Genomic DNA, 135,650 nt, shown 5'->3' with positions numbered 1-135,650 from the left:
TGGAGGGAGAAGCCCAGCCCAAGACCAGAAGAGGCCCTCTGCGGCATGCCAAGAGACGCGTGCGCATGAGTGTACACCAGAAACGCTGGCCACACCAGACAGAAAGCACAACCAAGGTCCGCCCAACAAAACCGTGCTCCCACTGCGCCCAGCTCTGTCCTCTCGTCTCCAGCCTCCGTCTGCCCTCCTCCGTCCTCGTGTGTCTGCTCCATGCAAAGGGGCACGTCTAGCCTCGGCCACCGTTAGCCCCTGACAGTTCATTCTGTACCTCCTTCTCTCTGTACGTGCCTCTGTCTGTCTGTCTGTCTGTCTCTCCCTTTCTCCCTGTTTCCATATGTGTGTTTCTGCCTCTGTCTCTCCTTCCCATAAAACTTGTATGATTTTTGAGCTCGATTGATCAGAAACAGGTTCCAGGATGAATTCCTTAGGATGCATAAATATATAAAGGAGGGGCTGGTGTGACATACAGCTACAGCAGGTGGGGTGTTTGCCTTGCAAGCGTCTGACCCGGGTTCGATCCCTGGCATCCCATATGGTCCTCCAAGCACCGCTAGGAGTAATTCCTGAGTGCATAAGAGCGTGGATTCAAATCTACCTCGCCTCCGTGACAGTGTAAACAAACCTCTTACCACCCTTCTACACGGCCCCTAAGGGGGCAAAAGTGGGGTGCGAGGCCCCTGGGCCAGGTCACATCCTGGTCAGCACATGGCAGTCCACCCCGCACGGGCTTTGGAGAGGCCCATCAGCGCCCCCCTCTGCCAACTGAGCAGAGGGCAGAGGCAGTGAGGGTCAGGTACACCCTGGGGTAACACTGCCGCGCTCCAAGACTCAGTTTCCCCAACTTGGGAGTGTTGTGAGGACTGACAGGATGGCCTCGGTGCCTGGCTTCCTGCCCTCACACACCTGCACACGGCGAGACGTGGTTAGCATCTCTGCAGGGCAGAACAGAGACCCAGACTCCACCGCAGGGAGAGTCCAGCGCAGACCCCAATCTTCAAGCAGGGTGTGAGGAGGGCACAGATCCCCCAGGAAGTGAGGGGTGTTCAGGCCGGAGGCCACCTCACCTCTCCCTGTGTCCAGGCCGTTCTTCCATCCCTGGGTCCCACCGTCACCACAGATGGGGCCTGGACCAAACCCAAAGGGAAGCGTTGTTCTCAGCACTGCCCTCTGAATGTCACCTCGGCCAGACTCAGTGACCGTCACACTGGCTTCCCCCAAGCCCAGACGCGTGAGGAGTGACCGTACCCACACCCCATGCCCCGGGAGAGAGCTGATACGGACATTCCTCGGTGTCTAAAGCAACGGGGCCGAGTCCCATGGACAGGCCCAGGACAAGGCCAGATCCCTCCTCCAATGGGTCCTTCTGGGTCCTTCTAGATAGTTCCCACACTTGCAGTGGTCACCGGGGTGGGGGGGGTCACTTCACCTCTGTACAGAAGGCGGGTGGTGTGCCTGCATGTTGGTCTGTGTATAAACGGGCTCCGGTACTAAACGGCCCCTCCCTCCCGCTGCCAGCACCCCCATCTCACTTAACCTGCACACCAGCCTGTGTAGCTGGGACCCCGAGTGCTCAGCAGACTCTTCTGCGCCCGTCTCTGCCACCAGCCTCGCCATGGCCACAGCCCCTGCAGGCCTCGCCTCCAGCTTACAGACCCTTATCTCACGCGGAGCCTGACGTCCCCACCACAGAAGGCCAACCCGTCACCCCGTCATGAGAGCAAAGGAAATGACGGCGAGGAACAAGGCGAGGCGCCCAGATTCCCAGCCAGGAACAAGTGCCTGCGGGCCTGGGCGTCGTCAGAACTCAGATGACACTCTCATGGGGATGTGGGGGCACCGTGGGGGCTACAGCAGCGGAGCTGGGCGCAGGACGCAGGCAGGAGGAAGGGGAATGAACGACACTCTGGCCACGGGACCCGAGATCGCCCGCTGGGAGGCCGCGGGCGCAGCCAGCAAACAAAGCTGGTGTCTGGTTTGCGTTTCAGCAAGCAACGAGTCCTTCTGGTGTTGTTTCTTTGGTTTTTACTAGTGTAATTCTGCCCAGGGCAGTATCTGGCTCCCCCTTATACTGGCGGATTCGCTGTTTCTGCCCCGGTTTCTGACAGGCTGCTGAGGAGGGGACGGAAGGAGCAGTGAGAAGGTGGAGAAGGCGGAGCCTGAGCATGGGGACAGGAAGGGACAGGGAAGGAAGCGTCTGGGCCAGTTCTCTGCCTCCAAGTGTCCAGCCGCCCCCTGGCATTTCCCATGGTTCGAACAATCCAGAAACCAGTGGGCCAGCAACGCTGTTGATGCCTTCCAATGGTTTCCATGGAGATGAGCCTGCCAAGCTCAGAGGAGGAGGGGACAGGAGCAGTGAGGGCCCCAGAGGGCAAACGGAAGCCACCCCACACCCCTGCAGAGTTCTGGCCCGAACGCTCCTCCCGACCCCCTAAAAGCACAGGGAGTCAGAGAGATAGTTTGGCAGGTAGAGGCTGGCCCAGCTCTGGCCTGACCCAGGTCCCATGCCCGGCACCCCAGGTGGTCTTCCAAGCCCCGCCAGCAGTGATCCCTGAGGGCTGAGCGAGGATGCAGTCCTGAGCACCCCCAGGTGTGGCCCCAAATGCCAGAAGCACAACAGAAGCAAAGATCATTCGCGACACGGAAGCTCTGGAGAGGCCAGTGCAAACAGCTGCGAGTGGATCAGAGCATCGCCCGTGTGTGGAAGGGGAAGGCCACCCGCTAAAGGGCCAGAGGGAGGAGACAGCCAAGGTCAAGGCCACAGCAGCAGCCGTAAGCCCAGGTCTCACTCTGCCATTGCTGCTGGCCTGGGGGCTGTCTGCCCACCTCTATGCTGTCCAGGTTCAGGGGCCTAGGTGGGAAGGCCACTTTCACACCGAAACGTTGGAAAGAGGGATTTTAGCTAAGTGTGAGCTCAAATGCATTTCCAGTTCACAATGACTCAATGTCCTTGTAAGACGGGGACCCCTGCTAAGTCTTATGAGATTCCAATAACAGATACACTGTACTGATCTTCTAAAAAGAAGAATTAAGATAAGTGGGAGTGATCATGGCTAAATATAATAAATATAAAAATATAATAAATATGATAAAAACAATATATAATAAAATTGCAGATCACTGCAAATTTTTTTATATATATAATGACAGCAAAGGCCAGCCCATCTGAGAGAGGTAGCAAGTGTTCATTCTCCTCAACTTGGTCAGAACCTCTGGAGATAAATGGGCAAAGGGAAAAAACTTTCTCACCCAGGGACAGGTGGGCTTGGGATGCTGGTGCCGTGCCCCAGCACCTGAAAAGATCCCCTGGAGTTTCCCGGCTGGGGAGACCCTGATCAGGGCCAGGAGAGCGAGACTCAGCCCTCGGGTGCAAATGTAAGGGGACCCGAAGTGGGTGTGGCTCAGCCTGGGAACACGTGCCTTACACGTCGGAGGCCCTGGGTTTGATCCTTGGCACTGAATGTGCATGTGCATGTACACACACACACACACACACACACAATTTAGGGACACACACACACACACACACGATTTACGGACACACACACAATTCAGGGAAATGACAAAAACAAAAGTCAATGCCATCTAGGCGTGGAGCGGTAGGACAGCAGGTAAGGTGATTGCTTTCTTTGTGACCAGCTGAGGCTCTGTCCCAGCACGCCATATGGTCCCCTGAGCCCACCAGGAGTAACTTCCGAGCACTGCCATGTGTAAGCCCCCAAATAAAACAAACCAAAAAAGTGAACGACATTCTAAGGCATGATTCACAGTAATCCAAATGAATAGCACTATAGCACTGTCATCCCATTGTTCATTGATTTGCTCGAGTGGGCACCAGTAACGTGTCCGTTGTGAGGCTTGTTGTGACTGTTTTTGGCATATCAAATACACCACGGGGAGCTTGCCAGGCTCTGCCATGATGGATGGCTTTGAGGAGAATCCAAGTGAATTAAAAAAAAATTCAAAGTGACTGAGATGTCGTTAGAGAAATGAAGAAAGAGAAAAGTAACTTTTTTTCCTCTGTGGGGGACATGTTCTCAAACCCCAAGTGGTTGCCTCAAATCGTGGCAAGTACTGAACCCTACATACACAAATTTCCCCCTCTCTATACATTACTGTCTAAATCTTTCAAATGCATGGCCATTGTATTCAGCACAGCAATGCACTTGAGTGGTCATCTGTCATTCCAAGTGGATGCTTTGGGGTGTTGAGGGAGAGATGCCAAGAAGTGGAATCACTGGGTCAGACGGAATTTCTCTTCTCACTTTTAGGAAGAATTTCTGTTCTATTTTCCCATAGAGGCTGAACCGGATAAAACCCCCGAGACGCTGGGGTCCTTTCACACCTCCTCCCCACTGGCAGTGGCTGTGCTGTTGGTCCAGGAGAATCCTGAGTCTGAAGTCCGTGTTCTCGTGCACACAAGGATGAAATGTCCAGGGACACAGGAGAAGACTTGCAGCTGAGGGTTTAGGGTTGAAGACAGAGAGCAGACAGAGCAGGAGAGCAGGCGAGGGCTTGAACAAAATGGCTCAAGAACTACGCTTCGCCTAAACCATGAGGTTTTGCTGCCGTTGTGGCTGCTCTGGGGATTCTAACATCACAGGAGTGACACCTAGATAAGATGGAACATTTCTTTTGTACACGGTCAGGCCTTTCCATTCTCTGGTAGTTCCCATAGCTCCGAGGCAGGAGACAAGCCCCTGCTCACAGCCTGCAATGAACTTGTTATCTCGCTGGCTCCTTACTGGATGCAATTACGCGCCAGTCCTCCGTGCAGCTTTGAAGCTTTGATTGACAAGACAGACTTTTGCTTATCTTATCCGGCCCAGGCCGCTGAGCAGGTGGGCTGACGCACAGACTTGGGCCATCTGGCAGTGCAGTTTCCGTGCGTCCTGGGAAAGGGGCCACTGACCCTATGTTAGTTACTTCCAAGTCTCCATATGGGCCATTCTCAGCGGTGTGAGGTGCGATCTCTTTGTCGTTTTGATTTGCATTTCCCTGATAATAAGGGACAGTGAACACTTGATTTCCTGTCAATTTTTTCGTTGAGGAGGTATCTGTTCATCCCTTCTTTCCATTTTGTGATGGGGTCCTTGGATTTCTTGCACCTGAGCTTTGTGACTGTTTCGTGGATCTGGATTAGGCCTTTTCACTTCCTAAGAAGCTCCGTCGCTCACACCCCTGGAGGAGGGTCCAGCTCCTCTCCCAGCCATGAACACTGCTGGGCGCAGGTGGCTGAGGGTCAAAATGATCCTTTCTGCAAACCTCGCCAGAGAAGCCAAGAGAGAGGAAGACAAGTCCATTTTCAGAGAGAAGCTAAAACAAAGCCTCACCCTGCCCAGCGACTGAGAAAATAATGCCTTGAATTCCAAACACCAGCCGGATTCACCTTTAAGTTCATTGCTAAGGATTTTCTTGTAAACTACAGACAGTAGTAAAAGAGCCAAGAGGCCCTGGAGCTTCACAAATGCCTCTCTCGCCTGCTCTCCTACTCTGTCCGCTCTGTCTTCAACCCTAAACCCTCAGCTGCAAGTCTTCTCCTGTGTGCCTGGACATTTCATCCTTGTGTGCACGAGAACAAGGACCTCAGACTCAGGATTCTCCTGGACCAACAGCACAGCCACTGTCAGTGTTCTGTACAGACGCTGAAGGCCATACGCCCAGAGGCCACAGACGCGTTACGTTCTATTTCAAAATTGGAATCACTGTGCCAGGTTCAGAAGCTGGGGGAGAGGCAGCCGGGGCTCTGACACAGAGCACAGTGGACACAGCGGGCTGGACACAGACACAGGGATGCGCCAGAAAGATAGTACAGCGGGGAAGGTGCTTGCCGTGCTTGTGGTTGACCAGGCCCCAACCCCTGACACCCCACCTGAGTCCTTGAACGCCACAAGGACTGAGCCCTGAGTACTGCCAGGTGTGGTCCCCAAAAGAGAAAGAAATAGGGACAACCTTTAGGAACTGAAGATTCTCAGGGGTGAAAGAAGAGGGGAGGGGAGGGAAGGGGAGAGGAGGGGGAGAGAGGGGAGGGGAGAGGAGGGGGAGAGAGGGGAGGGGAGGAGAGGTGAATAGGGGAAGAGAGGGTAGGAGGGGAGAGGAGGGGAAGAGAGGGGAGGGAAAGGAAGTGGAGAGCAGGGAAGAGGAGGGAGAGTAACCACCCAGTGGTAACCCAATATCACTAGGCCTCTTCTACACTGGGTCCATGAGCCCCGGCCTGTGACCAACCGTCCAGTTGAGAATTCGAACCCCAGGCAGAGACGTGGGCGGCACAGGTCTAATCTGGTGAGTCTGCTTCACAGTCAGAAGGTGGGAAACTTCCTCCTCAGGAAACTCTCCCGCCCTTCCCCCAACCACCCTCAGCACCCTTAACCCTGCCGGCCCCCACCTTGAGTGCAGGGGCCCCACTCCTCACTCTCTCTTCAAGTTCCCTTTGGGGACAGGGACTGGGAATGAGGACGCAGTCTCTGGAGCTGGGCAGTGAAGTCCCCGCTGAGATCTGTGCTGTGCAATATCCCCACAGAAACAGCTTCTTACGCTCATCCTGGGCCTTTGTTTGCAGCGCTAGGAACGGAACCCAGAACCTTGCAGATCCGAGACACGCACTTTATGGATGAGCCACATCCCTGGCCCCAAGGACCTTTATCCTTCACCACCTTGGGCCCTAGAACAAAACTGCCCATGGCCCCAGACCCGGGATATCTCCTGTCCTGAGACAAAGAGGATTCAGCTGTCCCACCTCGAGAATGACTATTTGTTGGCTGGAACCCACTAGATTCCGCCTGCCCACTTCTTTGCCCTGAAAAGGGGGACTTGGCCTCAAAAAGCTTCGCACAGGAGAGGTGCTGGGGACCAAGTACAGGGACAAAAGCAGCTGCAGTGCCCTCTGCGGGAGCCCCTCTCCCGCCACCCCACCCTTGCATGTGCTTGCCGTGTGCACGAGTGTTTCTTGTCAACAGGAGTAAAGTGCACGTAAGAATAATGTCTACCTTACAGGTTTGTGTTAGTGAGTGATATAAGGGATTTAAAAGTATCAGGAACCGGGGCCGGAGCGATGGCAAAGCGGGTAGGGCCTTTGCCTTGCACGCGGCCGACCTGGGTTCGATCCCCGGCATCCCATATGGTCCCCCAGGCACTGCCAGGAGTAATTCCTGAGTGCAAAGCCAGGAGTAACCCCTGAGCATTGCTGGGTGTGACCCAAAAAGCAAACAAAAACAAACAAACAAAATTAAAGTATCAGGAACCACGAACCACTCACTTGTTAAAACTCACTTCTTCCTCTCCCAATTGGTAGAACCAATGGATACTGAGAGAATTTTTCAATATCTTAAAGCAAGGCCAACGAGAAAGATGTGTGTGTGCATGTGTGTGTGTGTGTGTGTGTGTGTCTGTGTATGTGAGTGTCTGTGTGTGTGTCTGTGTTTGTGTATGTGTCTGTGCATGGGTGTGTGTGCATGGGTGTGTCTGTGTATGTGAGTGTCTGTGTATGTGTCTGTGTTTGTGTATGTGTCTGTGCATGGGTGTGTCTGTGTATGTGTCTGTGTTTGTGTATGTGTGTGTGCATGTGTGTGTGTGTCTGTGTGTGTGAGTGTCTGTGTTTGTGTATGTGTCTGTGCATGGGTGTGTGTGCATGGGTGTGTCTGTGTATGTGAGTGTCTGTGTATGTGTCTGTGCATGGGTGTGTCTGTGTATGTGTCTGTGTTTGTGTATGTGTGTGTGCATGTGTGTGTGTGTCTGTGTGTGTGAGTGTCTGTGTTTGTGTATGTGTCTGTGCATGGGTGTGTCTGTGTATGTGAGTGTCTGTGTATGTGTCTGTGTTTGTGTATGTGTCTGTGCATGGGTGTGTCTGTGTATGTGTCTGTGTTTGTGTATGTGTGTGTGCATGTGTGTGTGTGTGTCTGTGTGTGTGAGTGTCTGTGTGTGTGTCTGTGTTTGTGTATGTGTCTGTGCATGGGTGTGTGTGCATGGGTGTGTCTGTGTATGTGAGTGTCTGTGTATGTGTCTGTGTTTGTGTATGTGTCTGTGCATGGGTGTGTCTGTGTATGTGTCTGTGTTTGTGTATGTGTGTGCATGTGTGCGCGCATGTGTGTGTGCATGTGTGTGTGCGTGTGTATGTGTGAGTGTGTGTGTAAGCACAAGACATGCCTGTTGTGTAGAGAAGCAGAACGCACAGATCCATGTGACGACTGAGACTTTCAGGCCACTGAGTATAGCACCAAACAGGGGCCGTTCAGTGGGAAGCCTTAAGCTTGCCAGTCCTTGAACCCCAACCACATAGCAGCTTCCTGCCCTCACTTAAAATGTACGTCCGATGACAGTACTTTCAGAGTTCTGGGGTCTTCTGCTTCATGCTTATAAACAACGAGTCCTGGGGCTGGGGAGAGAGCACGGGAGTCAGGAAACAAGCGCCAGTCTCCACCAGGCCCTGGCCCCCCACGGCCCATGAGGCCTGCCAGGAAGACTCTGGAGGGCCCCCACGCAGCACCCCTGAGAGGGTCCCATCGGTCCCCAGCATCACAGCAGCGCCTCTGGCTCCGGCATCCACCGAAGGTCCATGTCGGCTGAAAAAAAACCCAGGGCTCACCCTCCACTATTGTTCGGAAGACAACCCCCTCCCCTCCACACACACACACACACAAAGACAACAAATGAATCTTTTATCCTGACGCCTATCACACATGTTTAGGTTTCTAAGCTCAGAATATCATAATTAATGCTGCCAAGAAAGTGCTTGGAGCTGAAATATTTGCATACATCTTTAATAATTTCCTAAACACCTTTCTAAAAAGGGAATCGCTGAGTTGACAGTTTACATCTCCTCAAGGCTTTTGTCTCAAATGCACACATTTCTCCCTCCTGTATACGCACCGCCCGACCCTTCCAAACACACTCCACAGGGGTCTGTCGTAGGAAGCTGCAACCTCTTGGGACTGTCGCGTCTGGGGCCACAGAATCAGACTCTCTCACACACGGTTCAAACTTACTGGCAAGGGAGAGGAAGCTGGCGACTACCTTTCTGGTTATTTGGGATTCTTTAAGCTGTGCCTTGCTCACCAACTGTGATTACTCTTTTATTTATTTATTTTTGGGTTTTTTTTGGCTTTTTGGGTCACACCTGGATGCACAGGGGTTACTCCTGGCTCTGCACTCAGGAATTACCCCTGGCCATGTTCAGGGGACCATATGGGATGCTGGGATTTGAACCCGGGTCGGCCGCGTGCAAGGCAAACGCCCTACCCGCTGTGCTATCTCTCCAGCCCCAATACTCTTTAAGGACTCACTGCCCTGTCCGGTTGTCTGCCTTGGGCCTTTCCCATGAATAAGGAGGACATCACATTTGAGCCCTGCCTGTCTGAAATTGACTTTCCTTCAGAGCGCATGCCTTTCCATGAAATCCCAAACTAATGCCCGATGCTCAGATGGGCAGTTAAAAGAAATCCTTGACCAAGGATCACTAAGTCCGTGATGGTTGGAGGGATTGCTCAGGATGGAAGATGTGTGTGAAAGTAGATAAAGAATCGAACGTGACAGCCTCTCAGTATCTGCATTGCAAACCATCATGTCCAAAAGTAGAGAGAGAGTATGGGGGAAATTGTCTTCCATGGAGGCAGGGCGAGGGGTGAGATGTGAGGGGGGCAGTGGGGGGAATACGGGGGACATTGGTGGTGGAGAATGTGCACTGGTGGAGGGATGGGTGTTCGATCATTGTATGACTGAAACTCAAACATGAAAGCTTGGTAACTGTATCTCACGGTGATTAAAAGAAAAAAGAAATCCTTGACCAGATTATGCAGTCCATCTGTTTCCAATACTATTCTTATGGTATAATTTTATTTTTGCCGAATTGAGAAACATTGGTGAAGCAAATTTACAAGGGCCCTAGAAGTTATTTTCCTTTTATTATTTAATCACAAAATCTTCCTTTTTCTCCCCCAAAGAAGTTCTAGGAACTGGTAACAATAAGCTCGACTGTCCAAGGGTCTTAGCAGTGGGCTTCCCAGGGCCTTGATGATTAGGGGTGGGTAGGTGTAGAACATTCAATACATGGAATATTCTTTGGTTTTTCTACTCAAGAAGTTTTTTTGTTTGTTTGTTCCTGTGTTTTTTTGTTTTGTTTTTTTTTTTTTTGCTTTTTGGGTCACACCCAGCAATGCTCAGGGGTTAGTTCTGGCTCAGGAATTACTCCTGGCAGTGCTCGGGGGTCCCTATGGGATGATGGGAATAGAACCCAGGTTGGCCGCGTGCAAGGCAAACACCCTACCCGCCATGCTATCGCTCCAGCCCCTCAAGAAGCCTTCCTTCCAACCACAGCTGAGGTTCCCTGGGCTCAGAATCCCTTTGCTAGGCCCCTTTCCTCCCACCCTGGGTCTTTTCTGCTCTTTTGCTAGCAGCTGCATTTCTCTGCTGACTCCTGCCCGGTCAGTCCTCCTGAAATCCCACGCAGGAACTGCAACCCTGAGGTCACCCATCGCTTCCCTCCCTCCCTCCCTCCCTCCCTCCCTCCTTCCCATCTTCTGCCCTCTTGGGAGTGAGAACTTCTGGTTTGCCCAGAAAACAAGTAAAAGGGCAGTTAGCACTTCTAGAATAAGACACTGTGAGAAGCACTGGAGATTACATGACATCAGCTTCTGGTCGGACCCTTCCCATCTCCTGCTTTGGAACTTGAAACTGATTTTTCCTTTCTTTCTTTTTTTTTTTAACCATCCTGCCACTTTCATCTGCCTTGGGATATCACCCAGGCATTGAGCCGCCCGCCATGTTTTCCCTTTGCCTCAGTCAGTGTGATGGGTGGATGAGGACAGAGGAGGGAAAGATGCACATGGGCAGGAGTCGCCTGAACCTTCCCCTTCCGATGCCTGGGGAACTCGTCCCCACCCCCCGACTCAACTCCTTGACCCCCAACATCTGACTCCAAACATCTGCCGCCGAACACCCAGCCCCAGACCCTGAAGACAGAGCCTTCGTCAGCCTTGCTCTTGGTCCTGGCCCAGGCGCAGGGGTGGAGCTGCATTCACCTGCTTCCTCCCCACCTGGGTGGTGCGCAAGGGTGCAGAGGAGGGACCCGGACCATTCGCAGGGGGCGCCCCTGAATCAGGGACAGCGAGTTCTCAAGGTGCCCAGGGCCTGCCATGGAGGTGGCAGAGCAGAAGCAGATGGCTCCCATGCGTACCGGAAATGGGGGGGTCAAGCCTCAGAAGATCAAGGCCTTGACGGGGATGTGGGTACCCGCCACCTCCAGGAGCCACCCAACCAATCCCTGTCCTTTCAGTGTTAACTTGATCTCCTTGCAGTGGGAGCCTGGCTGATGTGAAGGGCCACTCAGAGGGGCTGGAGATGCAGCGCAGGTTCCAGGTGCTTGTTTTCCGTCAGGGAGACCCGTTGGAGGCCCTGAACTGCATGCCGACACCAAGCATCACCGGATAGGCGCCCCGTCCCCCCATCCCCCCCCCCCCCGAAGACCACACAGAACGATGCGTCTGTGTCAGGGCAAGACCCAAGAGCTCGCTGTGGTGGGCTACCATCTTGCTGTGACACAGAATGGGGTGGGGGGTTCTGGGGACGGGAATGTCGGGGGAAACCGCCTGCCCCTCCGCTCACGGTTTATTTGCATGCAATCATCGAGATTACAATTTCCTTTGACCAAACACCACCTCCACTCCCCATCACCTTGAGTTATTGTGGCAATTAAGGCTTGTATTGCTTTTCACTGCTCAAAAATGGAATAGGTCAGCACGTTTCTGCTTTTTGGAGGAGTTTATAATAGCTCTAAGCATAAGGATATTACAGTCGGCAGGCACTCACGTAAGTAGTTTGATGATAATAATAGTTGAAATCAATACGCTCTACCAGGTACAAGGATCGCCCCACTCATCTCCCCTCGATGCTCGCCTCTGGACCCCCAGAGCTGCCAGCGTGAGACCACCAGCTGCTCTCTGCCCGAGGGCTTCTGTTACGGGGACCTGGTTGGCCTGAAATCAGGGCAAAGGAAGAAGTTCAAAATAACTGATGCTGCCTTGGAGACTCTCGAAAGCCGCCCTCCACCGGCCGTAGGAAGTTCTCAGTGCTCATTTGAAATCATCCCCGCCGTCTCCGACTTCCTGGTGAAACTGAACCCCAGGTGATCACACATGTCCCCCTACTCTCATTTCCCACCTGACTTTCCCACACCGTGCCACGGCTGAGATCTTGCCCCAAGGAACCACGTGCATCGCAATCCTAGTCTTGGGGGTGGTTTTGGGGGGACCTTGACTAGGGCACCTGCCCTCTTTCGGCTTGATCCTTCCCCCTGGAAGCAGCTCTCAGGGGCTGAGCATAAATGTGCTGCAGGGCGACTGGGATGGCCCACACGGGCGCTTGCTGTGTCCACACCGTTCGACAGAGAGCTCAGCCCGCGGTGCTCAGCACGCACAAGCCTTCAGAAGCACAGTTGCTACCCAGAGAAGAGTCAGATGGAGCAAGTCTGACACAGCTCTCCCAGCAGGGGCTCAGTGCTGGGCCACTGTGGATGTAGCCTGGAGCTTGGCCTGGCCACAGCTCTTAGATACTCACACTTGTATCCGCATGGGCCTGGCCCATCTGGGGCTGCTCTTCATTCAAATGCTGCTCAGTCTGGCTCTCCCGAGCAAAACTCAGCACCAGTGGTCACAGCATCCCAGGCAGGGGTGAGGGGTAGGGGGCACAGTGTCCAGGGGTCCTTAAAACTTCCCCGCCTCTCCCCAACAGAGCAGGAAGCCCTTTGTTCCTGGTGTTTGAGCCTGGTTAGAGAAGCCCCCCAAGGAGGTCAGGGAAGGAACGATGAGGGTTGGCAGAGCGTGGTGAACTTTTGCTTCCTGGAGAGAGGGTAAGGGGCAGCTGACAAGAGCAGGGGGCTGGGGGACGCTGCTGTAGGTACCAGACGCTTGAGACTTCTTCCCCCTCATTTACTCTCTGCCAGACCCGTCTCCATCACTGATTCCCCCCCCTCCCCTGGGCCCCCTTTCTGGCAGGGACCTGCCCCCACAGCCTGTCCCGCACAGCTGCCTCAGTTCTACTGTGCACCTGATTGAATGAAACCCCCAAGATTTTACACACACACACACACACACACACACACACACACACACGTGCACACACAATACCCAGTTGGATAAACGGCCTGGAGTGGTGCCTAAACTCAAAAATCAATATCCGAGAGACCATCTCTATTTGGAGAGGCTGCACGTCTAAAAGTGAAACGTCTCCTTTGATCCCCCGCCCCCGCAACAAACAGATGAAGGATCGCTAAAACAAAAACTCCCAGGGTGATGTAGTGGCCTTTTACAATCAGTTTCAAATGCATCCCAGAGTCTGGAGGGAAAGCCGCCTGGAACGGGCTCCCGGAGTCATCAAAAGGACAAACCATCGTGGGCTGGAAACACGCCCCCCCCCCTCGCCCCGTGCCTGTTGTCACTTTGGGAAGCCATCATGCATCTGTCTCTCTCGTTTCTGCCGAGAGAGCCTGTGTGCTTCACCAGTGCCCACATCCGTGATGGATGCGACCTCAGCCCTGGGGTTGGAGATTCCTTGGGCATTCGTTACTCTCTGGATCTTTTTTTTTTTTTTTTTGCTGATGGGAATGAGAATATTTCCACGGTCACACAGGCAGAGTCGCACTGACTCGAGCCGGGTCCTCCTTGCCTGCAGGAGATGGGGTGGGGTGAGGGTGGTCCGTGGCTTAGAGCAGGGCCTCAGTGGGACATGTGTGACGTGGAGGCTGGACCCACCCATCCTTGTGGGACTCTTCTGCGCATTGCAAGATCTTTGGCTTCACTCCTTCCTTCTCCCACTTCTACGCCTGTCGAACCAGTTGATCCAAAGCTGAAATGCCTCAAGACCACCTTGCCGGCACCATCAACACGACCGACCCAGTGGAGCAAAGGTCCCCAGAGCTGAGAGCCAACAGCTCAGAGCAAAACCAGCTCATGGGTCCTGCCTGGGCTAAATCCAGTCCAGCCTCACTATTGTTGGTTAAGATTATTTTTTTTTGTATTGGAGATAAAATTTTTACATGAAATTTTTTCATCTTACATGAAAATTCAGATTTCTGGCTTCCCTTGGCCATCTGCGCCCTGGCAACATTTTTACATGGCCTGGATGGATGTGGGGTCCACAGGACCCCCTGTAGAATGGCTACCCAGGGACAGTCTCCCCCACGCCCTCTGATGCCCCCCGCCTAGCTAGTTTCATAGGCTTCCTAGGTCTCTGGGTGGTGTCACAGCCTTCCCGATGCTGTGCTTCTAAATTCTCTTTTAAAGGAACATCTCAGCGTGGACAGGGCAGTTCAGACCAGCCTCTGCCTCGCTAAGGCCCTGGGCAGACAAACCCAGAAATGATGACTATCCGTCTGCCAGATCGGCCTTTCGGAAAAGAGAAGCTGTAGAATCTGGAACCCGCAGACCTCACGAGAGAAGGGCTGGCGTGAAACGGGTTTGGATGGAGTGAGAATTTGTGGCTCTAGGCAGAGACCCAAAGTCACGCTGGCGTCATACCTGGAAAAGACCCAGCATTAAGGGAATCCGCTCGGGTGCACCGGAACTGGGGGGCTCTAGTCTCAGAGACCCCAGGACTCTCTTTCATTAGCCACTCTCCAAAGACACGACCGTGTTGCTGAATGGACTTCAGACCCGGCTGGGCTGGAACACTCACCGCTTTTTGAATTGAACCCAGTGGCCGACACTGTAAGTGCCAGGACCGACGCAGTCAGAGTCCCAGCCAGTCGAGAGTGATTTTCCGAGCATCAATTTGGATGACCTCCTTAGCTCCCTCCCACACTTCCATAAAGCTGTGGGCAATAGCCACAGCCAGTAGATTAGAAAACACAGGTCCAGAAGGGTCAAGGGGCTTGCCCAGGAAAGAGGACAAAGTCGTATCGGGGTCCCTCATCAGACCCCGTGACCCGACACCTACCCTGGGCGCTGGGCCGTTCTCAGGAAAGAAGCTGAAGGGAATTTTTGTCCTTCCATCAAGGACTATGGGAGAGTTTCACGTGAGTTTTTTTTTTTTTTTTTTTTTTTTTTTTTTTTTTTTTTTTTTTATCATTCCAGACTCAGAGCTCCCCGGCAAACCTCAAGCTCTTTGGAGCCTTGAAGTCTTTGTGAGTTAGAAGTGGAGAACTGGGGGGCCGGAGCGATAGCATAGCGGGTAGGGCGTTTGCCTTGCATGCGGCCGACCCGGGTTCGATCCCCAGCATCCCATAGGGTCTCCCAAGCAACGCCAGGAGTAATTCCTGAGTGCAAGGCCAGGAATAACCCCTGAGCATCGCCAGGTGTGACCCAAAAAGAAAAAAAAAAGAAGTGGAGAACTGGACTCTGATGAAGTTCAGGAGAGAAGGTGTGCGCTCCTTCCACCTTGGTGGCAGAGAGAGAATGCAGGGAAGGGGACGGAAGGGTGGGTGAGCAGAAGTGTCAAGAAGGGGTGGACAAATGGAATACTATGCAGCTGTTACGAAAGATGAAGTTATGAAATTTGCTTATAAATGGATGGTCATGGAGAGTGTCATACTAAGTGAAATGAGTCAGAAAGAGAGGAACAGACATGGAAGAACTACACTCATTTGTGGAATATAAAATAACACAATATGAGAGTGACGCCTCAGGACAGTAGAGAAAGGGCCAGGAATATTGCTTCATGGTTGGAAGCCTGCCTCATGAGCTGGGGGAGAAGGCAGCTGGACTAGAGAAGGGATCACTAAGTTAATAATGGTTGGAGGGATCGTTTGGGGATGGGAGATGTGTGCAGAAAGGAGATAAAGGACCTAATGTGATGGCTTCTCAGTACCTATATTGCAAACCATAGTGCCCAAAAGTAGAGAGAGAGAATATGGAGGACATTGTCTGCCATGGAGGCAGGGGGAGGGTTAGGATCGGGGGGATACTGGGGACATTGGTGGTGGAAAATGTGCACTGATGGAGGGATGGGTGTTCGATCATTGTAGGACTGGAACTGTATCTCACAGTGATTCAATTTTTTAAAAAAGAAGGGGTGGACAGACAGATGAATGAACATTATTTTTGCCCACTGACATTGTGTGGGGCCATTGTGCTGAGGCTGATGGAAAGGAGAGCACAGCAAAAGGAAAAGAGAGGGAGGCTGCTCCTTGGAAATTTTCCCCACTTCTTCCTCATCTCGGACACAAGCGAAGCCTGTGATCTTCTCGTGGAGCCTCCTTAGCCTGCATGGACTCAATCATTTTGCAAAGCCCCAACCAACAGGCGGTGGGCCGATATAATAAACAAAACTCCCAGGGAAATCAGCTCCTAGGGCGAGCCAGAGACGTCGGGGAAATAAGAGACTAAATTAGCTGGAAGGTTATTTCATCTTGATTTATAGTAGGATGCTCTGAGATCGTAGGAAGGAAGGGAAGGAAGGATAATGGTGATTGTGGGGAAGAGGGAGTCAGGGAATTCTGCCCCCCTGGGCTCCATCTGAGAAGTAAATGCTCCGTTTCCATCTGAACCTGAATTTTGCATTCCCAGCCCATTACCATTATTCAGAATGATGTATGGCAAAGTGCTCTGGGGAAAGCACAGTGCTCCACCACGTTTCAGAGAAACAGACAGCAACGCGGGAGCGATGATTCATTCAAGAAACCACACCGCCTCTTACTGGGGGGAAGCCCCAGACAATATTATGTAAGGGGGTAAAAGAAAACACTCAGAAATGATGTTCTAGCCTGAACGAGGCTTCAAAAACACGCTCAACTTGATTTAAATTCCTCCCTCTGAGCTCCCGGCATATTCTTCTCACTGAGTGGCCCGTGTTTACCAAATGATGCTAAACAATTGATAAGCTCATCTCTCCACAGATAACAGCTACTTATGGATAAAGGAGTAAGAGCAGATGAAATGTTTTTTAATTCTATTCCTACATGATCAGGTTCATAAAGAGCTAAAGTGGCTTTCATGGTCTTACGCCTGGTATCTTTTGGTTACAGGAAGATAATTGGATTTTCCCATTAACTTCCATTATCATGTTGCAGAGAAATTCTTGCAAAATGTGACGAGGTTAAAATCCCTCCGAGAGGAGCTGTAGAGAGGCATTACTGGGTCCTGGGGAGGGAGGTCCCTGGCCAGCGTTGAGTGTTCTAGGCAGCATGAGAAGCAATTTCCATTCTCTGCCTGTTTGATTCTTCATTTACTAACAGCCCTTTGGCTGTATCTGCGCTATAGCACTGCTATACCTCTTACTATTCTCTCTGCTGGTCCCCAACAAGCTTAGAACCCTGGCTTTTACCCGGGACCCTGTCACTCATCTAAGAAAAAAAAAACACCCTACATTTCCCAGACTCCTTTGCTACAGGATTTGTTCTCATCCCCTGACTCTGCCCGTCATGAGTAGGTAGTATACTATAGTGAAGTCATAGAGTCTCCTTCAAAAGATCACCGTATCACCTGTCATCCCTCGTTGCTCATCGATTTGCTTATGCGGGTGCTAGTAATGTCTCCATTTGTCCCTGTCGCATGCTAGTGTAGCCCAATGGTGTCTGCTCGCTCCAGGAACACGAAGAGCATTATCAGCCTCTCCGTACTCAACCTTCCCAACACTGCTGTATTAGGGGCTCTTTCAGGGTCAGGGGAATGAGGCCCATTGTTGGTACTGTTTTTGGCATATCGAATATGCCACAGGGAGCTTGCCAGGCCCTGCTGTGCGAGTGGGATACCCTCCATAGCTTGCCGGGCTCTCCGAGAGGGATGGAGGCTTTTGGGGCGGCCCCTAATTGCCCTTCTAGGTACTCCCGGTGAAGACAGCCTGGCTCTGGGGCAGGAGATTCTGCGTCGCTCTCTCCTGGGAGCTTTGTTTATATAAAAAAATAAAAATAAAAAATAAAAATATGTGGTCCTAATGCGGTGGCTGCAGATATCTGCCATAGCTGCGTGAGGCCCAGAGTTTGATCCCTGGAACCGCCCACGTGTGCCAAGCAAGGTCCCAGAAGCTCAGTGGTTTGAAGCTTCTGGTGCCACTGAAGAGTACACAGTCTCTGGCACAGAGCCTGGGGGGTGTGGGCACTGCAACTGAAGTGTGTGCCCTGGCGAGGGCCACTGCCACAAGGTCGGGAATGCCACAGCCGAGTGGGCATGATCCAAGGCACCCCTCGCTAGCAACAAAGCCAGAGTAGGAAGGGCGCGGGGAAAATTATAAATTCACTTATGTATTTATTTATTTGTTTATTTATTTGGGGGGCTACACCCACTCGTGCTCAGGGCTTACTCCTGGCTCTGCGTTTGGGGATTATTCTTGGAGGGCCTGGGGGAACCACAGGGGGCTCCTGGAATGGAACCCAGGTGGGTTGCAAGCAAGGCTACCCCTTGGGGCCTCAACCCTGAACTTTAATGTATTTGTTTATATTCGTTGATTTATTCTTCTGAACTTCAGAATCTGTACTATCTAGGAAGAGCTACGGAAGTAGCGCCTAAAACTAAAGTGAAATAAGAGTTCAGAGGATGTAAGGCTTTATCTTACAAGACTTGGCCAATCTTAATGAGGAATTTAGCCAGTTTACAAACAACAGAGGTACAGAAGCCATCAAAATAAAGTTTTCTTATGTTTCCATAAACATTGACAGTCTAAGTGTTTTTTCTATGCTATTATCAAAGTTTGGTTAAAAAAGTAAAAAAGGGCTCTTTCTGTGTCTGAAAGCATGTTTGTATTGTGGAATTGTTAAAGTTAGAAAGCTAATGATTTTAAATAACTAAGATACAAGAACTATTGAATTTAAGCCAAAGAAAGTTTACTCATATTTCATAAAAATTGATGGTTTGAAAAAATTGATGGTCTTATGCTGTTGTGTCAATGTACATATGCATCTGCATTGGATTATTAGAATGTGAGCTGAAATAATTGTGGAAAAACAGGTTCAAAGAGTAATGGTTTAGTTAAAACGTGAGTTTCTAGAGTTATGAATTTGGTTGCAAAACTTATCCTACTGGTATTTTATTTGATCTCTGAGACTTTTGGTAACTAAAATTTCTAGAGATACTTAGCAAAGAATCATAATAGATTAATCTAAAGTGTCAGCCTGATAGTCTGAAGCCATAGCAGTGTGCCTTGGTTAAAGTTTGAAATAAGAATGAAGAATTTCATGGAAAATGTGGGAAATTTTACTGACTATTGTTAGAGAGTCTCTTGCCCGCATGCCTGGCTATCTTCCCCGGGGCCCCTTGGAGGGGATGGGCTCCAGCTTCCCTCCCCACCCTGAGCAGAGCTCCCGGCAGCTGAAGACCACTAGAACCTAGCTACAGCCATACTCAAGGCCCCTCTCCACACGTTTGGACAGGCCTCATACATGAAGGTACCGGCACAGGAACCCAGGTGTATGTAATCCCATCAATGGCCAACACCCAGAGACTTAAAAGCGAGCTCCCAGAAGATATCTTGTAGCTTACTTCTCCCTCTGGGAGAAACTAGCAAGCTTCTGAGAGTTTCCTGCCCACACAGGACAGCCTTGCAAGCTTCCCATGGTGTATTCATATGCTAAAGCCAGTAACAAGCTGGATCCCATTCCCCTGACCCTGAAAGAGTCTCCAGTGCGACATCGACATCCTTGGGAAGGCCAAGTCCAGAGAGACTTCTAAGATCTCAGGGAAAGGACAAATGGAGAGGTTACTGAGCCCGCCCGAGAAATCGATGATTAACGGGGATTTCGTGATTCGTGATTTATTTGGGGTTTGGGGCTACACTCAGTGGTGCTTAGAAGTTATTCCTGGCTCTACACTCAGGGATCACTCCTGGCGGGGGGCCTTTGGGGAGCCGGGGGTTGAACCTGGGTCAGCTGCCTGCAAGAGCCCCTCACACTGTCCTGGGTCTCCAGCTCCTCTCCAAGAGCTTTTCCCAAAGAGGGATGGAGGCTTCTCTTCCCCTCCTCTCCAGCCTCTTGCTCCTGGAGCTGGGCTGTGTCTGAAGGACGAGAATGGGGGGGGGGGGGGAATCCTGATGTGCTGGGGGCCAGAGCAGGAAGGAGCACTGGTGAGAGGACTTCGTGGGGTCTCTGTGCCATTGCCATGTCTGCTGTCAATGACCCTTTGCTCCTCATTTTGGTTGCTTGTTCTTTGTAGCTGGGCCTGCCACATCAGAGGCACTTTCATCATGGTCCCTTCCCTGCACACACCACAGCACCTGATCCCTGGGTAAATGATTCCTTCGGTGCTCTCCTTGGCTCGCTGCCTCCGGTAGGAATGGCCGTGCTCCACTCCTGCCCCGTTGGAACTCACCATTGCCCCGTTAGTGGTGCAGCCGCTCCCAAGCCAACACCTGCAGCTTTCCAGGATTGCTGCCATGTCCAGGACGGGCCTGCACGGCAGGCCAGAGAAGACAGCTGGTGCGCCCCCGGCAGAAAATACCCCCAACCCAGGACAGCTGTGGATAATCCGTTCACTCTGCCCCTGCTGGGGACCCCCTTGAGGCGTGTTCTACACTCTTGTCTAGAATTCTCCAGCAGGGACTGGAGAGGTAGCGTAGCGTAAAGACACTTGCTTTGCATGTCTTTAGGCAGGCTGCAGCTCTGTCTTAAGCTCAGAGCCAGGAGTAGCCCCTGGTCACCACTGAGTGTGGCCCCCAAGCCCTCAAAATAAAGAGAAATTGAATTTTCCAGGGAGGTTTGATCTCCCACGATGACTTGCTAGCTAATATACCACTCAACTCTGTTTTCCCATTCCCTGTTTCATTAATTTTTTTAACGTTAATTCAAACTTCAGAAAGTTTAATTGAATCACCCTGAGAGACACAGTCCTCTCAAATCAGCCACTTGCACAAATGAATCAAAAATGGCTTGCTCCATCGAGGCTGGCACAAGCTGGCTTCTTCCCGGCCCCTCTCTCCCAGCACCCAGCAATAGCACACGGCAGCACTCATGCCTGCTAGGTAAATGCCAGTCCACTGTTTGCCATCCCACACACATCTCGAGTTATCCGCCTCTGACTGGCCCCTACCGTACATAAATAGGAAGTTTATTCTGCCACTGGGATGATGGTTGTGTCCTGATGCAGTTCCTGGCTGAGAAGGACTCTGTGACCCCAGTGAGCACATTCCACTCTCCCTCACTGCATCAACACCAAACATAAGCAACCGTGACACACAGCTTTTACTGGGAGCTCCTGGTTTTTACGAGGAGCTAAATGTCTTTCACCGCCCATGTCTGCTACGTCTTCCCGTGACTGACCGTCTCCACGTATCTCCTTCCTCTTGACCTTTCCTGTGTATGTCTTAAAAAAAACAACAGCGGATGAAACAGTAGATCTGGCAGCACAGCAGGTGAAGACCCGACATTGGAGGAGTCAAAGGACCCCCACTTTAGAGCCCAACTCTCTTCCCACCTCAGTGGGTGACCTTGGAAACTTACACAATTTCTACTGTCTCCTGTGCTCAATGGGGTGGTAGTAGCTATGGCAAAGGGCTCTTCTGTGGATTCGTTAATATAATGTACGTATAATAAATGACCCTGTATGCACCAAGGAGAATGCAATAGAATACTATTAGAGGATGTAGCTGAAGGCATCGACTATCTGCCCCAGGTAATACATGTACCTAGAAAGTCACTGAACCATTCCACGTTACTGAGAAAAGCAATTCTAATACAGCACTAAGGTTATTTCCCATATATACTTTATATTCGCCACGACTTAATGCTTCCCTCTTCCCTTCCCTTCTCCATAGTTGCTACAATGACCCAGAGTCCTGCACACTTGGTTGTGGAACTCAGGAGCCTGCAAGCTGGGTTCTGGTGCTGGCAATGGGACTTCCCACGGCTGCCTGTGACGTGGCCTGGAAGGAAGGGGCAGGGGTGTGTTTTTAGTGGAGACTCTCACACATACTTGGCTATGGCCCACTGTGCTGTACCCATCGTGTTGTGACACTGGGGATCCCAAGAGCAGTGCCCTGGAATGTGGGATGGGGCTGGGGACCAAGCCCACGCCTCGTGCTTGCAGGGCCTCATTTGCAAGGGGTCGCCGAGCTACCCGCTGACCCTTTCGACGTCAGACTAAAAGGCCTTACCCTGTTGGATGGTATTCCACGCAGCTGGCCGGCACCTCCAGGAGTTCTTGATGTTGATGCTCTCGCTTCCTCTCAACTGCCACACACCTGTTCTTGGCCCACATCCACGTCTGTAGAGCTGAGTTGTGATACACAGTGTTGCCGGCAGTGGTCACTGCTGGACACTGACCTAGTTTAACTTTATTGCATTTTTCCTAGTTTAACTGCCATCCCATTGCTCATCGATTTGTTCGAGCGGGCACCAGTAATGTCTCTCATTGAGAGACTTACTGTTACTGTTTTTGGCATATCCAATACGCCACGGGTAGCTTGCCAGGCTCTGGCGTGCGGGCAAGATACTCTCGGGAGCTTGCCGGGCTCTCTGAGAGGAGCGGAGGAATCGAACACAGGTTGGCCCCGTGAAAGACGAGCGCCCAACCGCTGTGCTATCGCTCCAGCCTGGACATTGACCTACAATATAAAATACTCTATTGCTGCAACTCCGAGTGAGTGTCCCACCCCAGTCAGTGTTACACATTGAAAGTATAGGTCTTGTGTTTATTTTTAGAGATACCTGGCGGAGCGTTCCCGCCAGGAGAGAGCAGCGGGTTTGGGGCTACTTCACCGTCCAAATAGCGGAAGGTGGGACTCAGGAGGGTTTTCCTCCCAAGCAGTACAGTCTGGGGAGTTTCCTTTCAGTTGTCGGGACAGTCAGCTGCATGCCAATTACACGCAGTCACCAGATTCCCTCGGTGGGAGTAATTATGTCCCTTAATAGTTTCTCTTAAACATGCCGTGGGCTGATTACGAAGCAGATTTGCTTTAGTGATGCTAAGAGAATACCTGGCAACCAAGCCAGGGATCTGAGTGGGACAAAGGGATCAGGGGACCAGGAGAAGGGAAGACAGTCAGAGTGGCACGGGGAGGCGGGCGTGGGGGGTGAGCAGTCAGGATGGCAAAATGGATGGTGAGAAGTGGAATGCATCGAACAGCGTTGGTCTCATCTATCACCACAATCGTTACGTTCCTCTGAGGCTGATCGTTACCCGTGCTAAGGTTCCCGTTCTTCTTTTGTAAGAGTGAGAATAGTAATCCTCACTAAGTAAGGTTATCTGAGAATCCAATTCGAAAATGTAGCTCATGTTTCTACATCCACAGTCATTCCTCAAAACAAGGACATACACAACTGGTCTATCACTAGGCCCAAGCCTGGAACTTGATCCAATTCCCCTGGAATTCACCGTTTCCTGCACAAGACGAGGGGCATCCCAAGCTCTACGGCTGGGGGTCCTCTGGGTGCATGGACAGGAGGAGGCAGGTCACACTTCCAGAAACAGCACCCTGGCTAATGGGGTGACAGCGGTCATTCCCATTCCCTGGGCAGGTCCACCCTGACGCCTGCTCCCTGCTGCTTTTGTGGGTTTTCTGGGGTGGCGATGGAGGCCCGTTTCCCTCCTGCAGTCATCTTTGCACTCATCCACCCGAAGGGCCTTTCTCTCTCCCACTCCCTACGTCACTTGCTTCCTGGGATTACCCGCCCAGCAGACCACCTGCACGCTGGAGCTCACTCCCCAGGAGACGCCAGCCTGGTCACCACTTCTCACGACATCAGCAGCATCGACAGGGCTGTTCCTCAGCCAACCCTTGCCTCCTCAGCTTCCTCTCAAGGCCCCTGCCACCCCCTCGCCAAGACCTCTGTGAAGCCGGCCCTGCCAGCGCTGTGAGCGCTCACCATTCTCCGAGCTCCCAGTAAACTCTCAGCTCATCCCGAGGTCCCGGATTGATTTGCTTGCCGCCTCTGCAGAAAAGAAAAAAAACCATTCAGTGTCCCCCTGGAAATCTACCTTTATATTGTGAGCCAAGAATATTGTCACCATCGTCCCCCAGGACTTTCAGTCGGGGGGGCGGGGGGGGGTGGGAGGGACGGAAGGCCCACCTTGGGGAAACGCTGAACAAACCTGATACCAAACTTCCTACTAAGTTATAACCCCCGAAATGTGACTTGAGGCTCCCACAACAGGCACTGTTGTTGCCAGGACAGCAGTCACACCCGCAACAACACCTGGAGGTGGAGCTTGCTGAAGGCACACTGAGGGCTGCCGAGCAGACACTTGGCTACTCACTGGCCCACCCCCCATGCCCCCCCTCACTGAGGTGCTACGACAACCTGGCTGCAGGGCAGCGGGAAGCCATCTGCAGCCCCCAGGGACCACGGACGACAGAACTCCCGGGGGGACCCTGCTCCATATAGGTGCGCAGGGCATTGACACAGAGCCTCCTGCTTGCGGGGGTGGGTGCTCTGAGCCCCCCAGCTAGCCCTGGGCCCTGCTGTCTTTTTTCCTTTTCTTAAGGTGGAACCATGATCATGGTCTGAATGGTTGAATTTTAAATTTTGTAATGTGCAAAGCCCTGAAAGGCAGGTTTCATCCAATATTTTTGGGCCACACCCCGGGGTGCTCGGAGTTTATTCCTGGCTCTGTGCTCAGGGATCACTCCTGCTCACACTGGTTGGCACAGGCCGTGCCAGCAACTGAACCAGGGCTGGCCACGTGCGAGGCAGACAACTTAAGCCCCGACACTGTCTCTCTCTCCAACCCGCATCCAACTTTGAGCCTGGTCTGTCTCTGGTGGTTGCTGAAGGCGCCTGTGCTCAGGTCACAGAGAATAAGTCAGCATCTTCTCAAAGTCCCTCTGCCTGTCACCTTCCCGTGAGTCTGCATGTGGCCGTCTCTGTGTGAAGAGTCTGCCTCGTCCTTCAAGCTGCCCCTGGGGTCTCGGGTGAGCCAACATGCCCTCTCTGGGCTCAGGCAGAAGCGTCTGCAGTCTCGGATTCATTCACCCCTCCATCGAGCCGGGTTCTGCCTGCGTCCTGCCTGCCTTGTCCCAATCACGTGCTCAGCCCTGGGGGAAACCGGGCAGGCGGAAGCAGAAATAGCCCCTGGCACATGAAGACCAGGATTGGAGAAAGGAAACAGCCGCTTATCAGGTAATCACATAAAAGTGGGGAGCCCACTGTCAGGAGCCGTTACCATCACGGAGGCCAGCCCAGCGGGGGCTGCAGCAGCTTCCCTGAGCAAGGGGCACGGAGGTGGCACGGGGGCATGAGGTGGACCTGCCCCCCAGTCCTGGGCACGACGGGTGGTAGAGGGGATGGGATTCTCTTTGAGGAAAGGGAGGGCCGGGCGTTCAGGCAGAGACGCAGGGAGGGAGGAGAAGAGACCTCCAGACGCCTGCTGCATCTTCATTATTGGCGCTGTCCTCCCTGCAGCCCGTGCCTCAAAGGGCAGGGCCACCTGTCACCGACAGGCACACCGACCCCAGGCACAGCACAAGGCAAGGAACACCACGGACACGCCCATTCGACAGATGAGGGAGTGGAGGCTCCGAAGGGGAGCGAGGACAGGTGCTCAGGGCTGACAGCAACCAGGAGATAACTAGAACTCACACTTCTGGCCCAGCCCCACCCCACTTCCTTCTCCTTTAAATTTCCACCAGGCTACCCTCCACCGACAGTTTTTTTTTCCCCCAAAGGAAAAAAAAATCCAAGTTCTTCTGAATTCTTTTCAAAGCTCTTGATAACATCTACAAACAAAAGACAAGGAGGGTGAGAGGGAGAGAAGAGAGAGAGGGAGAAGGGGGTGGAGAGGTAGAGCAAGGGACGAGGGTGGAGGGAGGGAGAGAGAGGGGGAGAGGGGGAGAGAGGGAGAGAGGGAGAGAGGAAGGGAGGGAGAGAGGAAGAGAGAAAGAGAGGGAGAGAGGGAGGGAGGGAGGGAAGGAGAGAAAGAAAGACAGACAGAGACAGAGAGAGAAAGAGAGGGAGGGAGGGAGGGAGAGAAAGAGAGACAGAGACAGAGAAAGAGAGAGAGGGAGGGGGGGAGAGAAAGAGAGACAGAGAGAGACAGAGACAGAGAGAGAAAGAGAAAGAGAGGGTGGGAGGGAGGGAGGGAGAGACAGAGAGAGAAAGAGAAAGAGAGGGAGGGAGGGAGAGAGAGAGAGAGACAGACAGACAGAGACAGACAGACAGAAGGAGAGAGAGAGAATTGGAAATGTGTCTTGTGGAGGTCCAGCGGTGAGCCGGACCCATTCCTAGCCGGGCCCTCCCGGGGCTTCTCCCACGCGATGCCGGGTCGGGCCGAGCCCGCTCTGCTCACTCTGGTTCGGACCCCGCGACCCCACGAGCAGGGGAAGCCCCCGGTTTTGCGCTCCCCGCACGTCATCCTCGCAATGTGGAGCCGAGAGTCTGGGACCCGGGCCGGTTTCCCGTCTGTGCCGCCCTCCCCCGCAGACGGGTGGGCGTCGAGGCCACCTTGTCGCGGGGAGGCGTCCTCCAGGCCCAGACGTTCGTCTCTGTCCATTTCCAGGCGCCCAGCCCGCGCCGTATATAACCGAGTACTGCGCCCGGCGGCGAGGGCGAGGCGGGGCCTCGCCTCGAGTCTCCTCCGCGCGCCCGGGGCCAGCCGGGGCCAGAGCGGGGGGCTGCGGCCCGGCGCGGGCTCGCGGGCTCGGAGGCGGGTGCGGGAGCGGGAACGGGGCGGCGCCGGGGCGCGGCGGGCGGCGCGCGCGCGCGGCTCTTGCGGGGATTACGGCGCAGGCGGTGGACCGCGGCGCGGCTCCCCGGGCTGCAGCCATTGCGCGGCGGAGCATCCCGCATTCAACAGGAGGGACCCGCCGACCGCGCCGAGCCCCCCGCCCGCCGCAGCCGCAGCCCGAGCGCCATGGCCAAGGAAGGCGCCGAGAAGGCGGAGGAGACGGAGCAGATGATCGAGAAGGAGGCGGCCCGGGAGCCGGCCGAGGGCGGCGGCGGCGGCTCGCAGCGCCTGGGGGACGCCCGCGAGATGCGCGCCGTGGTGCTGGCCGGCTTCGGGGGGCTCAACAAGCTGCGGGTCACGCGCAAGGCCATGCCCGAGCCGCAGGACGGCGAGCTCAAGATCCGCATCAAAGCCTGGTCCAGTATCCGCGCCTTCCTCCTCCTCCTCTTCCTCCTCCTCCTCCTCTTTTCTCTCTTTTGAGCGCTCTGCGCTCGCGGGGAGGGGGCGCGAGAACCCCCACCCCGGGGCGCCCGGGGTCTCCGCGCCGCCAGCGGTCGGGGAGGGCGCCGAGGGAGGGGGCCGTGCCTCTCCCCAGGTCCGATTTCGGGAGGGTCACCGGAGGTGACGGTGAGCTCTCGGGAGGGGTGGGCGCACGCCCGGCGCCGCGCGGGCTTTGCCTCGGCTCGGGCCGCTCGGCAAGCCTGGACTGGGGGTGGCCCCGGGGGGTCGCGGGCTGAGGATAATAACCGAGTTTCCGGAATCCTCGGAGCCCCCGGCCACCCTTCTGAGAGTTGCACGGGTGCGATCTCCGTTTCATACTTCCCGGGACCGTCCCCACCTGCGTTCCAGCCGAGGGAAGGAAGCCGGATCAGGGAGCGCCCCTTTGGCTACTGGATCTTACAGCTAGGTTGCGACCCCCAGGAGGCCCCGCCGGCTGCGGGGATGGGGCAGTGATCCCCCGGTCCACGCTCCCCTCCTTTGCTCCCTGGGGACTCAGACCTGGGTGCCAGAGGGTCCAGGGGCCGGCGTGCCAGGCTCAGAAGCCCAGCATGCTCAGGATGCAGCCAGCCCTCCCCTTGCCCCCCCCAACCCCCTCAGCCTCTTCTGCCTTAATCTAGAGAAGAAGACAGAGCTGATCAATGGTCTCGGACTCCAGCTCCTTGGAATCCAGCCATCTGAGTGACCTGGGAGTCCAGGCTCCTTCTGGAGGACCCCCGCCTCCCCGCCCGCCCCCCCACCACACACACGCACACCATAGGGTCATTTTCCTGAGATTCTGTGGTCAGACTGGCACTCAGTACTCCTATCAGTCACTTGGAAAGCCCCGAGGGAATTTGCTCCTAGCGCAGAGGGTGGCTTGATTCCTTCCCGTGTTCCCTAGCCCCCTTTCTTTTCCCCAGAGAAGCTTCCAGCATAAAGCTGCTCCCCTAAGTAGTAGCCAGTACATCCGTTCTCAGGTTAGACCCCCAAACTCAGAAACTGGGACCGAGTCTCAAGGCAAGAAACATGCAAATGCAATCTTCTCTCCTCCGCTGCTGATTTATCCGCTGCTGTGAGGAGCTGGGGAGAACCACGCCGATGCCAATTAGCTCGCGGGCTCCCGGGCCTTCTCTGGCTGAGCTGGGCGTGTTAGACGCTGCTCTTGGTCCTCTCCCTGGGGATGGCAGGGTCTGAGGCAAAGGCTTTAGCAACTGGGGGAGCTCTGTTTGATTAACTCTTGCTCAGCCACGCCGATAGGTCTCGTGAAAGAGCTTTTCACAGATAAAGCCCCAACGCCCCGCAAGGGGCTGGGTGCACGGTATGCACGAAGTTAAGTTATTGTAAATGAACGATCCCAGGGAAGATGCTCGAGGGGGGGTTGTTGACTCATCATTTTCCTTCCTTTGCTAGTAGAATGTCAGCCTAGAACAATTAAAGCCATGTAGTGGGAATTCTCCTTTCTTAACCACCAACCAAAAAGAGTGTGCTGTGTGTGTGTGTGTGAGAGAGAGAGAGAGAGAGAGAGACAGACAGACAGACAGACAGACAGACAGACAGAGACAGAGAGACAGAGATTCAGGACTAGCCAACCACATCGAGGCTCACGTGTTCTGGTACTCTTTGTTCGAGTATACATTCAGAGAGTGAAACCGTTTAAGCCACTTTTTAATGAGAGGATGTGCCCCCTGCAGTGGCAGTCGGCCTGCGTTCTCTCGCCTTGTGCTCACTGCTGATGGGAACGAAAGCACTTTGTAGCCACACATGTGGAGATGAAGGCCAGGAGACTGAGGTTCAAAGCTGGACACACAAACCTGAATTCCACTGGAGTTGAGTGCGTGCTCTCTCTCTCTCTCTCTCTCTCTCTCTCTCTCTCTCTCTCTCTCTCTCTCTCTCTTTCTCTCTCTCTCTCTCTCTCTCTCTCTCTCTCTCTCTCTCTCTCTCTCTCTCTCTCTCTCTCTCACACACACACACACACACACACACACACATACACACACCATGGACTCACTGCAGACCCCCAGCCCCACTTATTCAGAAAGCCAGCTAGGTCCAGAGCAGCGTGTGGAACACAGGACTGCCAGGGGCTGTGTCCGGCCTCCTTGCCAGCCAGCTGGAGGCAGCGTTTGTCAGTTTTGTTAGCAAATGTGGGCCCAGGTTTGCTGCCCAGGGGCCCCTCCCTCCTTCACTGGGCTGGCACGGGCTGGCCAGAGAGGTCCATTGATTGTTAAGTTTAGCTTTGAAAGCCAGGATGAGTCACTCTGTATTATTATGAATCAGCTGGTGGCCTCCTGCATAAAGGTCCCCCCTCTTATCTGCCCCCCCTATTTTTAGTGGGAACCTTTTATCATCAAACAGGAGAGCTTCTTGGCTGGGGAAGAAAGCGCAGTCCATCTGGGCTCGTATTTTTCAGGCCGGAAATGAGGGTCAGGGGTGGTTACGTTATACCTTTTATGGGAACGGAAGAGAAGGTAGGGGAAACGCACATTTCATTTCCCTTTCCTCCTCTCGTGCGTGGCCCAGCGAGAGAGTTTGGAAGATCGCACACACGGAGGCGTGGTGCTGCCGAGCAATCTCGTCCCCGGGTTGGAATCCCGGCCTGTCTCTCACACGTCTGCCCGGGCCTGATAGTCTCCCGCGTCTCTCTGCGGGAAAGACTCCAGAACTCTCCTTTGCCGCACTGACCTGTGGCATGGAAACTTGTTCTCCTTCCTTTCTTCAGTGGATGTGGCTCCATGGAGCTTTCTGTGTCTGGTTGCAGGGAAACATTTTCTGGCTAGTTCCAGAGTGTTGCGGCTTTCTCTTCCCCGGCAGAGGTGCTCGTGGCCAGCTGTGGCTGTCTCTGAGGGGAGGGGGGTGGGGGGTGGGGGCGAATGGCAGCGTCTTCTTTCTCAAGCCTTACGAGAGCAGCAGCATTACTGGGCAGCCTATTTCATCAGCTACTCCCTGAGCAGAAACACAGCACACGATTTAGGTGACCGAGTGGCAGAGGCACGTACTCTTTTGAGAAGGATGGTGTCGTTCTGCACGACCCCAGTGAACATTTCCCGCCATCTCTCCAAACTCTCTAGGCCTCCTCGGCAAAACCGGGACGCTAAGATGAGCCTCTTGGTGCTTTCGAGAAGATCAGATGTAGGAAAGCGATTGGCCCTTGGCTGGAGCCAAATACACAGCAGTCTTGGCGGCCACCATGGCTGTGGTCACATTGATGCGCTGTGATGTGCATTTCTTGGTGGCAGTTAGCGGGTATGACATAGGCACTATTCGTGTTTCTCCTGCTTGGTGACGAGGCATGAGACTCTCCTAGGCTAAGGGATGTGGGTCTTAGCTTGTTCTTCTGTGGCAGACCCTGGCATAAGGAGGCACGCGGCTTCCTTGTTTCTGTTTGCTTATTTATTACCTTGTTATATTAGTTTTTAGTGGGTCACATTGGTTTACAAAGATACTAATGTTCAGATGTTTTAGGGGGTCAGTGTTGCCGTACCACTCGAACCACCCATGTGCTAATAGCCCTCCAGCACACTCCACTACGTTCTTTCTTTCCTTCACTCTTTCCTTCCTTCCTTCCTTCCTTCCTTCCTTCCTTCCTTCCTTCCTTCCTTCCTTCCTTCCTTCCTTCCTTCCTTTCTTCTCTCTCTCTTTCTCTTTCTCTCCTTCCTTCCTTCTTTCTTTTTTTTTTTTAAATTTTATTGAATCGGCACAGCGGGTAGGGCATTTGCCTTGCACGCGGTCAACCCAGGTTCGATTCCCAGCATCCCATATGGTCCCCTGAGCACCGCCAGGAGTAACTCCTGAGTACAGAGCCAGGAGTAACCCCTGTGCAACACCGGGTGTGACCCAAAAAAGCAAAAAAAAAAAAATTATTGAATCACTGTGAGATAGTTACAAGCTTTCATGTTTGGGTTACAATCACACAATGATCAAACACCCATCCCTCCACCAGTGCACAATCCCCACCACCAATATCCCTGGTATACCCCCCCTTTTCCACCCTCCCCCTGCCTCCATGGCAGGCAATATTCCCCATACTCTCTCTCCTTTCTTTCTTTCTTTCTTTCTTTCTTTCTTTCTTTCTTTCTTTCTTTCTTTCTTTCTTTCTTTCTTTCTTTCTTTCTTTCTTTCTTTCTTTCTTTCTTTCTTTCTTCCTTTCTTTCTTTCCTCCCTTTCTCTTCCAAGCAGTGGAAGATCCAGGGGCTTCACCAGTCATTCTCTGCTAACTGGGCCACAAGCTCAGTGGAAGGGCCCGAGGATGCGATGCTGCCCGGGTCCAGCAGTGTAGGGGATACTTGGGTCACCCCCAAAGTATGTGAGACTTCCTGGGATGCACCCTGTGATGCTCAGAAGACCATACAGTGGCAGGAATTGAACCCGGGCTGGGCCTTTGGTAGGCGTACGCCGTAAGTGCTGTACTGTCTCCTGGCCCCTCCATGGAATCATTGGACTTCTACAGCCCATTTCTTCTCTTGACCCTTAATAACTTGAATCTGTGATTAGAATCTAAAGCTTTTCGCTTCCCCCCACCAAACCACTGGACATTTCCACTGGACATTTTTTATTGGACATTTTCCTCTTTCTGTGCCACCAAAATGATCCCACACACCTGTATTCACCGCTGCACTATTCACAGTGACTGAGACCTGGAAACGCCCCCAGTGTCCAACAATGATCAAGAAGTCGCGGGCCCTATGCACGGTGAGCTGGGGCTCGACTGTGAAAAACAAAACAGAAACAAAACAAGAATCCTTGCTATTCGCTACCACATGGGCAAAGCTGAGGGGGTCGAGCCGAGCAAAGAACTTAAAAGAGATTGCTCCCTTGCATGGTTCATTGAGAACCTGGGACCAGAGAAGCAGGTGTGGCGGGACAGAGAGATCAGCAGGGAGGTGGCCTCGGCTGGATCCCACCCGGAGTTCTGGAACATAAAGCCCTCTGTGCCCCCGCCCTTCCCCATTGCCAGGCTGTTATGGGGGTGTCGGGGTGCCCCTTGCATTGCTCAGTGTGTAGGGTCCAGGGGGGGCACACACGTGCCCTAGTCGCTCGCTCGCCCTCTAAAGTTCCATTTCCTGCCCTGCGAAACGGAAAGGGTAACAGCACCGCCCCACGGAGGCTGCCCTGGCATTTCCGGAATATCCAGAGCTGCGTGCGGGGACACCTGGCACGCAGGGACCGGCCTGTGGGTGAGGGCAGCCACTATGGGCACTGGATTCCAGCCCCAGGACTCTGAAACTCCTGGGAGAGTCCCAGGCTCTGCTAGCAGCCCCTGGGGGCTGCAGGAGGGACCCACCGGGGCAGGGCCCCCTCCGGGACGCGGCCAGGTCCCAGTCTTTGCTGTCACAGTCTCCACCCAGCAGAGGGGAGTGGGTGGGCTGGGAGTGGGAGGGATTTAAGGCCACGGGTTTCTCCTCGGGGCTGCGGGACTGTAGCTAAGTGGCCATTAGCAAGGCCCGTCTGGTGGGTGGCTCCAATTGGCCTGCGGTGGGAAGCGCTAATGGACTGGGGACAGCCCTTTCCCCAGACTGATTTACAAGAGGCTACATGAAATTCTTGGAAGGAGACCAACTAGATTTTAAACAAAACAAAACAACTGGTTCCAGCCAATCTTGCTCCATTGGCTGATCTGAAAATGGGCTGACGGTGGATCATGCTCGTGGCCGGTGACAGATTGGTGGGCTTCTGGGGTCCCATGAGAGTCCAGGGCTGCCTGCTCCCAGCTCCCATTTCATCCTAACGCCCCCTCTGCAGGCGCCGGGCCTGTTCCCCCATTCTCGGGAGCTGGGGACACGGGCAAATCCAGAGACACGTCCCCATCACAGGCCGCCCTGGGGGCCTTGCTCTAGCGTTTGGGCAGTCAGAGAATCAGGAGCGACAGCGACAGAGGGACGGGAGAGACAGAGACAAAGGAGCCCCGCTCCCTGGGGGGCGGGGAAGGGGGGAAGCAGGAAGTCAGAGGGAGAACCGTAAACGCACTGGGACCCTTTGGCGGACACCGGCCACGCAGTGCCGCCTCGCCCTGCCCACTCACCCCTGCAGCCTCACTCGTCTCCTTCCCTCCTTTCCTGAGGCCTCGGCTGCTTTGTGCTGCATCTAGGAATAAACCATTACGACTATTGGCCCAGGGTCCCTGAGCCCATGAGACACCCCCCACTTTTTGGAGCCACTCAAGTTGCTTCCTACGCTCCCCTGTGTCTTCAAACGCTGGGCATTGTGGGCGCAGGGGGCCCCAAACAATCCGGCTGTAAGCATTTTAGAATGTGCTCTCCTTCTGATGCTAGCCCTCAAGAGCCAGCCTCGAGTGACCCTTGACCCCTCAGGAGAGCCTCATCCCCACCACTGGCCCAGAGCCAAGGACATGTTAAATACTTCCCAATACATGCATCACACACATATGCAGACACACACACACACACACACACACACACACACACACACAGACACGAGCACACATACTACCACGATACATAACCTGGTGTAGGGATTAATGCAAGAACATTGCAGGCCTAAAACTCAACTATAAATAACTTTGTTAATCATGGTATCTTTATAAAAAAAAGTTAAAAAAACAAAACATATAGTCTTGGGTCTGGAGAGCTAGTGCAGCAGGTAGAGCATTTGCCTGGCATGCAGCTGACCTGGGTTTGATCCCAGGCATCCCGTACAGTCCCCTGAGCCCTGCCAGGAGTGATCCCTGAGCACAGAGCCTGTAGTAAGTCCTGAGCACGCCAGGTTTGGCTCTAAAACAAACACACAGAGAATCCTTTTAACTTCCAGCTCAGTCCTCTTTTCGGCCTCGTTGGCAATGCTGGAGACTCCAGACACTCTCAGTGGTTCTGTCACTGGTGGATGACAGTCTGGCGTTGGTTTACAGTAGGCGCCAATGTGTGCTTGTGCGGGGAGGGGGTGAGGGTGTGCGGGTGGATGGTGTGTTTCTGCTGCAGCCTCCATGTCACCTATAAGGCGACTTTCCAAAAGCAAACACTGGCCATTCCACACCAGTGTGGCACCGAGCCCCTGTCCTCCACAGCCTTGTCTAGTAAGGTGCCTGCGACCCTTGGCACAGTGGCTCATGGGGAGGATGCCATGGAATTCCAACGGAACTGGCTGTTCCATTTCCTTAATGGAATCTGTTTTCTGGAGACCCCCCCGCCCCCGCCGACGAACTTCTTAGTAGCCACTTTCTCCAGGCGGGCAGATGCTGGCCTCTGACTTCTGAAGCTACTCTGTCATTTCCTCATTGACATCTGGCTCCGCCGGGGCACTCAGAGAGAGCCCTGTTAGTGGCTTCCATGCCCCCGCAGTGCTCACATTCCCAGGGACCACCGCCCCACACCGCACCAGCCTGGTTATTTGTATAATCCTTAATAGAACCAAATTCACATAGCAACCGTTTGACAATATAGACACGTGAAAAATCACTCTGGTGTTCACTTAATGTTCCATGTTGACAGTAACTTAATGAAATCAGGGGTAAATATTTCAAATTTGAGGGAGGGGGAAATTCCAGTATTTAAAAATAAGCAGTGCATCCAAGAGGGTGTCCCTACTTGCTTGTTTTGGTATCAGGACCCCCAAATCCCACCTTGGATGCCTTGGCTAGTGGCCGGGTTTCCGAGGTGCTCAGAAACCACACCCGGGGTCTTTGCTCTGATTTCTCACCCTCTCTGGGGGTGTCTGGTTCTGCCCCTCCCGCCACGCTCGGAACACCCTGTGTTTGTCCCATTTCCTTTCCACTCCAGACGGGGTGTCACCACCCGCTTCCACAGGGGCAGCCGTCATCCAGGCTGCCCGCATCACATCACCCGTCTGTGCGCGACAGTGCCCGTGGCCAGGAGTTAATAACGATGTGCTTGTCGGCCGTTATCTATCATCGTTTTATCCTAATGACCTTTATTGAGTTCTCTCAGAGCCACCGGCTCCGTGCAGAGAGTTGGAGAGGAATTTCTGTCATACCAACCATTCAGAGGTGTGGAGCGGGAACGGGGCCCTCTCTAAAGCGTGCGCATCAGCTCAGCAAGAGAGCTGGGGCTCCTCTCCGGGGCCCACACCTTCCCTCCCGCCACCCCCACCCCTGCTGCCCACCTACCCCTGGCCCCACTGGACACGGGGCGCTGGAGGGGAAGGGGACAGATTGCCCTTGGTATCAGGCCTTCGCCTTGCTTCAGGTCTGTCTTCCCCAAATGACTTTAGGAAGGGTCTGGTGCCCTTGGCCCCGGCCCACTCGGTTCTCCTTGTCTTTTTTTTTTTGTTTTTTTTTCTTTGTTTCGTGGGTCACACCCAGCAATGCACAGGGGTTACTCCTGGCTCTGCACTCAGGAATCACCCCTGGTGGTGCTCGGGGGACCATATGGGATGCTGGGAATCAAACCCGGGTCGGCCGCGTGCAAGGCAAATGCCCTCCCCGCTGTGCTATTCCTCCAGCCCCCGGTTCTCCTTGTCAACAGCCCCGTCCTGGGGCAGCTCCCACCCCTCACCCCTGCCAGACAGGCACAGGAGACTTTTAACATGGCCACACTCGCTCATTGCGGATGCCGTATTACAAACACCATCCATCAAATCACAGGCATTCTCAAAAAAAAAAAAAACAACCCTTGTCTAAGGTCAGAAAGAACGGCTTTTCATTTATCTACACTCCGCCTAGTTCAATCAGCTAATGGGGAGCGATTAGGTCCGCCGTGCCTAGGATTGGCCCGAATGATTTTGTAATTGGAGTCTCTTTATCCTCCCAGAAAATGCACGAGAATTGTTCCAGTCAGGGACCTTGTAATAAACTCCGACTTGCTGTTCAGTAGCTGGGCATGGGGCTGTGTGTCGCAGCTTGGTCTGTGCCCGCCTTCCGGGACGGTCCTTCGGGCGTCATCTCCCGGCAGGCCTCCAGAGCGCCTCAGTCTGAGCACACCGGGGGCTGCTCCTTGTCTCTGACCCGCTGGGGCGGGATTACTACAGTTTTCACGCCCCCTCCTGCAAATTTCAGCCACAGGGGCCCTCAGCAGCACCCCTGGGGCACTCACTGTCTCCTTCGACTTTACAGCACTTTCCTTTCCATTTCCTCTTCTTCTTCCCCCCTATTGTCTCCCTGATATAACCAGACCTGTTTATACTTTTTTGGTGGATGTGTCTTAATTAAAAAAAATTTTATTTACTGAATCACTGTGAATTACAGAGGTGCCAATTTATTCTCGATTGTTTTAGGCATACCAACACCAATCCCTTCACCGGTGTCCACTTCCCTCCACCGATGTCCCCAGTTTCTCCTCAGCCCCCCAGGCTGCCTTTATGACAGGCACGCCCATCATCCTCTCCCCACCACTGTCCTAGTGTCCCTGACTTATTCCCAGGCCCTCACCCCAGTGCAAGCTTCCGACTGAAGACCAGGTCATTTGCGGGGAGGGCCACTCCCAGCAGTGCTCAGAGCTACTCCTGTTTCTGCCTTCAGGGATCACTCCTGGCAGGCTCAGGGGGCGGTGGGGTGCTGGGGATCGAACCCTATCTGCTGTACTATTGCTCCAGTCCTCTGAAGACCGGACTCAAATTTGGTTTCTATTGCCTTTGGGCATTCGTCTTTTCCCAGCTGCTCCGTTTCGTTATACCCTGCATATGAGAAATCATTCTATGTCTATACTTTTCTGGCTAACTTCACTCAACATGAAACTCTCCACCCACACAGCAGCAAATTGCATGACTTCATTTCTCCTTACGGGCCGAGCAGTATTCCATTGTGCATATGTACCATAGTTTCTTTATCCAGTCATCTGTTCCCGGGCACTTGGGTTGTTTCTAGACTTGGGCTGTTGTGAAGGGTGCTGCAGTGAAGGCGTGCAGATGGCTTTTCGCACTGTGCTCGGGGGCCCTTGTTTACTCTTGAATACAAGCTCAGCTTCATAACAGGAGCTTCGTCCTGTTCTCTTGAGTCCTTTGGGAAACACTGAAGCTGGGTCCACCCCTGCTACAGAAAAACCCTTTTCCAAAATGTTCTCCGCTTCCCCCCCAACCCCATGCCTGCAGCCCCCTCCATGCTCTCTCCCCAGACCCTCCAAACTCTTCCAGACCCTCCACCCCTTCGTTCTCTTGTTCTTTGCAGCTATCTTGCTGGGTTTCTGAAGCTCTTCTTCTTCTATTCCGAAAGTAGATCTTTACTCTCCCCAAAGCTCATCAGTCGAGTGGGAGTGCTGGCTTCTTGGTTCTCATCCTGACTACCACACCGGCTCACACCACAGTGATCAGCTGAGCATAACTAGGCGATAACTCCCTTTAGGAACAAACAGAAGGAAAGGCTTTGACTCACTCTTCGCTGTTTTCTTTTCATTTCTTTTATTTACTTTATTTTGGGAGCCATACCTAGTGGTACTCAGGGGGGACCCTGGAGTGCTGGGGGTTGGTCTTGAACTTCTGGCCTCCTACGCACGGGCACAGTCCTCTGAGCTCTCTCCCTGGCCCCACACCCAGGTATTTTTCCTACCTACAGCTTCACTGTTTGGAGGAGTCACTGTTCGCGAGTGTGGAGCGTGCGCTGTGCCAACCCATCAATGGTGAAAGATGAATTTTAAGACAAACTCTGCCTGGGAGTGAATTGCTCATAGACTGTGGGGGAGACAGTAGGAGTGTCAGTTTTGCTACTCCTTCTCTTTAGATTAAGATATCAACAAACTAAAATTGAATGCTGAGTTCCACGGTCATACGAAGCACTTCCAGGGGTTTGTGACCCTACTTAGTGGCTGCTGCATTGGGCAGAGCAAGCCATTTGCATCACCTCAGAAAGCTCCACTGAGCCATCCCACTCTGCTCCCCACCCCAGCGGAAGCAACTGTTTGCCTAAACCTTGTTTGGCCAGTGGCAATGGCTTGGAAGGTGAGACTCTCCCTCACTGGGGACGTCCAGTGGGAATCAGGAGCCACCATTTGACAGTATCTGGGGCTGCCACCCCTGGCCCCTCCTCCCGCCCCACCTGACAGAGAGGTGGGATGGAGCCGATGTGATTGGAATTATGGGAACCAAGGGTCCTAAGTAAACCTTCCAGAGGGTGCCTTCACGCTCCAGTCAACCGAGGTCACCTCTGCCCTCTAACCTGTGTCTGTCCTTTGTTAGGGAACTGTGCTACCATATGGTCGTTTCGTTTGTTGGTCTCTGAGCTCCTGGAGGTGTCAATGTGACTGTTGCAGGTTGTGCTGAGCCAAGTTAAAAATGAAGGAGATTCCAGTGCATTTAAATTGGGCCCCGCCGAATGCTTCTGCACGTTCAGTCTCGTTGGCTGGTGCTGGCTGGATGCCCGAGGCTCGGATGCCACCAAACACAGTGGTACCAACCATATCAGGGATCTCAAGCCTGTGGGGTGCCAGGGAGAGACTGGCTGTAAATAAACACCTCTAGCTCTCCCAAGCACGGGTTCCATCTTGGCATCAAGGAGTATCTGCCTTGGACCCGCTGGTCCCTGCTTTTCTGTTTCTTGTGCAATCTGGTCCTTGATATTTACATTTCCAATCTGTCTCCTCGGCCAACTTGCTAGGTGCCGGGAGCAGGAGTGACAGAGGTGTGTTTTGAATACTGATTGGGGTTTAGGATCTGTATTGGTTCCCTCTCCCGGAGGAAATGAGAAGGGCTGGGGCACTGACAGCCGGAGCGCCCAGCCCCCGAGCTCACTTCATGGCGAGGGGTTGGCAGGGGAGGCTCTGCGTGACACCCACCCACAGACGCACACCCATGCCTGCACTTGGACATGTCAGTATCCCCTTCCTGGGGTGAGAAATCTAAAATTTCCAAACTCAGGCAACCCTCTTGAGGTGGGGCGGGAAAGCCAGGCTCAGGGTTTCAATGCAGAGGGCCGCTGGACTTCTGTATTTCAAATCTGATTTAATGCTGTGATTTACACCGATAATGATGGTTTTCTCTGTATGTGATTCCAACTCTCTGGACTGTACCCCAAGGTCCCTCCCTTTCCAGCTCCGCCTTCCCTTCCCCCTCCCCTGCACAAATTCACTCCTGTGGTCAATTCTTTCCTTGTGTTGCCTTCAGCCCTTTGATGCGACCTCACTGTGTGTTTATGCCCCACCGAAGAGAGGGATCCTTCAGTGTCTGGCCCTTCTGAGTGACTTCACTCAGCATGGTATCCTCTAGTTCCATCCATGTGGCTGCAAATTGCAGGAGTTTATCTTTTTTCTTATAGCTGCATAGTATTCCATTGTGTATGTCTACCACGGTTTCCTCAGTCCATTCATTCATACTTGGGCATACAGATTGTTTCCATGTCTTGGCTGTTGTGCTAAGTGGTGCCGTGAACATAGGTGTGCATATAGCCTTTCAAATGAACATGTTTGTGTTTTGAGGATAGATGTCAAGAAGTGGTATTGCTGGGTTGTATAAGAGTTTCACTTCCTTGAAAAATTTTCGAGAGGTCTCCATATTGCTTTCCATAGAGGCCGAACCAGTCACTGCTCCCGCCCACAGTGCTCTGACTTCTGGCTGTTGTGTGTGTGCTCTGCTGTGCTTGCCCAGAATTACCCATTCCCCATCCTTCGATCCCCTTTATGATTCTGTTTCCTCAGGACAACTTTGCTCCCCCAACTTGTGAATGCTGGAGCCCTAGGCCCCAGTACGTGTTCAGTCTATTGTTAAGTATACCAGAGTGATGGGATATCTGCAGAGTTCCCTCTTCAAAACTGAGGGGAGAGGGTCCAGAATGATAGTACAGGAGGCAGGGCATCTGCCTTGCATGCACCTGACTCGGCTTCCATCCCTGGCGTCCCATATGGTCCTCAGAGCCTGCCAGGAGTCATCCCTGGGTGCAGAGCTAAGAGGAAGCCCTGAGCACTGCCAGGTATGGCCCAAGATAAAACAAACAAATAAAAAACAACTGAGGAGGGGGCTGGAGTGATAGCACAACACATAGGGTACTTGCCTTGTGTGCAGCCAACCCAGGTTCAATCCCCTCACCCAGTACGGTGTCCTGAGTCCTGATGGGAGCTTTCCCTGAGCATTCAGACAAGATTCGACCCTGAGCAGCAAGGGGTGTGTCCCCCAAAGTAAAATAAGTAAATCAATAAAACGAAACTGAGGGGAGAGGCTGGAGCGATAGCACAGCGGGTTGGGCGTTTGCCTTGCATGTGGCCAACCCGGATTCGAGTCCTAGCATCCCGTATGATCCCTGAACACCACCAGGAGTAATTCCTGAGTGCAGAGCCAGGTGTGACTGAAAAAAGCAAAAAAAAGAAAGAAACTGAGGGGAAAGGAGGAATGGCCTCTCAAAAAAGAAGCAAGAGTGCAGGTATCGGGCCAAGGGCACTGAAGACGCAGGACTGGCTTCCGGGCTTCGGGTCTGAGGTCCCCTGTGTGCTCCAGGCTCATTCTCTGGGACACGTGGGTGATATTATTTAGCACTATGAGGCGGTTGTAAAATATTAAATGCTATAATGCCTTCGAAGCACTTAGCATAATGTGTGGCAAGTAGCAAACGACCCAGGAATGTATCCTATTACTCTGGCCAGCCACAAATAATCCCTTCCCGCCCAGGCCCCATGAGCAGAGACGTTAGAACGAGGATCCTGAGGTACCCGCTGACTTCTCGGGGGCCCCTCCATAAAGCCCTGTGTGAGAACTCGGTGTCACATGCTGCCAGAGGCTGGCGGCTGGCGTCCCATGGCAGTTGTCAGACACAAGACGCTTCCTTTGCTCTGGCCACCATCGTCAGCCATTGCGACTGACCACCAGGGTTGAGTGAACGAGCCGTTCTCTGGGACAGGGGCTGACGAGCAGAGAGGTGTGGTGCAAGGGGGCTGTCCTCATTGCGGGGATGGCTGACGCTGAGCCAGTGGTGCTGTTTTTTGCAGCCCCTGGGGCTGGTTCATGGGAATGTGGATCTGGGCTAAGGAGACCCTCACAGCTGGGGTCAGATGTGCAGATTTAGGGGAGAAAGAACCCAAACCTAGATGGCAGGATGACCCTGCTGTGAATTCAGAAAACAATCTCACCGGCAGTTTTGTCACACCGTGCCAGGAGTGGACAGCAGTTGTTGCTACGGCAGAAGGGGGTGGTCACCGACCTTGCCTATTACATTGGGCCTCTGTGCTTGGACTCACTGTGTCTCAGAGTTACTTCATGAAACCCTAAGAGCTCAGGACTTAAAGAAACACAGAACATGTCAGCTAGTCTCATGCTTTAAGTCTCCTACATGGCACCTGCGAGGGTCTTCACAGACCCCTAAGAACTAGCAACAGGACCGCCAATGCAGTATTTCTATCAGCAATTTGAACATAGATGTCTAGGGCATAATAATAACCACATTTTTCAGAACATACAAATCCACAAGGAAAAGCCAATTTTTTGGATGGATGAATTTGGATCCAGGAAAGAGCCCGTCCAATTGGAACGATGAACCTCATTTAATAAGACCACATTTTACAAAAGCAAATATAATCCTTTGGAGTAGGCTCAAGAAAAAAAAATCCAACTGCCCTAAAGAATGATGAGAGAGCTTTTCATTTTCTTATCTATTTAATCATCGTCTGTTAGTGTAACTTGCCTTATTCCCCAAAGAGCATGAGATAGCCACAAGGAAAAGACGAGACACTAATTCTCTCTGCATGCCCCGCAGAGAGAGGAACCAGCTTCCCCTGAAGCTCATTAGGAATGCGAGTTCTGTGACCTCCCCTAAAGCCATGAGTCATAGACTCAGGACAGAGCCCCATAATCTTTAACCACCCTTCCCAGGCATTGGTACGCATAGTCAAGCTTAAGACCATATTAATAGAGTTTAAGGCCTCGTTAAATGGAAACTCTAAGGCAGTCAGAAAGTTAAATGAAGTTGAACATTAAGACATCACGAAAATCCCAGAGAGATCACATAGCGGGCACTGATGTTTGGTTCAATCGCTGGCACTGCTTAGGGCCCTTGGAGCACCTCTTAAGTAAGACTGATTCCTGAGCACAGAGTCAGGAGTGAGCCCTGAGCATCTCTGGGCTTACTCAGCTAAACCAAAGACTTACCCCTAAGCAAAACAAAAGAGCAAAACCCAAAATAAAACAGAACACAGAATGCATGTCCTGCGACCTTAGAGTTTGGGAAAGCAACGGTATGAATTCTGTCTCAAAGCTTCCTGACAGTCAGTGCAAAACAGTAAATGGGATCTGTTAGGCACTGTCCTTGGCCTGTAAGATCCACGTGACTCATCCTTACGCTGGGAGTTGAGGAAAACCCCCCTGAGGTCTTAAGGAAGAGAACATATATATTGTATCCCTGGGCATACTCATGCTCCTGCTGTAATTGAAACTGTGTGTCTGAAGACGACTTTTTTGGTCATGTAACTCCTCACCGGTGAAGAGCTAATATGTTGGGAACACTGACAGGGCCAACTTGTGGTTTCTATGTGTGAGCTTGTGTATATGCTCTGTTGATTCTGCATGGGCTGGGAAGCAGAGCACTGGAAGAGGGAGCTCCAGTGTGCTGCTTTTTCCATCATGGTCTGATGGTGTTTGGCTCTGGTTAAGTCACTCCAGGGCTGATGCTGAGGATACTGCGAGAGGAAAGAGATCTAGCCCTCTTTCATAGAGGCAACCTGCCCCCTTCCTTCCACCTAGAAAACAAAAGTCTTCTCCATAGCTTTAGTCTCTTTTTTTCCCCTTAGATAAAGCACAGCGGGTAGAGCGTTTGCCTTGCACGTGGCCGACCCGGGTTCGATTCCTCCATCTCTCTCAGAGAGCCTGGCAGGCTCCCGAGAGTACCCCGCCCGCACGGCAGAGCCTGGCAAGCTCCCCGTGGCGTATTCGATATGCCAAAAACAGTAACAAGTCTCAGAATGGAGACATTACTGGTGCCTGCTCAAGCAAATCGATGAGCAATGGGATGACAGTGACAGTTACAATGACAGATAAAGTTTATTTCAAATTGAAAAATTAATCAACTATAGCTTGTATGATTTTTCTATCAACCACTTAGAAGTATTTTTTTCCCTCAAAGAAACCATTCCTGTCTTTATTTGACATTTTTTTACTGTATTTTTAAAAAAAACAAAATCAGAGTTTTGGAACAAAATTATCCAGCAGCCTACCATGGTTTAGGCAATCTAGTGGTCCTAAATTCTACCGTGGAAATCATATGAGAAGGGCCAGTACAGATCTCGATTCTGATTCTACTGTATGACTTTGGACAAGGTGCTTTATATTCTTTAGGATGAACCTTCTTTTTGCACAAATAGAGTTTCAATGATCCAACCTTCTAGCTACTAGGTGCTATCTTCTTCATCATCTAGGAACATTTGCTGATCCTGGTAGAACTCAAAATGAGGACGGCTGACGCATCTCATGAGATGTAATAGAATTGTCATCATCATGAAATATAAGTGAGGAGAGAGTCCAAGGCTAGCTTGCCTTCCTTCTGCTTCTAGATAAAACCTATGTATTGCGAGTCACTTTATTTTTATCAAGACTACTGAGTTTGTCTCCCTCTACCCCTAAGCTCTGGTTTTGGTAATATCTTAAGCAACACCCACAGAATAAAGGCTCATCAAGTGACTTGAGTGAGAGAGCCGAGGAGAATTTCAAAGGCTCCACCAAAGTCCCCTAGCTCACCAATGGCTGTGCAGGTTCCTGTGTTTTTCCTTGACTATTTCCTCCTAATCACAAAATTACTGTTTTTAGATATATCTGCTGTACTTGCAGCTGAGATATTATGAAGTCCTGTGGAATGTCTACCCAAGAAGCCAGGAGTTTGAAGACCTTGAATCACTTCTGCCCTGTCTTCCTTATGTTACCCGGGGCCAGTTTTCACATCTGAGTCTCACTGTTCACCTCTGTTCAGGGGCGAGTGTAATAATGGTGCTTCTGCGCTTTCTGGAGCTGTGCCAAGGCCCCGTGTGATGTGGACCAACACTGTAAATCGCACGATGATGTGGCAGTGTGCGAAAGGGGCATTCTTGGAGGAGACTGTCCCCCTACCTGCCTGCGTCTTCACTCATATCCTCCATTAGGTGCTTTGAGAGTTTTTACGTTCCCTTCCCAAACCTCTGCCTTCATGCATTCAGATGTGATTTCTCCCTAATTACCCTTGCTGCCTCATCGTGGCCTAGTGATTCAGTATGAGAGGAAAAAGAAAACTTCCTAATCTTATTCATTACCATGATACCAGCTTTGAGGAAGAGTCGGATTAGTTAGCAGAATATTATGTCAAGCATATTCCAGTGTCTTTTTAAAACATGCGCTCAAATGCTCAAGAACCATGTGAAAGCCAGCTCGGAGAGATGCCTGAGGATTATCCCCTGTGTCAGAGCCCCCCAACTGTCTAAGTGAAAATCAAGTTACTTTGGAGGGTATTAGAAGCGCCCACGTGAAGACGTGTCACTTAAGAGGCTCCTTTTATCCCTCACCAGTTGTGATGGGAGATGTCAAGTGTCAGACAGGTTCAAGTTTAAGGGCCTGCTTCCCCATTCGCTTGCTCAGTGTGCCCTTGGGCAAATAGTTTTTATCTTTACTTTTTATTTATTTATTTATTTTTGCTTTTTGGGTCACACCCGGCACAGCACAGGGGCTACTCCTGGCTCTGTGCTCAGGAATTACTCTTGGCGGTGCTCAGGGGACCATATGGGATGCTGGGAATCGAACCTGGTTGGCTGCGTGCTATCACTACAGCACGATACCTTTTATCTTTAAATAGTTTTCATCCACTGGGTCATAGACACATGCTAATCCACAGGTGTAAGGGGGTTGAAAACGACTGTTTTAGTCAAACGGAAAAAGAGCGGGGTCAATACTATCTGTCTAGGGCAGCATGTAAACTGGGGGCCACAAGACCCCTTGTAGGCCTCCAGGGTATTGCAAGCAGGGTATGGGTGGACTTCATGTCAATGAGTGGGCCATGGCATGAGCCTAGGGGGCCAGCTGGTAGGGCAGGAAGACCGCCCGGAGGAAATAATGTTGGGAGGGGGCCGTGGCGAGGAAGAGGCTGAGAAACACAGCTCTAGGGGGTGGTTTGGGGATGATGGATGATGACTTCCAAAGCCCAGGCTACCGAGAACGCTTCAGCCCAGCTCTAGCTGTCAGCATCCTTCAGATGTCCTTGCTCACTGCGTGTTGTTCAGCTGGCAGTGTTGGCGGGAACATCTGGCTCTTAGACACACTCATCCACTTCCCTCTACGGAAAGGGTTCTGCTTTGGTTCCGAAAAGCCACGTTTCCCGACACTGGGCCCACTCTTTGGTGCAGTCAGCTGTTAGCGAGTTAAGTTGTAAACACGGGCCAGGCCTTTGAGCAAGAACAGTGAGTGGGTTAATCTCCCAGGAAGAGTCTATCTATAGTGGAGGGTCACATGCCCTGACTCCGGACAAATTGTGACTCTTGACGCTTTCCAAAGATGTGACTTTATGTAAGCGGCTTCATCTTTCCAAATCTCCATTTCCTCATCTGAGAAATGGGTAGGATAGTTCCTACATCACCGCAGTCTCAGTGAGTCTTTGATGGTACAAGGTCAGCACCTGGCACAGTTCCTTTCCGGAGCTAAGCCTTCAGCAGTGGGGGATGGCGAGGGCGGGGTGTGGGGGGAGGGCGCCGGAAGTGGCCTCTGTGGACAGCTGCTCACCTTCTCTCTGTGTTGAGATAAACAGCACGAACCTGTCCTCCTCCCCCGGATGTGCCTTTGCTCCATTTCTTCCCGGAAGTTGGAGCACTCTCTCCGTGACCCTAACCCAACTACTGCTCTCGGCCGTGAGCACAGGGCTGCCACTGGCTCTTACAAAGCCAGGCTTTGCCCCTCTGCCAAGTGCGTTGCCGGGTCTGCATGTTGATGAATCCCTAGGCAGCTCTGAGGAGCAGTGGGACGAGCGTCCACAGTGGCCTCTCCAGGGGGCTGCCATGTTGGTAGAACTGTCAAGGAATTTCTGCGGCCGTTCCTCTACCAGGACCCAGGGGAATCACACAAGAGGTTCTCACACAAAGGGAAAAAACAGAGAGCTGAAATGTGTGTGAAGTGAGACGGCGTGTTTGGTTTAAGACGAGAAGCCCCTTTGATTTTGATTGCTAAGCCGGGACGCTTTATTGGGTTGTGCTGGAAAATGGACTCGTTTATCGACAGGAAGCTCACAGGTAGCTGATGTTTCCCCGTCTCAGCTCTGTGATGATTCTAACTCATGTTTAAGGGGAATCTTCCTAAGATGCAGCCCAGCCTTTGAAAAGGAAGGCGCAGCCGCAAAGGCTGAGGTTTACTACTTTCTGTGTTCTCGGGCCGAAGCTCGAGCGCTTAAAGCTCACTGATCTCGGGACACCCCGGCGTGCTGGGGCAGCTGAAAGCCTCCTCCCCCAGGTGAGGAAATCCCAGCCTAAGATGTAACTCATCAAAGTTGTAGAGGTAGAAGTGGGCAGCGGCGCTCTGGGCCGGCTCTCCCAGCTCTGGAAAACTGCCCACATCGCCAGAGAACAGTAATAAATGACCCTGTGAGCCATCAAAGCGGAGTCTTGGAAGTCTGCTTCTACGTTTCAGAGCTGTTTCTCTGAGCCTGCCTTGGTTGGTTGCAACTGGGAGTTCGTACCCAACTTGGTGGCATCTATTTTGGAATATTCACAAATATTTTCATTCGGATGTTACTTGCATGGTTACTGTGATAATCTGGGCCACTTGATGGCAAAAAAAAAAAAGAAAGAAAGAAAAAAGAAAGCAAAGGAAGAGGCGCTGGGGAGAGAGCCCAAAGGCTGGGACGTGCCTGGCATAAAGAGGGTCCTATGTCACCTGTTCCAGGCGCCACCAGGTACCTCCTGAGCAGCCCCCTGCACCCCCAGGCCTGCGCAAGCCTGTCTCACTGGCTCTGAGCTGCTCTTCCTGTAGCTCTGCCCAGGACTGCGAGGAGTGGCCCTGGGCCCGAGGACTGCTCGGGTATTCTGAGTTCCGCTTCCGTCTAACAAGGAAGGCGTCTGTCAGAGACCCCAACAGCACAAGGGGTGAGATGCCTGGCTGGAGCCAGGAATCCTTTGGGAAGGTGGCAGTTCTCGGACCCACCTTCCTTGGAAATCAACTTCCTCCTCCTGACTCGCTCTCCAGCGCTGCTGAGGGTGGTATTAGATGCTCGAGTGGCTCCAAAGAGACCAAGGAAGAATGGACAGGCTGCGCCCGAGAAAGTTCTGGTCAGCTTGTTCAGACCAGCAGCCAAGGCTTAAGGGCCTTGGAGCAGACTTGAGGGAGGTTTTGGGTTTCCATAATTGGAATCACTTTAGGCACTTGCGAGGCTAAGCCTGGCACTCTGTCAGTTGTGACCCCCAAACACAAAGTAAGTAAATAAACAAAACTGACTCAGACGGTGACTTCTGAAAACAGAGGGACATTTGAGCCATATCTAGTGGCAGTGGTGGTGGGAAATACACGTTCAGGGGACTGTGCTCTTATTCGACTGATAAATGCGTTACATGCAGTTCCCATGAGCAGCTCTAAACACACACACAGGTTGGCATATGGATGTCATCATGAGACAATCCAATGGTTTCCCATGGTGATCAGGCCGATTGTTTTAATGATCACTTTTTTATGGCCAAAGGAACATGTTAGAGGGAAACATGGATGGCTTCTCCCACCCGGTGATAACTAAGATGCTGGAAGCACCCAGTGTCCTCGCATCCCTGGCACCTTCCTCTCTCTTCTCTTCTTTGAGTCACCTCCTCTGGTGTGGTGGATGTGTTGCGGGTGTGTTTCAGGCACCGTGTGACCCGTGTGGTATGAGGCGTTGTCAGCTCTTCTGAGATCCTTCACATGAGGGCTGAGATCTTGCAGGTTAGGGCTGAGACCTTGCAGGTTAGGGCTGAGATGTTCTGTGTGAGGTCAGAGATCTTTCGAGTTAGGTCTTCCTTCTCTTTCCTATCCATTGGCTAATGGCCATTGTGTCTGGTTGTCTCCGCGTCTTCACACTTCTTCTGTAAGAGTATCTCTTACCCTTCCGTAAGTGCAAGGAGGGCCACAAACCAGACTCAGCAACCTGCACATTTACAATTGCAAGTAAGCAGGCTCTGAGCGAGAGCCAAGGGGCCTTCTCTGGAATAAGACTTGCTTCTCACCAGCTACGGCTGTTCCCAGGAAAGCCTGGCTGCCATAGCAAGATCACTGGGGGGCGGGGGCTGGAGCAATAGCACAGCAGGTAGGGTGTTTGCCTTGCACACGGTCGACCCGGGTTCGATTCCCAGCATTTCATATGGTCCCCTGAGCACCGCCAGGAGTGATTCCTGAGTGCATGAGCCAGGAGTAACCCCTGTGCATCGCCAGGTGTGACCCAAAAAGCAAAAATAAATAGCTAAATAAATAAATTTTTTTAAAAAAGGAAAGATCGCTGGGTTTTCTCTCTATTGGTGAGACTAGATTTGCTTGAAATGATGTTACCCTTAGGAACCCTTGGCCAGGGGTTAAAAAAAAGGGGGGGGGAATGGAACGATGCAGGGGAGAGAGGGCAAAGAAGAAAGCCAAGCCACGCCGGGCCCGTAGTGCGTTTGAATCCCATTTTGAAGTTTTCTCTATTTCCTTTTGCCCCTCACAGTGGCTTAAACTTCATTGACTTGATGGTGCGACAAGGGAATATCGACAACCCCCCGAAGACACCCCTGGTGCCCGGGTTTGAGTGTTCCGGGATCGTGGAGGCGCTGGGGGACAGCGTGAAAGGCTACGAGGTAAGGTTCTAACTTGGGGTGGAAAAATTCATATTTGTGTGAAATTTGTCAAGATGATAAAAGATTGCACAGATGGCTTGGAAATGATCTGTGATGTCCACTGCCATGGTTATCCTGTGATCTGGGCCTTATTGCAGTGTTTGTAAATGATAAGCACTTCCCGATGACCCGTGCCTTTCTCCTGTACTGTCTTGGTCACTCTGACAGCAGCTGACGAAGTGGTGGGTTCATGCTGGATTCATGCTGTACAGCTGATCACATCTGAGCTCACTTTAACTAAGCGTATTACTCTCTGCTCCCACCCCGGGTCTCTCTCCCCATCACACCAGGCTGGGAAAAAGATCAATGGCAAAATACAAAGGTTGGGGAGAAAGGCATTCTATAGTTTATGATCCAGTTCTTTTAAACATATCCTGACTAATGCATCTAAGCAATAATTTACAAAGCATTCTCTCAGGCACTGGGGAAGTAACAGTTTTGGATGAAGATTTTGAAGCCAAAGGTAGAGAAATTGACAATGGGAATGAATCAATCATGGGTTGAGGCTTTGGAAGGAGGATAATGGAGGAAAAAGGTTATTATATTGTTCTACTGTGCAGGTTCAAAATTCTCTGCAATAATTTTTGTTAATCAGTGAAGTGATCTATGGCCTTTCCTACCGTTATCCCAGAAACAAAACAGAATTGGGTCTATAAAACGAAAAAGCTGTGGGCAAATCAATCGCACGAAATTGTGGTCGTTTGGGGTCAGAAAAACCAATGGAAATCAGGTACAAGAGCTCTTACTCATAACTAAGTGCTTCCCCAGGAGGGAGGTGAGTGAAGGGAACGTTTAAGACTACCACAACCAGAAACGTGGGCAAGTGATCTTTTCCAGCCTTCCCCTACGAGGTTAACTATTGTTAGTCTCCTCTTAGATAGGAGCTTGAGAGGCATTTGGTCACTTCCCACGAGGTCAGAGAGGGGGTCAGTAGCGGTCGCACCTGAATTCGAATCACCAGAGTGTTTTGACTCTTCTTTCATCCTGTGATCTTGACCCCTGCTCCCAACCTTGATCTATTTTGTTACTAAATGCAGAATGATAAATCCTGCCAAGTGCAATGTCCAGATGCCCTTGGAACTGAATGCAAGCTCCTTCTCTCTGCCTCTCAGGCTTCACAGACTCTGAAAATATCAATATGCCCCAAACCCCCGATGATGAATGCTTGGCTTTCTCATCCCACTTAGCAGAATTTTTGTCAATGGTTTCCAGATAATACCAAATAGAAATATGGAGCGAGGAGATGCAGGTGGTCTTTGTTTCCTCCTTTGCTTTCATACAACTTTACATTTTCTGTCCTCAGGTAAGCAATAGAAGGAGAGAGAGTGCCTTCTCTCCTGGATGTGCTCCATGTAAGAAAGGTTATCTGTTCCTCATTCCTCCATATGACCCCAGAGGAAAAGCTGGCATGCTCACTCTATTCATTCCCGAGCATCAGATAAATTCCTCATGGTCTGAGGGTGTCACTGTGATTCACCCTGTGGTTGGCCTTGCTTCAGAGCAAGGATCAACTGCATGATGACAGCGTTTCCCTAATCTAGATTTTTTCGTCTCGCTAGTCAGTGCAGACGTGCTTTTTATCAAAGACCCTCTTCTCCTGCCCCACTCCACTCCCCAGCCAGTCCGATGATTGTCAACCTCACAGGTACGAGCGGCCACCTGGAGGCTCCCTGTCAGGATGTCACTTGGGAGTGCACCAATGCCTAGAGTGCCCGTGTAACAGGACTTCAGGACTCTAGATGTGTCGGAGCTGGAATTCCGTGCAAGAGCACGCAGAATGGCCCTCGTGGTTTGATCCATTGCCAGGGAGGTTGGAAAAGTTGTAGCCAGAGGCTTTACAGTAAAGCGATGATTTGAGCTCAGTGGCCCAGGATTAATTTCCTTTTCTGGGCAGACTCAAATAAATGAAGGGCATTGCATTTTTTTTTTTAAGTGAACTCTGAGCTTGGGGTTGATCAGCTGTGTGAGGCACTTCTGCCATTTTGATAAAGAAATAGAAGGGTGTGTGGTGTGCTGAACGCCTGTAGGGCCGGCCCACTTGGCCAGGACAGTGGGGGAAGAGTGGCCAGTGAGATTTCTGAAGCCACCGTTTGGCGTCTTCATCCCCGCCTTGCTGTCTGTGTCTTCATTAGACAGCTAGTCCTTCTGCTTTGCCAAATATAATGGGACTATATTTAGCATTCGATCATTAGACTGTGAGCTCCACGAGATCAGGAATCAATCTGTTCTTGTTGAGAGTTAACATTGATTGCTCGATTGCTCTTCCTGCGTTTTCTCTGCACCCTGCCAACTGCATCGCATGCACACTGTGTCATTTAATCATTCGAAGGACTTTCCCCCCTAATATTGTTGCCATTTTAAAACCGAGGAAACGGAGATTTTGAGAATGGAATTAATAGGCCCAGACCTGGCGGTCTCCCCCCTACCTTGCACACTCTTTTATAACTGCCGTCTTTTTTTCCGAGCTCTTCTCTGTGATACACTAATCAGTTATGTGTGCCTGTCACCAAGCTCTCTGGATTTAACTCCTGGCCCAGCCACTCTCTAGCTACATAACCTTGGGCATGTGCTTTCATCTTCTGGCTTCAGTTTATATGTCTGAAAAATCTCTGGCCATTTATCTCTGATAGATCTCACAGGAGGCTTTTATTCGTGTTGTTGTTAGGTAAAGGAGGCCTGCTAGCTGCAGCAAAAAATAAATCGAATCAGCCCTAAAATTATCCATGAACATGACAGGAACGTACATGAAATGCATTTATTGATTGGGAATTCACTACGATCCCGTAGCAATTTGAATATTGACTTTAAGAGCTATAGTCCAGGAAACCAGCGGATCAGGTAGCAGACTCGTTCAATTTACCCAGCACCTTTAAGCTTTTAGTGTTTCCCTCCCTTACTTCTATTTACCTTTAATGATAATACGCTAGGAAATCGGATGCTAGCATGCCATCATGAGCACTTGAAAGCGTTTCTTTAAACACCTCTCTCCTCTTGTCTATGAAAAAAACCTGATTTAAAAAATAAGCAGTATTCAGCTCTGTCTTCACAGGGAGACTTTGTTAAGATTGGATGAGTCAGAACATGTGACCCCCTTAGGACAATGGCTGCCATATAATATGTGTTCAAAAATAGATGTTACTTAGGCACTCCATCTCGCCCAAGTCTGAATGTTCTGGAACAGTCCCTGCACTTGGATTTACGGCTCTTCTGAGGCACCTTGTCTCAGAACCTTGGCAGTCAGCCCTGCAGCGTTAACCTTTGATGCAAATGCCACAATGAGGCAGCCTGGCAGGGAATCCATCTGGGGCGGCAGAAGACAAAGGAGCATCGATTTTACTCCAGCTCTGCCCCTTTAACCTGACTCATAGCGATGTTTTCTTCAGCTCTGAGACAGAGCAATTAGCTGCCAGGCGGAGTCAGTAAAAATACCTTCCGCCTTGAGTATGCCACAGGATGTGATGGGATGAGCGTTGTATGCATTATGCTCACGAAGAGAGATGGCCAGGCCCTGAGAGATGGCACAGCGGGTAGGATGCTGGCTTTACATGTGGCTGCCCTGGGTTCGATCCCCAGCTTCCCATATGGTCCCCCTGCACTACCAGGAATAATTCCTGAGTGCAGAGTGAGAAGTAACTCCAGAACACCACTATATATGGTCCCCAAATCAAAAACAAATAAACAAAAGAGAGCTCTTCTAAGGCACCTTGTGCCCCAGAGAGAGAGGTCCAACCTGACTTTTGTGGCCCTGGAACGCTTTCATGAATGTGCCTCCGAGCACCTCCAGTGCCTTGAAACTGCGAGGCAGGGGAGGGGAGGCGGGTCCGAGGGCTGTCTTTGAGGTGGCGTGATGGCTAAACTCAAGCCGCACTCGTCACCATTGTCGTCAGAGTCTTAAGAGTCTATAGAAACCCCCCCAGGGACGAGGGCAAAGACGCCACTGACCCCACGTATCTCTATGCCCAGATCGGGGACCGAGTCATGGCATTTGTCAATTACAACGCCTGGGCCGAGGTGGTCTGCACCCCCGTGGAGTTCGTCTACAAGATCCCGGACGACATGAGCTTCCCCGAGGCCGCCGCCTTCCCCATGAACTTCGTCACGGCCTACATGATGCTCTTTGAAGTGGCCAACCTCCGGGAAGGGATGTCCGTGCTGGTGCACTCGGCGGGCGGCGGCGTGGTAAGTCGCCTCCTCGGGAGGCCTCTTCCTCCATAACTGGTACCCAGGACACCTGCGAGAACCGTGCCCGTGGGCAGGGGTGATGTCTGTGCTTCCGGTGGAGCTGGCCTGGATGGCAGAGCCCAGCTTGGATGCATGTGTGTCCCCGAAGCTTGGAAAGCTCTCCCCCATGGCATGGTTAGGGCATCGGGGGTCTCAGAGGGGGGATCCCTGGAGAGGCACTTTCGGGCTTGGCATCTCAGGGTCGTGTTGGGAGATGCCTCGGTCACGTGGCACTTCTCATCTGGGCCACAGAAATGGCGGATGGTGAGCTTTGGCCATCAGGGCCATGGGCTAGAGATGGCCCCAATATCGGTGACCTCCAGACTCACTGATATTCTGACCTATTTTCTTCAGTGGGAGGGAGGGAGATGGAGCTGGTGTTACCTCGCTGGGAACTGCACCTAACTGGGAGTAGGCCCACCAGAGTGGTCACCTCTGCAGATGTCGTCCATCGGGTGTGTCTGTGACAACGGGGGAAATGATGGGGATGGAAATTCTGCTCTGGTGTTCAGAGATGGCAGAAATATCCTCCTCGGTTGCTGTGCCTGATGTTAGGTTTGGATCACCTGCCTACTCCTTGGCAACGTCACAGTCCTGTTAGGGTTTGCTGGGGTCGGACTATTGCCTTTCCGAACATAAGATGTGTTATCACGAGTCCAACCAATGTTTGTTGGATACACCGTATGTTCAGATGGTTTGATGAACTCAGGAATAAACGAATGGGGAGGTCCCTCGTGATTCTGTGGTTGCAGGGACTCAGAAACGGTCTCTCTGGTGGGGTCCCTCTTGAAGCTGTCTGACAGGAAGTTCTGCTTGCACTGACATTGTTTCACCCTAGTATTCTACGACTGTTAAAACCTGAGTGTATAAAGCACATTGCTCTTTTTTCCCTTTTCAAGAAGACTAGCTCACACACAAATATAGGAAGGCAAAGGCATGAAACTTAAGGAATGCCTTAAGAAGAATATCTTTAATCCCTTTAGCAAATTTGCTGATGTCTTTTGACCATGAGTAAAGATATAATAAAAGTTAAACATTCCTTAGAAAAGAAATGGATTTCAGTGCCACTGAATCTGCTAGCAGCAAGCAAGTCATTTAGAATGTTGACATTTATGATCTCTGTGGAGTGTGCACGGCATGTAAAGTGTTGGAGACTTGATTTCATGTCATCAACGAAACACCAGTCTTTACAGTGGGGCCGCACCCGGTTCTGCTGAGAGCTTTGTGCCAGCCACGGGCATTGGTTGGTATTTTTCTTTCATTTGTAAAATAATTTTTATTTCTGGAACGAAGATTAAGTAGGTGAAGGGCATGCATCTCAAAATAAAAAAAAAGGGGGGGAAATAATCTCAGGAAGTAGAAGTTTTTACCATTCTGAGCTTCCAGTTGCTCCAAGAATAAGAAGGAAGATGAAACGAAGGAGAGAGACGGGGAAGGACCGGGAGGACAGAACTAGTGCATGTTCTGCCGGATTGGGTGACCTGAGGTTGGTGGAAGCTGGCAGCAGTCTTGGCTCTGAGCTTCCTACTAGTGAGAGAGACCAGCCAGGTGAGACCCATCAATCTGTGTGGGGTTCATCTAGTGGAAACAAACCAGTTACTGGGGAGGCCCCTGAGGAGGTTTCTGACGTTCCTCTGGTCTTTCTCCTATAGAGCATACTGGGATAATGTGGACATCCTCAGCCAAGTAGTTAGAGTATGTGCCACAGTTTCATGCCCGGGGCTTACTCCTGGCTCTCAGCTCAGAGGTCTGGGCACAGAAGGTGCCCAGGGGGCCATATGGGGTTATAAGGGTTGACCCTGGTGAACCCAGTGCAATCTCGGGCTATCTCTCTGCCTCCTGGAGTTTTTTCTTAGAGTGTCCCCGTAATGGAGTCAGATGGCACACGGCCGAGCAAACTTTAGAGACAGTGAATCTACCGGGATGTGCTGTGGCTTGAGTGCCCAGGTGTCAGAGAACCGTGTCTCCGTGACCAGCCTCCCCCAGCTAAGATCTGATCGGTGGCATCCAGCATTCAGACAGAGCAAGGTTACCGTCAGAGGAAAAACTTTCAGCCCAGTGCAATCCGTGTCTGTGAACACTCCCCTAAGTGGGTTAGTACCATTTTACACAAACCAAGGCATCCCGTGCGGGCCTGATTCATCCCACCGTCCCAAATGAAAAGACCAGCAAGTACTCCCAGGTGTAACTAGGTGCATCCCAGGAAGACAATGGGTCCCCAATCTCTTGGTAGAGGGAAGGCCCTGGTAGAGTAGTTTTGATACATTTGAGGTGTTGTCCTGGGGAGGCATGGAAGGGTTCCCGTCACTCTGGGCAAGGCTGAGAAGACCAGCTTGGGCTGCACGCTGTTTGCCAGGCAGGATAAAGGCCTCCCATGAACACCCACCTCCTAACCCCTGACCCCTGTGAGTATGGCACTCACATGGTGGCTGAGACTAAGGCAAGGCCCTTGAGGAGAGATCCGTTGAAATTATCAACGTCATCACAAGCGTGTTTGCTGAAAGCGGGGACCAAACAGGCCAGAAGTAAATTCACTGCTGGCTTGGATGATGTAGCCCCTGTCGGCGAGTAGATTCTGGAAGGAAATAGATTCTTCCCCTGCCCGTGCCTGGGCCTCAGCCTGGTAAAACCCATTTTGTATTTTCATTGTCTGGAACTATAATAAATCTGCCCAGCACTGGGGTGATTGGTTCTAGCAGCGACCAGAAGAGATCTGATCGCCGTGGAGGGTTCAGCGGGGGTGGAAGGGAACAGAAGCAGCAAGAAGCCCAGCTACGATTCATCACCTAACCAAGCTGATGCCAAATTCCCTTTGCACGGAGCCTTCTAGAAGTTGTGAAGACCCAAGTAATTCATTCCTTTGTTTAATCGGTAGCTGTTCCAGCTCTACCCAGCATGGACTATTGCCATTTTATTTACTTAATCTTTATTTGGGGGGTTTCAGGAATCATACGCAGAGGTGCTCAGGGGTCACTCCTGCTGCTGCTGGGGGAACCTTCCGTGGTCCTGGGGATCAAGCCCCAGCATGATCTCTCTGATTCCAGGTATTGTCATCTTAAAGAGCCAAGATCTTGAGGTCCGGGCACGCATTTCCCATCAGGATGCTGGTACAATAGCAAAGACAATTCCCCTTAGTTAGCAGATGGCCTCCTAAATTGAGTTACTGCGCAGGATGCAGTTTTAAGGGCACCGAGATGTCTGCCTGATTTATGTAGAGGTGGGGAGGGGTGGGATAATGGCCTGCCCCAGACATGCACAGCCTCACCCCGGGCCGCTGTGTGGGGCACTCTGCAGGGCTGGTGACCAAGGCAAGGCACCCCTGAGGGGAGATTACTTGGAGCTGGCGACAGAAACGCCAGTGTGGAGGGAAAGGCTCATAGAGGAGAGGGAAGTCACATGACCCAACGCAGGCAGAGCCCAGGTGCCGACCCCGCTTTGCCCCTTCTTTGAAGACGTCGCATTTCGCTGACACCAGCACCCCCGGGTGATCTGAGGGGTGCGGGCCCCAATCAGAGCTTTAGAACTGGGTTGAAAATGGACTTGCAATTTCTTTTTGAGGATAAGCAAATGGAATCAGCAGCTAGCGGGCGCCCAGGTCAGAAGGCAGGGCCGGGCTGCTATGCCTAGCATGGGCTGCCGGGGGCGTTCAGCCTTTGGATGGGCTGCCGGGGCGTTCAGCCTCTGTTTCTGCACAGCCTCGTTAACACGCGCCATGATTCTGCCCCTGATTCTTCGCGCTGCTGTCTGCCCCTGGCTTGCCGGTTTTCAGAGTCCTGGTACCTGCGTCGCCCTCTTGTCTGATCAGAGAGCGCCAGAGGAGCAGGGAAACAGGACTTAACGCTTTGTTCCGCACACAGGGTAGAAAGGCTGAGACTCGGTCACGAGAGCCCCTTCATTGGGTTGGGGGGGGGTTGCCTTGTGTCTGTGGATCCTTTCAACGGAGAAGGCACGGGAGGGAGGAAGGGAAGAAGGGAGGGAGGAAGGGGCTGCAGGGGGGGCCATGGTGAGACTCCCCCATGTTAGATCTCCCCGCGTGCTGGGGGGCACCCCAGAGGGGCAGCCAGCCCTCGTGTCACATCCTGCTGTGTGGCCCTGCAGGGCGCGTGGGAGCCCTCCGAGGGGAGGGAAGGGAGGACGTGGACTTCTCAGAGAGCTTGTTTCAGCCGAAGTCATCACCGTAGCTGCCAGATCACTAGAGGAGACTGTCTTGTGGGTGACCAAAGCACCGGTGATGCCGAAAAGCACCGGCTCCTACACAGCCAAGTCACAAGCCAGGACTCACCGTCAGCTCTTCCCCTGGGCACGTTCTCCCAGGCTCTGCCATTCGCCCCCTGCCTCCGTCCTCACCCCTCTCTGTCCCCAACCTCCCGGAACCCAGCTCGGGGGAACTCTGCAGAGAACACGCTCTGGCTGGTGTACAAAGCCGGTCACCCCCGCAGCCAACTCCCTGTGCCCTCAAGGGCCACCCAAGAGAGCGGGTGGTCAGTGGGCTTAAAGTCTGGAGCTGAGTTGGGGTGGGGGTAGTGAATGGAACCGGGGTCGTGAGAGGGCTTCTGCCTCTGACCTGACGGGTTGGCAGGTAAATGGACAGGCCTGGAGCTGGCATGGGGGCGAGGGTGGGGCAGGCTTCTGCCTCGAGGCTCGGGACATGGGCCTTGGTCCTTGCTGCCCACCTCTCCCTGCTGTGTCTCGGGCTGGCCCACCGGTGGCCCCAGCATTCCTCTCCCGGGTGGCTGGGCTGCTGCGGGTCCTCCTCCCTGGCTACAGCCCTCCTCACTCTGCTCAGCCACTCAGAGTCCCCCACTCTGTGCACACGCAGGTTGATCACGGCCCATTCAGCGTTTCTCTCTGACTCCCCACCTGGGCATCTTTCCGGATGCCAGTTCCCGGGGCTGGAGCCGCTGGGGTATGGCAGAGACCCTCTATGCACCCCTCTTCCGTGTACCGTGGACGGTAGGCTGGGGGCGGGGCTTGTGTTGGGGGCGGAGCCTATAGCAGCACCTGGTCTCTCACTGTCCTGTCCCCTCCCCACTGAAGTTGATTGATTGATTTTGATTTTGGGGCGGGGGGGGGGGGACACACTCAACTGTGCTCCGCCTTACTCCTGGCTCTGCACTCGGGTCACTCATGGTGGGGCTTGAGGGATCAAACGGGGTGCCAGGGATGGAGCCTGGGTCAGCCGCATGCTGGGCAAGTGTCCAGTCTGTGTACTCTCACTGCCAGTTGGACGGGACGTCTGCCCCAGGGGATAAGAGAAGCTTCTGTCACCTTACCCCGGTGACTGCTGGGCCCTTCCCCAGCTCCCTCAGGAGAGGTGAAGGAAGGCAGAGGGTGGGCCCCCTGGGTGGGCAGTGGGTCCGAGCCCAGCTCCCAGGCGAGCTCCTGGGCTTCTCATGCCCCTGGATGGCAGGACCGCAGTGCCGGACTCACCCTGGCCTGTGTGTGCCCTGCACGTGGGCGGCCACCAGCAGCACTCACGGTGGGAGGCGACGCCAAGCCAGTGTCCTTGGTGACTTACTACTTGTCGCTCTGCGCCTCTGTCCCCTCCCCGCCCCCTACACTGCTCCATTGGCCCAGCCCACACCAGTGTCTGGTGCCCGTCCCCTCCCGAGTGACGTGACATGGCAGCACTCATGGAAACCTAAAAAGCTGCCGCCAGCCCCTCCCCCACCCCGCTCTGCCCTGGAAGAGTCGTTGGCTGAGCGTCAGAGGGCCCCGCGGAGGAGCCCAGACACAAGGGGGAGCCGCCCTGACGGCGATCCAGGCCACTCCTGTCTTCTCAGCCACGTTGGCAGCTCTTGTCCAGGGAGCAACGTCCAGGGTCAGCCCTGGATCCAGCCTGAGCTCTGGCTCAAGGGCAGCCCCTATTCCTGGCCTTGTGGCACCCCCACACACACACACACTCTGTCATGCAGTGGACAGCGATGCTCAGACTGCACCGTCCAGTAAACGCCTGAGCTGGAAACGCGGAGATTCCCCTGCTGGTGTGCAGCCCAGCTGCGGCCTCTGCTTCCCCTCACGCGCTTCCAGACGAGCCCCCGGTCTGTGAAGTGTGGGGCGCGGCCAGGCCTCCCCAGCCCTGGACGGCCTCATTGTTTCCTGTCTGTGGGTGTGGGGGCAATGCGGGCGCCCGCCCTACGTGGTCCTTGTGATCTTGGAGCACTGTGGCCTGGGATCAAGCCCGAGAGCCACTCGGCTGTTGGAGCATCTCAGTTACGATGCTCCTTGTGTCCTAAGGTTCTAACTGGGGTGGGGGGCGGCCGTATACGGAACCCAGAGCTGCAGAGCCAGGGACGCCCCACACGGCAGCTCCTTGGCAGGATTCGGGCAGTGGCCTCGGGCACACCTGTCTCCGGGGATCTGCTCCCTAGAGAGGGAAGCTGCCCACTGCCCACTCCTTCCACTATTCACAGTGGCACAACAGAGCTACTTAGTCCTCTTGGAAGTGTCAGGGTGTTCACCCATCCATCTACCCATCCATCCACCCATCCATCCACCCATCCACCCATCCATCCATCCACCCACCCATCCATCCACCCATCCATCCATCCATCCATCCACCCATCCATCCATCCATCCATCCACCCATCCATCCATCCATCCATCCACCCATCCATCCATCCATCCATCCACCCACCCACCTACCCACCCACCCACCCATCCATCCATCCATCCACCCATCTATCCACCCAACCACCCATCCATCCATCCACCCACCCACCCACCCATCCACCCACCCACCCACCCATCCATCCACCCACCCACCCATCCATCCATCTATCCACCCATCCATCCATCCACCCATCCATCCATCCACCCACCCACTCACCCACCCATCCACCCATTCATCCATCCACCCATTCATCCACCCATCCATTCACCCATCCATCCATCCATCCATCCACCCACCCATCCATCCACCCACCCATCCATCCATCCATCCATCCCCCAGATATGTACCTCCATATCTGTGGATAGACCATGCTGAGCTGGGTGAGTCGAGGGGAGTTCTGTGCTTCCAGCCCCTAACAGAGTTAGGGAGGGAGGGAGTGGCTTGATCTGGTTAAATGAATGAACTTCCCCTGTTCCAGGCAGTGAGCATCTGTGTAACGGAATGAGGTTCAGAATTACAAGTGGCGGATAGGTCAAGTCTGTGAAATTAATGAACAACCGTAGCAGTATCAGGATGTGAACTATGGCAGAGACAGGTACACTGTTTCAAAGAGCTTGTAGACCGTGAAGCAAGCCACTGTGTGGGACTTTCCGGAATACCGGAATGGATTCCACAGACAGCTGTCTCTAGCACGCTGTGGAGCAGGCTGGAGGTCCTGCACTGCCTCCCCAATATTCTCTTTAAAACCTTACTAAGCGTCTGACCTCCTAAACTCGCACCAGAAGGGTTGCAACCCTGACGACCGGTGGTCCCTTTTAAAGAAATAACCAGCTGGTCACAAAGATAGGCAGTTTCTACCTCGAACATCTAGACTTGGTCTCCAATTGTGCTGGATACAAAATATATAGCAGCAGATAAAATAGATTCGGAGTCTGACTTCTGCAAGTTGTCCTCCAAGATCGATGGACTGATCCTTGAAATATAGCTTCAGATAGCCTAGCATCATCCTGGGAAGATGGGGGCTGGTTGGAAGGAATTAGATCCACACAACAGAATATCCCCCCGCCATTCAGCATGTTGACGTTAAAGACTTTTCATGACACACTCCCGGAATGCTCGCTGTATAAGCTCAAGAAGAAAAACAAAACAGCAACTGGGAGATGCACCCAGTGGCATCTCCAGGGTGAATTCAATTCTGTGGATAGCCAAGCATGGATAAAGACATACTGGGACACTCGTGGACCAGAATGAGCTGAATGATGTAGAGTGTTTATTGCTGGGCCATGATGGATAGTTGACATTTCTATAGTTTTGTTTCTTTTCCAAATTCTGTTTTTAACAATGGGAGTGAGTCTGTGTTGTCTGAATAATAAGATGTAAAAAAGGACCTTCAGAAAGATTGGTATCCTCCCTTCTGAAAGGGAAGCTTGGCATCTCCTTCCCTCCCTCTCCGGAGGGATGACTGCCGTATTCAGTGTGTTTGCTGCTTAGGGAAATAATGGCTTTGTTCTTGGCAGGAGTTTTTGGGAGCGAAAAGACAGACAGGAAACTGTGGAGCTGCGAGTTGGTTACCTCTAGCGTTTCAGTTGACTGTGGCCTGTGTAGTGGCTCTCAGCCACGGGAGTCTGTGTGTAGGGAGAGAGACACTTGTCAAATCGAACCCCTCTAAGTGCTGACGTACAGACACATGTTCCTTGAGTTGGATTGTCCTAGTACCCTCCAAGCAACGCACCCCCAGACCTGGGTAGTAACAGACTCATCGTACACTTGGCATTTGGTGTGGCAGAGGGTGGACCTGCCTGCCTGTCCACCAGGTGCCACAGAAATGAGCTGTTGAACACAGGTTCGCCTGCCACACTGGGAACCCAAGAAGCGGAAATGGAAATAGAAGCGATGGCCTTACAAGGGCAGCTGGTTACTGGACAGGAGCAATCCTTCTCCTGTGTCTTGGTGCAAAGAGGTCAGGCCACTGAGGAGTCCTAATATTAAGTGGCGTGACCGAAGAAGAGCGAGGTCACTGGCTGTGTAGAGGCTTCGAGTCGTTGCCAGCTGCGGCTTGGGCAGTAGCGTCACGTCCCTGCATCCGGGCACTGTGTGCTTCTCTGAGTCATCGGAGTGAGCCGTGCCAAACTCAGGTCACGCCCAAGTCAGCTGGCAACACAGACAGGTCTAGAACTGCTGATATTCACGCAGAGGGACCTGGTTGCATGCCCCGTTTAATGCCATATAAGAGGATTTCCGCCCTGCCGTCACCGTTCGCTGGGCGCGGTTGCGTCTGCCAGAGGGAAGAGGCGAAGGGACAGGAGAGGGCCAGGCTGGAGAGGCGCGGATCCACAGCGCGGGACCCACGCGGTAGCAGCAGAGGAATACTAATAAGAGTGCCGGGACACCAAGTCTGTTTCTCATGGGCCGTGCTTCCTAGGGCCAGATAGATGGGGAGGGTGCTCGTAGCACCGCAGAATCACGATCAGGGCGGGACGGGGAAGGGAAGCCGAGCCACGCGGAGTTGTCTGGGAGGACAGCATTAGCTTCTCTGCTCACTCGTGACATCACTCAGGAGGGAGGGGACCCAGCTTCCTAGCCTGGGCCTCGGCCATTTGTAGGTCTGGTGGGGGGGGGCCAGGACAGCCCCGCCCAGTGTACTGAGGAGGCCCAGAAGCCTGTCCCAGGAAGAGGAGGAAGTGGAGGCAAAGGAAGGAGACAAGAAGGAAGAGAAGAGGAAGAGGAAGAGGAGAAGGAGGAGGAGATGAGAGGAAAGAGGGGAGGGAGGGGAGGGAGAGTAGAGAGGAAGAACCCCACAGTGTGGAAGGTAGTAGAGTAGCATTGTGTGTAGGCCTTGGGCAGTGCAAGGGTCTTAACACTCTGGGGGGCGCTCCAGGAAGGCTTCCTGGAAGAGGTGATTTCAAGAGCGTGCAAGTGAACCCACTCAGTGAGCCCTGCTTTGGCCAATCACATCACCCGCTACCTCCTCTGAGGCATACTGACCTCATTTCCCCCCTCTGCCTTCGGACCCCCTCCACCCCACTTTCCAGACAGGGTCCTGGGCTCAGCAGGAAGTGAGGGTCCCAGGGCTGAATCCAACGGGAGACCCTGAGACCTGTCCAGGCTTGTCTTGCCCTGAAGCCTCTGGGTACTCACCGTGCTATTGGCCTTGGCCTTAGGGTCGGGGTGCCCGAATCTGAACCCATCACCCCGTCGCTCCCGTGTCCAGTGCTTTGCCTTCTGGCGCCCGGGGCAGGAGAAGCAGGGGACTTCCGGCATCTTCCAGCCCTTCAGAGCCTATTGTCCTGCTGGACGCATGATGTCTGGGAGGGCAGCAGCCTGTGTGCATGCGTGTGCATGCATGTGCATGTGTTTGCACACGTGTGTGTGTGTGTGTGTGTGTGTGTGTCTAGCCTGCAGCTTGAGAGCACGCACTAGCAGGAAGAGGAAGCCCCCTTCTTGCACCCGGCCACCCGCAGCCTGGCTGGGGTTAGGGCTGGTGGGTCAGACTGGGCAGTGCAGGTTCTGGTCCTGTCTCTGCTGCCCGGAGCCTCAGTTCTCTCACCAGCTGGACGAGGTCTCATGAACGCGCTGCAGTGCCTGGGAGTGGCACGAGCAGAAGCGCGCCAGCTTCCAAAGGCACAAAACTCGGGCTGGCACACGGGCATGGCCACCCCGCCCTGCAGGCGCCCTGGACCCCCACCCAGCTTCTCAGCTGTGTGCCCCTGCAGTGACCTGATGAGCTCAGCACGACGGAGCCGGGAAGCCCCACTGTGTGCTCCAGCCGTGAGCGGGGAACCCAGAGGCTTAGCCGGGGCCCGGGGCCTCCATGCCCCAGCGCCATGGGGGCCACCGGTGGTCACGTTCTCCCCTTGGCTCTCAGCGAACCCCCAGCTCTGATTCTGCCCTTCATCATCTCCGGAGCACGATGCGTCACCCAGAGAAGCATCGTTATCGGTCCTGGGCTGAGCGCCCGCCTTCCCACTCTCCCCTCCTGGGCAATGGGGGTCTCCGGCCTGGCCCCCTCGGCCTCCTTCTCGCCCTCCTTCCCCCGCCCCCACTGGGCCTCGAGCTTCATGCTGTTGGTGTTCTCCGTGGGCGGCCCACATGGGAACCCGGCGTGCGTGTCCCCGGGGAGCTGAGCCACGGGTCCCAGGCTCTCAGCACACGCGTTCCTGGGTGCATGCTCGGTGGCGCCTAGCCGGGGCCGTGGGCTGCCTTTCCTCCCTGCAGGCAGGGTCTGGGGGTCCAGAATGTTCCCCGCCCCACCGGGCGCTATGTGAATTTCCTCCCCACGCAACAGCTGGGTCAAGAGAGCCGTCGGGCAGGGACGCGCCAGCGTCTGCATCTGAGAGCCTGCTCGGAACCCCGCCCTGGATGCCGGAGTGGGTGTCCCCACTGTCCTCTGAGAAGCCACCGCAGGGTGACAGACGCAGGGCAGGGCAAGAAGCACCCCCGGGTCCCCACCCGTACGCCACAGCTCGTTCTGCTCACCAGTGCCCGTCTCTGACCGCACACAGGCCGTGCCCTCCCCGCTGCTGTGGAGGAGAGGGAACCTGGTTCCGTTGGGCGAGGCGGGCCACACCGGCAGTGCTGGGGCATCTTACACAGTTCCAAGGGGCAGACTGGCCGGCCACGTGCAAGGCCAGCACCTTCGCCCTGTACTATCTCTCTGGCCCTGGTGGCTTCGTGCTGCCTCTCAGGGCAGGGCATGATCATCTCTCCAGGAATTCCCCTCGGGAGTGACCAAACTCTCAACCAGGCTTCTAATTTCAGGGCCGTTTAGCTGAATCCACAAGAGCTAAGCTTCTTGTGTATGAGTATGTGTTTGTGTGTATTTGTATGCGTGCATGTGTGTATACATGTGCATGTGTGTATGCATATGTGTGAGCACATGTGTGCATACATATGTGTGCATATTTGTGAGTGCACACGTGTGTTGCTTATGTGTATGCATGCATACATGCATGCGTGTGTATGTTTGTGTGTATGTGCATATGTGCATTTGTGTGCGGGTTATGTGTGTGCATGCTTATGTGTGTGCATGCATGTGTTTGTGTATGCATGTTTGTGTGTGCATACGTGCATGTGTGCATGTATGTGTGCATTCGTGTGTATGTGTGTGTGTGAGACGTCATGGATCTCCTGCCCCTGGCTTTCCTAGCACAGGCAGGTGCAGGACCCCACGCAGCTCCCTGGCAGGGGCTGCCCCTGATTTCCCACTGTCTGGGCTTGGCCTGAGGGAACCGCAGTCGCCCTCGGGATCAGGAAGGTCGAATCTGTTCGGTCCCTGCGGACCAGCACTGTCTGGAGGGGAGCCAGGAGGGCTTCGTGCATGAGGTCAAGGCTCCCGGCCTCTCCTAGACTTAAGACAGGGCCGTGGACTGCAAGTGTGGGGCCTGGCCTCGACTCCTGGGGGGACAATAAATAAGTCCCTGCTCTTCTTTGAACCCGTTTCTGGGCAGAGAAGGGAAAGGGAAACATTTCTGTTTCTCTCATGAGTTCAGGTAGAAAGAGAGGCTTTAGCGACATCTCCCCTCTGTGGGGACAGAGGCAGCTGCTGCTGGCTTAGCTGTGCCCCCCCGGGGGGGGTGGCCCTAAGCATAGCCCTTACTCAGAGGGATCAGGAAATCAGTAAGAAACAAGTGCATCCACGTGAATCAGAGAAGGGCCCGTCCGATCTGTTTCATTTGCTGGGCCCGCAGGTAAACCATAAAACCTGTTTTCTGTTCGGAAATCATTTCGTATTCCAGAAATGTTGATTGCGTCTCTGGGGACGGAGCGGGCCGAGGGTAAACGAGAGGCTGTGTTTGAACTCACCCGGGAGCTGCGGAGACAGCCAGCAGATTTCCGATAAATGGGAAGGAAGCGCTTCTCCGCTTAAATCCCGAGCGCTGAGCCTTGTTTACTTTAGAAAACCACCCAGCAGCTTGCGGGGCCCACACACCGCCTCCGCGAGTGAACAGAGGCAGGAGAGGGAGCCGGGAGATGAGCGTCCCGCCCCAAGACACTGCGGAGTGACACGGAGTAATGGGTAACAGCGCACTGGGCACCACACTGCTAGGACCATTCCCACCGCCCGGCCCACTCTGTAAGGTAGCCAGGGTGCTGCCTGTTTGCCAGATAATATTGATTATGCAGACACTTTACTAATACCAAATGCCAATTGCATAGTCTAGTTATAACCACATATTGGTTACATATCTCATTTCAGCACACTCACATATTCTATCAGTGTCAGTGTGTAAGTAACCCAGCATCCTGTGTGATTTTAGTTCACTACCGTATCTTTCTCTTTCATCTAGAAGGGAGGGACCTGGGGAGATGGTACCACGCAGCTGACCCTGGTTCAATCCTGATTCCCGGCTCTGCATATGGTTCCTCAGGACTGCTGAAAGCGACCCCATAGCACAAACTAATGTCCATGCAGCCCCCCCCCCGCCACCCCAACCCTAAATAGAAACGGATTAGAGACTGGGTAATTTATTAAGGACTTTATTCCCACTTATAATAATAGCACTATAGCACTGTCATCCCGTTGTTCACTGATTTGCTCGAGCAGGCACCAGTAACGTCTCCATTGTGAGACTTGTTACTGTTTTTGGCATATCAAATACACCACGGGTAGCTTGCCAGGATCTTCTGTGCGGGCGGGAAACTCTTGGTAGCTTGCCGGGCTCTCCAAGAGGGATGGAGGAATAGAACCCAGGTTGGCCGTGTGCAAGGAAAATGCCCTACCCGCTGTGCTATCGCTCCAGTCCTTATAATACCAGAGGAGTCAGAAATCTGCAGATGGGGAAGTCAGTTTCCCATTACCCTCCCCCTCTCACAGACGCTGAGGTGCGCCTCCCATTGTCCCCCCCTTCTCCTTCGCCTCCCATCCACTTCCTGCACTTTGCCAGCCTGTCAGGGGCTGGCCTGGGCCCTGGGGTCCAAAGCCCTGTGGGACCAAGGCCATGGAGAATGTCTATCTTGTCCACTTTCTGTCCTGGAAGGTTCTAGGTCCTGCTAGAGCTCATCGAAGTTCCCCTGGGGCTGCAGTGAGCAGCAGTGGCCCCTGCGTGAGAGGACAGGTCTGTGGTGGAACAGGAGGAAGCGAGGCACTGTGTGGATGCGGGCGGGCAGGGAGGCTTCTGGAAGAGGGACTTTATTAGGGGGGCGGCGGGGAGGGAAAGTTTGGGCCACTGCGGCTATGCTCAGGGATCACTCGTGGCCTCTCGGCTATGCTCAGGAGCCACACGTGGTGCCGGGGACCAGGGTCGGCTGCGTCCGAGGCCGTAGCCCTGTCCTGTCTCTCTGGCTTCAGGAGAGGGGCTTCTTCAGGGAGCGGCTGTGGCCTGAGGAGAAAGGACGCAGGCGCAGGGCAGGGAGGAGGCGTGTGGGGGATGAGGCTTCCATGCGAAAGTCCCAGGCCGGAGCGCTGGCACCTCCCCCTGCCCACTCAGGAATAGCTCCGGGAGGCGCCATCAGGAGACTTCAGGGGCCGCGGGATCATGGCACATGCCAGGCCGTTGGATGGTGACACGTCTGCTAAGGGCGTGGCGACAGGAAGTCACGGTGACGAGGCTGGTGGGGTCCTGCCCTGTGTGTGTGTGTGTGGGGGGTGACCAGTGGGATAAGGGCGCTCTTGGTTCCGTGAGAGCCACTGGGAAGCTTTGAACAAGAGTGACCACACAGAGCTGCCAGGTGGGCACTGAGAGTCGCCCTCAGAGGGACGAGCACCCAGACCTGGGAGTGGCAGCCCCGAGAGTGCTGTGTGGAGACGCCGCTTGCTGACCAACTGGATGTGGGAGCAGTCCTGCTGACCCCTCGTCCTGGCGTTCGCAGTGGGCGATGGCACAGATCTGTTTACTGAGGCAGGAGACGCAGTAAAAAGGGTGTCAAGGGTTCAACTGTGACCCCCTCAAATCCATACACTGAGGTTGTAATTACCAGAACCCCAGAACATGCCCTCAGTGGAAGGTGAAGTAGCTGAGGTGAAGGCGGGGGGGCGTTAGAGCAGCCCCCACGGGGGAGGCAGTGGGACGCGGACAGGCACAGAGGGATGACAGGCTGATGCCATGCCAGGAGGAGAAGGCTGAGTGCGGGACAAGGGGTGGGGGGCCTCGATGAGACTGTCTTTCTGGCCCTCAGAAGGCACCAGCCCTGCTCACACCCTGATTCCGGGTGTCTAGAAGTGTCAGCCTCCCAGTTATCCCTAGAACAGCCCAAGCACACAAATCCAGGGCCACAGCGGGAGGCCTCGGGAGGTAGACATGAGCCACGTCTGGATCTTGCATTTGAGGTGTTGTTTTGGGTAACCAGGTGGAGACAGACCCGGGATGGAGGTTGGGTACAAAGTCTGGGAGTCTGGGGGCCTGAGCAGGGATCGCAGGGTGCTAGCCCCGCAGATACCCCAGTGCCCACGGCAGAGAATGGCTACCACCCACAGGCACTTGAAACATAACCGAGGGGACGGATGTCAGGTTAGCTTGGGGACAGAGAGAGGGCAGGAAGGACTCGACGGACGCTGGGATTGGTCCTGCTTCATGACCCCGCGCTGACAGAGTGAGTCCCAGCCCCTCCCGTAGGAGCGAGCCTGTCGAGGCCATGTGAGACAGAGGACTGCACATCGGTTGCTGATGTTTACACCCACGAGGAAGAGTCTTCCCTTTGTTCTCCCGAATCAGGGATGAAACATTGAACAAATACCAGTGATATTCTTAGAAGTGAAAACCAGAGCTGACGTCTCAGCTTCGGAAGCGTTGACCTCCAGGGGAGCGTGTCGGTGCCACGTCTATTTTAGGTGGGAGCTTACACGTCTGCTTAGCTCCAAATGTCAACAGAAGCAGAGAACACGTCATAGTAGCAGGGGATAGTCACCGGACGTCAGGAGACCCTGCTTGGAATCTCAGATCTGCTCCTAGGAACCGGGTCACCTTGACCTTTCGGAATGCCCTCCCTTTCCTATCTGCACAGAACAACCAAGAGTGTGGGGGGGGGGGTTAGAGGGCCGACCGACGCCGACATCCTCCCACTCTGGGTTGCCTTTATTTGCCGGTGCTGGGGGAGGGGAGCATTTCCGTATGGTGATGGCCAAGCCCATGGGGATCACACACAAAACGTGTAAATAAAACTTCAGGCCGAAATCAAGCTCCCAGATGACTTCGGTGGAATAATGTCCCTTGGTAGCATCTGCCTTGAGGTGGCAGATGCAAGCTGGAAAAGAGCTAGTACTCAGTTTTCAAATGAGTCTCAACCACCAGAAAATTAGTGTATCCTGGAATATTTCCAAATCCCAAGATCACGGCATTACGTTCCTTGGCTTTTAATTTCCGGCCCCGTTGGGAAAGGAAGTGGAAGACTCGCCCATTCCTAACCTCGCTGTGCTTTCTTCTGGACCGTTGGCTATTTAAATACCCCGGCCTGGTCTGTTCTTCCGTCTGCCTGGGTGTCTTGTCCCTGGACCTAGTGCCTCTAAAGGGTACAGGTGACTGGGCTCGGTGACCCTGTGAGCACTGTGTTATGTACCACGCGCCTGGCCCGTGTTGCATGTGGCCTTGCTGAATCTCCTCGTGGCAGACCCCCTCCGAGCTCAGCCCCGTGTACTGAAGGTAGTTTGTGAGGGCATCCCCGGGAGAGGGGAGCATGTTTGGCACCCAGGATAACTAGACAGGTGCGAAAGATGCTCCTGAGGGAGCACCCTCAGCCGGGTCCCACTGGACATTGGATAAAGTCTCCGGCTTCCTCAGCCCTCGTGTGGGCTAGCCTGGAGCGTATTCTACTCTGGCTCACGGGGGCTCTCAAAGGGTTCCGCTTCCGTGGCTCACGGTGCATTGGGACTTGAACACCCTTTCCCAGCTGCCCCCTTTTCTGCCGTCATACCCTGCTGTACCCTGAGATCACACTCCAGGGGCAGGACTTAAACACGAGCCCTAGCCTCAGAGTCTGCTTCTGGGGGGGATCCAGGATAAAACACGCCCCTCGAGCCCTCTGGGGTTGGCACATTAGTGTCAGCGGACAAACAAGGAACCCGAGACTCAAGCGATCCAGTGACCACAGTTAAGTCTCGGGACCCGGGGCTCCCCAGCTGGTGCTCCTCAGCCAGGCCAGGCCTAATCCTCCAGGGGACATTTTCTATATGTCGGGAGATACTTTGCATTGTTACTACGGGGTGACGCTACTAGGAGGGCGCCACTAATTCTCGGCAGGTGAAGTCCAGGGATGGGCTGAGCACCTTCCCAGCTCAGCCCCCCGCAGCCCCACCTAGTCCGGCCCTAGGAGGGCCAGCGGGGGCAAGCACGGAGCCCAGGTCTGTGCCCAGTGAGACGGGCTCTCCCGTGGGACTTAACCTGCTGTGTCTCCCTCCCAGGGCCAAGCGGTGGCTCAGCTGTGTTCCACCATCCCCAACGTGACCGTGTTTGGAACAGCTTCGACGTTCAAGCACGAGGCGATCAAAGACTCCGTGACCCACCTCTTCGACCGGAACGCAGACTACGTGCAGGAAGTGAAAAGGTAAAATGTCTGCCCGGAGGAGCAGCCCGCTGGCCCTTGCTCTTGGCTCTCCCAAGGGACAGCCGAGGCCTGGCGATAAAAACACCAACCGGCAGGAGACAGCGGGTGTGGCTAGCGAGGCGCTGACTGGGCCATGTCTCATCTCACTTAATCGTCTCAACTGCCCTGTTGTCGCCCCCTCTGTGCGGTAGGGGAGGGAGGGGGACACACGCGTGTGTACACACATCAAAGCTGGGGGAGTCCAGGAAAGTGTCTAGTGCGGTTTGAGGGTGACCTAATCATGGGGATGGGCACCAGGGCACCTGGAGGGAGAGCGGGGAAGGCTGGACAGTGAGGCCGGGCAAGGAGACAGATGACATTTGTACAGGCGCCCTCCTGCGCCAGCCTAGGAAACGGGGATGTCAGCCTGGGGAGGCCGATTGTGCCAGGCCTGAGAGTAATGCTGGGATCACGTCGGATGCGTTGTTAAGAGGCCTGAGTGAGGACATGCTCCACTCGGGGATCGGGACAGTCCTGGGGGGTGTGGGGAGAGTGGACGGACAGGGAGGTCGGAGGGAGGGACATCAGTCTCTAGACTGGCCGACACTTGGGGAGGATACCGGTTTATAGCCTGATCATCTGTGATCCTGAAGCCATTGGCCATGGCCTTGGGCATGTCCACAGAGCGGGGAGCCAGGTGGCCCGCCCAGCCCACACTGGCTTTCAGCGGGTTTGTGGCTCACCCACGTGGGGCTGAGGACTTGCGGCTGTTTCTCTAGTTCTGTGGCTCTGCTCACAGCTCCCGAGGGATTCCGCGGTGTCCCAGAGCCGCTATTTCCATGTTTGCACACCCCAGCACTGTGTGGTCGGGGACAGCAGAGTGAAGTTGTCTAGTACGTCCCGTCATGCCACCCTCCTCCCACTCTGAGTCAGAGGAGATGGAAAGTTGGTCGGTCCGGGCGGTGGATGTAAACCAGAGCAGGTGAGCTGTGAGGGCTTTCCCGGAGACTCTGGGTGGAGTAGATTTCCAGGCTTGTCGCACGTGTTAGAACGGAGAGATTTGGATGAGACTTAGGGTGCTGCTACTACGCCCTCAGTCTACCCAGTGAGCTGAAGGGAGGAATTTAATGTTAGAGGCTCATCGTTAGGCTTTGCAGACATGGAGGCTTCTCGGCAACGGAGGCTACCTTTAAAGCCCTTCGGTGTGCTTCACTCAACTCTCTCAAACTGTGGTCTGAAACATTAGATACCACCGTCCCTCAGGAATCTTTCTTTCACTCACACAGCGATCTCTTTGTGAGCATTCTTTCCTCCACTCGCCAACAAACCTGCTTCATAAATATTGAGTCTCTGGGGTGGGCTGGCGCTGTCACAGTGGGAAAGCCACCAAAAGCCATCTGGAGAGTTGTCACCTCCACGGAGAAGCTAGTACTGATTTATTTGGGGAAAAAAAAAACACCGAATTATGTCAAAGAGAGATGAAGTCTACTTTTATTTATTTATTTATTTATTTATTTATTTATTTATTTATTTATTTATTTTTGCTTTTTGGGTCACACCTGGCGATGCACAGGGGTCACTCCTGGCTCTGCACTCAGGAATTTCCCCTGACGGTGCTCAAGGGACCATATGGGATGCTGGGAATCGAACCCGGGTTGGCCGCGTGCAAGGCAAACGCCCTACCCGCTGTGCTATCACTCCAGCCCAAGAGATGAAGTCTACTTTTAGACAGCTGGGTAAACTTGTATTCAGATACAGAAATCAGACACATTGTCCACCAGTGAGTGAGATCTGGACCGAGGGTTGGAGAGATGGACTGACGTTAAAGGAGGAGGATCTGGCCAAAGAAGAGCATATTTGAGTAGGGGCATGAGGGAGGTGATGGGGACAAGGCGTGGGGCAGGTACTCCTGTGGTTCTAGTCAAGAGCTCTTGAGTTCTAGTTCTCACTCAAGTTCTAGTCCTTGCCACAAGAGCTGCTCCCGCTCTTCATCTCCTCTCTGCCCTTGACCTGCTGCCTTTGCCCCCAGAATCAGTGACTTCCCCTGTCATCAGCAGAGCAGACAGCACGCCCCTGAGATCCACCCACCACCAATTCTCTCACTTGTGACTCCTAAGAATTCATTATATTTGTAAGTAGAGATCCTAGGGTCAGGTAAACTCATCAGGAAAGATGTCTATACCTCTTGTCCCACACATTCTACCCACTGGAAGTTAACCTCAAAGAAGACCAAAGAGTGGGGCTGGAGAGATAGCACAGCAGGTAGGGCATTTGCCTTGCATGCGGCTGACCCAGGTTCAAATCCCAGCATCCCATATGGTCCCCTGAGCACAGCCAGGGGTAATTCCTGAGTGCAGAGCCAGGAGTAACCCCTGTGCATCGCCAGGTATGACCCAAAAAGCCAAAAAAAAAAAAAGAAGACCAAAGAAGCGGGCACCCCTGTGCCATGGCAGAACCCGGCACTGCTTCTGACTCATTGTAGGTGCTGAGCGAATGTGGGCAGAGGGAATGATGGCCCTGTCTGTTCACTGCGAACATTCAGAACCAGGCTTCATCTTCTTTTTTTTTAGTTTTATTGAATCACTGTGAGATAGTTACAAGCTTTCATGTTTGGGTTACAATCACACAATGATCAAACACCCATCCCTCCACCAGTGCACATTCCCCACCACCGATATGCCCGGTATACCCCCCCCTTTCCCACCCTCCCTAGGCTACATCTTCAACAGAAGGGAAATGACCCAGTAGACCCTGCTATACCCTCAGACTTGAATGTTAGGCAGCCTCTCAAAATTGGATCATTATGGACTCTTTGCAAAATGAAAACAACAAGAGGACCTATGGTAGCAGATTGGGGGAGGGGAAGAATACCAGATTCCATCTACACTGTCATCACAGCTTTGTATAAATTCTTGGCACTCAAAGGCAGACAATGAAAGGAAGGTGTGGGGGGTGGATCCCACAAATAACATGCAAGAGGAGTGGAATGCAGTGATTTCTCTTTATTCTTTGATCAAGAATATTGTCTGCCACACTATTTTGCATATGATAAGATAGAAAAGACTAATAGAATTCTTTTGGATGAAAACTCTTTTATAAGCCTGTCTGTACACTTCTTTTGAACATGCTCTTAGCTTTGATCAAGGCATTGTCAAGGGAATAAGAAGGTATATTTATAATACAGACTGAACCATTCCATCACTTACCCTTTTCTGTTTGGGAGGAGAGATGGGAATCCAACTTGATTCAAGTTGGAAGCTTGAATCCTATGCACCAGGCTCTACAAAGTTCAAACATAAAGAGAACTTCCTCATAACATTTAAAATAGCAAGAACATAGGATCCAGTTTTCTCTCACTTCTGGGCATTTACGTAGACTATGAGGACACAATTCACATCTATGTTCATTGCCGTAGAGCCAAGAACTGAAATAAACTTGAGTTCCCCCCAGCAGATGGACGGGTAAAGGGACATGGAAATGAAGAAAAACTAATACCTCATGATTTCACTCATATGCGGTGTATAAGTAAATAAAACAAGTGAGTGCATGAAATAAAACAGAAGCAAACGATTAGATTGTCAGCTAATTGTGGTTACCAGAGGGGCTGTGGGGGAGAGGGAGAAAGGGCAGAGGTGGAGGTGAAGGACATCAGCAGAGTCCCTCATGGGAAAGGGACTGCCCACACCCCGGACAGACCTGTTTTCCACACAGCTGTCCTTTTCCTTACCCCCCTGTGATGAAAACATGCATTGCATACATGGTTGGCCATGCTGTATGCTTGAATCCTACACACTCTTATCCTGCAGTGTTACTTTCATAAAAAAAACAAAAGGGAACAAAAGAAGGATGTTCAGAAAGAGCACCAAGGAGAGAGGCCTCTGCTGCCAAAAGGTGCTCAGTTGATGTGATGTGAAAATACAGATTTATTGAGGACGTTCTGCGTAGTGTTTGCTCTGGGCAGGAAGCGGAATCAGACCTACCTGGGCTTAGCATGTCATCCTTCAGAGCCAAGGCAGGGCCACTGCTCAGTGTCTAGCAGACACACTATTAATATTCCAAATGCTGATGTCGTAGCTGGTTCCACCCAGGAGTTCTCAACACATGGGCCTGGAAGCAGCAGCATCACCTGGGAACTTGGGAGAAATGCAGATGCTCGGACCCCCTCCAGCCCCAACCCAGGCCAGCCGGATGAGAAACTCAGAGAAAAAGGGAAGGGAAGGGAGGTCCACCCTGCAGCACCCCCACATACACACTCAAGCAGCCTCTTCCAAGAGATTCTACTGCCCCTGTCAGCTTGAGAGCCATTGGCCCAGCTGCTCTGTTCCGAAAGACCACACGCCTGTGCGGATAAGGGCAAGTTTGTTGGGCAGGAAGCCAAGCTGATCATTCTGGAAGAGACTTGGCTGTGGGATGAGCTTGAGACAAGACTTTGGGAGATTTCAGAGGACAGGTTGACATCAGGACTCGAGGTCATGGGTGTGATGGTTAAGATTTAGGGCAGGAGCCCTGGTGATGCAGGAGCGATTTCCTTCCTGTTGGCTCTGGGGCCACGGCTATCCGTGTGCAGTGCCTGAAACCGAGCTAGCAGGTTGAGAGTGGGCTCAAAGAAAAATCTGAACTCTCTGCCAAGACATGATCATTTTGTGGTGCCGAATCTGAGAAAGTGGCATCCTTGCTCTAGCAGAGCAGGGCCCTGTCGCCGTTGGCACGGGGAGGGCGAGGCTGTCTTCCCCAGAAATCTCCAGAGCCTTCCTTATTCCGTACAACTTTCTCCCGCACAGCAGCTCTGACAGTGGCAGCCCGTGGATGATTGTTAAAGGCATGAGTGAGGGGGTGAGAAAAAAACCAATGAAAGTAAAAGCAAAACGAGAAGTTAAGGAGATCAGCTGGCACCTTTGTCTGCCTAAAAGAGAACAAATGTGGATTCCCTCTGCTCAGGGTCCTTCCTTCACTGGAAGAAGGTCCTCTCTGTTTTGCCCCCTTCCTCTCACTTTCAGAACGAATGTGGAAATTGGATGATAGGAGTTTCCAAGTTAAACTCATGGGTCATCATAGGAAGAAGTGAGGAAGGGAACCTGATCCCTTTTGGACAGTTCTTGTCCTGCCACTCTGTCTTCAGCACCGCGGACAGAGACAGACACATCCCTGCCAGCTCCACAAACAGGAATCAGTAACTGATGCCTCAGTTGTTCTTTGTTCATTGTAGGTGTCTGGCAAAGGGTCAGACATTTCTCTTGTCACTGCATGTTATTCTGAGCTCAAGGGAACATGGCATTTCCACTCTACAGTGCCTTTCCTGAGGCTCAGGGACTCACTCTTCAACCAGACTAGGATTCTGGCCCAGATTGTCACCAGTCCCAGAAACTTCACCATTCCCAAGTCTCGGAGTAAACATGACCCAGGGAGGGAGTGGGATGGACATTTGGGTCACTGACAGTCTCTTACTCTGTAGGATCTCTGCAGAAGGCGTGGACATCGTTCTGGACTGCCTTTGTGGGGACAACACTGGGAAGGGTCTCAGTCTTCTCAAGCCGCTGGGAACCTACATCCTATATGGTGAGTATCAGCCAAAGAGGGGGACACAGTTACCAGCAAAGCTCCAATACCGGAAATGGGTCAGTAGGTTTGGGTCATGAGAACAAGGAGAGGGCTGATGTTTTTGAATGTGTGCTATAATAATGTTGTTGCCTTTGGTTGTTTATATGGAGGAAAGTAACCTGGTACCTCTGTGAACATGTCTTATTTCAAAATGGACAAAGCACTGCCAATACCTATGAGATCACCGGGAATATGTTAAGGGCTTCAAAGAAAGTTCCCGAAAGACAGGCAGGAAGGACCCATGATGGCCTGGGGAGTGGGGCTCAGATATGGAGGGACTCTGAGAGAAACAACTATTGACTTAAATTTAAGCAGAGACCCTCCTAGCTCCAAGCTACTCTCGTATGTCCCAACCAAGACAGAAGCCCAGGGGAGCGTGCACATGTCTGCTCCTGCCTCCTCTCCTGGCTTGGGGGACACTTAGGAAAGATTCTGGGAGCAGGTAGGTTTTCCATAGCAGAATAAAACCCCAGATCCTTGTTTCCCTTCTCTCCTGTCAGAGGCATACAAGCTGAGTTAAACATCCACATTTACAAAGTTTTTTTAAAAAGAGCCTTCTAAAGCCAGATGTCCTTGCCAACACTGAATGACACTGAGGTTCATCTGAGGTTTGAGACTTTCTGGCATCCTGTCCCCTGATGACTCAATAGGAACTTGAGTCTTGTTCTGTAAGCCTCAGGGGCGAGGGGATGCGTTTCTCTACGAGCGGAGAAGCACAGACAGGGGACCTGAGAGGGATGACTAGTCGAGCTTCTTTTCGTCACCACCGATTCATTTTGACAGAAAGAAAGTGCATACTCTCTTCATTACTGTAGTCATGGGCATTTTTGAGAGAGGCCACGCAGTTGAAAGTGTTTGGAGGTGGGCACATAATTTTTTAAATTACTAGTGCTGCTAAGAGCAGTGATGCGCCTTCGTGCACGATGGAGAGCTGTTGGCTGGGAACAGCAATGTGCGCCAAAGGCAGGAGGACCATTCCCACTTCCTTCCCGGCTCTATTTTTGCCCCAGCTCCGTGATGTCACTTTGGCAGAATATAATCTGATCATCTTGCAAGTATCTAACTCATTACGATGATTACTGAGAAGTCAAAACTCAATACCCGTGACGCTGGGTGGTAGTCACCCCCCAAAAATAGAAGCGGTGGTTAAATATTCATTTCCCCAGAGTCACCCAAGGCCAAATAATTAAGTTTAAAGTAAATGTCATTTTATGTTTGGAAATAACAGTTCTCTGAAAGCTTTGGGAACAAATCTTTGGGTACAAGGCAGACAAGTCACTGGAGATGGGACTTTTTTACAGTGCCCTGGCGGCTAAGAGCACTCCTGAATCACCCACGGCAGGGCACCCCACAAGGGAGTCTTTTGATCTGCCAGAGTATCTTCAGGAACCCAACTTCACCTCCTGGCCTCCCCTGAATGTCATTTATTCTAATCAGCGACGCTCAGTGTCATACCAGTTGTCTCCTGCCCTTTATCTTTCTGTCCAAACCTCTTTGGAAATAACACACGAGTTACACAATTGCCCTGCCTCTCGACCCAGGTTCACTCTCAACAGTTTTTACATCTATTTAAATTCTAGCCCAATCCCATCTCACCCCCTTCAATGCCCGGCTCAGATCAGAGCCTCAATCATCTCATTTGCCAAGGAATCAAACCCAAAATGTAAGATAGACACACATAGGAGTCCGTTTCTCCCTCTCTAAGAACAGAACCAAGAAGACATCTCGGCAGTTCTTCATCAGATCAGAATGTTGGCTTAAGTGCCTCATTTTTACAAAGGGATGAAATGGTCACCTTGAGAAACGTTATGTCCTCTCTGGTCCATTGATACTCAACTAAAATCAAGTCAGCATGAGGACACCTGACCCTTCCATTCCCCTCATTTTCCCAAGGCTGAATTAAGTTCATTTTCAAGTTTTGCACTAAATCACTTGACATTCTTCCACACAGAGCAAGTGATGTAGCTTTTCATGCGCTACAGCTTAATTTGGGAATCTTCCCTCTGCAGGTTCATCCAACATGGTGACTGGAGAGACCAAGAGCTTTTTCAGCTTTGCAAAATCCGTAAGTAACTATTTGTTTAATGTGCCAGAATGGGACAGTGATTTGCATGTGTTGTGATTACTTCCACTGGAAAAGAACGACCTGCCAATATTCTCTTGTCTCTCTCATCTGCACCTTTCATTTCCAATAGCATCTATATTGAAAATCTAGACTCTGCATGGGCTAGATTGGGCAGACGTATGGGCAGACTCTAATTTGTGGAAGCTTTTGTCTAAATGAAACTGACCTCTGGGAATGTCAGTGGCACAGAGATGGCATCCATATTGCTTTTTTTTTAATCACTGGGCCAAACCTAGCTTAGCCTGAGTGCATTTTGACTGCCTCACGGGGAGATCAGCCATTCAGTCTAGCCGCTCTCTCACTGGCCTCTGGGGTCCTTTAAGATTTCTCCAGATCTCCATCCCACAGAGTTGAAGATACCTCTGGGACACTAGAGTCTTAATAAGCTCCTGGGTGGCGTTGAGGCCCAGGCAAGTTTGTGCTCTAACAGTCATGCTTTGGATCCAGTTGGTTCACTTGCACTTGAGAAGGTGCATCCCGGGGGCTGTCAGCTCACAATGACACCCCACCCCCATCTGTACCTTCCCATTTGGAGCTACAAAGCTGGAACTAAACTAACATGGTCTTGAACACGCACACACATACCCAGGAGATTGCTCAAGATAGTCAAGGCTCCTGGGGGAGGCTCCTTCAGTGCCTGGCATCAGACTCGGGGCATGGTGCAAGGCACTCCAGCCCTCTGAGCCATCTTCCCGCCCCACGACGGGTGCTGCTTCCCCTCTGGGCTTGCTTCTATCTCCCCCCAGCTGCCTGCACAGCCTTCCAGTGAAGGAAAGGCTTTCCCCCCAGCCCTGAGCCTGCTTTCCCCCCTGGGAGCACGTCTGGCACCTCACCAGGCACCAGGGTGGCACAGTGAAGGAGAACGAAACATTTTTGGGCTAGGGAAGCTTTTGCATTCTAATGAAGGAGATGAACGGGAATGAGTGAAACATAAATAATGGGACTGTGGATGACCTTAATGCCCCCAGGAGACCAAAGCAGGTGCTGAGAGAGTCCGAGGCATGATGGGGAGGCTCACTGTGAGTGAGAAGGTGTTGGCATTCTGCCCCAAAGTGTAGCTCAGGGGAATAATGACACTTACGCCAAGTGCCAACTCTACCTGCCAAGGACATCAGCCCTCAACATTCCCTGACTCTGGAAAGTTCCTGCTCCCTACCCTGAGTAGAAATGAGTTTCTAATGAGATTAGAAATGAGGGTCACCCCTGCGTTCAGATTTAAGAGTCCAGGCCAAGGTCACGGCAGCTCCCGAGAAACGGAGGTGGGGGAGGACCACCAGAGGGGTGTAAGGAAGGCAGCCCAGCCGTCCACAGCAGTGGGCCCTGGAGTCAGGCTCCATGCCGCTCACAGCTGTTGTGAATAATTAACGTGCCACCGTGGGGAGCCAAATTGGTCCCAAATTACATACAGTTGTAACAAGTGTTTTCCTTTTCTCCCCGAAATGCACAATCCTCACACACGGTGTTAATGAAATAATTGCGGCATGCCCCAGCCTGATTCATGAAACTCATAAACACACAAGGAGGCTGGGGGTGATTTTCTCTCTCTCCGCCCGGAACGGGGTGCCTCTCCCCAGCTGCCTTTAGCAGGAGACCAAGAGGGAAGACTGTTCCCGTTCAGAGGCTGAGGGATAGTAGCTGGTTAATAAGAAGCAAGAGGAGGATGTGGATCTGCCGGGTGGGGGTTGGAAGCCTTGTTCTGGAAGGTTCTAGAAAGCCAAATGTCCTTCCATGCATTCAAGGAAAGCTCTGAAATTAAAGGCATATTTGGAATCATACAGGTACACTCAGTATGGTCTACCTTAAAATGTCTTCAGAGCTTGTACTCACTCATGGTCAAACAAGCAAATTTGCTTTTAGACCCCAAAGAGGAGGAGGATGCTAATAACGGGTGAAGTTAACATTTCATGAGCAAGCTGAGTTCAAATAAAAGGCCCTAATTCACTAACCAACACCAGCGCGAACACCTTAAGAGGATAATAAATACCACTTGTATTTGTCGACGATATACTGCATTGCAGACTCGATCCTAAGGACTTCATGCTAATTCCTCAAGTGGACGTGAGGTCCGTGGGGAAGTAGAGCACAGAGAGGTTATGTGACTTGCCTAAAGTGGCAGTCAGGGCAGGTAGAGTGCTTGCCTGGCACGCGACTGACCCGGGTTCAATCCCCGACACCACCTATGTTTCCCCAAGCCCCATTCGGACTGAGCCCTGAGTGTAGAGTCAGGAGTAAGCCCTGATCACGGCCGGGTGTAAGCCCAAAACAAGTGATGCAGATGGAGAGAGAGTGGCAGGGCCAGTCAGCATCCACGGGGCATCTAAAGGTGGGCGTTTGGCTCTGGAGCCTGCGTCATGCCAGGGCAGCTGCAGAGCCCGTAAGCGCGCACGTCACACACTCACTGGTGTTTGGTCATGAGACAGTTTTCTGTGTTGACTTGGTACCAGGCAGCCCGGGGCCACACCCACAACTCCCCAAGCTACCCCCGTGGGCCCCTGGGTGGGGAGAGCCCTCTGGACCTCAATCCCGTGCACCCACAGTCCTCCCCCTGCTCTCCGATCTCTACCCACTTCCTGCCCCAACAAGAGGATTGCCCACCCCACCCCCTCCGCATGTGGGGGTCTCCTCAGTCCTGGGAAGAATGTGACGTCATCCTCAGAAGGAAGGTTCTGGGTGCTGGTCCCGTCGGCCACGGTGATCTTCGGCGTCACCCCCCCACCAAGCTACGAGGAGGCGGCATGGCTCGGAGCCCCCTAGGATCTGGGACTGGGCGTGTCCAGTTGCTACCCAGCATTGAAAGGCACGAAGCAGCCAGGAGCAGCTGGGGCCCATGTGCTTTTGTTAGCTGGTGGATCCTTCTCTTACTTTCATGGCGTGTTGGGAGATTAGAGTGTGGAGAAGAGACTGCTGTGGGCACCCCCACCCCAAACTTTTGTCTGGGCTTCCCAGCTTTTGCGCTATGGACATTGTTGTTGTTGTATTGGATTGGGGGCAACACCCGGCGATGCACAGGGCTTCCTCCTGGCTCTGTGCTCAGGAATCACTCCTGGCGGTGCTAAGGGGACCATATTCCTGCTGGGGACTGAACCTGGTCGGCCGCGTGCAAGGCAACCTCCCTCCCTCTCCCTCCCTGCTGTGCCATCACCTTGCTTCCCCACCCCCCGCTCTTGACTTTTGGAGCTGGATAACTGTAGGCCAAAAGGGCTGGCCTGTGCCCAGAGGGGTGGGAAAAGTCGGGCCTGGCGTCTACTCACGGGATGCTGGCACAGCAAAAACCTCCAGTGAGGGGTCAGTGGGCCCCAGGTTGAAAACTTGTTGCTCCCAACACATTGGTCTCTGCACTGGGCCGTTCCTCCCACCCGTCTAGCCCACCCGTCACTGCTGCCTGCATCGAGGGCAGTGGTCCCAGTACACGGCATCACACAGGCTGGTTGTACTGCCAGCTCGCCCCTCGAGGTATGTGCCACGAAGCTCTGTGACCTTTGCCCAACGCCAGTCGCTTACCCACGCGGGGAGCTCTGCCGTTAACCGGGCCCCAGCCGGACTCCGCCTTCTTCTCTGATGCAGCCCCACCCGCTCTTCCTGGCCCTGCCCCATGGCTACTCACCCTCCCCCACACTCAGAAAGCGTTCCTAAGCTCAGCCTTGTCCCCGCGCCGTCCCCACACCCTGCCACCCCACTCCCGCCACCGCCTCCCTCATTCAGGAAGCCCAAGGTTTTAAATTCCCAGGCCAGGCATGATCCTGCTGCCATAGAAACCCAAGAAAAATGAAGCCCAGAGAATTACAGGGGCCCAGGCAGAGAGGCAGGAGCAGACGCCTCCCGGCTGCCTGCACATGTGCCCAGGGTTTCTCTCTCTCTTCCGCACCCTCAGCTGTTGCTTCCTGCACATACACCGTCAGTGCCCAGACACATAAAGAGCTTCACAAAGATGCCAACTGGGGCTGGAGCGATAGCACAGTGGGTAGCGCATTTGCCTTACACGCAGCCGACCCGGGTTCGATTCCCAGCATCCCATATGGTTCCCTGAGCACTGCCAGGAGTAATTCCTGAGTGCAGAGCCAGGAGTAAACCCTGTGCATTGCCAGGTGTGATCCAAAAAGCAAAAATTAAAAAGATACCAACCAAGGCTACCCTCAGGAGCTCCCTCTCCCTGCCCCTGCACCACGCTCACGCAGCCCCATCTCTCCCTACAGTGGTGGCAGGTAGAGAAGGTCAACCCCATCAAGCTGTACGAGGAGAACAAGGTCATCGCCGGCTTTTCCCTCTTAAACCTGCTCTTCAAGCAGGGCCGTGCCGGCCTCATCCGCGGAGTGGTGGACAGACTCTTGGGGCTGTACAACCAGAAGAAGATCAAGCCCGTGGTGGACTCGCTGTGGGCCCTGGAGGAGGTAAGTGTGGGGGCCCGCCCCGGCCATTCACCTCTTCCCGTTGGTGCTGGCCCATTCGGATATCCAGATACCGTCTCCCACAGGTACCTTTCTGCAGGTTGGTCTGTTCGGAAGGTGGGACCCCAGAGCCACTCCCCAATTGCACAGACCTTGATGTAAGAGTGTCGTCAGCTCCCCGGGGCCCCTCACCACCCTTCCCAGCCAGGCCGCCGCTCCTATTTGAACAGATGTGTGCCTTTGACCTTGGTTCCACGGCTGCGTGAACTTGGTCGCAGCATCGTTTATCTTGCCGCCTGTAGGTTTAAGCCAAGGTCAGTGCAGACAGTGGCTTCGAGCTGCCGTGATCCATATTCTGAGCCCAGATGCTCACGGCCCCCCATGAGATGTCCTGGTTGTCACTCTGGCACTGAAATTATTGACGGATTGTTGGTGCGAGAGTTGAGCTGCGTCTTCTCATTAATTGATCTGCCAGAAGTTCTAGGACTTAAAAGCATTCCTCAACATGCATAACGCATGACGAGCAACCTTTCGGGACGGGGTAGGGGGGCAAGGCAAAAGGGTGGGTCGGGCGAGGTGAGGCACCCTGGGAGGTCTTGAAGCACCCTCAGTGCAAGGGAAACCTTGGGTGACTGGGGAGTCACTCTCGGAGCCGTCCATTGAGGAGGAAATGAAGAGGTGGGGCCTATGCTATAAAAAAAGGGTGTTGATCAATTTTAATAAGTTTTTAGACGGCGTAAATTCAGGACAAATTTAGGCAAGTACATAGAGCAAAGGAGAGAGACCTTTTGATTGATTGATTGATTTGCTTTTTGGGTCGCACCCGGTGATGCTTGGGGGTTACTCCAGGTTCTGCACTCAGGAATTACTCCGGGGGGTGCTTGGAGGACCGTGTGGGATGCCAAGGGTCGAACCTGGATCGGTTGTGTGCAGGGCAAACTTCCTACCTGCTGTGCTATCTCTCCACCCCTGAGAGCGACCCAAAAGGGGTCCTTCGGTCTCTTCTTCATCACCTGCCCGCTCTGGAGGTGCTTCCCTTTGCCTTACAAGCTGGAGGGGGACATTGGAGAAGGGTGGTTTGGTGTCATGTGAGCGAGAGCCTAAAAGAGGCCAAATACCTGGGAGAAGGAGCACCCAGAGGGATGAAGAGAGAAAGGCCGGGTGGGCCACGCATGGTTGCAAGGAAGGGAGGGAGAGCACCAAGGAGACAGGCCCCATCCCCAGGGGCCAGGTGGGGAATCTGAATCTTATCCCTGAGTCCCGTGGGAAGTCCCTGATGCTCTCTCTGGGGTGCTTGACTCTCCCCAGGGGAAAAATGCAGCTCTGCCGGCCGCCCACCGCAGAGTCTGGGGTCCCAGGAGGAGGCCGGCCCTGAGAGGGAAGGGGCGGGGGCTGCCGGCTAAGCCCAGCTCTCGCCTGGTGTAGTCGGGGGTACGCGCCATGGAAGCAGGGTTGGCGGCAGGCCCGGCGAGGGCCTTAACCCCGGGACTGTCTCTCGGACCCTGGCCTTAACCCCGGGACTGTCTCTCGGATCCTGGCCGTCTGTGTCGATGTGTGTGGACGCTCGTCTCTCTTCCACTGAGGTGGGAAACCGAGAGGACTAGATGAAGAAAGAGCTTGATTGAGCCGCGTGGCTCCGGGCCCGAGGCTGTGTCTGGTAAGCTCTGATTCCATGAGTGAAGGCAGGGGCGCGCCAACACAGAGTGGGGGGGCTACTGGGCCCTTTGCTGTGTTTTACAATATTTACAATATTTGTCGGATGAACAAGCCGTGCTGGAACAAGAGATTTCTGTACCGTGGCTGGCATGTGGGCTGAATAATTCTTTGTCGTTGCGGGGAGGGTGGGGTGGGGGGGTCTGCCCTGGGCGTGAGAGATGTGAATGCCAGCGTCTGTGGCTTCCACCCTCCCAGATGCCAGTGGCACCCCCAGTGCCCTCTGTGACAATTAAAAAAATACCCCCAGGCATGGTCAGGCGTCCCCGTGGGTGGGGCGGGGAGGCGGGGAGGCAGAGTCACGGCCCAGGGAGCCAGTGCCGCGGGAGAAGCTTCAGGGAAGCAGAGGCCGGCCAGACACCCACGGGAGGAGAGAGATGCTGCCTGTTTGCCCACAAAGGCACCCCCGGCGCCTCATCAGTAATACCGCCGACCTGCGGAGGGGTCTTCTGGGCGATATTTACAGACATCTGTTTAGAGCCGCGGTCGGGCCAAACGCGGCCATTCATCAAGCCCACACAGCGTTCGGGGGCTGGAAGAGCTCGGAGCAAATTTATTACTTGCAAACCTCAGAAGGAGGATGCTAATGAGCCCCCGCCCCCTCTCGTAAGGGATTTTACGAGATTGCTTTTTCAGGCCAGCTCTGCAACTTCATCTATGGAATATGAAGCCCACAGGGATTAAAAAGAAAATTTCTTGGCTCTTGGAGCTCTCCAACAGGAAGATTTAATAATATCAGAGGCGATTAGGGGTTCTTTTTAGCCATCTGTCTTTGACTTTATTGTGAAGCTAATATACACAGCACAGTGGATATCCCGCGGTCTCAGGTTGGTGTCTGGATATTATACGTGCGACAATATATATTCAGCTGCAGAGAAGCTTATGTCTCCCAACAGTTCAGAGATAGCAAAGGGAAAAGAGAACTTAACAGTTGTCTACTAGGCTGCAGTGACATTCTGGGGCCCCGCCAGATGTGAGGACTAACTTAGGATGTCACAGCTAGAGAAGCACCCAGGTACCATTAGCTTGGAACAGATGGTTTCCAGGCTCAGAGACTGGTGAAACAGTCAGACAATCTCTGAGTCTTCCACTGTGGGGTATTGTTTTCAGTACAGCTGGACAGGAAAGGGAGAGAGAGAGGTGAAGTAAGAACGCATGATAAGAGGTGGCTTCAGGAATGGGGCAGAGGTCAGAGGAGATACATTCTTTGGATGAAGCTGGAGCTAAAAACAAGACAGGAGAGCCTGGAGTGATAGCACAGCGGGGAGGGCATTTGCCTTGCATACGGCCAACCCCGGTTCGATTCCCAGCATCCCATATGGTCCCCCAAGCACCGCCAGGGGTAATTCCTGAGTGCAGAGCCAGGAGTAAGCTCTGAGCAATTCTGGGTGTGACCTAAAAGGCAAACACACACACACACACACACACACACACACACACACAAGACAGAGCAGGTGGAAGGACTGTAAAGAAAGTCAGAGAAGTAGGGGTGAGTGTGGGCAGGGAGCAGGCTCGGCAAAGCTGAGGCTGCTGGCAGAGGAGGCCGGACACTGGCTTGGTCTCTGGGTAGTCTGACCCTGGACTCAGATCTTTGCCGCCCGGCAGAGGAGCTGAGTGCGCGTTCTGGGACAAGAGACGGTAGAGTGTGACTCTTAAGAAGTGTAGGGCTTGGGACTGGAGCAATAGTACAGCGGGTAGGGCGTTTGCCTTGCACGCGGCTGACCCGGGTTCGATTCCCAGCATCCCATATGGTCCCCTGAGCGCCGCCAGGAGTAATTCCTGAGTGCGTGAACCAGGAGTAACCCCTGTGCATTGCCGGGTGTGACCCAAAAAGAAAAAAAAAAAGTGTTGTGCCATTCGATTTTCCCAACTGTCAGCAACCCATGTTGGTGCCTGGAGTGATACTAGAAAGAAGGTCTGCGCGTCAGTGGGCCCGAATCCCAAACGCCGGCACCCCGCCACTTTATAGACCACAGCTCCTGATAGAACACGGTCCATAATTGTACAGTTCTCTGGTACGAACTGAACTGGGTGCCCCTCGTCCATGCTGAAGCTCTAACCAGGGCCTGGGAATATGACTGTGTTGGAGAGAGGGAGTTAGGGATTGGGCTGGGGCACTGATCCCTCTGGGTGACATTCCAGGAGAGATTCGGACACACAGAGAGAAGCAGGGATGTCGCTGAGGAGAGTTTGGAGACCCCGGGGGAGGACGGCCCTGGGCAAGCCAGCAGGGAGGCCCAGGACAGACCAGCCCTGCGCATACTGTGACCTGGTACTTCCAGCCCCCAGAGCAGGAGAGAGTCCGCTCCTGCTGTCGAATTCGCCCAGGGTGTAGTGTTTGCTCCTGGGGGCCCCAGCCACGTGACTGAGAAAGAACCTCAGAGAGCACGGCAGTCTTCTTGCGGGAGGGGCACTCCTGGCTCTGCACTCAGGGGTCACTCCTGGCGGGCTCAGGGGGCCATATGGGGTACCGGTGATCAAGCCTGGGTGGGCTCATTTTACAACGTTCCCCTGAAGTTCAAGACTCTGCTCTCCGGCCTGGTACCGGCCGTCCACATGGGCTTATTTTCATTGAAGTGGCAAGAATTTCAAATCAGAGATTTCGTTCCTTAGTTGTGTTCATCACATGGAGGTGGTCAGTAGCCACGTGTGGCTTAACGGTCACCGTGCTGGACCATGGCGACATGGAACGTTGCCCTCACTGGGAAAGGTCTCTTTGGGCTGGCCAAGGCTTCGACCACGCAACAGTTGGGCATGCTTGCCTTTTGGTGATGACAGTAATTATGCCCTCCCCCGCCTCTCTGCCTTGGCTTAGTGAAGCTCACTGCCCACTTGATTAAGTGCCCATAATCCCTCATTATGTCTCCCCCTAATTTTACCTTCACATAAAGAGCTCTGGCTTAATTGTGCATGTGCCGCCCATTGTATGCCATCAAATAACCTGGACGGAGGTATTCATCTGAAAGGATAAATGAAGGGAGAAGAATGTGCTGCCGAGTTTGACAGAGAACCTTATCCATCCTCGAGCAAGAGGGCTTGCTAAAAGAAGATGAATGTGGGACACCAGCAGTGTTCTGGAGACGGGGGAAGGGCCCAGGGGACACCCCGAGGGTGTGACTGTCCATGCCAACCACAAACTGGAAGTTCAGGGAGGATGAAGCTGCATGTCGGGGGGAGACACGCAGAGCCCAACTTAGAGGCAAAGCTTGGGAGAAACCGTGGAAAGCCACACTTCTTTGTGGCACATGGAAACTGGCGTACACGCGTGTCTCTGGCGACTTGGGACCTCCTTCCGAGGCACAGGGGGAGGATAGTTTAAGAGCATCACTCCCAAAGCAGCAATGCATGTTGCGTTGGGCCGTTCTGTCTGGGGACAGCTGGTGTGGCCAGGAGCCACTGCAGCTGCTGGGGCTGGCGAGGGGAGCCCAAGGCGAAGGCGGGGGCGGTGGGTGGGAGGGTGAGCTCATGAGGGTCCACAGGAAGAATGGAGGTGGGATAAAGGACAAACCGCCGGCCACTTAACCCGGAGCCCAGGAGTGCAGGGGACAGACAGCGATTGTTTTCCTTAGCGGTGTTCTCGCCGCCATGGACACAAAGACAAGCTTAGATGAGGGTTTGGAACCAGGTGATGGTAGGAGGGTAGGTGGAGACGCCCACAGAGTAGGAATCCAGAGTCACTCAGGGTGAGAGAGGAGGGCGGGGTAAGAAGTGCAGCTAGTACTGCCACTCCAAGCTCTGCTCTTACTACCACCACCACCACCCTCTGACTCCCGCCACCTTTGCTACTGTTACTACTGTTTCCTTTTGCCTTCGCTACTGTTACTACTGTTTCCTTTTGCCTTCGCTACTGTTACTACTGTTTCCTTTTGCCTTCGCTACTGTTACTACTGTTTCCTTTTGCCTCTGCTACTGTTACTACTGTTTCCTTTTGCCTCTGCTACAGTTACTACTGTTTCCTTTTGCCTCTGCTACTGTTACTACTGTTTCCTTTTGCCTCTGCTACTGTTACTACTGTTTCCTTTTGCCTCTGCTACTGTTACTACTGTTTCCTTTTGCCTCTGCTACTGTTACTACTGTTTCCTTTTGCCTCTGCTACTGTTACTACTGTTTCCTTTTGCCTCTGCTACTGTTACTACTGTTTCCTTTTGCCTTTGCTACTGTTACTACTGTTTCCTTTTGCCTTTGCTACTGTTACTACTCCCCCCTTTGCTACTGTTACTGTTTCTATTGCTCCTCCCGGGGCAGCTGAGACTTCTCTTACTACTCCCACTATTACTCTGCTACTGCTATTACTATCCCTTGCTACTCTGACTACGGTTATTACTGTTGCTACTCCAGTTGCCAGTGCTACTTATACTGCTTCTGTAGCCAGCACTGTTACCCCCATTTTCTAGGGGATCTTCAGTCAGCCATGCCTTACCGCCTATGTTTCGCATGCATTAACATTTAAACCCTCCAACAATCCTAAGATCCAACTTCTATTATCTTCATCTCACAGTGAGAAAAAAAAAATGAGTCTTTGGGGGAAGTTCTACTTGCCCAAAGTCCCCGCGTATAATTGAATTTAATGGAAACTCGTCCCCCAGGGAAGTCTGATGCATGGAAGTTATTTTTAAAAACGGCAATGAAGAAACTCACTGAACGAAAGAATTATGTTCGCAAATATGTCGCCTAGCAGGTTCATTATCGGTGCCAAGAGCTTCTCTGTTCCTTCATTCATTAACCCATTTACTCCCTATGGGGACTTGGCGTGATGCTCGTGAGCTCGGGCTGAGGTCCCAATCAGGAAACAGACTTGGGAGTGACAGGTGACGTCGCCCAAGGTCATACAGCTGCTGGCCAAGACAGTCGGCCAAGACGGTCTGCCTCCGAGGCCCGGGCCATGGACGGTACCATCCCTGCTCACAGGAAGAGGCGGGTGGTCAGCTCTCACACCCCCCACAGAAAGGGGAGGGGTCCAGGTGCTCAGAGCACCCTGGGGCCCGTGGCAACCAGGGGAAGGGCGAGCAGAGCGGAAAAGCTCTGGGGTAGAGTCAGGGGGTCGCTCGCACCCTTCTTGCAGGACGATGAAAGCGGGGGTCTGAACGCAGAGGGTCAGGAAGGGGATGCGCAGGGGCTGGCAGCTAGCCAAGGAAACCAAGGCGCGGAGAGAGAAGGTGCAGACTCCCGAGAATGGTGGTTCCAGGAGACAGTGGTTCCGGGGCAGAGGTGTGTCCGAGGACAGGGCGGGACAAAGGCCGCCTCTGGTCCCGGCTCTGCAGTGTGGAGTGAGTGAGTGGGAGCGGAGAGTGTGGCACTGCTCGCTTTAAATGAGTGAGTGCCGTGGCCTGCAGAGTCCCCACCTCCATGCAGTAGAGACGGAGAGGGTGAAGGAGGAGGAAGGAGAGAATTGTTTCCTTCCCCACTTAACCGTGTTCTGAGTAGACCTGCCCGTGGTGGGCGGCTCACTGGTGATGCTCAGACCACAAGGACCACACCCAGTGGTGCTCGGCTGGGCCCACCGTGCTGGGGATCAAACTCAGGACCTGGCATGTGTAAGACAGGGGCTTTGCCGCGGGGGCTGGCACCCCGCCCCCGGCCGTCTCTCCAGCTGGGCTCCGGGCGCTGGGAGAAGGGAACAGAGAGGGCCCAGCCAGACTCAGTGCCTCCGTGGGGGACAGCAGGGAGCCTTGGGCTTGCCTCTCCTCATCCGGGTCCTGCAGCCTCCCGTCCCCCCTCCCAGGACTCGGGCACGGGGGTCGGCTCCTCTACAGAACAGGAAAAAATCTCCCACGTGCCTGTCTTGCCATGCCGAGTCAGGACCCCTTGATTTTCAGGTCCCCTGGGCCCTCCCCCGGGAACACGGAGATGACTGTGGCTTCTCTCTCCAGTCTGCAGTCGGGGGAATTAGCCTCAGGGACAGACTCTGCTCAACCCAGTGCTTGGCACGTAGGAACTGCCCGTGAGCCGTTATCCTGACAGGGCACTGCCACCCCAGCTCCGGAGAGCCGAGATCCTGGAGGCAGCGGCCCTGAAACTAGGGAGCAAGGAAGAAATTGTCCTGCAGATCATTTCTTGGGCCCCCGAGGAGGTGTTTCCTCTGCCCGGAGCACATCCCGTTCTCGGGGTCAGGCAGATGCTCCACCAGGGATCGCGTTGCTCCGCACCATTAGCTCTTTCCCAGCTCAGAGCTTCTCACCGGAGTCCCAGGGCTTCCGCTCTGCTGTTCCTGATAACTGGGAAACAACTGCTCTTATCATTCGGCTGCGATATGCCTGAGACCCGCGTTTCCTCCTCCATCTGCGTTGGGGCTGCCTCGGCTGCTCTCAGCTGCCTTTTTTGGAAGACCCAGCCTGATCCGGTGACGTCCCACGCCCCGTTGCTCCCGTTTGCCTTTCTGCATCAACTCAGGTGTCACTCCCCACACCTTCCTTATTTGCAAGGTGGCAGCAGAAAGACCACTGTCAACTATTCCCCCCAGGTCTCCGTGGATGGGTCCGTCACCGATTCTGACCTATTCACTCATGCTGAGGACTGAGGGCGCGGCAGACAGAATGTTTGTGTATTTGCATTTCAGTCAGCGCCTGGGACTAAAGGGCAACGCCTGGCAGGGAACCGCACCCCGAAGGGTCGGTCTCCTCTCCCAGTCCTGGGGTCCATTCATCACTGCGGCTCCGAGGACATCCGTTTGAAAGGGGGCGCAGCCCACATTCCTTACTGCGGGAGATTTTGTGGTTCCAGTGCAATAGCTGAGTCCACCTGCGTGGATGCTTGGTAGAAACCATTGGCCATGCAGCCACTGGGAGGCTGAAGGGGGTTGGAGGAGCCATGCCAGGGCAGTGGAAGGAGCTTTGGAACAGAAGGCCCCCCCAACACCGCTAATTCTATTTTTTTTTTTTTTGCTATTTTTTGGGGGGAGGGAGGTCACACCTGGCGATGCTCAGGGCTGACTCCTGGCTCTGAACTCAGGGATCATTCCTGGCAGTGCTCAGGGAATGCCGTATGGAATGCCAGGGCTCGAACCCGGGCCAGCCGTGTGCAAGGCAAGTGCCCTACCTGCCCTACCGCTGTGCTATCGCTCCGGCCCCCCTCCTGCTAATTCTCACAGTGCCTCTCCGAGCCTCTTTTTTTTCCTCTCAGATCGGGACAACTCACTGGCCCCCAGAGCAGCCAGATGCTCGTTCTCTGGCAGGGCTGGAGCAGAGTCCTCTCCTTGGGGCGACTAGTAAGCACAGAATGGCAATGTCCGTGCCAGAATCGAAAATCCAGGTGCTTGGCAGGCTGAGCAAAAGAATCTGATTGTGACTTCTCTGCCAAGTCCTGCGGGGCTGGGGGTGAATGGGGGGATGCACAAACAATCTTTGGTGTGTTCCTTGGCCAGGGCCTCCCCCCCTCAACCCCACCCTGTGTCCGCCCTCATCTCCCCCTGGTACATTCTGTCCCCGTGTCCAAATCTCCCCTTCCTAGAAGGGCGCCAGTGCCTATGGTGCTAGGGTCCTCCCACCTGCGTATGAACTCATCCTAACCACGTCCCCCTCCACCCTGGACCCCCGTCCCAGGAATAAGCCCATCCCGAGGCCCAGGACAGGAGGACTTGGGCGTGTGAGTGGGTGTGGGTGGGAAGGAGACTCGGATTAATGCAGAGGAATGTTGGAGCACGGGCGATGGGGATGGGAAAGGATTTCGTGAGCTGTACAAGAACGACAAGAGCACGAGCAGCAGAAGGCTGGAAGGCAGCGCAGGGCCGGTCCAGACCCTCCTCCCGCGGGGTCAGCAGCCATCCCGACCCTCTGGTGGGCAGGGCCTGCTGTGCCAGGCTTGTGCCTGCCCCGGCGCTCGCGGAGAACGAGGGTTTTCCCGACAGAGCGGCAGCAGCCCCGGTTCTTCTCCCCCGCGGCCCGTGCTCACTTCCTGTCTCAGCCCAGTGAGCCTCGCTGTGTCGGCTCTAGACAGCACCTCGCACCCGTACGGGCTGACGCTGGCGCCTATACCAGTGACTCGCGCTTGGTGATTAACCCCCTCAGCAAGCCCAGACTTCAGGCCTGCCGTCGAAGTGCCAGCTGCCTCATGTTTTAGCACGAGGCTGTCGTTTCTCGCCCAAGTACCATTCAGCTGCAGCCTCGCCCCTGGGCGCCAGACACCCTCCACTTCCGGCGTGGAGAAATCATTGTCCCTCCGGCCACGTGCCCTGCCCGGCTCCTCACCCCTGCAGGCGGGACTCTGCCTTGAGTTTTACATTGCCAAGGGTCAGTGTGCTGGCTCCGTGCCCCAAACTCCTAACTCGGAGTCACCCTCCTCCCTCCCTCCCTGGGAAAAGGACTCCTGAGTTGTGCCAGGTGCTATGTTCGCCCCCGACCTTCCCAGAGGAAAATCGGAGAGTGAGAAAGAGAGAGGAAAGGGACACGGGACTCAGTGGGCAGAAGTTGGGGACAGTCATCGTCCTTACAGTGACAACTGCAGCTCCAAGAATGACACCTGCTGGGTGGTAATTACCGCCGCTGTCCCAAGCAGCTGTCTGCCCACGCTCATGTCTGCACTCCCCAGAACCACAGGAAGTCATCTCCCCTTATTCCAGAGGAGTGAGGCGACTTGCCCAAGGTCAAGACACCATAGAAAAGACGCAGAAAGAAGAGGATCGGTGCATAAGCATGGCAGCGTCCAGGGGTTTCCAGTGAGGTCTCCAGCTTAGGGACTTGGCGTCCTCCAGGGCACAAGGAAATGGACGAGAGGGAAGCAGGTGGCCTGGGGTGGGGAGTGCCACAGGCGGGGGAGTCTGTAGGTGGGGAGGAGCTTCCCGGATCTCTGGACTTGAGCAAACACCAGAGTTGGGAACGGGAGAGCGCAGAGACCACGGCTGACCCGCGGGACACAGAAGCCAGCCGCGGGTTCTGTTGGTGGCTCTCGGTCACCGCGTCAGCTGCAAGCCTGAGCCTGCGGGAGTGGGTGCAGGAGTGAGAGGCAAAGTGCCAGCTGGGGGCAGGCCTCGCCCAGCAGAAGCAGGCGTGGGCAGGGGTCCAAGTGCCCCATGCTCATCTGAGACCCCTCCTGGTGGGAGAGGCAGCAGAGGAGAGGCAGCAACCGGGGGGCTGGGAGACCAGTGGGCATCTACTCTCATGTCACCTGTGGCTCATCCCTCCCTGGGAGTCCCTCACGGGGGCTCCAGGGTCCTCAGGCACCGGCGCTGATGGCGTTGGCTGAACGCCGTTCCCAAGTGGGCAGCGGGCATTAATCCCCTGGCACTTCCTATTGATTTAGGTGGGGCCAGTTCACCATGTGGACTCACCCTCTGGTCAGGAGATGTTGCTTTCCTCAGGACCCTCCCTTCAATCCAATCCCTTCAGCCTGGGAGAGCTTTGGATCAGAAGGTGGAGGAACTGTGAGAATTGGAATCGAATAGAAGCAGAATTGGGATTTTATAACAGCTTAAAAATACCAGCCTTGGGGCTGGAGCAAGAGCACAGCGGGTAGGGCGTTTGCCTTGCATGCGGGTTTGATTCACAGTATCCCAAATGATCCCCCAAGCACCGCCAGGAGTAATTCCTGAGTGCATGAGCCAGGAGTAACCCCAGTGCATCGCCGGGTGTGACCAAAAAAGCACAAAATAAGTAAATAGATAGATAGATAGATAGATAGATAGATAGATAGATAGATAGATAGATAAAAATACTAGGAGCTGGAGAGGCCTAGTTGCTGGAGAGGCAAGATACTTGCCCTGCCCTCAACAGCCCCCCCATTTAATTCCTGGCACCCCACTTGGACCCCGGGCAGCGCCAGGAATCCCTGAGCACTGCCAGGAGTGGCCTAACATTAAAACAAAACAACAGAATGTCAGAGTTCAAGTCCGAGCCCTGCTGCTTTACGTCATGTGACGGGGAGTCGGAAGTTCCCACCTGGCCTGTGAGGCACGAGGGTCCTTCCTTCCGGTATATTCTGAGGATTTGGAAACTATCTGAGGTGGTTTTATAGATGAATATATGATGGCATCTCTATTGTGTTGAAATTTCAGAGAAAGAATGAGGATGTTGAAGCCATTTCTAGCATGTTTGTGTATGTTTGTGCTTACTGGTGATTTGGGGGCCACAGTACTTAGAAGCTATGCCCAGTGGGGGTTGAGTGACGTCAGTGCCAGGACAGACCCAAGGGTCTGCCTGCTCAGCCCTTTGAGGCATCCCCAGCTCATTGAAGGTTCTGCTTTTTTTTTAAAAAAAAAGTAAATAACACACTCGACTATCTTTAAAGGTATACTTTTTCTGGTGGGGAGCGTTGAGTGAACTACTAACCTGAACTACTCCTGGTTCTGTGCTCAAGAGTGACTCCCAGCGATGCTGGTGGGACCATACACAGTTGGGAGCTGAACCAGGGTCAGCTGCATGCAAGGCAAGCACCTTACCCATTGATCTCTCCGGCCCCTAAAGGGACTCCTCTTATGACATAGTCAATTTTGTCCTTTTTTTGGAAAGGGAGGCATCTTCAAAGCCACCTCTCATTTTCTCTCTTTGCCATCGGTACCCTGTGCCAAGAGAGTCCTCCAGTCTGTGCTGACTGCTCTCCGGGCAGATCCGCACTTTCACAGACATGACCCGGCTGGACCCAAGCTCTCCCAGACACTGCCTTGATAAAAAATCATCTCGGTGCATGGCTTGAGTGAATTCAAGTTTATTACTCACCCACACGCACTTGAAGGCTTTAGATAAGAGATATTCTTGTCTAATTTGTCTCCTTGGCCTGACAGCGCTTCTGAAATATAACCTAGATTCTCAGAATTGCCTTGAAAACCTCAGTTCATTAATTGAGGACCAATTTGGAAGGATGAATGAAAGGGGAATAAAGAGAGGGATTAGAGGAAGTCTGGGCTCATCTTGGGAGGAAGTACTGCAGCGAGGGAAGGATGGAGGAGGCCGGAGGGGAGGGGAGGGAAAGAGATGGGAAACATTGAGGGCTCAACCTCCGCATGCTGAGCTGGAGTACTGCGTGGAAATGCATCTCCGTGCTTTATAATTCCAATGATTTTACCTTTTAATAAGGCGTTTCCTTTACTCCCACCACCTTTCATATTAGATCATCAAAACCGCAAAGGGGGCTGAGGACTCGCAATGAATATAACAGATCATTCAGCACGTCAGCCAGTGTGCTCCCAAAGGCCCTGCTCAGCTGGAGATGATTGCAATTAAGAACGCACGCTGTGTGAGTGAGAGAGTGAGGAGTGAGTGAGTGTGTGTGTGTGTGTGTGTGTGTGTGTGTGTGTGTGTGTGTGTGTGTGTGTGTTGCTCAAACCCAAGAGGAAGCCTGTGCGAGATGTCTAACCCACCACTAAGCCTCACCCTGGCCAACAAAGCACTTTTGTATCCAGCTTGGTGACCAAACCACCTTTTCCTTCACGTGTCACTTTGTTTCTCGTGTCTATGAATTGATGACGTAGGCGATTGGGTAAAGACAGGAGACTTAAAAAGATTGGCTGGAGGTAGAGCAGGACTTCGGATTCTTTCTCTCTCATCACTGGCGCCTTCCATTTTCCTGCTTGGCTTTTGGGGTTCCAGTACATTTTTTTGAATCCTAGGAGAGGGTTCGATTCCTCCGCCCCTCTCAGAGAGCCCGGCAGGCTACTGAGAGTATCTCGCCCGCCTGGCAGAGCCTGGCAAGCTACCTGCGGCGTATTCAATATGCCAAAAACAGTAACAACAAGTCTCAAAAAAAAAAAATGGAGACATTACTGGTACCCGCTCGAGCAAGTCGATGAGCAATGGGATGACAGTGACAGTGACAGGGGAGGCTTCTACCAAAGTGTCCTACGTGGTGATGGTAAGGATGCCTGATTCGCTCGGCCTCTGAGAACACGGGAAGGAGCCTTCATTCATAGACGTGCCCATCTTCACGCTTGAGGGGACCCCAGAAATGGAAATCTCCTGGAGCCGAAGTTGATAGGTAAGAACTTCCAGCCCAAGGCGCTCCTTTGTCTTTTGTTCAGAAGCAAATCACTTGCCACCCAACCAGGCAAGAAAGTCGGGAAATCAAGATCGGAGACATCGGCCTAAATCTGTTGTATCAGATCTCTTTGAGGAATGGCGGTGTGTGGATTGGGACACTCTGGGACAGGCAAAGGCATTCAGGAGTTTGCTGCTTCACTCAAGTAGCTTAAAGGTACTGTCAGCATTCCTGGTGGGACAGCAGGCGGGGCACGTGCCCCCACCCCAGAAAACCATACAGAGGGCTGGAGCGACAGCACAGCAGGGAGGGTGTTTGTCTTGCACGAGGCTGACCCAGGTCCGATTCCCAGCATCCCATATGGTCCCCCGAGCACTGCCAGGGGTGATTCCTGAGTGCAGAGCCAGGAGTAGCCCCTGTGCATTGCTGGGTGTGACCCAAAAAGCAACAACAATGACAACAAAAGGAAGCCACATTGTGTAAGGGTTAAGGCACTTGCCTTCTCTCTGTCCACCCCGGCTCATCTCCTGCGCCCAGCAGTGCTCCGCTGAGTCCTGCCAGGAGTGATCCCTGCACGCAGAGCTGGGAGTAAGCCCTGAGCATCACCAGGAGTGGCCCAAATCTCCATCCTTCAACCTTCCTACAAGAAAACCCAAATCTTCAGAAACGAAAAGGTTATTTTCCTGAGCCCACGCCGGCTGGCCCAGCAAGATATTGATTCCGGTGTTGCCTCGGAGGCCGAGCGTGTGCCCAGGAAGCCAGTTATTGACTCAGACATCAGGAAGTGTTTTTCTCATTATCTCCCCATCAGCCGCGCCGCCACCACACGGGCGGCCATCTCGGAAATCTCTCCTCAGGCACACACCGGGCCAGCTGTGTCCGCTGCTTCAGTAGCCCGGCGGTGGAAGAAGGAAAAGCGGGCGGGCGCCTCAGATCAGTCCCAAGGGGTCAGCAAGATGCAGGTGCCACTGAGAGGAGGAGGCGGAGACCCCTTTAAGGGCCTTGGGAGGTCCCACAGAGTGTCTAACAGGATAGCGCCCACCGGCGGCACATTGGCACTGGTGATCAAACATGCGGCTCCGCCCAGGCCTGGGGTGAGAGGCCCCGTGTCTGCAGCCAGGCTGCTGGGAGGTGCAGAACCACAGCCATTGCCAGGGGCAGCTGGTGGGGCCAGGAGTGTCTCAGTGGAATGGAGGGTGCCAGGCACAGCTTACTAACGGCCCCCAGAGGCATTCTCTCCCGACTCTGGCCCCGCGATGAAGGGAGGGTGAGTCCGCCTGACGACAAGCTTGGGGGATGGGCTGAAGAGATAGTACAGTGGGTAAGACCCTGACCTTACATCCAGTAGATCTGGGTTCGATCCCTGGCGCCCCAGTTGGCCTCCTGAGCACAGAGCCATGAGTAAGCCCTGAAACAAAAGAAGAAACACTATCCCTTGAACACGATCTCTGTCTCTTTCTTCGCTTGTTCTTCCGAGCCCCTGTTCTCTCTGGAGCATGGCTGTCTTTCCCTCCCCCACCCCCACGTTCTTTCTAAGGCGGTTTCGAGCTATCAAAGCTATCTTTTTTTTTTTTTTTTTTGCTTTTTGGGTCATACCCAGCGATGCTCAGGGGTTACTCCTGGCTTTGCACTCAAGAATTACTCCTGGCAGTGCTTGGGGGACCATATGGGATGCCGGGGATCGAACCCGGGTCAGCCGCGTGCAAGGCAAACGCCCTCCCCGCTTTGCTATCGCTCCGGCCCCTATCAAAGCTATCTTGCTGCAAAGAAACTCCTTCCCCACAGAGCCCTCGCCACCTGGCGTGGGGAGCAGGCGGCTTGGGAGGGATTCAGCGTCCCTCGGGGCCTGTGACCCTCCCACAGAGCTCTGGGTGCAGCGTCCCCGGTCCTCGAGGTCCCTTGAGGTGCGTGTCATGTGTCCCCAGCCGGTGCTGCTGGCCAGGTGCTCTGCTTCAGCACAGGGGGCCCAGGGGGCCAGATCTAAGGAGGTGAGCCCTCTCGGGCCCCTAGAGAGCCTGGAGGAGGAAATGGGGGGTGTCCCGAGTCCCTGCCTTTCCCTGGCCCTGGTTACGGCCCGTCTGCCTCTTGTGCTGATTTACGCATGACAGCTGTGGACTTGGTCTCAGAATGACCACACGGTCACTAGTTTGAACCGGACAGAGCTACCTCCGCCCCCTGTTTGTGGACCTGGGCTTGTAGTTCTTTTTTTTTTTTTTTTTGGCTTTTTGGGTCACACCTGGCGATGCACAGGGGTTACTCCTGGCTCTGCACTCAGGAAATTACCCCTGGCAGTGCTCAGGGGACCATATGGGATGCTGGAATTTGAACCCGGGTCGGCCGCGTGCAAGGCAAACGCCCTACCCGCTGTGCTATCTCTCCAGCCCACTGGGCTTGTAGTTCTAAATGGAAAGGGTCCTGGCAGGGATTAAGCATCTATGTGTACACTTGATTCGCAAAAACGCTGCTTTTTTTTTTCCTGCCCAGAGCCACTTTTTTTTTTTTTAAATGGACCGTGTCGGCCTCCCAGGTACCGGTGTATTTCCTGCCTCGCGCAAGCCAATGAGCTCGGCAGGGGATGAAACTAAACCCAGAACCATTTCTTGCTAAAATCAATTTCGCCTCTCCCCAGCGCTGTGAGTGATGTCGAGTCTGGGGGGCCACCGGAGAGAGCGAAATGGACTGTGAGCTCGGGCAGCCGCGGCTGGCGCTGCCGGGACAGGAGCCTCTTCCCTCGTGACTCCTCCCGATCCTGGCTCTGAAAGTCCTGGATCACGAAATTGACTCGAGACTTTATTTGGTCCTTTGATGATCAACCGTTACACATTCATTTCCTGCCAGTGACTCATCATTAAAAAAAAGAGGTTGGCTCGGGGGAGGTGGGGGCTGCAGGGTGGCTGGGCGAGGGGGGGGGATAGATCTCTCAAAGGCGTGGCTGCTGGTTACGTACGTGGAAACATGGGTTTTATTTGGAATCAGAAGAATATCGGCTTCAGCGAGCTCCACGGCGGGTCTAGCGACCTTCCTGCTTCTGACTCTGGTCCTCCGTCTGACGCTGAGCGCCGGCTAAGCCTTTGCCTTCCTCCCAGAGCGACGGCCCTGTCTCCTGCCACACGCGGGGGCCCTTCCGGGGCAGACCTTTATCTCCATGTGTGAGCAGGAGAAGGACACAGGCCTCCCAGGTCATCCGTTGGGACTGCGCCTGCACTGGCCGTCCAGGGCCGGCCGCACCTGTGCAGAGTCCCCCTGTCTGCTTACGGGCAGCCGGCACTCTCTGGCCGTCACTGGCACTCAAGGGGGGGCCCTGGATGCGCCCCACCTCCGGGAGTGCCTGGCCCCCCGGGGAGTGCTGTGACTCCCTGTACCACAGACAGAGAAGCCAGGCTGGGCCCAGTGGTACGAGCTGACGGAGGCCACAGAGCCAGGAGGGGCTTGTGTTGGGGCGTGGGGCAGGACTGACTACATCAGGGGCCCCCAGAGCACACTCACCACTGTCCGTGTCCACTGTCCCCGCCATGTGGCCCTCAGTTCACAGTTTAGAAAGTGGAAACTCCTCTGAATCCTCTTTGAAATTCCAACTCCTGAGGGCCCAAGAGCAAACACAGCCAACTCAGGGTCAGCTCCATACATCCCTTAGGGTACCCTACCCCCCCCAGCCCGGGCACCACCAGGAGTGACCCCTGAGCACAGAGCCGGGAGTGACCCCTGAGCATTGACAGGTGTGACAAAAGTAAAACAAACCCAAATAGCACTCAGAAAAGTTCACGACTTTTTCACTCAGATGATGAAGATTTGAGTCTCTTTGTGTGTTTGGGTTTTTTTTTCCTTTGGGGGGGGTTATTTTGTCGGCTTGTTTGGGGCCTCGCCTGGCAGTGCTCAGGGCTTACTCCTGGCTCTGTGCTCAGAGATTACAGTTTCTGGCAGGACTCGGGGGACTGGCTGTGGTGCTGGGGACTGCACTGCAAGGCCAGCGTCCTCCCCCTGTGCTGTCTCTCTGGGACCCCTTTGGTGTCCTCTTAGCCCAACGGGACCTCTTCGCTGCAGCCCCCAGCCAGAGGTGGGTGTGTCCGCTCAGACTGACACCCAGGACAGGGACACCTGTGGCCCCGGGGAAGCCGCGCCAGGCTTCTCTCTGACACGAGTGTGGGATGAGCAAACAGCACAGGCGCCCAGGCCCACACTCCTTACCCCGACTCCACGCCCCTCGCCACATCCCTCTCTCGTACTGTTTATCCATCCAGACGGCGGGAGAACCCAGGGCCACGGGCGGGTGTCTCTCAGTTTTAAAATTTCAAGCATGGAGGCATTATTAGGTTTGAGGCAAAAGTCATAGGTGGTCCCAAGGCTCCATGATTGACAGCTCACAATCCTCCCTCTGGGGGCTCCAGCCCTCACCTTCCCCTTCATGCCTCTGTACCACCCGCTCCCCACGTTTAAAAAATGTTATGATTGAGGCCCATTAATAGTACAGTGGGGAAGGCGTTTGCCTGCACGCAGCCCACCTGATTTCAGTCCCCCGCATCCCGTATGGTTCTCCTGAGCACCACCAGGAGTAATTTCTGAGTGCAGAGGCAGGAATGAGCCCTGAGCATCGCCGGGTGTGAGCCAAAAACAAACAAACATGTTGTGATCAGCATCCGTTACAAGGTCCTTCTTCAATGCCTTGTTTCCTGTGGCCAAAATCAGTCCTAAAAGCATTTTTGCAAAATGTCTTAAGTTGATGGAGGAGTTGGAAAAGGTGTGTGTGTGTGTGTGTATTTAACTGTTCCAGCTTGCTGCTACACCAGGATGCTGTTAGTTTTTGTCTTTTGTTTTGCTTTTTGGTTCACACCCGGTGATGCACAGGAGTTTCTCCTGGCTCTGCTCTCAGGAATTACCCCTGGCAGTGCTCAGGGGACCATATGGGATGCTGGGATTTGAACCCGGGTCGGCCGCATGCAAGGCAAACGCCCTACCGACTGTGCTATCGCTCCAGTCCCCGAAGCTGTTACTTCTATGCTGCCTGATTCTGATGGTTCTGAATGGCTTTGCATGGTCTTTCTGTGGGTCCTGAATTCTCGGGCTGGGTGGAGGGAGGTGTTCTTCCTTGTCCCCCCCCTCCACTTCCCTTCCCTGATCGGTCGCTGGCATTGTGCCCCCTGAGGAAGGGGGTGCTCTCTTCCAGGGAGGGAGGCCGTGGCGGAGAGAGCAGCCACACAAGAGTTATGCCCGCCCTGGGAACATGCATTTTTAAGAACATGTATTTGTATTATTCCCTACAGCATTTCTAGACATGCTGAATTTCTTGCCATGTTTAATGCCTCATAAATAAAACTGGAAGAGCAATTCTCAGCTCCAGCAAATCAAGGATATGTTCCAGAAAACATTTAAAATATAAAAAGGCATTTCAAAGGGAAGAAAATTGCCCCATTCTCCGAGCGGCCGACCTAGCAAATCACCGACGTTTTCAGAATGGAGACGGAGGCAAGGAGGGGGTCCCAGGGTCAGTGGGTCCTGGAAGGAGAGGGGGGCACCCACACCCTTCCCAAGGACCCCCAGACCACAGAGGGGGGCTCTGTGCTCATCCCCATTTTATTACACTGGAGGAAACACTTTGGGATGAAGCACACCTCTGTCCTCAGAGACCACGCTGGGCGTCCTTTTCTGGAAAGCTCTGGCAAGGCACAAAGTCCCAAGTGTCGCTGTGTTTCGTGCCCCTCAACCCGATGGAAGGGATCAGCCACTCACACCCACACAGCCAGACTGGCACGAGTGGCCTGCACGCCCCCCCCACCCACCCCCACCCCGCCCAGGCCGGATTCCTCCAGGCTCCTCGGAATGAGCCCCGCACGCCCACCGGAGCCCACATTCCTCACCAGCCTCGGGCTCCCTGACCCCCACCCCAGCCTACAAAGGGCCCCTGGGACACGGGGGCGGCTCTCCTCAGACCCCACCCCAGACACCAGTGGCAGCTTCATCTGCAGAGTGCCCAAGACGTGCTGAGGCTCCACTGAGGCTCTTAAAACAATCCCAGAAGCCCAGCCCCTGCGAGCTCCGTGCTAGCGCCACCCTCGTCTCACAGGAGTAGCCGGGGAAAAGCACAGAGTCCAGCAGGCGAGAAGCGGACATTCCGACCAGGGCCCCGTGCCCCCGGCAGGCCTAATCCTCCCGCTGGGAATTATCCCCTCCCGAGAACATTCCTCCCGAGGGGCCTCGAGAGGGCTGCAAAGCGGCTTAACTTCGGCCAAATGAGCGGGCCAGAGAGGGACGGTCCCGGCTTTAGCTGTCAGGAGGCCCCCGTGTGACCCGGGGGGGCAGCTGGGGCTCTCCCCGCTTGCACGCGCCGGAGAAAGGCTGTAGGTCCCCCACACGGGTCCTGTGGGGTGGGAAGACCCTCGGGCTGTGGCAGGGTCGACGGGGGAAGAAGCGGGAGGGGTCCCCGGGACAAATCTTGCATATTTGCTGCTTTGCAGAACTCCCCATTGTCACGAGACATTCCCCACTGCGGCGTAATGAACTTTTATACAAAACCGCTTCCCGGGCTGTTTTTTCCAGAAAACACTTTGGTAGAAGGAAATGCCCCCGTGGGACTGTGCTGATGTGTGCTGGGCGCTGAGGGGATCAGTGCGGCTGGACAGGCAGCAGTGAACCCTCCCAGCCCCCAGGAGAGAGAGCACAGCAGCCGGACACAGGTCGGCCTGGGGAACACCAGTGGCCGAGTAGAGGGGACAGGAGGGGGGCGTTGCAGGGACAGAAACATTCAGAATATCAAGGCAACCCAGACGATGCAGCTAAGCAGAGATGTGACACTTCTGTGTGGTTTTTGTTTTATTTTTTCGGCGGGGGGGGGCGCACCTCCCTTTGCTTAGGGGTCACTCCTGGCTGTTCCGGATCATCCTGCTGGAGCTTGCCTTGCAGGACCCTGTTTGTAGCAGGGCTGACTGATGCCAGCACCTTCACCCCGGGAGTGGGTTGCCAGTCCGGGTGTCACTGTGCCCAGCCCTGCCCTGAGTCCACCTCCATTCTCCGCTGCTGGGCACTGGGTCATTTTTCAGGTGCCGGCCTGAGCGTTGGGTGACGGAGAGGGACTGGAGGAGGAGGGTTGTGTCTAGGCTTGCGATCCCGGGAAGCCTAAGAAAGACGTGACGAAAGCCTGGCCAGCAGGCCTCTCTCTGCTGACTGCACCGCCCTGTCCCCCCTCGAGGCCCCGTGAGGAATGTAAAAATGTTTGTCGCTGGAGCTAAGGTGACCCCAGGCACCGGTGTCCCATGGAACACGGTTTGGGAAGCCAATATCTGGGCTGAGGAGTGGGGGGCGGGGAAGGGGTCCCCCAAACTGGCTCAGGAGGCCCGGGACCCCCTCCCCTGATTCTCAGCCAGCCCGGCCTGCAGTTTAGTGCAGTCTTGAGGACGTGGTGCTGTTCGTGCCCACCTGGGCATTTGTTGGGCATTTCCCGGGCTACACCCAGACGTGCTCTGAGGCCTGCACCCAGGGACGCTCGGGGACCAAGCAGTGCGGAGGATGGGGCTCAGGTCAGCCGCATGGAAGGCCCGTGCCCCCACCCTTCCCCGTGTCCCCGCTGGGGGCCGGCGTCTTCACAGACATGGTGCTGTGTGTCTGTCCCGGGCGGCCGTGGGAGGGGAGCAGCAGCCGCCTGACTACTCTGAACCCACAGAAAGGGCAGAGCGTCTAGGAGCGAGCCCGAGTGTCCCGCTCCCTCCCGACGCCCCGCGGGACTCCTCTCTCCCTGCTCTGCCCACAAACCCACATTCCTGTTGGCCGCCCTGAATTCACAGACGTCCGAGGAAAACAAAGGACAACAATCCTTCTTTACCAAGGGCCCGGGGCAGTGCCTGGAAAACCGACCTTAGCCCTGACCATGCTGGAACGGGACAAAGATCCACGCCGGCCCGGGAGACTCCCGCCCAAATCCCTCTGGGGGCGTGGGCCACTCGCCCCGCCCACCCGCAAGGGAGGCTGGGAAATGTAGTTTCTCTAAAAGTCTGGGCGTTGGGAGGGAACCAGAGGTGGCCACTACAGAAGACGCAAACGTCAGGCTTGAGTTCTTGGCTCTTTGTCGGGCCAGGGCTGAAAAAGGGACCTAATGGGATAGCAGCCGCTAGGCATCACGGTTTGGTCTCCTTCACCTACCTGTCCTTGCAATAAACCTTCGCTCCTGTTTTCCATGCCGGGGACTGAGGTCAAAATCGTCGGGTCACTTGCTAGTACCTTCAGCTAATCCATGATCGAACCGGGACCAAGCCGGTACCCGTCTGACTCGGGTAGCTGAGCTGCCCTGTCGGGCTCTGGTGAGGCCTGATGGAATTAGAAATCCATCCATCCGTCCAGCCATCCTTGCCCGTCATCAAACACTACAGATACCGTCCACCCTCCATGACGTGGAGTGTTCCCCAGGCTCCGCCTTCACAGAACTTGTTTGTCTCGGGACATAATAACAAATTAACCAAGGAGGAAAATTCTAGGAAGAAAAGATGAGCAGATTAAAGTAAAGGATGAGGAGGGCCATCAAGGGAAGGCTTCGGGAGTGATGTGTCGGCAGAAACCGGCAAGAGGGGAGCACAGTGTTAAAGAGTCCAGAGCAGGTGCAAAGGCCCTGAGGTGGGAGTGAGCTGGGCAGACCAGAAAATCCAACACCTCCGGGTCAGTATGGCTGGAGAAGGGGATGCTGTGATCTTCGTGTTTGCATCCCTCCACCCGTCCCCACTACTAGATTTCGGTGTTGCAGTCTAGCTCCTGATGAATTCCTGCCCCCACCACCACCCGAGATTCTGGGAGCTTGATGGCAAGTGTGTATGAACCAGAAGACACGTTCTCACCCCACCCCCGCCTCCCGGCACTGGGACCTTGAACACTGGGTCTCCAGGACCAAGAGGAAGAGAGCTCTGTGGTGTCGAAGCCGCCCAGTCTGAGGTGTTTCTGTGGTGGTGACCACAGGGCTAAGGCGGGAGGGCCAGAGTCGAGGCCAGAGGCGGCAGTGGACAGTGGGCGGGGCACTGTGGAAGGCTGGAGGCGCCCGGGGTGTCCCAGCTCAGTGTTGGGGGAGCTGGGACAGGCAGAGCTGCCATTCTCGGTTCCAGAGGTTCCCGGCTCCTTCCCGGCTCCTTGGCCGCTGCGGAAAGGACGCCTGGAGGAGAAGCCGGAGAGGGAGGAGGAAACTGGCGATATTCGGGCCCAGGACGCACGGCCTGGGTCACGGTTGGCGCAGGATGTAGCAGGCGCAGGGGATGAGCCAGACTCGGGGAATCCAGAGACACGGCCTCAAGTTTTAACCTGGAAGGCGAAGTGAATGGTGGCAAAGAGAAGGCGAGGAACTCTCCGGACTTTCCCGGTCTCAGTCCTGACACCTACGGACATTGTTTTACGTGACAAAAGGGGCTGGTCAGCTGGGGATTTCTGTAAAGATCTGCAGAGGGCACCTGCAGTGGCGGGGGGGGGGGGTAGGGGGGGGACACTCAGTGGAACCATCAATGTCCCTGGCAGAGGGAGGTCAGAGGGTTGGAGTGGAAGGGGAAGGGACAGAGGAAGGGGCCACAGGCACACGGGTCGGTGGCAAAGGGACAGTGTAAGTATCTGACAGCCAGACCTCTGCATGGCGGTAGGTCCTGGACCTCTGCCCTGTGTGTGTGCGTGTGTGTGTGTGTGTGTGTGTGCGCGCGCGCGTGTGTGTGTGTGTGTGGTTCCAGTAGTTCCAGTGTGTGTGTGCGTGTGTGTGTGTGTGTGTGTGTGTGGTTCCAGTGGTTCCAGTGTGTGTGTGTGTGTGTGTGTGTGGTTCCAGTGCTTCCAGTGTGTGTGTGTGTGTGTGGTTCCAGTGTGTGTGTGTGTGTGTGGTTCCAGTGCTTCCAGTGTGTGTGTGTGTGTGTGTGTGTGGTTCCAGTGGTTCCAGTGTGTGTGTGTGTGTGTGTGTGGTTCCAGTGTGTGTGTGTGGGTGGAGGGTTCCAGTGGTTCCAGTGTGTGTGTGTGTGTGTGTGTGTGTGTGGTTCCAGTGGTTCCTGTGTGTGTGTGTGTGTGTGTGGTTCCAGTGTGTGTGTGTCGGGGGGGGGGGGGATTCCAGTGGCTGGAGGAAGCCTTCGGGGCACCCTGGACGCACTGAAAACGGTCTAGCATTTGCTGATGAAGTGGTAGGAATCACAGTGGGGGCGTCCAGGGAGACCGTCTGGGCGAGCGACTCCATCCTGCAACAGAGGGGCCCCACGTGAGAGTCCAGCAGATACACCGGGAGGACGATTCTAACCAGCTAGGCCGCGGGAAGATGAGGGAAAGTCGCAGGTCCGGGAGCATCGGGCGGCCTCTCCTAGGCCTCCGCAGGGGCCTGCCCGGTGCTCTGTCCCTCGGGCCCCGCAGGAACCCCCCCGCAGCAGCCTCAGCTTCACTGCTCTCCTGCGGGAAGCAGAAGCCTGCAAACCGTCCGGGAGCAAGGACTCCAGGCCCCGTCAGAACAGGCCTTAGGAGTCGTCTCTCTGACCCGGGAGAATTCTAGAGTGCTCACCGAGCGCTTTACGGCGTGTCATTAGGCGGCGTCATTATGGCTTATTACCGATAATAACAGAAATTGGCCGCGCAGGTAGCAGGAGGAAAAGCACGCCGCGTCACGGCCTTGCGGGAAATCAGACCCAAGTGGCCTCTGGGGACTCCCAGGAAAATTGTGACTTTGCAGGGGCCGGGAGGACCCGTGTATTTTCTACACAATCATTCTCTGCTCTGGAGGAGAAGGTCCTATCCCTCCCTCAGCCCAAGGGGAACAAAAAGGCGTGGGGAGGGAGGAGGCTTGAGAGGAGGAGGTGAGAGAGAGGCGCTGGCTCTGGGGAGTGAGCGCCACCACTCAGCAGCATCAGGACTGACTTCAATAGTGAAGGTTTGAGTCGGGGGCTGGAACGATAGTACAGCGGGTAGAGCATTTGCATATGGCTGGTCCGGGTTCATCCCATATGGTCCCCCAAGCACCTCCAGGAGTAATTCCTGAGTGCAGAACCAGGAGTAACCCCTGAGCATCGCTGGGTGTGACCCAAAAGGCAAAACAAAACCAAAAAAATGTTTGAGTCAGGGGGCGGGACGGGGGGGAGAATGGGGGCTTGTGGCCGGACTGATAGTACAACAGGCAGCGCACTTGCCTTGCATATGCCCGACCCAGGTTCAATCCCCAGCACCTCATACAGTCCCCTGAGCCCTGCCAGGAGTGGTCCTTAAGCACAGAGCCAGGAATCAGCTAAGCACCCGGGGTGTAGCCCAAACACAAAGAAACCAACATTGGGGTGGGGGGAAGGTTTTATTTGGGCCACCCCGACGGTGTTCAGGGGCTACTCCTGGCTCAGTGCTCCAGACACTGGGCTGGGCTGGGAGGGGCCGGGGTTTGCCTTCGGACCAGTGACGGTGGCGTGGGGCTTCTGTGCTTCGCCAGTTCTCGGCGTCAGAGACCAGCTCCCGGGGGAAGGAAGGACGGCGTGCGGCTGTGTGGCCTGAGTCAGTCTGTGCCAACCAGGGTCCACACCCGGGGCCGAGCTCGAACCCCGGGCTCGTGCGCATCTCCCAGGAACAGACACACCCCGATGAGCGTCTCAGCCGGGGCCGGGGGCCAGGCGGGGGCAGGAACCCCCAGAGGAAGCGGCGAGCAGTTCTGGGCCCGTCGGACGGTCCCGGAGAGCCTTGGGCCCGGGTGCTGCAGACGCCCGCACCCCGGGGAGAGCGGAGGCTCGTCCAGAGGAAAGGGAAGGAGTTTTCCGCGTCTTTTTAGGCCCGGCATTTCCGTCGCATACACAGGAAGCCTGGCTTTGCCTCCTCTTGATAATTTTATTTTATTTATTTTTTTTGGGGGGGGTCACACCCAGGGATGCTCAGGGGTTACTCCTGGCTCTTCACTCAGGAATCACCCCTGGCGGTGCTCGGGGGACCATACGGGATGCTGGGAATCGAACCCAAGTCGGCCGCGTGCAAGGAAACACCCTACCTGCTGTGCTATCGCTCCAGCCCCCACTTCTTGATAAGTTTAGATATTCCAAATGGTGCAAACATTTTTGCTAGCCACTTGCGTTCCCGTCGACGTCCCCAGTGCATTCGAAGGGTCTTGACCGCGTGACTCTTGTCACCAAGTGTGTGTGTGGGGGCGCCAAGCCCCCTCGTCCCCTCGCCCTGGACCCCGAGGTGCCGTTTCCTTTCTTGTTTGCTTGCTCCGAGGCCACACCCAGCGGTGCTCAGGGTCGCTCACAGGGGTGCTGGGGGACTAGGTGGTGCCCGGGATCGTGCCCTGACCCCTGCCCGCCCCGTGCCAGGCTGGTGCTCCAGCCCGCCGTGCTCGGTCACCCCGTTATTTCATGTTGATGACTATTAGCTGCATGTTGGAGATAGAAATTTTTTAAAACATTATGGAGATGTCGGCTCATTGCCTTAGGAGATGCTCCTAAAAGTGAAGGGAATAATTTGGGGCGTTTGAAGAATTCCCCCGGCGTCTCCCGTCTGAGCTCAGCGTGACTCGGCTGTCCCTCACCAGGACACACAGATAAACACCCCCTCCCCAATTCCCACCGACGGTCTCTCCTGGGCTGCCCCGCCCGTGACCGCTTCGGCCTCCCTGTTACCCAGAAGCTGACCCTGGGGCGGGGGGGGGGGTCAGGCCATTGGGAGCAGCCTGGGAGCCCCGGGTTGAGTCAAGATGGGGGCTTCCTGGTGTTGCTTCTTCCATGGCAGAGACCGTGACCCCAACTCTGAGCGGGAGCGGGAGCTTGCCAGCAGAACCCCCCTCCCGCCCCCCCCACCCCACTTCCCGGGCTTACTTTCCCCAATATATTGCAGTCTGGTTTTTATCTCGTTGCCATGGCAACGCAACCTCAGGGCTAATAGATGTTCCTTGGTGCTTAGGGAGGGGGGTGCGGCGAATCTCCTCTGTCAGACCACCGGAAAGATTCCGGGAAGCAAAGGTTGGCCTCTTGATTCTCCTCTGTGCCTGGCAAATGGGCCACGATATTAAAAATCAGCCTTCGGACTGAGTCAGTCCTGACGTCAGCCCGTCTGCAGGGCGGGCGGGGTATTGTTCCCGACCCAGGGAAAGCAGAAGACTGTAAATCAGGCGACCTCCCTCCCCTCCTCCCCCAAAGAAGAGTGTTGCAGCCGGGTTATTGGAGAGAATGTGCCCCCTCCCCTTCCGGGAACTGTGCGCTTCCAGAAAGAGCCGGAAGAAGAGGGTCAGACCGGGCACGATGGAGGAGCCACTCGGACGGCCCATTCGGCCAGTCTCCCTGACGCCTGAGTCCCACTGCTCTCCGTCCAGCCCTCGGCCACACCTGCCATCAGCCCCAGCTCCCGGCTACCCGAGCAAAGAGCCCACCACAGAGCTCGCCCCACAGTGCTCCCCTGCTACCCAGCGCGCAGCCCCCTTCCCAACTCCCAGGTCCTGGAAGGGCCCTCTGCCCCAGGTCTCTTTCTTCATTCTTGCATTTCCTTTTCTTTTTAAAGCACTGAGATGTAGGGGGCCAAAGTGATTGTACAGTGGGTTCAAGGTGGCCAACTGGGTTCAATCCCCGTCATCCCACATGGCCCCCTGAGCAGTAATTCCTGGGTGCAGAGCCAGGAGTAAGCCCTGAGCATTACTGGGTGTGACCTAAAAAAAAAAAAAAGAGTTGAGATATCTCCTTATTTGGGTGGGGGCCACACGTGTTAGCACTAGGGGCTTATTCCTGACTCTGCACTCAGGAATCACTCCAGGTGGGCCCAGGGGACCAGACGGGGGTGCTGGTGATCAAACTTGAGCCAGGCACCTCCAAGATACACGCTGTCCTATCTCTCTGGTTCCTCTTTTGATATATCGGTTACACAGCAAGAGAAGAGGAAAACTCACCATTACCTGGCCAGGGTTGTTGAATCGATACCACCTATGATGGGTACTAACTCCCGGTTCACACAGAGGCCGCCCCACCGAGTGTACCCTGGCCCCATTTCCAGGTCTTCCTAAGAAGCAGAAGCCCGCCAGCCTTCCCCTCGACCCTGCTCTTCCCGGGGGGCATTTGCACCCTTGTTTCTGCTTGTGGATACCGACTAGGAGTTCACCGGAGGTCTGAGTTGCCAGGCTCTGTTCAGAGTCCCTAATTGTGCGTCTTTGCAAAGGCCACTGCTTGCGGGAAGCAGAGGAGAGAGCCGTTCCCCACCCCGCCTCCCCTGCACCAACTGCTCACGGCTGCTAATCAAATTGTGGACGAAGGGACATGTCTCCTTTGGAAACGCAGCTCATAAAGAAGCTTTGGGGCGAGACAGCTTTGGGGAGAGGCAGCCGCCTGGGGACCGAGTCTGTCTGACTGACACTCCCCCCGTCTTTGGAGGAAATGCAGGACGCAGGAGTCCACAGCCCAGCCCAGCTCTGAGCAAAGAATATTCCGGACATAGCCCAGAAGGAAGGAGCCTTGGCAGGCAAAGGCCGGGGCATGGCTTAGGGTCCCCATACCTGCCTGACAGATTCGCCGTTCCACGGTTTCAGCAAACAGGTCTAGGGGCAGTCAGTAGCACCTTTTATTTTAATTGTTTTTTGCCTTTTTTTTATTGAATCACCGTGAGATACTGTTATAAAGCTCTTGTGATCAGATTTCAGTTAGACAATCTTCCAAACCCATCCCTCCACCAGTGCACATTTCCTACCCGCGTATCCCCCCATATTCCTGCTGCCCCCGACTCACTCTCTACCCCTCCCTCTCCCTCTCCCTCTTCCTCTCCCTCTCCCTCCACTTCTCTCCCTCTCCCCTTTGGGGCATTATGGTTCGCAGTGCAGATACTGAGAGGCTATTACATTTGGTCCTTTACCCACTTTCAGCACACACATCTCCCATCCTGAGCAATCCCTCCCAACCATCATTGTCCAGCCTTCTCTGTCCCAACTGCCCTCTCGCCCTGGAGACTGGCTTCCAACCCTGGACCATTCATCCTGGCCTTTGTTTCTACTGTCCTTGGGTGTTGGTCTTATACTGTGTTGTTATTGTTTCTTATATTCCACAAATGAGTGCAGTCATTCTACATCTGTCCTTCTCTTTCAGACTTATTTCACTCAGCATGCTACACTCCATGTCCATTCATTTATAAGTGAGTTTCATGACTTTATTTCTGTACATCAGGAAGAACTGACACTCCTAAATATATCTGCACCTAATTAGGGACCAGCAAAATACTTAAAGCAACTGCTCATCGTTTCGAAGAAAGGCAGTGATAGCAACACAATAATAGTTGGGGATTTCAGCACCTTTATCACCTCTCGAGAGATCCACCAGACTTTATCTGAGGGAAGAAATGGAAGACAGGGGGTTCGTAGATATATATATGTAGGACATTTCATTGCCTTTTGCTTCCTGTGGCTTGTTGGGGGTTTCAGATCGTGCTTGGTGGTGCTCAGGGCCTACTCCCAGCTCTGGACTCAGAGGTCCCTCCCCAGGAGTGCTCAGGTGACCATGCAGTGTTGGGGAGCGGACTCTGGCCTCCCGTGTACATAGCCCTTTGAGCTCTCTCCAGCAACCCTCCCCTCTCCCCCAGGATGGACACTGCTGGGGCATCTCCCGCAGACAACACTGGTCACATACTCTTCATCACCCTGTCACTCCTCCTTCCCTTCTCGGAGCTCCTGGGCTCCGTGTCCCCGTGATGGGACATGCTGCCTCCCCACCCCCCCTTAGCCAGCTCCGTTAGCTGCTAGTCAGCGCTCAGCCCAGCTGCTCTGGTCATTACGTGGTGTCACGCGTGTGCCGTCAAGATGACCCGCCTGGACTCGGATAAATGACTCAGTAATCGAGACGCCCGCCCCCGACCCCAAAGAAAGACCGAGCGTCACTGGTCCTTCTCTGATGACGGCAGAGGATCCATCCTCGTGCTTTGAAGGCGATGGGAAGTGGGGGGGCCACTTATGGCCTGGGAAGCAGCACCCCAGGAGGGTCGACAGGTGCCTCCGACGATTCCGCCCAGCCCTCCAGCCCCCTGTCCCTCATTCTTGTTCATTCCTCGTCTTCCTGTCCCATGGGACTCCGGCCCTGCGTCACTCCCTGCTGCCCGAGCAGGAAGACCCCTCCACCCTCGCATCCTGGCTGCCTCCTCCCCACCTGCCGAGTCCCGGCCATCACGCCTTCCAAAAAACCTCTTCTCGAGCTTTCTACAGAGGTCGGATCATGACCTTTCAGTGGCCAGACTGAGTCAGTTCCAGAACTGGGGAGCAGGAGGGGTGGCGGGGGCTGGGGCAGGTCGGGACATGACCAGGTGGTCTCGGATGCCCGGGAACTCAGGGGCCAGTTATGAGGACAGGAGTGGGGGTGCAGAGCAGCTTCTGGGGGAGCTCACACCTGAGTCAGCAGCACAGGACAGGACCAGAAGGGGCCCGGGGCCCAAGCTCGGCCTCCAGAGCGGACGTGGAGGTGCGCCCGGGCAAGGGCAGAGGCGCCAGGCCCCCAGCCGTGCCCAGAAGCCTCAGGCTCTCTGTGATGTGACCCAGAGGTCAAGCGGGATGTGTGGTCGCCACCAGAGACGCCCAGGAGAGTCTTCCTTCCTTCCTGCCGCCTCCAGGGGGCCGGGCGCCCACCCCGCCTCGGGGGGTCTGGGAGCTGGGGAGCGTTATCCCTGTGTGCAGGCTTCCCTGCGGGGGTCTCGGTGGGCCGGCTGGGGCGCGCAACACAGCCCCCTGCCCTGGGTGTGTGCCGAGTCCTGCCGAGAGGCCGCTGCCCTCTCAGGCCCCTTCCCGAGGGGCCCGGCGCTGCCCAGAGAGCACCCGGGTTTCAGGCTCTCACGTGAGACCCTCAGGCATCCGCGCTCCCCTCAGAGGTCTGACCCGTGCAAACCAGGCGGCCCCGGGGCCCAGAGGCCTCGCTCTGCACCGGACGAAGCATCCTCAGCAAAGGGCAGTTTCTTGCCGTCTAAATTATACCCCAGAGGCTTGTCACAGTTCAAGCGTAGCTGAAAGGGCCGAGAGTCCCACAGAGAGACGGAGGATCAGAGCCCCCCGGGGTGGTCTCCCCGCACCCCCAGCCAAAGAGCCGAAAAGGAGTCAGCTCATTTCAGAAATAAACATTTCAAAATACGCAGATGCAGCCCGCTCGGCAGGCGACCTTCCCCTTCCCCGGCTCCACAATGTGCTTTAGCGGGAAGGAAAACAGCCAGTCTGTCCCCCCGGGCTCCGCCGCGGTGTTGGAGAACCCGCTCACAAACGGTTTCCAGTCTCCAAGGAGTTTTCCAGGTGCGCCATGCCTCGCCGGGGTAATAAACGGCGGGATTCTGGGAGGCGCGGCTGGAGCTGTTCCTTCCCACTCCCCTGCCTCTGGGAGTCGGACCGCAGGGCCTGCACCGAGTCAGCCTGAGACACAAAAGCTTCTGTCTCTGCACACGCAGCTTCTTCTCTGGGGACTGCGAGCCGTCCCTCGGAAGGAAGAACTGTGTCCGGGAAGGGTCTTAGATCTCTGTGGCTGTGCACGCTTTCTCCCACTCTCACTGGCTTCGGTCTACATTCATGACTGTCCAGTCTTGATGGGTGAGGAATGTGCTCTGACCTCAGCCAGGTTGGAGGGTTCAGGATTTTTTTTTTTTTTTGGCCACACCTGGCGATGCTCAGGGGTTACTCCTCGCAGTGACCAGGAGACTCTCTGGGGTGCCGGGGATCAAACCTGGGTCAGCCTCGTGCAAAGCAAATGCCCATCCCAGTGTACTCTGGCTCCAGCCCCAGGATTATTTAAGAAATTATTGTTTTGTTTTGGGGGGTCACACCCAGCAGTGCTCAGGACTGACGCCCAGCTCTGTGCTCAGGAGTCACTTCCGGTGGGGCTTGGGGGGCCATATGGGATGCTGGGGACTGACCTCAGGGCAGGTTCCCTGCTGCTGTCTGTGTCTCTGGCCCCAGGCCCTTCAAGGGTCCCCTGAGGGAGGGCTGTGCTCACGAATCAAAGCTCTTCCAGGAAGGATTTGCTTCCAAATGGTCGTTGGTTATTAGCAGGACCCAGTTGTTTTCTTACTTCTTCACAGAGCGGGTGAGGGGTCAGCTTCGCATTGGTCAGTTCTTGACCGGCCAGCTCCTGAGTTGTCAGTTCCCTGTCCTAGCGGACTTTTCCACTGGGCAGTGACACGTGGCCGCTTGTTCCTTCAGCACAAAAGGCTCAAAGAGTCAGAGAAAGAAAGAAGACGGGGAGCACAATCGCCCTGATCAGGACAGTGTCAGCCCCTCACGGGGGCTGGATCTGTGGCTCAGAAGGAAGCCACAGGTCCAGTTCACTGCATTGCGGGGAGAGGTTTTGTCCTGGGTTCGAGGCGCTGCCCCCTTCAGAGGCTGAGTTTCATGTGGTACTGCATTACATCCCATGCGCAAACACTTGCAAAGCGATCTGTGTGGGCCACGGGGCAGAGCGGTCTTCCTGGGCCAGCGCCGGGAAACCCAGCTCTAACTCCGCCTCGAGAGCAGAAACCGGTTCAACCCACATGGCCGGCCTGGGTTCAGTCCCCAACAAGGGGGACTCGGGGGTCAGCTTCTGACTGGCCGGTTCTTGGCCGTGCAGCTCGTGAGCCCGAGGAGAGACACGGAGATGCGCATCCCAATGTTCATGATGCTGACTTAGTAAGATGTCCCCTGCAGAAGGTGTGGACACGCGTGCTGAGAGACATGCTGAGCTGTCGATCGAACATGCCTTTCCCATGACTTCAGGGGCGCTGTTCTGTGGGGGTCGGCACCCAAACCCAGGGCTCGCTTTCTCCTTGGTCTCGCCCGCATTCTTTCCGGCCTGCGTTATCCTCCACTGGCATTTCCATTCTGCGGTGTGAGAGCCGTGGTTTACTCAGCAGCCCCTTATCTGTGGCGTGAAGGTGGCCCCACTGTTGGGTGTCACCGGGCACAATGCTGGGATGGCCGGTCCTGTGACCCCAGTTCCCCGCCCACCTCTGTTATCTTGGGGATGGGATGCCGCCCGGGAAGGCACCGGAATGCTGACCTTTCACGGGCTCTGCCGTCTTCCTCCGGGCCAGGAGCCGAGCTTTCCCGTAAGCACGCAGCTCCAAGAGCCCTTCACTGGCTCTCGGCTTCTTTTTCATATCCATTTAATATCTTAACAAAATAAGCGTTAATAATATTTATGTTAATTATTAGCATTAATAATATTTAATCTTCTATTTAATATCTTATTTTTAATATCTTGAGGGCCAGAGCCACAGTACAGGGGCAGGACACTCGCTTCGCACGCAGCTGACATGGGTTCCACCCCAGCACCCCACTTGGTCCCCCGCGCCCCGCCCGGAGGGATTCCTGAGGGCAGAGCCAGGTGTAAGCCCCGAGCCTCGCCCCCCCCAAACCCAAACCAGACCAAATTCTAGCCTTGAAATCGGCATTTGGTGCGTCCTTGTGGACTGGTGGGGTACACAGCTTGAAAGCCCCGATGTCAGTGGTAACTAGCTCTGTGGTAACTCTGTGAATGCCTCCACGTCGATTCATTTCACCCAGGTGAGGCCCTCCGCCTCAGCCCTCTCCCCTGAGGCACCCCTGACTGCACCCCTCGGGCTTCCTCAGAGGGTCCTGGCACCATCTCTGGTCTCATGAGCCCCCCTCATTCAACTGTTTAGACCCCCCTTTTGGTTGGGCTATGGGCCATTTCATCAGAATCATGAGTCCGCATTATGAAACACTTAAGCAAGATACGAGACTCCCCCCAAAGTGCTCTCTACTCTGGCCGGCCGGTGTGCGTATCACCGCAGTACCCCCAGATACTCTCCTCGACCGGGCTTTCATTTTATAAAAGAAACCGTAGAGCCCTTATTTCCGAGATTACCTCCCTCGATAGTTTAGGACCTGGAGAAGGAGTGGCTCAAACTCTGTGTGTGTGTGTGTGTGTGTGTGTGTGTGTGTGTGTGTGTGTGTGTGTGTGTGTGTGTGTGTGTGTGTGTGTGTGTGTGTGTGTACAAGAGATTTAATTTATTTGGTTTCAGGTACTCTGGCGCAGAAAACTTGAGCCACAGCGCCCCCTGGTGGGAGAGTGGTGAACTGTTTCTAGAACCCCTCCCCCCCCCACCACCTCCTGCCCACACCCTCCCCCCAACAGGCGTCTCTGCTTCCCTCCTGTCTCCCAGGTGAAGGAGGCCATGCAGCGGATCCACGACCGAGGAAACATCGGAAAGCTAATTCTGGACGTGGAGAAAACCCCAACACCCCTGGTGAGTCGAAGGGCAAAGGAATCCGTCCCCTGAGACCCCAGAGGAGGGGGCAGAGGCCTGCGGCTCCGTCTCCCAGGGGGCCCCCCAGCTGGACCCCCAGGGCCCCTCTCGGGAGCCTGCTGTCCTGGGCTCCCTCCTCATCCCAAGGCCAGATGCTTCTGTCCACTCGGGACAGGGGGGGCGGCCAGCACCACGCTGCGTTCCCGGGAGCTCCTGTTGCCCGAGCCGGTGCCCCTCGGGGCGGGGGTGGCGTGGGGGCCTTTCCCTGAGCCCCCGGGCCCCACCGCCCCCCTCTGTTGCCCCCCACAGATGGCCAACGACAGCACCGAGACCAGCGAGGCTGGGGAGGAGGAGGAGGACCACGAGGGCGACGGCGAGAACAAGGAGCGGATCCCCTTCATCCAGTGAGGCCCCCGGGACGAGAGGAGGGGCCGGCTGGCGCCCCTCGGGCCCTCGAGCAAACGCCGTAGCCAGTGTGTGTCGTGTTCGTCTGCCGTCGGCTGAGCTTAACACAGGCGCTGTTGATCATTGTTGTGTTTTGAAATTAAGTGCCAACCCCATCCCATGCAGTATTAGGGTCCCTCCCCCGCCGGGCACCCCCGCCCCTTCCTCCAGACCCTCTCTGGGGTCCCTCGCGACAGGTCCGAACAATCCGGCAAACCCGTGCGCCCATTCACCGCTGCCCAGGGTCTGCGAGACCAGGCAGAGGCGAGGCAGGGCGGGGGGACAGGTCACCAGGGCCACCCCAGGCGAAGATTCTTCAGGCCAAATGACATTTCTCCGCTGCCAGCCACCCACACTTGAGACGAGAATACCCGCCAGATGGGGCAGGTCAGAGGGGTGATCTCCTGAGCCAACGGCCCAGTCTTGGGGTACACCTGCCTCTCCCCCACCCCCGCCCCCGGGAGGGCCAGGGAGCTGGCCAGGCCCACCCGCAGTGGCCTGGGCTGGGTCTGACAGACGCAGGGAAACACGTGCAGGTCCTTGAGGGCTGAAGGCGGCCCTGCCCGGGAAGGTCCCTCCTCCCAGGCCCCGGCTCCAGAGCTCACCCTCCCCGGGGGGGTCGCGTCTATTTCCACTTCATTTTTCAGACACAAGCACCGTGTGATTTCGGAAGCCGTGACTCAGGCATGCCCACATTTGCCCACGTGCCAGTGGCATGACCAAGCCTGCTCTTCTTAGTCCCCGTTTGACCGGGAGACCTCCCCGAGCACCCACGTGGGGGAGAAACAACCCACTTGTATCTTTTTTTTAACTGTCGTTTTTGCCAAAGCCCGCTCCCACCTAGAGGCCATCTGATACCAAATGAACAGAAAATTATGGTGCAGACTCTTGGCCAGACCCTGCCCTTGGGAGCTGGGGGCCTCCCCCTCGCCTGCTACTGGTCCCCTAGAAACTGCCTCCCCCCCCCCTTGGCCAGGGGGGCACAGCCACCCACCGGAAGAGGAGTCACAGGATTTCCACGGGCCGGTTCCTCTTTCCCGCCTCCCCAGCCCCCTTGGCACCAAGAATCGACTCCAGCCCCCAAACTCAAAGAAGCCGCAACACCAGCACCAGCACCCAGCTCACTTCCTGTCCCTCGAGGCCTGGGGCGTGGGGAGGGGGAGGGGGTCCCCCACGGCATGACCAGGCATGTGATGGCCAGCTCTGTCAACCGTGAGCCGCTGGGCAGACAGGAATGGGCGTGTCTTGGCCACCCCCACCCCCAGCTGCCCCCCCGGAAAGAAGCCCCTTTGTCCATGGGGTCCTCAAGGTCTCTTCCTGCCCTACTCTGGGGGCGATGACGTTCTTCTTCCCCACAGTGGGAGCTTGTGTCAAACGGGGGGCGGGGGAGGAGACGGATGTTGCCCACTGCTGACCCCAGGCTGGATGAGAGAACCCCTCCCCCCACCTCTCCCTTTCCTCCCCGAAAACCCACGTCCAGTTCTGGCCTTTCTGATCACCCATCACTGCCCTCCCAGGCCCCCTTGTGGAGAGCTGTGTGGGTCGGTCACGGCCCACCCACCCCCCAGAACCGTGCGACAATGGGGTCTTGCAGAGAACCACGTGCCAAGCGACATTCCCGGGGAAGGGGCTGGACACAGGGGCTCCTAGGGCCCGCGAGCAGGGGGGCATCTCCAGGCTCGGAATCCCGAGGGGAGCTGGCTGCACCAGGCATGCCCACCCACCCCCCCCCAAAAAAAAAGGTGGTGTTGTTTTCAGTGACTCATCGTGCCGGGCAGTTGGGGAACGTCCTTCCACCTGCCGAGAACCTGGGAGAGGGGTGAGGGCGGGGGTTCGCCTCCAAGTGTGGCGCAGAGCGCAGTGTCCGCCTGCCCGTCTCCTGGTGCTGGACACGGCAGCCGCGTGTGGTCACCTTGACAGGACCTGCCAGGGCGTCTCTGTGACCTGAGCCGGGGGAGTGACCCGAGACATTGTCCAATGTATTTGTGGCTTTAGAGCTTTTGTTATATTGTGCCTACAAAGCAAATTATGTTTACAGACGAAATATAAATAAAAAAGTATTCAGCATAGCACGACCTCTCCTGCCTCCGTGGGTCTGCGTGACCGGTGGTTGGGAAGTGGCCCAACTTCTTGAAAGGGCCGGGGTGGGGTGGGGGCGGGGCTTGGGGCATCCTAAAAAGGAAATAAAGGAGAGACATGGGAGAGAAGTTTCTGGATGAGGAAGGAAGGGAAAATGGAATGAGGCTTTCTGGTTTTTTTTTTTGGGGTGGGAGGTGCGGGAGGGGAGGTGGTCATACGGGGATGCTTGGGGGCTGCCGTATCAGGCTCAGGCCCAAGCAGTGTCCAGCCCTTGGTGCCACCTCAAGGCCCCAGACAAATCTGTAGAAAGACACTGAGGTCCCCTCAAGCCAGAAAGCCAAACCCAGGGGCCACAGAGCGAGGCGAGCCGGGCCAGTCTTTGGCAGCATCTGGGAGTCCGCCCTCGGACAGAGGGGGCCTCCTGCTGCTTCCTGACTCTCCAGAATTCCAGCAGGATTCCAGGAAGGTCGGCAAGGGAGGGTCGTGCAACCCTGAGGACAGGAGGAACTGTGAGCTGTGAGCTGAGCAGCCCCAGAGACCCAGTGACACTGCATTTGAGCTCATCCTCCTTTGCAAAGGATTTCAGTGCCTACCTGTGGACCCCGAGCTAATACTCCGGTGGATTGTGGGATTCTGACTTGGGGACGAGGAATCCAAGCGCCCTGGGGTGGAATTAGCCAGCAGGAAGTCAGAGCACACGAAATGGACATGCACCGACATTGTCTGGTTTTGCTTCATTTTGTTCCCTTGGCTTTGGGCCACACCGGGCGGTGCTGGTGGGCCGGGGTGGGGGATGGGGTGCTCCCCCTGGACCTGGGCCCAGGGATCACTCCTGGCGGTGCTCCCAGGACCATATGCAGTGCCAGGGGTAGAACCTTGCTCCATGCAAGGCCGGCGCCTTGTCCCTGGGGCTAGCTCACCAGCGGCTGTTACCCGCATCAATTCGGAAGCTACCAAGAGTTCCCATTCTTGTTCAAGAGCACTCCATTGTTCGTCATCCATCCGTTATCTATTTCTTTCATCTATCCATTCATTGTCTTTCACCTATGATCATTGTCTCCTCACCTATCATCGAGACAAGCGCTGAGAACCGCCAAATTCAGATCAGAGGATCAGGGTGTCTGGTGCGGGTCACTGTCTCACGTCCTTGTTCTCAGGAAAAACACACGGGGCCACTTAGGTATAACGGAGAATGAAGTCTCCAAAGTTCTCTCCAACGGTTTCCCCAAGATTAGGCGGAGAGAAAAAGAGAAGGACGGGAAGCAAATGGGACAGAATGTAATTAGGAAGTGAATCTAATTAGGAGGGTAAGGGAATAGAGTCCCCTATACGATTTCTGCAACATTTCTATAAGTTGGAAATCACCTCAGAAACTACCCGGAGCGCACTAAAATTGATTAACAAGACACAGCATTAGTGTCTCGTTAAACACTAGCGCCTGCCGCCGTCTGAGCCGGAGGGCGGTTTCCGGCTCATGAAAGGGGGATGAGCACCTTTTCCGAAGATGCCGAAAGACACGTTCAATTGAAACCGTCTCCCTGACACGGTAATTGTGGCTGAAAGAGAACAGCGCAGGGACTCAGACTTCTCCCAGAGTCACGTGCTGCCGCCGGGCTGCGTCACCAGAGGCCCGCCCCGGGAACAAAGCCCGCCCGCCGGCCTGGGGAGACGGGCAGCCATGGGCAGCCATCGACGAGTCCCGGGTTTGATCCTCTAGCATGTGTGGCCTCCAGCTGTCTCCGGGCAGCTCTGTGGGGCCCTGAGCATGCCGTGGTCACCCTGGAGGGTCCAGCACCGCAAGGCCCCAGCACTGAATCTCAAATGGGGTTGACTGAGTATTGTGGAGCGTAGACTTCCAGCCCCCTGAGCACCCCAGGGAGCCCCCCATCCCCGCAAAAAAAAATAGGATGTGCATCAGTGGGCTGAACCCAAACACCCCAAAGGCGGGCGTCCAGCTGTGCATCGGAGGCTGGAGGGCTCGGGTGAAGGAATGGCTGGGAAGCGGGGTGGGGGGTCCGGCTCCCTCACCAGGGACTGGGAAGCCCCGGCTGGGGCAGGGAAGCCCACCTGTGGGGCGCTGTGCTGAGAGTGTGCTGCTGTGCTTCACCCGGGACAGGCGTCCCTCTCTGTGTCAGAGCTGGCGAGAGCCGCTCCCTCTGCATGGCCTCACAGAAGGCGTTTCCCCCGCCCCGCACACCCCGACGGAACGAGAAACTGCCCGGCAACCGTTCCTGCACGCTGGGCTGGCTGCCACGTATCTAACTTCAGAGCCGAGACCGAATCCCCCCGACGGCCCCGGGGTTGTCCTTGTCCGTTGGGGGGGCTCCGTGTGATGTGTGCCCGTGAAGCCTCAGGACCAAGCCACGCCCGCTGAGGCAGGTTAGGGCCGTTGACTCTACATGTGTTCTCGACACGCCTCACAGCACACAAAACACCCGGCTGTTCCACTTCGTACCTAGGAAGGGGGTGAGGAACCGGGCGGTAAGACTCCGCTGAGAGCAGACCTCGGCCCCCGGCATTCCAGAGGGTTCCATTTCCTCTGAGGTCTGAAATCCTTGGGCTCATACAATGGAAGTGCATCCGAATACACGGAATCCAGAAACAAAACCCCCTGTCTATGTGTGCATGTATGCATGCGTGTGTGTGTGTGCATCAGAGTGCACGCAATGTGTGTACAAATGTGTGCACAATATAGACATGTATGTCCACAGGTGTGTGCCTGCATGTGAACTTGGCAATGGAACCTTCGAACCCCCAGAAGGTGGATGGGCGTCGCGTGGGTCCCACCCCATATGTGTGGGAAGCAGATATGGACCAATGCACTTCCCGGCACGCCCTTATCCACAGCAGCCCCGACACAAGCCATGAGTCACCCTGAGTCACAGTCCGGCTGGACTGATGGACAGACAGACGGCCCTGCAGCTCCGGAGTGCAGGACTGGACAGTGAGTGGGGGGGTGCCGGGGGCAGGGGTGGAGGAGGAGAGCAGGAAATGAGGAAGGAAAGTTTGCCACTCACATATTTGAGTGGGCAAACACATGTCTAAAGAATTTGGAAAGGGGCTGGAGCGATGGTACAGCGGGGAGGGCATCTGCTTTGCATGCGGCTGACCCGGGTTCGATTTCCAGCATCCCATGTGGTCCCTTGAGCACCACCAGGAGTAATTCCCGAGTGCAGAGCCAGGAGGAGCCCCTGTGCATCGCCAGGTGTGACTCAAAAAAAAAAAAAAAAAGAAAAGAAAAAAGAAAAAAAGAATTCAGAAAACAGATGCATGGGTGCATGAATACTTTCTTTAATTCTGTAAATTTCTACAAGGGGAATAAATGCTTATAACTCTGTGTGTTCTTTGGTGAAGGACACCTCCTTTACCAAAGAACTCTCTCTCACACACACACACACACACACACACACACACACACACACACACACACACACACATGCCTCGATGGACATTCAAGACTCCCGGACCCCGCCCTGGTCACCCAGCACCCAAGCCTGCGCTTAGCGCAAGCCTTCTGCCACCCAGTGGTCAGACAAGGCACCGCCAATGACGCCCTTCCCAGAGGACCCCTAGAACCACAAACCCTGTGGGGCTGAGCCTCACCCCTGAGGGGCGACTCTGCATGGCCTTTTTGGCTCATGGAAATGCCTCACAGAGCAATAGAAACCCAGAACAGCCGAGGAAGTGAGAAGGAGAGAGGGAAGCCAGCAGTGAGAGGTGAGGGAGAGAAACGGCTGGCAAGATTCTCCTCTTTCTCCCTCCCGTCTCTGCCCCCGCCTCACCCCACTCTCCCGCCGCCGCCTGTGTTCTGTAGTTCTGCCGGTCAAGCTCCGGGGAGGACGCCGACCTGACCCGCAAGTGCGGCTTGCTGGTTGATCGTGTCGGGTTTATTTGTCCGCCTCGGGAACACGGGAAAGGAAGTGGTTCGTCTCTGCCCAAACCACAGAGAATTTGCTTCTTACAGCAGAGGTTCTGTTGGTAGAAAAATAACCATCTGGGCAGACAAAGCCAATCAGCACCGGGTCCAGGGCACGAGGACGGGTGTCTCCACACAAGGAACAGGAAAGGTCTGAAGCTAGCCTCTGTGCCGGGCAGAGGCGTGTGTGTGTGTGTGTGTGTATGTGTGTGTGCGCACATGAGTGTGTATGGGAGTGTGAGTATGCATGTGTGGATATGAGTGTATATGTGTGAGTGCGTATGTGTAGGAGTGCACACATAAGTGTGTGCACATGCATGCACACATACGCATACCAAAGGCTCAGTCCAAGAGCTGTGGAAACTGACTGGTCTCGTTAAGGCTGTAGAGACTAAATGTTGAAGTTGAGCCTTGAGGCCCACAGAGCTTTAGGGAAGGGAAAATGGAAGGAAAGAGGAAGAGATCAATAACAAATGAGCCAGAACAGGGATCTGCCAGTCTTCCTAGACCAGGAAGACCCCTGGGCTAGCCCAGTGGTTAGGGATGCTGGGCCATAGGAAGGCCCGTGCTGTAGCCCAGTGGTTAGAGCTTCTGGTCCAGCCTGTGGGTGTGGGAAGGTGGAAGGAGGCAGAACTAGAGCCCGTGGGCACAAGCTGGACTCTTCATCAGTCTCTCACCGCCTCTTGCTTTGACTGTGACGGATCATGTGGGGAAGGCAGGAACCTCTCAAAACATGCAGGGAAGGGCGATCTGGGGACACAGTTGAACCCGGGTTGGTACGTCCTCCTAAGCCAACGTGGTGGGCTCGGGAAGGACTCGAGTCTCGTTGCCAGAAACAGAGTTATAGTTGATGTTTTCAAGAATCAGAGCTGTGTGCATGTCTCTGTATGTATGTATTACACTTCAGTAAAATGTTTACAATGTATCTATATTTTTGGCAAAGGCCCAGGAGACAAGAGAAGACTAATCTCAACACCCAAAAGTAACCAAAAGTGCTCTTTGGGGGCCTTGCCAAAGGAGTCCGTGGGAAGGGGATGACTCCCATGTCAGTCAATGCCCGTTCATAGCAGAGTCTCGGTGATGGCCTAGGATTGCCGCCGGTGATTCCACTCCAGCTATCCTCTCTCGGTTTTAGGTTACAAAGTATTCTTTTGGGGCCGGAGCAATAGCACAGCGGGTAGGGTGTTCGCCTTGCATGTGGCCAAACCGGGTTCGATCCCCGGCATTCCATATGGTCCCCCGAGCACCGCCAGGAGTAATTCCTGAGTGCAGACCAGGAGTAACCCCTGAGCATCGCTGGGTGTGACCCAAAAAGCAAAAAAAAAAAAAAGATAAAAAGTATTCTTGCTGATTTCTTTTCGATTCCTACCAGAGTTCCACGCCAGAGGCTGTTTTCTCCTTTATTTCCAACCCAGGCCACTCAGGCAAGTTCCTGGGGGTTCACAACAACCCCAAGTCTCTGGTGTGTATTTTGGGGGACTGCCTGCCCTCCTCGGGCAGAAATAAATCACAGAAGGAAGTTGGCGGTGTGAATGTGGGTCTTTCACCACATGACATCAGCCCGTCTCCTGGACACGCGGTCCACGCCCAAGCGGCCAGGCTCTGGGGCTGGCTCCTGTCTGGTTTCCAGTGGAAGAAACCCCTCAGTGCAACCTGGACGGACCCTCCACTCCGGAGGGCCAAAGGCAGCAGGTGGCAAAGATTCCTGAGCTGAAAACGAGACACTAATAAACTCGACTCCTTCCCTGTTTACCCGACGCTCGAAATGGATGTGCCAGTGGTTTCCTGAAAGGAAAGGAAAGTTGGTTGAGAGTCTAAAGCCCCACGGCATTGGCCTCCGAGAAAAGGAACTGTGTTTTCAGATGCCACGCCACCCCCAAGTCTCCGGGAAACCCGCCGTTTTGCTCTCTGACCCAAGAGCCCTGCCACGTGTCAAGGAAGAGATGACAAACCGGAAGCAGCCCTCACTGCTTTTTCCCGGGGGTGGGGAGGCAGGGGATGAGCCTCCCTTTAGAGTGTGTCTGGAGTTGGCATCTGTTGCACCCTTAGCACCTTCTGGTCCAGGAGCACAGAAACCCCCAATCTTCCACCGGCCTCCTCGCCCCTTCTCTACGGACAAGGGATGGGAGTCATGCCCCAGGCCGACGTGCCTCGCACAGGTCCATGCTCCAGCGCCCTCCAGAGCTCTCGGCATGCGTGGGGCTGAAACACCAAACCAAGCCTCAACAGACCCGACCGCCACCCACGGGGTTGCTTGTTAGTGGAGTAACAAGAAGAAACGCTCGTGTAGAAGAAGCTCGCCTTGACCATGTGGTGTCCTTACGAGTCAGTGACCCCGATCCTGGGGGTCCAGAAACTGTACCCATGAGGTCATTGCTCCCTCCTGTTTGGAAGGCGAACGCCTCCCGTTGAACCTAACTGGCCATTGGCGACATGAAGCTTCAAATATCCACCTCTTGGACCAGTGATGTCAATGATTATTTAGTAGTGTTTACCCTGAGTTACACATCCTTCTAAACAAGCGCACTGCGAATATTCACTGCCTTACGGCCCACAGAACCTGGTTTTCCAGGTGCTATTCTCTGTTGTTCCCTCTGGGGTGGAAAGAGCTTTCCTGGAGGCAAGAGCTGGTGTCAGAGGCTAGATCTGACCCAAGCGGTCCACGTTTCAGCTGGTAAGCATCAAACCATGGTAGCTTTTCCTTAATTACACCTAGGGCATGGGTCCTAAGAGAGGAGTCTAAGAATCAGGAGGAAGAAGGAGATGTGCACACACAGATGTGCGTTTCATCGTGTTTGTAATAAAGGGAAACTGGAAACTAAACTGTAAGTGGAGGGTGCCCATTAAAGCAGCGTGGGCTGGGGCAGAGACGGAGAAGAGCGGGTCCAAACCCAGGTATGACCCCTGGGCACAGACAGGCGTGGCCTACAAACCAAGAACAAACCAAAATCAGCCTGAGCACGTGCATGCTGGCCAGCGGCAGCCTCCCAGGGGACTCCGCAGGCCTTTCTGGCATGAGCCGTCTCCTGCAGACCCCCCGAGGGAGGGAGACCAGGGTTCCAGCAGAGGCTCTGGGACAACCCACCCAACTCTCTGTCCAGAAAGACAAAGCATCACAGCAGGGCTAGAGTATTCCCATCTCCCCAGTAGGGGGCGCCAGCACCCAGAATGGGCAGACCCCGCACCACGCCATCAGGCACACTCACCAACTGGGCTCTCAGAGCAAGTCAGCTGGTCCACTTCTGCCTTCCCATGTGATGGGAGATGACACATGTCGGGCACGGCTGAGCACGGAAGAGCCAGGCGTCAGCGAGCTTGGTCTGGCTGCAGAGGTTGTGGGCACAGGCTGTGTGTGTGTGTGTGTGTGTGTGTGTGTGTGTGTGTGCATGAGTGTGTGTGCGCATGAGTGTGTGTGCTCACGTGAGTGTGTGTGTATGTGTGTGCATGAGTGTGTGTGTATGTGTGTGTGTGCGTGAATGTGTGTGTGTGTGTGTGTGTGTGTGTACCATGTCCCAACTTTGAGAGAGAGCACCACCCGGGGTGGGCAGAGATTGTGGCAACTGACTGCAGAGAGGCAGATTCCCCCATACCTGCTACACACACACACACACACACACACACACACACACACACACACACACACACACGGCCTGTCTGTACCCCACAGACAGACAGAGATATATGTGTGTGACGGGGGGCACCTTTCGTTCAGTGGAAGACGTGAGCCACAGGAAAATGAAAGGGGGTCATTTAAACATTTACTTTTAAATCTCTACTAAGGATTTCCCTCCCTGGGGTCCAGCTTCCAGATCTTGTGCAATTAGGAAACTTGCACAAAGTCCTTCTCTCCCTCCCAAGGCCCGTGTTTACTCGAGCTGCTCTCTCTGATCCATCTTTGACATACTTGCTCCTTCCGTCTTCTCCCTTTGCCTCGGAAACTCCATCCTAGGCTCAGAACGTATTTGTTCAGTCGGCCAGGAGATACAAGGCTTCCCTCTCACTTTCTGGGCCTCTGAGTCTCCTTCCCTTGGACCCGAGAGGGCAGTGGGCAGGGCGCTTGCCTTGCACTCAGCCACCCCACGATGGTCCCCGGAGCCTGGCCTGTAGTGACCCTGGGCTCAGAGCCACGCCTCTCCTGTCACCCGCAAGACCTTCTAGATTTGTCTCCGACACTTTCCTCCATGTGAGCATCCCGATACCTGCCCATCCCGAGCTCCCCTGATTACTATAACGTCGATCCCCATTACTGCAGAGATACCCTATTACTCTAACATACTCTATAGCAATACTCTAGAGCCATTGATTCTCTATTAACAGAGTATCGACTGCCCCGTGGAACTCTCTTTTCCTACCTCATTCGTGTGCCAAACCATTAATTTCAATCGTCAGTTAGACAAATCCAGCCAAGCAGCCCTGAAGACCCGGAGACCAACTTGTCCCGAATGAAAATGGCTTCGATCCCGCCGCTCCCCTCCCCCGCCCCTCACCGGCTGCTTCTCTTCTCCTGACCTGTCTCAGATCTGAGAGGGACACGGCGGCTGCCTGGGCCCCACCGTCCACCTGACCACTGGGTGCCTCGTCCAATTCCTTCCGAGAAACAGAGGTCTTACGCCCAGCTTCCTTGATCTCTCCCTTCAGGCCAATTTCCTCAGTTTACCCACTTAGGGCTCAGGAAGCATTTGCTGCAAAGGTGACCCAAGGCAATCTTCTAACACGTGTCAGCCCACGGCCCCAGGAGCAAGTCAGCTGGTCCACTTCTGCCTTCCCTCCAACTATCCGTGGGAGCCGGTTCCAGGGCTTCCCAAGATGGCCTGGTCAAAACCGATGGACCAAGCAGGGAGATGAGCTCCTTCCGGGACAGCCGGCCCGTAGCCAGCCCGCCGGGCCCTGAGTCCCCGGGAGGAACAAGGGCCTAACTGTTGGCCCCTGAGGAGGAAAAGCTCTTCCTACCGGCACGGAGAGTGAGGGAGGTTTTTCCACTGCGGCCGCGCCTGCTCTCTCAGTGGAAAAGAGGCAAAGACTGAATTTTCTATGCTCTGGGCCAGACTCCCCAGGAGCTCGAAAGGCTGGTCCACCGCGGGGAAACAGAGCGAGGCAATGTTTGCCTCCCGAATAAAATGTGCCGTTCAGAGCATCGAGAGCAGGGGTGGGGGGAGGGGACGGACAGCCCAGGGCGCAGGAGGGGCGGCGGGGGAGACGGGAGTTCTTGGCCTAAGCAGAGAGAGCGGGGAGGGTCTCAGGATGACAGTGATGACGCCGGCCCGTACCTTTACGGTCCCTGCACGTACGAAATAGCCACCGTGTCACCTCTCTCGGTTGCTTTCAGGCACCTTTTCCTCCCTCCCCAGCCGCGCTGTCAAACAGCCACGAGGAAGCCCAGTGTCCAGGCCGGGGCCGGCTCAGAGAGGTCAAGCCTCTCATCTGACTGCACAGCAGGGCCAGAGAGCGTTTTCTGGGTAAACGGGGATGCAGGGCAGCAGCCTGGCTGTCGGGGGCCTGGTACGGAGGCCGCACACACTCTCCGGGAGACCCCACAGGCAGACAGAGTGGGCTGAGGCTTTGGAGTCACTTCGGTCTCAACCCCTGCACTGTTCCTCGTCCCTAACATGGGAGTGACACGGATGGCCTCGCCTGTTCGGGTGGGAATCCCCAGACTGTTGGTTCAGACCCAACCAACCGAGTCCAAAGCACCCATCTCTGGCATCCCCGTCCCTCGGCTGAGCCATTTCACCATGCCACGGGAGACATGTTCATTACACGTGCACAGAGCGTTCGACACAAAGGGCTACGGCCGTCCAACATGGCAGCCACACGAGACTGCTGGGCCCTTCTGACATAGAAACCGAAGGACACGGACACCCCCGTCCAAGGGAAGAAAAGCAACGATGGGGAATGAAGACCTGGTGCAGCAGGCACAGCGCTTGCCTTGCACACAGCCGCCCTGGGTTCGATTCCCTGTACCTCCTATGGCTCCCTGAGCACAGAGCCAGGAGGAAGTCCCGAGCACTGCCAGGTGTGGCCCCCAAACCAAAGCATAACAAAACAAAAACTATGGGGGAAACAAAGATAAAGGCGTATGAACCATTTACGCATACTGTAAAGAGGAATATTAAATGTGATGCAAACAGAGGAAATCTGTGCAGTGGGGATCAGGGTAGGGGGGATCTGGGACCCTGACAGGCGCCTCTGTGACAGAGCAAGGGAGACCCAAATGACACTCAGCACGGACCGGACTTGGCCCCTCACCGCCACCAGGAAACCCACCAGGGAAATTGCAGATTTTTTTTTTTTTTGGTTTTTTTTGGGTCACACCCGGTGATGCACAGGGGTTACTCCTGGCTCATGCACTCAGGAATTACCCCTGGCGGGGCTCAGGGAACCATATGGGATGCTGGGAATCGAACCCGGGTCGGCCGAGTGCAAGGCAAACGCCCTACCCGCTGTGCTATTGCTCCAGCCCCAGAAATTGCAGATTCTTGGAGGCAAGTAACACGCTCCTCAGACCATTGCAACTCCCCTCCCCCACTCCACACATACGCCCAGCCCAGCAGGGCCCGGAGAACCTCCCAGGGCAGTGCTCCTGCGGTAGTAAGCACCTCGAGCGCCACGCCGTTTTCTGGGACAGAGGAGTCAAGCAACCCCACCATCCTAGTGGCTTTGGTCCCTGCTGGAGGCGCCCCCTGTCGTCCCAGCTGTCATTCTTCAGAGCTGTGTACTGCAAACCTCAGCAGGCGTGTGCAGACCAGCAGGCCGGGGCACTTCCTGGGGGCCGGTACGATGCCGAGGGGGACGCTGTGGGCTTGGTCAGAGAATTCTGAATCAGGGGGAAAACCCCAGTGGAGCTTCGGGGACCCCGTCACGCCACTCTGTCCTGTGTTATCTTATGCTCAGGCACAAGCCGGGAATGGCCCCCGTCTCTCCCCCACTTAGCCCCCCAACAAGCTCAGGGGAAAAACATCTTGCACGTTTCTGGGACTTGAGAGCCAAGAGCCGGGGTGACGGTGATCCCAGCTCCCTGGGCTGGGCCAGCTCCAGTGCCACGGTGAGTTTGGCCATCTTCGTGCAAAGGCCCCTCTGCAGAATAGCAACAGACACCCAGGCGCCCCAGGAGGTGGCAAAGCTGGCCGCTGGGTCAGAGCCGGAGAGGCAGCGGCTCTGAAACGTTCACTGCGAACCCTCAAAGTTCTTGTTCTTTCCCTAGAATCCATGTTGCTACTCCCCCCGCCCCCCCGCAAAAGGTGGAGAGGTGGGGAGAGACGGGACAGGGGGCGAGGGGCTGGCTTTGCATATACCTGACCCAGGTTCACATCCCTGGCACCACCCAGGGTGCCTGGACACTGCTAGGAGTGACCCCTGAGCACAGAGTCAGGAGTAAGCTCTGAGCACTGTTGAGCGTGACCCGGAAACTAAAAGAAAAAGAAATAAAGGAACTGAAAACCACCGCCACCTCAGCAGAGTCTCGTGGTCCCTTCTCCCACCTCCGTCCGCAGTTTCTCAAATTTGCTGCCTGACACAGTCTGGCCACAGCATCAGCCCGAGGCCCGCCACGTGTCCTGTGGGCCCGGCCACCCCAGCTGCACTGCAGCCAAGTCTGACCCGTCCATCGCTTCCCTGCCACGCTGCCCTGGCCTAGTCCCGACACGCCGGTCTGGAGGATCCGCAGACAAACAGCATCGAGGCCAGCGGGACTTGTTTGTTAGACTCCGATACTCTGGAAAACAGCTTAGAGCGACTTTAAAATAGGCACCCGGGGGAAAAAACACAAGCATCGCTCCGGTGGTCAAGGAAGGGCATTGTACACAGCGGCTTCTTGCAGAAAACGAAACACTGGGAACGATTTAAAAATCCTCATGAAAACACTTCGACCAAAGGTAATATTTTTACAGTCCTTGGGCCCTGGCTATAAATATGGGCATCTCCTTAAAGAGCCTTTCAGCAGCCCGTGAGGCAAGTGGGTGACGTCATCCAGCTCCTCAAGAGAACCGTTGTTCAGCCTCCCCTGATCTGAGTGAGCCCTGCCTCCCTCCCCCAGGGATGGGGGGAAGGACATCCCCTTACCCCTGAGGCGCAGGGAGCTGAGGTCTTGGGTTCACCCCAACAGGCGGGCCTGTCTGATGTCAACCAGCCTTGCGGACAAGGACAAAACCTTGGAAATATGCTCAGAGCCCCCTCTCTGTGCCCGTGCCCGTCTCTCCCTGTTGTTCTCCTAGCCCACCCTGCCGGCCTCCGTCTCCCTCAGCTTTCCCTCAGGGGCAGACGCTGGCCCGGGCCCCTCTGCAGGAGGCAGAGATGGGGAAGGAAGAGGCCATCCCCGTCCCTGCCTCCCCGGAGGCCTCCGGGGGCCACACAGAAAACACCCTCTCTGTCCGGAGCCCCCCAGGCTGTTCTTCCTCCCCCTGCGCCGAGCTGCTGTGCCCAGTGGGCAGCGCCCGGTGGGTGCTGGGACGGAGGCGACTGTGCTCCGCCGTGAATTCGCTCCCAGTCCAACTCTGCTGGAGCGGATTCCCCGAGCCACATGCAGAACCGCGTTCGCGCACAGCCCCCGGCCTCCCACAGAGCCAGGCTCGCCCAGCGCCAGCCCGAGAGACCGTGTCCACCGGCAAACCCAAGTGCGTTGTATTGCTCTTCGGGTTTGAGTTTTGTCTGTTCGGGGACCCCACTCGGAGATGCTCAGGGCTTAGTCTGGTCTCTGTGCTTGGGGATCACTCCTGGTGGTGCTCAGGGGCCCCCGGGCGGTGCCACGCATTGGAACATAACGGGCCACGTGCCAGGCCAGTGCCTTCACCTTTGCGCTACCCCTCTGACCACATAGACCACTTTTCTAAAAAACCCAGTTTACCTACCTGTACAACCAAGTGACTCCGGCTGGTGGGGTAGGGTATCTGGGCAGGGAGAAGGAGACATGAACTTGAAACCAGTGTTGTGTCCCGGGGAAAGGCTGTGATCGGCCTCGGCTCTGCCCATTGATCGGTGCTAAATGGACCCAGACGGTGGCTGGGAACATGGGGCCTTAGGCGAAGAAAGCAGAGCTGGGTCTCCCGGGACGCTCTGTCTGGTTGGCCTTTGGGTTCAACCTGCGGGGGAAGGAGGTCGTACCCCAGAGGGTGCTTTGGGGGGAAGCACAGCTGGGAAGGAGGGGAGAGGGGGCCAGAGAAAGCCCCAGGAGGCATGGAGGGCCGCAAAGGTGACACAGGTCTCTGCAGGTAGAGATGGTCGCCAGGAAGATGCGTGTATGGGGGTCTCAGGAACATGACGGGGGCGAGAGGTTCCTGTATGGGGGTCTCAGGAACATGACGGGGGCGAGAGGTTCCTGTATGGGGGTCTCAGGAACATGACGGGGGCGCGAGTTTCCACGGAAAGATCAGGAGGACTACGAGCCTGGGGGACCATCGCACCTGGGCACTGGGGAGCTTCGTTTTGGTGGGGTGAGCTGGGGTGGCAGTTTGGGCCACGAGCTCCTGGCGGCTGCGGCTGGGGTGACGCACCGTGTATGAGGGGAGGACCCCCAGGGCTTCCTGCTGATGGGGGTCTGGTGAGGGAAGACGGTGCTGAGCGTGGACTCCCGCATTCCAGACTTGGCGCGGGGTCGGAGGAGACAGCGGCCGTGGCACGGAAGGCTGGAGAGGAATGGGGCTTTTTATTTTTTAATTCATGAATTCAGGGGCCATTTGTGGGGAAAGAATCGAGAAATTTTTTTTTCACTCCTTTTAATTGAGGTCATGTTGGTTTACAAGACGTCCCTTAGAGGGACCACTCCACTCTCACCCGGGAATCTGTAGCCCCCACAGCCTCTGCTCCATCCTATTTTGGTGCCCCAGTTTTGTAGACAGAATCCAAGGGAAGAATTGGTTTCTTAATTTTCACCATGATGAGTTTGAAATCTCTCTGTGACATCCTACCAGAAGTGCCCCCACAGGCTGCTAGAAATGTGAGTCTAAGAGAGAAGATCAGGCTGAGTGGGCAAATATTGGAGCATCCCAGACAGTGAGTTTGCAGCCAGAGATGGAATCAGAACATTTAGAAACATTTCTATTTTCTGTTCCATTTTTCTGTAAATAACAGACTGCAATAAAAATAACTATATTCACTTAAAAGAGAAAAGAAAAAGAAAGTGAAAAAGAAAGAAAAGGAAGAAAGAAAGAAAGAGAGAGAAAGAAGGAAAGAAGGAAGGAAGGAAGGAAGGAAGGAAGGAAGGAAGGAAAGGAAGAAAGAAGGGAAGAAGAAAGGAGGGAGGGAATGAGGGAGGGTGGAAGGTAGGAGAGAGAGGGAAGGTGGAAGGAAGGGAGGGAGGAAGGAAGGGAAGAAGGGAGGGATGGAAGAAGGAAGGAAGGATGGAAGGGAGAGAGGGAAGAAGGAAGGAAGGAAGGAAGGAAGGAAGGAAGGAAGGAAGGAAGGAAGGAAGGAAGGAAGGAAGGAAGGAAGGAAGGAAGGAAGGAAGGAAGGAAGGAAGGAAGGAAGGAATCACGGGCTTTTGGATCTGGCAGTGAAGGAAACAAATCCAAAAAGGCACCCGAGCCAGTCCGGGAAAGGAAAGGCATTTTGGAACAACATGGATTTATCTTGTCGTTACTTGAGGAGAGCCCACGCTTGGGGGCCTGGGAGGAACCAGCACGAATCGAAGCATCCCCCAGTGCTCTGGGACAGTGCTCCTCTCAGGGGGAAGGTCTGAGGCTGCAAAACATTTAGATCCTTATGGCGCCCGGCGTGTGTAGGAGAACATGGATCCCCTCCCCCGCCCAGATGGAAGCCCAGTTTCCGTGGCCTGTGTCGAAAGAAGAGTCTTCCCGAGCCCAGTGAAACTGTTTCTCTCTTTTTTTAAAAATTATTTATTCGAGAATCACTGTGATGTACAGTTACAAACTCATGAACTTTTGTGTCTGCATTTCACTCATACAGTGATCGTTTACCCATCCCTCCACCAGTGCCCATTCTCCTCCACCAATGTTCCCAGTATCCCTCCCACCCCCCATCCCCCACCACCCCACCCTGCCTCTGCGGCAGGGCATTCCCTTTTGTTCCCTCTCCTTTTCTGTGTTGTAGTTTGCAACAGAGGTATTGAGTGGCCTTCCTGTTCGGTCTATAGTCTACTTTCAGCTCCATCTTCCAACCCGAATGGGTCCTCCCGACACCCTCCACTTGGTGTTCCCTTCTCTGTCTGAGCTGCCTTTCCCCCCAGCAGGTGAGGCCAGTGAAACTAGTCCTTTTGTTTGTGTTTCGGGGCCTCATTCAGTGGCGCTCAGGGCTTACTGCTGGCCCCGAACTCAGGGATCAGTTCTGGCTGGACTTGGGGGACCCTATGGGGTGCTGGGGATCAAATCCAGCTGGGCAGCCTGCAAGGTAAGCGCCCTACCCACTGAACTGTCTTGCTGGCCCCTAGTGCTTTCATGTGGTTAATTTTACTCCCAAGCTCTAAGTGCAGGGTCCGAGTGACAGTACAGGGGTGAAGGCGCTTGCCCGGCGTGTGGCTGGCCCCTGCATATAGCTGATCTTCGAGAGTGGCTGACCCCTAGAACTACATACGGTCCCCTGAGCATGGCCATGTGTGGTCCCTCAGAACAGTGGAATGTGCCCCCCCAAAAAAAAAACATCAAACAGAAGCAAAAAACAAAACCAAAAGAAAGACCCCACAGTATTAAGCTTTAAGGAGAAACGCTGGGTGGTGTGGGATCACGATCAGGACAGCTGGTGTTTCGTATTAATCCTTTCTGTTCCTTTGCTTGGGGGTCACCCCATGAAGCCTCGGGCTCCAGCTGGGGTGGGGGAGGGTCCCTCCTCATGGTGCCCAGGGGCTGTGCAGCACTGGGGACCAAATCCAGACCCCCTGCATGCAAAGCCAGCACTCGGCCTGTGGGGTCTGGGTCCCTTCCATGGGTCCTTCTGAAAATCACCCACCTCCTCGAGTTTCACTGGCGCCGTAATCCAAACCCCGAAGAACGTGATGCGTGATGAGTCGTGAGGCGGGGGCCCCTCCTGCGTCCCCGAGGGCGATCTCTCCCACCATCTCCACTCTCGTTCGCTGCCTCTTGAGCTGTGCAGACAGACAGACACACAGGTGGTGCCGCTGGGGGCGCCCCCAGACCCCAGAACACAGTCTCTCACGGGAAATAACTCCACGCGGGAGGCTGGTTCCAGCTCCCAGAACAGGCAGCAAACCGCAGGGCTCCGAGTCCAGACCGTTAACTCAGGATCTTTGCAGAGACCCCGAACTTTCTGGACTTGGCAAAAAAAAAAAAAAAAAAGTCTGTTTCTTATGAGATCTTGACAGGGCAAGTCACTAGAAAACGGGGCAGGAATGGAGAGGTTGTTTTTTTTTTTTACCGCCTGAGAACAAGGAACCCCCTTATGCTGAGCCAGGGGGCAGCCAAACCTTGCGTCAGCGGCTCCTGTTTATAAGCCGCCTGCATTCCGCAGACGGAGGAGGTGACGGAGTCTCCCGCCCCGGGGCTCCTGCAGACGCGCCGGCCGACTGGCCTTCAGACTCTCCCGGGAGCCATGGCGCAGAACCGACTGGTCATCTGCCTCCTGGTCATCACCTTGGTCCTGGACCAGGCCTCCAGCCACCCTGCCAGGCTCAAATCCCGGAAGCACAGCAAACGGCGGGTGAAAGGTAACGCGCCCCGGGCTGGCAGGTGACCGGGCCAGCGCACACGTTCTCTCTGCCCCAGGGGACCTTCCCTGGGACGGGCCACGCCGGCACGCGGCTGTGGCAGATCAGGGCACGGTGGGACCATGTCATTCTCTGGGAGAGACTTCGGCAAAAGGACGCAGGAAAATCAATCTTAGAATGATTTTTTTTTTTTAATTTGATTTGATTTCCCAGCTGGGGCTAAGGGGCAGGGCGTGTAGACTGTCCTTCAGCGAGACCACCCCTGGCCAGGGGGACGTCTGGCTTTATGATTGGGGTGAACAGGATGTTCTGGCTCATAGAACACGGGCCATCGAGGCAGATTCTGTGCAATTCTTCAAACAGGTTGGTGAGGTCCTATAAGCTTCCTGAGTCTACGGCCCAGGGCTGCCGTTGGCAACGGTGACATCTGCTTTTGTCATCAGTTAGCTCTGGGCCGTGATATCTGTGGCAGCCCAAGAATATACGTAGTAATAAACATAGGTAAGCCTTTCCATGGTCATTTTCCCCCGACCTCTCTCGACTGGCAACATGCCAAGCCACAAGGTGTCAGAAGACAGTTCAGTGGAAACCTGGATCTCTACGCAACCCCTTGCAAGCAATTGGGGTGATCTGAATCAGGTGCAAGCGCAGAGGAAGAGCAAGTTTCAGAGGTGAGGGCCATTCACTACCAATATGTTGAGGTGAAAGTGCAAGGAAGAGCCTGGAGAACCACTCGGGCCGGCGTGTGATGTCACCCGTCAGGCCCGAATAGTTGCAGGTAAACAGCGTGGTGCCTTTTCTGTGAGGTTCTTTGCAAGACAACATGACAAGG

General features: G+C 54.6%; 2 protein-coding genes across 2 annotated transcripts in view; both read left to right on the top strand.

Annotated features, from left to right (window-relative positions):
• Positions 1-26,555: 26,555 nt before the first annotated feature.
• VAT1L (vesicle amine transport 1 like) lies at positions 26,556-118,288 on the top strand. Its single transcript, XM_004600511.2, has 9 exons — positions 26,556-26,923; positions 48,466-48,595; positions 52,598-52,813; positions 69,802-69,944; positions 75,376-75,479; positions 77,531-77,586; positions 81,840-82,034; positions 115,689-115,772; positions 116,082-118,288. The coding sequence occupies exons 1-9, from the start codon at positions 26,694-26,696 to the stop codon at positions 116,178-116,180; spliced, it is 1,257 nt and encodes a 418-aa protein (XP_004600568.1). The 5' UTR covers positions 26,556-26,693; the 3' UTR covers positions 116,181-118,288.
• A 16,360-nt stretch (positions 118,289-134,648) lies between these two features.
• CLEC3A (C-type lectin domain family 3 member A) overlaps positions 134,649-135,650 on the top strand; it is a 7,539-nt gene continuing 6,537 nt past the window's right edge. The window contains exon 1 of the mRNA XM_004600510.2: positions 134,649-134,818. Within this exon, the coding sequence (XP_004600567.1) occupies positions 134,704-134,818 (115 nt within the window). The 5' untranslated portion in view covers positions 134,649-134,703. The remainder of the gene's footprint in view (positions 134,819-135,650) is intronic.

Source organism: Sorex araneus, chromosome 8 (assembly GCF_027595985.1).
Source record: "Sorex araneus isolate mSorAra2 chromosome 8, mSorAra2.pri, whole genome shotgun sequence".
In the NCBI taxonomy this organism is placed as follows: Eukaryota; Metazoa; Chordata; class Mammalia; order Eulipotyphla; family Soricidae; genus Sorex; species Sorex araneus.
This window is presented reverse-complemented; position numbering and strand designations above follow the sequence as displayed.

What these genes read in the sequence shown, in the direction of transcription:
- VAT1L (XM_004600511.2), top strand. Translation starts at nt 26,694, where the DNA reads ATGGCCAAGGAAGGCGCCGAGAAGGCGGAGGAGACGGAGCAGATGATC. An exon ending in CGCTGTGGGCCCTGGAGGAG is followed by an intron (nt 82,035 to 115,688) that starts GTAAGTGTGGGG and finishes CCTGTCTCCCAG; the next exon opens with GTGAAGGAGGCCATGCAGCG. An exon ending in AGAAAACCCCAACACCCCTG is followed by an intron (nt 115,773 to 116,081) that starts GTGAGTCGAAGG and finishes TGCCCCCCACAG; the next exon opens with ATGGCCAACGACAGCACCGA.